The sequence below is a fragment of the Panthera leo genome, chromosome B2 (assembly GCF_018350215.1).
Source record: "Panthera leo isolate Ple1 chromosome B2, P.leo_Ple1_pat1.1, whole genome shotgun sequence".
NCBI classification, from domain to species: Eukaryota; Metazoa; Chordata; class Mammalia; order Carnivora; family Felidae; genus Panthera; species Panthera leo.
Genome location: NC_056683.1, coordinates 85324398 through 85468576, shown reverse-complemented (window position 1 = coordinate 85468576; position 144179 = coordinate 85324398). Strand labels below are relative to the sequence as shown.

The following is a 144179-nucleotide window of genomic DNA, read 5'->3' as shown; positions in this document are numbered from 1 at the left end:
GATTCTGGGTCTCCCTCTCTCTCTCTCTCTGCCCCTCCCCTGCTCAGGCTGTCTCTCTGTCTCTCAAAAATAAATAAACATTAAACAAAAATTTTTTTAATAAAATTAATTTTTTTCTGTTATGAATTACCATTCATATTGTAATGTAAGTTTTCATTTTAAATTGGGTATTCATGTTTTCTGATAAATCTGCCAAAATAATATGGATCCTAAAAAAATAATGTGTTTTTTCATAATAATACTTTGCAAAGTATTTCCTGGCAGGTTATTCACTTTGTAATCTTGCTTTTTTCATGTTTATATGGTCAAATCAGGTGTTAGTTTCTCTGTATATTCATGCAATTAGGTCAACTTTACAAAGTCCATTTCCCTTCGAGTATTCATTTGTTCTGTGTATTCTTAATTTTTACTATATAGATTTCAATCTATAGTCCTAGAACTTATTTTGAGAACTATAAGGATACGTGTTCCTTAGGCTTCAATTTGATTGTAACATCTACATAAAAATCAGCTCCACCTTTTGTGTATTCTAGAAGAATATAGAATTAGCTTTGTGTGGGTGTGGGTTTTTGACGATTTTTTTTTTCATCTATTGCTATTTGTCTCTTTGGGGTTTTCCACATCCGTTTCATCTGTCTTCATAATTTATATTTTCCTAGAAAACCAATTCTTAGAAAAATTTAAATATTTCCTGAATATTGAGCATGTTTTTCTCTTAATTTTCTTTTCATATTTAATTAATTATGTCTTTTACTTCTCTATTTTCCTAGAGGTTTGTCCATGTCATCTTTTTAAAAAATCAGCTCTTGGATTTATTTATGAATTGTAATACTTACTTTGTTCTACCTTATTCCTGATTTTATCTTATTAAGTATTAATTTCTTAATATTTTAGCTTAGGTTACTATTCTTTTTCATGAGGAAATGCTTGGAATCTTTTCATTATTTGTCATTTAATAATAAAATAATAAAAAGTAGAATTTTTCAAACTTATGGATTATTTTCTTTTCCTTTCTCTGTCCTGTGTTTTGTCCTATTTATTCAAAGAGTTTAGTAAACTTTTCCTACCAGTCCCTGTCTCTAATCCTTGTTCCTACCTCTAAGGACACGATTTAGAATTTTTAATCCAGATATTATTACATTATTTTGCTATTGGAGAGCTTCTCCTCTGAAAATTTTAACTTTAAAACTATGTTTTATAACAAGATTTAAGACAAATTCTCTCTCTCTTTTGTTGTTGTTGTCATAAACACTGATTTTAGGAGTTTTTACTGAGCTTTCTAAGCCATAAATTTCTTATTCATAAAGAGATGCAACTACTTTCACATGGGAAGGTGACACATGGAAAGAGGCAGGGAAGAATGAGAACCTTGGTAGGGTACTCATCCTGGGTTCTTGTTGTTTTTGAGTCACACTGTGCCCTTGCCCTTTCAGAAGTTGGGTTTATCAACAGAATTCTGAGAACCAAAAAATGTCATTATTTCTAATTTATGTAGTGTTTTTGACAGTTGCAATAAAAAAAGCCTGAGAAATGCCATTAACACATTTTCTGAATGTATACATATCTTAGAATGTCTTTCTGTCCCCTCACAAGCAACAACTTAACCATGTATAATATTGTCACCACCTAATTTCTTCAACATCCCATGTGTTGTGCTTATCTTGGACATAGTTTTGTAAAGGAGAAGTTAATATCAATTCTTTTTTTATTCATTTAAGTAAGCTACATGTTTTTTACCTGGATGTACATAACATTTTTCTCTTTTATCAATGAATTTAAATTTTTTTCCTCAAGTACTGATTAGTGAGCATTTCCATAAATGGATTTTATCTAGAACAGAATGAATCTTTTAAACTTACATGCATATCCATTTCTTTTTTCTGGAAATGTCCCATTGTATACTTGTCTATTTTTCCTATTGAAGTTACTCTAAATCTTCCTTCCAGAGTTAATGTTTATTTTTGTTTGACTTTACTGTGCTTTAAAAAATGGCCCCTAGCCTCAGTAATTTATTTACAAAACAAGCATTTATATCTTGTTTACGTTTTATGTCACTTATGTTACAATTTATATATTTTTTATTCTGTGATCTAGGTTGATCAAAAAGAAGTAGCTACTTTTTGGAGTTTGCCATTCCTGTGGCAGAAGGAATAGTAAGGGAGATGGCAGAAACATGGAATATTGTCCAGAAGTTCATCTTGGAAGTTACATACTATTATTTCCACCATGTTTTCTTAGCCGAAGCAACCCATGACCAAATTTGAAAATACAGGAGCATACTCCACTCCAGGAAGGCACTGTAAGCCATGTTGATTTGGGTAGAAATATATTATCTTCTTACAGGGCAGGGAGCACCTTATTGTAAACAGTAGTAAAATCAATGACAACATCTATGCTACTGATGTCTATCCCCCAATTTTATTAGCTTTTTTTTAAGTCACATACATTATTTTGCTTTTTTCCTCTACATACATGAAAACTGGTCAATTGTATCCTTTACTTTACTGATCCAGAGTTCTATGGCACTAATTTTCCTTTTACCATCATTAACAGGGATCCGGTTGTTTTAATTTCCTTGTAAACTATCCTCTCATTTACTTCAATTACTATTTTTCTTCTTCATCATATTCTATTCTTCTTTTATAGAGGCCATATACTCTTAAAATCTGCTTTAGATAAAAATAGTCACAATTTTTTTTTTTCTCTTTCCTTTGTATTTTCTCACTGTTAAACAGGGTGAGATTTGTCCATACTCAATAATTGCCAACACACAGAATATAACTCTTTCTTCTTCTTGTTTTAACCTCTGGGTTATGTGCCAAAACCTCTTCATAAATCAGTTGGAGAGGACATTGATATAAACATTTTAATACTAAATTTCTGTGATGTATTCACCTGTTTTGTAGTTATTTTTGCTTCTTGTCTTCTCCTAATGGTCATCTACTCTTTGGGCTCCTAAGATTCAGGGTTCTCATGAATTATATTCCTTTTTCCACCTATAGAATACTGCTTTGGGGGACGACAGCTGTCAGATTACACATTGCCATTTAAAGTTCTCATTGATTATTCTTGATCATTTATTCTGTAAATATGAAGTATCCACTTGGTTTCAAGAAGATAGTATGGGAGGAGTAAAAGAAAAGAGGAAAGATTGGTGATATTTATAGGGCAAGAAGATCAGCATTTCTTCTCAGAGTAGTTTCTTATGAGTAGGAGGAAGCCCCAGAACCTCCACACACGATTGTGCCCTGCATAAGGATAGCCAGTGATGAACATTGGCAGGAACTGAAATTCATCCCTCTCCATCAACCAAGCCATATGCTCTTCATCAGCCTGAAGAAGGGGTGCCTTTTGGCTCCTTGCACAACAATGTTACATGTGCTAACAGCAGCCAGTTTTTTTTTTTTTTCTGTTTATGCACTTAATACAAATAGGGTCCTAAATATATAGTCTTTTGTGTCTGGCTCCTTTCAATATTATTTTTTTAATCTTCATTCATATTGTATGTAGTTTTGGTTTATTCTTTCTCAGTGCCAAGTGGTATTTATGCAATTTATCTATTCTATTATTATTGTTCATTTGAATAGTTTTCAGTTTGGAACATATAAATATTTTTGCTATGACAATTAGAGTAGATGTTTCAAGGGAATATATTTTCTTATTGTTAAATATATTCTTAGGGGTACAATTGCTATATTATTATGTATGTGTTATATTGTTATATAGTCTTATGTATATATAGTTTTAGTAGTATGAGCATCTAATTTTCTAAATTGTTGGGGCACCTGGATAACTCAGTTGGTTAAATGTCAAGCTCTTGATTTTAGCTCAGGTCATGATCTGAGGGTTCTGTTGGTGAGATCTAGCCTCTGGTCCAGCACTGCATTGACAGTGCTTGAGATTCTCCCTTTCTGTTTTCCTCTGCCCCTCCCCACCTCCAGCTCACTTGTGCGCATGTGCTTACTCGCTTTCTCAAAAATGAATAAATAAACTTAAAAAAAAGTGTTTTACTAGCTGACACTCCCACCATCTGTGCATTGGGGTTCTGGTTATTTCGTATTTTTGCCATTGCCTAATACTTCTATGTTCTTCTTTTTTCCTTCTGATGGGTATGCAGTGGGTTTTTATTAGGATTTAATTATCAAATCCCTAATACTTATCATATGTATTAACATGTTGAGCACCTTTTAACATATATATTAAACTTTTGGATATGCTCTTTTATTAAGTATTAATCTCTGCCCATTTTTCTATTGAATTATCCTGTTTTCTTATTGGTAGGGGTTCTTAATACAGGCTTTTGTTGAATATTTGTTTTATGAAAATGTTTCATGATTTGCAGATTTTTTTATCACTCTCTGAAAGGTGGTTTTTGATAACAGAAATTCTTAATTTTAATCTAATACAGCTTATTAAGTTTTTCTTTTGTGATTACTACCTTGGAGTCCTATTTAAAAAATCTTTGCATTACCAAGTTCACAAAGATTCCTTTTTAATAAAAACTTTATTATTTTACATTTCACTTTTAGATATGAATTTTGAACTGGTTATTTTTATATGGTAAGCGTCCAGACACATTTTTCTTACAGATGCCCAATTTGATCCTAGGTCCTCTATTGAAAAGTTCATCTTTTGCTCACTGTAATATAGTATCACCTTTCTCATAAGTTCTAGGCAAATTGTAAAGTTGAAAAGCATTTTTTAAAATGACATAATGTGTAATAAGTGCTCAGTATGAACCACATTTTAAATGGCTTTTCTTTTTCTGGAGTTAAAGTATTTTACAAACTTCTTACTTATTCTTATTCAACTTAGTAAGAAGCAGTCCTGATACTTCCTTGGGTGATCTGCTGATTTTTATTAAGCTTTCTTGCCATGTGCAAATGACAAACATTAAAAAAAATGAAGTAAAAGATATTCTTCTGCTCATCACGACCTCTACTCACTACAGTGGTAATGCACTCATTAATAGACCTTTTATACAGTCAGAGAAATTTCTATCTCCAAGTAACCTTAGAAATGTATTGATTTTAATATAAGAAAAGTTTAGTCCCAGAAAAATGAAGTGGCTTGTCACAGTACTGGTTAGAGAAGGAGACTGGAGTTTAAACTCAAAAAATTCTGGGGCACCTGGGTAGCTCAGGTGGTTAAGCATCCAACTCTTGATTTCTGCTCAGGTCATGATCTCAGGCTTGTGAATTCAAGCCCTGCCTCATGTTCTGTGCTGGCAGCATTGTTCTTGCTTGGTATTCTCTCTCCCCCTCTCACTGCCTCTCCCCTGCTCCTGCTCTCTCTCTCTCCCTCTCTAAAAAAATAAACATACTCTAAAAATCCAGAAATCTTGGGTCTTTTCTAGAGACTCATATTTTTTAAAAAAACAAATAAAAGAAAAACCTGACTTACCTAATAATTTTTGAAAACCTCACAACTCAACAAAAACATAATTTCACTAGCTTCTTTGCTCTCCATATGATTGGAGATCACTGTGTCTCTGAATTTTGAGCTTAAGACAATGGAAGCCCTATTGCCAGGTTTCTGAGGATACTTGTTATGGGCTAAATGTTTGTGTCCCCCCCCCCCCAATTCACATGTTAAAATCCTAATCCCCAAAGATGATGGTATTAAGAGGTGTGGGACCTTTGGGAGGTTCTTAAATCATGGGAGCAGAGCCCTCTTGAGTGCTATTAGAGAGGGGCAGTAGGGGGATGGATTAAATGGGTGATGGGGATTAAGGAGTTCACTTGCTGTGATGAACACCAGGTGTTGTTTAGAACTGTTGAATCACTATAGTGAACACCTGAAACTAATATTACACTATATGTTAGGTAACTGGAATTTACATTAAGGAAGGAAGGAGGGAGGGAAGGAAGGAAGGAGGGAAGGAAGGAAAGGAAGGAAAGGAAGGAAGGGAGGAAGGGAGGAAGGGAGGAAGGGAGGAAGGAAGGGAGAAAGAAAAGTGCTGAAAGACCTTTGGCTGTGTGAGAACCGAGAGAAGGCATTGGCTGTGAACCAGAAAGAGAGCCTTTACCGAAACGTGACTATGCCAATGCATTGATCTCAGACTTCCACCCTCCAGAACTGTGAGAAATAAGGTTTCATTGTTTGTAAGTTACTCAGTCTGTGGAATCTTGTTATAGCAGCCTGAACAGACTAAGACAATACTTAACCTCTTGGTGACATATCAGGGAAGCAACAGAGAGTGGAAACGAGAGGCCCCGCCTGTATGAATTCTTGCTGATATTTAGACTAATGACTCTAAGCTAGCATTCACTGTGTAGACTTTGGAAAATTATAAAACAATTTGTGAAGAAAACCAAATTTCGTTCTTAATGTATCTGTATCTGTATATATGTGTGATAGGGTATTTTTAGTTTCTGTACATTGTATAATCTTTCATGTATTTTTCTTGATCTTTTTAGTTGGACTTTATATAAATTTCTTAAAAAATACAAAATAAGTCTAATTGAGAGCCATTCCATTTTTTTTTTTATCCAGAGGTCAATATATAATGTAGCCACACATTTCCTTTTTTTGAAAATTGAGTCATTTGCTTCTTTCTGGTTGTCCTGCATTTTTCTCTTCCTGCATAATTAAAATATTTATGGCAGTGACTCTGAGATCATATTTGTACATTTCTACGGCTCCCTAGTGTACAAATCTTCTGTTTCGAGACTTGGGTTAATTTAAAGTAACTAGGGAGTGTCTCAGACCATTTACATATTACCTCAAGCAGTAATATCTTTTTTCATATTGTTCTAGATTTTTAGCTTGAAAGTCATTTTCTTTGCTACAAAAGATGGAATTCAAGGAATGTTTGAATATTCTTCCTTCTTTTATTTGTTATAATTTTCACTAAGCAGTATGTCCAGTTTTTCTTCTCATCTCTACAAGTAACTTTAGAAGTGTATAGATTTTTTTTTTTTTATTTTAAAATTGGTGTCGTAATGGACTCAAGAACACATGGATGTGAATCTTAATTCTGTTTTGTTTATTGGTTTGAGTGACTTTCTTAGCTTTTAGAAGTTTTCTTCATCTGTAATTCTGAAAAAAAAAATATAACCATTTAAGGTTTGTTAAGCACTTAAGGAACATACAATGTAAATAGAAAACATTTAGCATAGTGTTTGGCATATAGTATATGAAACACATTGTTAATTTCATTAAGTCACAAATTCATTTTTTCTGTGTTTTCTTGGAGTCATCATCACAGAGTAATTGAGAGTGACTGTGTCTGAGTTGTGTCTCTGGGAAACAGACCATGAACTGGATTTAGGAATGCAGAAGTTTAATTAGGGAGGGAGGGGGTGTGCAGGAAGAGGCTTCAGAATGCAATCCAGATCTGTCTTCTGTGAAAAGAGAAGAAAGTCTTAAACTGATATAGAATTCTGTCACATTCTCATCTGGCCAAAGGAGTTTTGGAGCAAAATTACCCATAGAGCAGACTCACAATAGGTAGAAATGCCAGACTCCAGCATCTCTGTCATGCTCCTCATTGGCTGGGGAAAGCCTGGGAAGAGTGTAACATTGGTTCAAAAATTTAGATATTGTAATGAGGCACTGTCAGCCAACTGTGTTTCTTGCGGCCAAACAGCCAACTTTCTTGGAGGGAAATCTAAGCGATGCCTCTCAAGCTGCCCCATAGGTTTCTGGAACATGCTACCTATGTTCATTCAAATATGTCCCCTTCACTTACTAAATGGAGGGTTGTAAGGTACTTAACCATTCTGCTCTTGGTTTCTTTATCTGTGAAAAGAAGAAAGTGATGGTAGCTATCATAACATTATTGTGAAGGTTAAATTAAATAACATATAGAGTATTTTAAATAGCATCTGAAGTGCTCAATAAATACTTGCCATTATTACCGTCATATTCTTACATATTTTGTTACTTTGATTTACTCTTGCCTACATACTTCCTTCTTGCATTTTATGTACATATTGTTTTTAAAAAACAGGTTTTGGGCACCTGGGGGGCTCAGCTGATTAAGCATGCGACTTCAGCTCAGGTCATGATCTCATGGTTCTGGGGTTCAAGCCCCTCATCAGGCTCTGTGCTGACAGCTCAGAGCCTGGAACCTGCTTCAGAGTCCGTGTCCCCCTCTCTCTGCCCCACCCCTGCTTGTGTTCTGTCTCTCTCTGTCTTTCAAAAATGAATAAACATTTAAAAATAACATTTAAAAAAAACAGGTTTTGCTGTGAACTTAAAATTTCTCTTAAAATCATCTTAAAATAACTTTTCAGAGAGTCTCCTGAGTGAATATTCATTGTTTATATGCTTTTCCTTCTCTGATTTCTTCTTGTTCATTGTTATCAGTCCAGGCAATTGCACATATTAATATTTCATTTAATAATCCCATTTGGTATAGGTAAGAAGAGAGTCTACATGAGATTTTCATGTCAAAAGCTTGCAGAGTCGATGTACTAGTTCCACAGTATGAACAAAATAAGTTTCTTTGAGAGAAAATCATAAGCACTATGTGCTATATCCTTCCCAGATAAAAAGGAGCTATTTTATATCCATCAAAGTTGAAATAAGGTTTAGTTTAGTGGACCAGAAAAATATTACCTGTTTTGACACAAATACAATAGAACAATTCCAAAGAAATCCAATTTTGAACAGCATTGCACGCAAGGATTAGAAAGTTTCAGAAGATTTGGATTCTCTGAATGCTTTTTGTTGTTTGAGGTGCTCTCCTAAGATTAACTGAGCATATTATGTAAGGATGAACCAGCTTTATCGTTGTGCTTTTTCAATCTCTTCGAAAATGAAAATTTAATCACAAGCCATCATATTCACAGATTCTCATCCATTCCAAGGATCTAAGGCTTTTTTTTTTTAAGTTGTAGTATATTTTATTTCTTAAATCATTATAAAAAATGTCTACGTTGTGAGATTTAAAACTATTCTGAAGTTTTTTTATTTTTATTTTTTTTTATGTAGTTGATACTAGTAAAGTGATATGCCAGTGTGAGCTCTGGATTGACAAGGCAGCCCCATAAAAAGCTTTGGTTCCCGATTAAATTGTCTTTTAAATAATAACACATAAAATCTCAACAAAGCTCTAAGGTTTTAGATGTATCATCCTCTTAAGAAGATATTCCTTGACAGCTGTCCCAAGGCCACTACTAGTATTCTCACATAATGATATAAACTAAAAACTATAAACTATGGGTGCAGAAAAGAAATTGGATTATTTCGGCCGGCTTAAATGATCATGTCTTTTTTAATGATGTTTTTAAAAATCATGTAATAGTGATAGCATGACATATAGAGAATGTAAGTAATGGATCTGAGTTCTCTTTTCATATTTTAATCACCACTTTTCAAACATTGCCTTAGCAATCATGTATTCACTGTAAATACTTATTGAGTAACTACTTTGTGGCTGGCCTACTTCTAGGTACAGTGATATAGAAGTGAACAATTGACCTAAGATTTATTCCCCAGCTTAAGATTCTCCATTATAATTAAGAATTCTTACATTACCTGCAAGGCTAAATCAATACACAAGTCTTTACATCTTTGAGCTTAAGTCATACAAGATCCCCTGAGCTTATTCCCCTGTAAACCCACACTGTTCTACTGCCCTTCTCTTTGTCTTTGAACATGTCAAACTTTTTCCTGCCTCAGGCCATTTGCACTAGTAGTTATTGTTATCTGGTATGCCCTTCCTTAAGATCCTATGGTTTCTTCTCATTATTCAGATCTCTGTCAAAAGTGCAACTTCATAGGCCTAAATAAAATGGCTCTCAACCCCACTCTCCAATCACTATCCTTTAATACTGTTTTTTTAATCTAAAATAAGAATTGTTGGAAGTTATCTTACTTATTTTTAAATATATGCTGATTTTTACAAATCGTTCATGCCCTTTCTGATATTGTGACTCCATTTGACAGCCATTTCCCAATCTTTTGCCCTTTCTCCGAGAACCTACCATGTGTTGTTCCTGGATGACTTTGCTCTTTGTTCTATTATAGCACTGAGTACTCTCTGTGTTATAGTGCTCTTTGTACTTGACTGCCCCTAGCACTAATACGTGCTTCACGTCCATATATACAGCTCCTGCAGCAATGCAGTAAACTGTGATTTCTGGGGAAAAGAAAAAACTTATTGAGCAAATTAATGAATTAAGTTTTACATTTGTACAATATTTACCACTTAATTACTACATGCTGTTTCAACCGTTTCACATAAATAAAGGGAAAAGGGCGTAAACTTAATATCTCTTCTTTATTAAATGTTGCAGTGTTACATTCTTTTATTTTTTTAAGTATTTATTTTTGAAAGAAGGAGAAAATGTGAGTGGGGGAGGGGGATAGAGAGAGAGAAAGAGAAAGAGAGGGAGAGAGGGAGAGAGAGGTGGGAGGTTAGAGACAGAATCCCAGGCAGGCTCCACACTATCAGCACAGAGCCTGAGGCAGGGCTTGAACCCATGAACCATGAAGTTGGATGCTTAACCGACTGAGCCACCCAGGTGCCCCAAAACAGTGTTATATTCTCACCCTAAAATTCTCAGAGTCATGTATTCTTACAAGCCACTTGTGAGTTCTAAAGTATTGAATCTTTTTCTCATTAGAGGTCTATAACATAGAAAGCAAGTACCAAGAACTATGAATGTTTGGGGTACTACCGTTTGAAATTTCTGTTCTAGGTCACATAATTCCCTTAAGCTAATTATGGAGAAAATCTCTGACATTTCATAGGAAGGAACTCATTTGCATATATGCATGAGAGGATAGGAGAAGCTTTATGTACTAATATTTTAATTATTCTTTGGATGTTTTATTTCTATAACCATTTTAATATATATCCCTTCTGTAGCAAAGAGCATATTGAATTTCTTCCAACAGTGACAATATCATTGGAATTTCTTCCACCAATGATTATAGTTCTTCAGTATCCTGAAACTCAATTATTTATTAATTTCTCAAGGAGAAGTATGCTTGTTACTTATTAACATCATAATAGGTAATTCCTCCTATTCAGATAGATTTATGGAGTAAATCTTAGATAAGAAAAAACACAACACTTAATGGCCTGATTATATGCAGAGAACAAAATATATATCTATTTGATTATGCTTATTTTCATAAGAATTCTGTTTCAGGTACCTGGGTGGCTCAGTCACTTAAACGTCTGACTCCTGATTTCAGCTTGGGTCATGATCTCACAGTTTGTGAGACGGAGCCCTGCATCAGGCTCTGCGCTGACAGCCTGGATCCTGCTTGGGATTCTCTCCCCCCCACCTCTCTCCCTCAAAATAAATAAACATAAAAAAAATAATTCTGTTTCAAAATGGAATTTAAGTCCCCAAATACTCATAAGAAAACAAAATAAAATAGATCACCAATTAATGTAGCTATAATGTGTGCCACTGAGGTAACTTCCTCATATATCACTAGAATCAACCAGAATAAAGACACTCTTGCTAGACTCATACAAAGAGAAATAATTCAGCTTTTATATTCAAATATTATTCTTCCATATGTGGTTAATATACATATCAATGACAGGAACATCAGAAACTTTATTAGATAACTAAACTGGGTCAAGTATTAATTTAAAGGCATTACTTAATTCTCCAATAACCTTAGATCTAGAATCAAGTTTTTAAAAAATATTAAACTAATTCCTCATAAAAGGATACCTTTCATTACTTTATTTCAGAATGTTGTTTTATATAACATATAACATATTTCTCTAGAGTTATGTTCTCAAGAGTATAGTAATTTTTATGATCTGGAAAAAGGTATGGGTTGGCATTGCTTTTGCTTTCTATTTTATTGAAGCATTCCAGTCAACTTGAACTGAAATTAATGCAAGAGAGAAATAAGCATAGTTCAATGGAAATTTCCATGCCCCACGGTCTGTGGTGTTCTTTGTAGAAATCTAGGGTGAAATGGCAGTGATTTCCACTCTAAAATTTTTTTCCAACATTCTTTTCAATGCCTTTGATAGTGCGTGCAAAGAGGTATTGCAGTCGCTGGCAGCCACACTTGCCCAAATACTCACGATGATTGCACTTTACGTATATTTATATGTTGAGGATTTTACACACTGAGATAGTCAGGCATTCATGTCCACATTCTTCCAGTGCAAAAAAAAAAAATGTGCAAACCACATGCCAATTGACTATGTGTAATACCTCAACTTGGTCAGCACTGCTTTAAAAGAAAGATGAACTCAGGAGCATACTGGAAAAGAGAAAGTGTGGCCTAGAAGAAAGGAATAAAAGAGAAAAATGGTAGATGGGCTAGATTTTTATCTTGGAGTCCTACAACAAATTTAGGTTGATTTTCTTATTACCTTCTCCATTTCCCCACACATGTATCATACTCAGTCCATATTGTTTTCCAAATCATTTTATTTTTATTAATCTTTTACAACCAGTACAGTAATTAATTCCAGAAACAGGCTTTTTGGCTTCCTGACTTCACATTAGCAAAGATAGTCCTTTAGGACTGAAAGTAATGATCTCTGGCATGCCATGTGTACAGTTTTAATTTTAAATTAGTAAAATGTTTGGCAGAAATATTAATTTAGGGACAAGTGAGGGTGTACAATGAATGAGATAACAGTTCCATTTTTCCTACACACAAGTGAAACTAGTTGCCATGAGGACAGGTAGGATGTGGCCATGCTTCCCTACCATGGTGAGGGAATTTCTCTCCCACAGTGCATCCTGGGAAGTGCTCTTGTTTTATAAACCCTCCAAAGGCTTATGATTATGACAAGAGCCATTTTGGAAAAAAATAAGCAACTGACCATGCTGTAACCATAATGCTTTTCCTATTCCATGTCTATATACTGAAGATGATCCCTCTGTAACACGTGCATTTTCCCCATAGTGAGCTCCACTCAGCTGATGTGTCAACTTATGGTCTAAAATGCAAGTATATCTGTTGGGTAAACTATGGCCCTAATTACAGAAGCATGAGGGATGAAACTGATTTGTGTTAACAGTTATTATGTTCACCCTTCTACAACCCTATGCCCTAGATTTTAATGTAATTTTTAATAAATAAGGACTCCCAAACTTGGACCTTTGCTGTTACTCCCATTAGAACTTTTAACCCATTAACCTTTAACCTTTCCCATTAACCTGTTTTTTTTTAGAACATGGACCTTTAAAGTGAGCAATAAAATGGCTTTTTCTAGAATAATTCATGTGCTTTATACTCATGAGAATATGCCATACAAATGTAGGGGATTGAAAGTTCCCCACATTTTTTGGGATGAATACTTGATTCAAAATGAGACTTTCTCATGAGGAATCAAAATGAAGGCTTTATTTCTCTTCCTTTCTGGAGGCCAAGAAGTAATAATTGTATTATATATTTTTCAAGTTTTTATTTAAATTCTAGTTAGTTAACATATAGTGTGATATTGGTTTCAGGAGTAGATTCAGTGATTCATCATTTACATACAACATCCAGTGCTCAACACAACAAGTGCTATCCTTAGAACTAACTCATCACTCATTAACCCATGCCCTGCTTACCTCCCCTCTATCAACCCTCAGTTTGTTCTCTATAGTTGGGAGGTTTGCTCTCTTATGGTTTGCTTCCCTCTCTTTTTCTTTTTCCCTTCCCCTATGTTCATTCATCTGTTTTGTTTCTTAAATTCCACATATAAGTGAAATGATATGGTATTTGCCTTTCTCTGACTGACTTATGGAAATAATAATTTTAAAACATTGTGTTGTATTCAAAACAGAAGAGGATGATAGGTTGATTTAAGTAACTAAACAAACTTAAGGACAGCAACAACAGAACAAGAGCAATCATTGTGCTCTTTTGTGATTAGAACAGAGATTATTTAATATACCTCCTCCCTTCAAAGATCTGCATTTGAAAGTAATCATCAGTTTAGCCAGAATGATATTTTGCTTTTCTACTTGTATTACTGACATTTTAATATTCTCCCCCCCCCCATTTCTCCTTTAGAAACTGTCATCTCAAAAGAATGATTTAAACACTGATGCATTTAGATAATACAATGTACATGATTGAGAAAATTTTAAATACTATAATTTAAGACACTTAAGGCCACAGTTATTTTCATATTAGTTACACCCTCATGCTAGTATAATTCTAATCTAAATTTCTGGCTCGACATGTTTGATTCTGTGGGCATAATCTCAGGTGTCCAAAGCCTTAGGTACTTTTCCATTTCATTTTATTTTTAGCCTTTGTTTGATTTCAATAATGTAATTATTGAAACAATTAGGAAAAAAGCACAGTGAGCAAACTTTCAAAACCTAAAATTCTATGAATCTGTAAAAATCACCATGCCACTGACCAAATTTAGAAGCTATCAAATAAGCTTAAATCAGGTCATTTTGATCTAGACATTTTTATCCTCAGAGAAATAAAGAGGCAACTTTTCTGCCAATGAGCAGTTTTTAAAATATTTTTAAAGAGATTTTATTTTTAAGTAATCTGTGCATCCAACGTAGAGCTCAAACTCACAACCCCAAGATCAAGAGTTGCATGCTCTACTGACTGAACCAGCCAGGTGCCTCTTTAAAAAAATGAATAAATAAGATTTTATTTTTAATTCATGCCATTAAGTAGTTTAAAAAAAATGTAAAAACTCCTTTTTCACAGATTGATTATCCCCTTCCCATCTCAACTGTTGGTCACCTGTCACATTAGTGAGAGCATGCATACCTTCTCTTAGGAACATAGCAAAAGTTACAGCTTTTCTTCCCAGCACAGGTGAAGCAATGAAAGTGAGGAAATTTGGAAGCCTTGTAAAGATCAATGAGAAATAAATGCGAAGTTACTTTGCAAAGTATAAATTACTATTTACATATAAATACGGCCATTCTTTGCCCCATTACTATTATTATTGGTGCCGTTACTGCTGCTACTACTACGACTATAGTTAATAGTTGGATTTTACAAAGGCTGAAAGAATCTCAAAGATCCTATTCGTCCATGAGAGGAGGTGAACTGTCATCAGTTGATAATAGGCCTTGTCACAGAGATCCATATCTGAATTGTGGCTCAATATTCAACATCTATGTTATCTGAGCCAAATTACCTTAATTATCTGTGCCTCAGTTTCCTTCTCTGTAAAGTGGGAATACAAATTGTATCTGACCTTCAATTAAAAAAAATGTATCTGAGTAATTCCACTTCGGGTCATGATGGAGTAAATGGTACTAGACTTTTCTTCTGTGTAAATAACCAGATAAATATGTACAAATAACCTGTATGTCTGTTTCCAGACATTAGGCTATACCCAGAGCCGACTGCCCTTAAAGAGAGGAAAAAACATGCTAAGACCTACAATTGTTTCAGCTTTCTGCCTGGATGTGTATTCCAGACTGTGGAGCAGGGAGAGAGAATTTATATAAGGGTAGCATTTTTGCTCAGTTGAGGAGTTAGCAAGCAGAAATCAGTGAAGCCTAAGTAGCTGGAAGTTTTAGGGTGGAACTGTAAGGGGAGGAAGCAACACAAGAAAAGGCACTAAAATTTACAGAGGGGTTCCGTTGGTCTTTAACTATGGAACTGTCACATGTGATCAGACTCCATGAGGCCATCACAGAATAATTACTGGAACAGGACAACTTCTGGGAGCTATTTGCTGAAAGATCACCAAATGAAATTTTTAAAGGAGCTGAATATATTCGAGGTCTGACCAGCCAGAGCAGAGTATCTTACAGAACATTCAGTAGAGAATCTACTATACAGTTAAGAAAAAAAAAAAAAACTTTAAGCAATTTAGTCTGTATTGGTTATCTTCATTGAGTCCTTCTTGTTCCCGTTTCATTTTCTAAACTTTGAGGTGAGGATGAGGGTAAATTTTACTAAAAGAGAGGTGGAGATGTGACCCTCTTCTTACAAAAGGAAAAAGGAATAAGAGATAAAAAAAATAAACATGAGACACATACACATGAATCCAAAGGAAAAGGGACAAATGTCATAAAAATAAGAGTTCTGAATCACTTTAATACTCATGACAAAAACTCTTACCTCTCAACGCCATGACCTAATAATATTCTTCACCATGACCTCCATCAGCGCTGCTTTTTCTTGGGGGTAGAATACAGAGGGCTTCAATTCAGCTAGAGAGGCTGAAGTTTTCCATTAGTATCATGACCTGAACTCCAGTGATAGCAACATGGAAAAGGAAATAAATTGAGAGATGCTGCAGAGGGATAAATACAGGAGTTTCAGTGATTAAAATGAGAGAAAACGGTGGCACCATAAATAGGATATGGGCCATGTATATAATAGACAAGGATACAAGAAGTATGCAATGCCTTTAACATATGGAGACAAGTCTAATTTTGTGTATACAGAATTGGGCTGGTGTATCACTGAGGTGAAGCTGTGCAGCTGATAACAGAACAAGGAGACATATTTTATATGAGCTGTTGGAAATAAATATATAGATTTCAAAGTGATCTGTTTGGAGGTGACTATAGACTTTTAGAAAATAATTAAGGAAGAAGTTGACATTAAGGGAAATAAAATAAGTTTAGATAAAATGTGAAATAAATGGAAGATGAGCCAGCCAACATAGATGAAGGGTGAGAACACAGATGAAGTGAGAAGTGAGATTACCAGTGTTCAATGGGTAAATTAGCTTGCTAGGGCTGTGTGATATTGCGATTATAGGAAGAAATATATGTTTACTTTTTGACATCCTTCCAGCACAGAGCTCCTAAAACCATTAGGATTTCCTAAGGAATGGAAACAATAAACATGTTTCTGTTGTCAATGAAGTGACTTTTGCAACAAACCTAAGGATGAGGGCTGGTTTCCAGGAGAGCCAACCTGTGATTATAGACTGTTGAAACTTTCAGTTCCATTCCACCCTTAAACAAACATACTGGGAAGAGAGGGGCTGGAGATTGAGTCCAGTCACTAACAGCTGATGATTTAATCAAGCATGCCTATATAATAAAACCTCCATAAGAACCTAAAAGGGTGGGATTTGGAGGGTTTCTGGTGGGTGAACATGAGGAGATCAGAGGAGAGTGGCAAAGCATGGTAGCTCCACATCCTTTTCCCAAGCCTTGCTCTATGCATCTCTTCCATCTGTCTGTTCCTGAGATCTATTGCTTTATAATAATCTGGTGATCTAGTAAGTAAAGTCTTTCTCTAAGTTCTGTGAGCTTGCCTAGCAAATTAACCTGAGGAGAGGGTCTTGGAAATCTCTAATCTGTAGTCAGAAACCCAGATGATAACATGGGCTTACAATTGGCATCTGAGAGGAGCATGGGGGAGGAGGGCAGTCTTGCAGAACTGAGCCCTTACCCTGTGGAATATGATGCTAGCTTTAGGTAGATAGTTGTCAGAATTGAGTTGAATAGGGCACCCAGCTGTTGTCAGAAAATTATTGGTGGTGTGGGGAATCAACACACACACACACACACACACACACACACACACACGTGCACACACACAATAACTGAGTGTAGAACCCTTTTGCTGCCATAACAAAATACCATAGACTGTGCAGCTTAAACAAAAGAAATATATTTTCTTACCATTCCGGAGGCTAATTGTCCAAGATCAGTATGTCAACAAGTTTGAATTCTTCTGAGACTGCTCTCCTTGGTTTGCAGGTAGCTGCCATTAACCGTGCCATGCAGGGTTTTTTTCTCTGTAAAGAAAGATCCCCAGTGTGTCTCTGTAGGTCATAAGAGCCCTCTATTATAAGATCACCAGTCAGATTGGATTAGGGTCAACCCTAACAGCCTCATTTTTACTTAATTACCTCTTTAAAGGACCTATCTTCAAAGATAGCTACATTCTGAGGTGCTGGGGGCTAGGACTCAACATATAAACTTTGAGGGAATACAATTAGCCCATAACAAAGAGAAAGAAAAGGATTTCAAGATATCTACAATAAACTAGAAACTGTCTAAAACTAAAACTAAACTATCTACTGAAAGATATCTACAATAAACTATAGAGTGAGGAGAGATTTCAAAACATAAGCTGTGGAATTCATAAACAAAATAGTATGAAAGGGATAGAAGACAGAATGTAAAGGATTAGGATTGAGTGTTTGAATGGGCATTGAAGACAGATATTGCAATTTGAGGGTACAACAAGAATGGAAGGACCATTTTTTCAAGTGCAAAGGTCTGTGCACTTTCAGTTGAATGGAAAAAGTTGATGATACATGATGTAATAGATATGGTTGATGGAAAAAAAATTGTGAAGGACGTTGGAAGGAAATAGATTAGAAGGAAAAGGTGTTAGGGGGATTTAATTTGCAAGATTTTTTTTAAGTCATGGAGAGAGAAGTTGAATATGCCCATTGGTTTCAACCTTCATTAAAGTAGGTAGCTAGGCCATCTTGAAAAAATGGAAAGTGTTTGTCCTTCTCTGACTGACTGATTTTACTTAGCAACTTGTGTGATGTATCTAAAATGGTCAAACACAAGGAAGCAGAGAGTAGAATACTGGTCATGAGGGGTTAGGGGAGTAGGAAATGGGAAGTTTCTATTCAAATGGTAAAGAGTTGCCATTATATGAGATGATTATATTCTAGAGATCTGCTATCCAACATTGTTCCTATAGTTACAATACTGTATTGTACATTTAAAAATTTAAGAGGGGGGATTTCATGTTAAGTGCTCTCACCACAATAGAAAAAATAAAAGTGGTGCAGCTCCAGCTTACTAGTAATGCAAACACATAGGAAATGATGGAGAAAAAAGAAGTTAATGTAATAGTGGCATTGAGTAGGTTTAAGAGGAAGCAACAAATGAGAGGTTGAAGATAGGTAATTGTATTTAAAGATGTGTTTGGTGGAATGCTGGAGAGATAATAGGAATGGAACGTTCTTGTGCTTCAAGAAGGAACAATGCTAACACTAGGTTTCAAGGATTTGTCAAATAAAGAAAAGTAGTTTAATTTCACTGAAGAATGGGTGGGAGATGAGCTAATATCAGGCAGCTGACATTAACAAAAGTAATCTTTTTTTTTTCCCCTGTCACTCTTAGTGGCCCTGCTCACATAATAAACCACATTAAGAGCTAAGGGGTTATTTTAATTCTGTAACAATGCCTCATCTTTGAATTATCTGAGTGGTTTTCATTATAAACTTTTGTTGCAAATTTTAATAGGCTGAATATACACAGCCTTAGGAAAGCTAATTTGTTTCGAAGGAATTCTTTAATAGCTATTACAAAAACTAAGAAAAAAATAGACCTTAAAAAAAGGATTAAAGTTGATTTATCTATGTCTCAGAAAATGCAAGCTAACTGAAAATACAACATGCCTCAATGCATGGAAATTGTTGTCATAAAAATAAATTATCTCAGTGGATATGCATTCAGAAAGTGGTAAATAATGCTGTTCACTCATAAGAACACATTTTAAACTGGGAAAAATTACAGACATCTCCCATTAAGAAAGATAGCCTCTTATGTTCTTGTAATATAGACACACTAAATGGTATAAAATCACAGCACAGTCAGCAAGTCTGAAAACTCATGAGGTCATGTCTACATAATGATAGTAGTAGGATCCAGGTTCAAAAATTATATTGTGCCCATGTTGCCTGTTCTCATTCCACTACAAGATAATGTAACTAAAATAGATAAGCGGATTTTTTATCTATGGTTTCATAGGATTCAGAAAAAGTTGGTACATAATCACTCACAAGGAGATAAATTTGGCAGGGTAACATATTCACTTCCATTGCAGTTCAAAGGAATAAAAGAGTGCATTGACCTCTTATTCTTTCTATTTGATCTGCTCTTCCTGAAAAGCCTCCAACCCCAGTGGACTACTGAAGGAACGAAAACTAAATTTACCTAATCCAGTAATCTTAGTTTGAGTCGATAATGTCAAACAATCCTTTTTTTGGGGGGGGAGGGTAGGGGGGAGAGTAAAAACTGGGGAGGGGCAGAGAGAGGGGAACATAGGATATGAGGCAGGCTCTGCATTGACAGGTTGACAGCAGCAAGCCCAATGTGGGGCTCAAACTCCAGAACTGCGAGATCATGACCTGAGCCAAAGTCAGATGCTCAATTGACTGAGCCACTCAGGTGGCCCACAAATGACTCTTTAATTCCATTTCTTTGGAATAAAAGGTTTTCTTTCAGATGTCTATCTCTTACCTTTTGAGAGAAGGTGACCATTTATGAATTCTCATGTCAGCAGAAGAGACTCAGGTTGTAAACCCACATGTTGTATGTAGGAGTGCTGACAATACTGACTCCATCTTGTTCATATCCCAGCAATGACCTCCTTTTGGGCTAAGCGTTCCAGACCCCTTGGAGGTTAATGTATGCCTGACCAGAATGCAGGTAGGCTTGTTCTGATTTTCCCTAAAGTTTAGATAACTAGTAGAGATAACAGATTCTTTCTCTTTGGCACACAGATGATACCACGTTAGATAACTACCCTTTGACCTTATCATAATGCCCCTTGCTCTATAAAATCTGGGCATTTTTTCTTCTTCCAGATTTTTATTTAAAGTTAGTTAATATATATTGTAATATCAGTTTCAGGAGTAGAATTTAATGATTCATCACTTGTATATAATACCCAGTGCTCATCGTAACAAGTGCCCTCCTTAATACCCATCACCAATTTAGCCCACCCCCTTCTCCATCAACCCTCAGTTTGTTCTCTATCAATAAGAGCCTCTTATGGCTTGCTTCTTTCTTTTTTTTCCCTTCCCATAAATTCCTAAATTCCACATTTGGGTATTAAGGTACAAACGTTGTGTTGCATAGTTGTGTTTTGCCTGGATTATTGTCCACCCAACTCCCCCATTAGTAAGTTACTCTGAACAAAACTCTGTAAATGGCATGGTGTGGCTTGATTCATTTTTTGGTCCCAAAGTGACTTTGCAGTCTGGAGGATACTTTACTGTCCCTCTTCCACCTTCTAAGAATGCTCCATGCATCTTCTATGATCTTGGCTGTGGGGAGTCTTGAACTGGTCAGCTCTCTGTTCTGGTTAAGTATGACTAATCATATGTTACTCTATTTGTGTTGTTCTGGCAGCCACTTCTGGACTATGGCTACAGATACTTGTCCTATGTCTCAAATTTCCAATCTATTAATAGCTCTGTCATGAAACTGCAAGTTTGACAGGATGCCTACTGTCCCACTTTGCACATCTACTTTTCTTCTCAGGGTGTATCTGTAGGCCCAGAGCCATAGCACAACAAATAAAGGCTTAGAGGAACATTTGCATGCACATCTTCAAGCCTATCCACATGCCTCTGGACATCACCATTGGCACATTGGATCCAGAGCATTTTAATAGTGATTTGCAAATGCCATCACAATTTCCATAGAATTATGCCACTTGCCACTACATTTCCAAATTCTAACCTACAAATATGGATGTTTCTCAAAACCCTCACCTTAAAGTTTTGGTACTCAGTGATAAAGAAGAAAGGAGTTTTGACATTGAAACTACCTTATTTACCTTAGGAGAGCAAGACTTATGACCTAATCATCATAAACAGATGGGAGTGTCTTCTCTGCAATATGAAAGAAAATATATGACTAGAGTCTGTTAGGCTTATCTCTTCATATACTAAAAAGATTTAGAAAATCCTATCTCTGGAAAAGCTTAGATATCTAGGTAATTGTATTTCATGAAAATACTATTTCTAGCATTATAAACCGAGTACAGCATTAACTCTTAAGCTCCCTTTTCATTCCTGTTCCATCAACTATCACTCTCCACATACACACTGAAAAGGATGCCTTACTTCTGACGGACTAGTGAGACCATCACAAACCCATTAAATAAAAAAAAGGTGCCTTAATATATTTCAAAATATCATATTCCTTATATTTAAAAAGGAAACTGTAGAATAATGCTAGAATTTATTTGAATTTGGAATCTATTATCTACCAGTTTCCTCCAGGCTTTCCACTAACTTCCTTTGAAATGAGAGAACCAAGAGAGCAGGGCTTATATTTTATTATTTCCCTATTATCCACACATTCCTCAGGCCAAATCAGAAATGGATTCCCTTATGTAAACATGAGTTATCCTTGAGAACCCATAACTCTGAGATGATCCAGTATCTGATGAAAAAACAAAATTATAATACTCCATTTTTCGATGTGTGGTAGGATTCTATTAATGTCTGCTTATTGATGTCTACCTGGTTACTGTAAGAAGCATTAGTTTCTTGCTGGCTGTTAGAGGCCTCCATTCCTCACCATATGGGCCATAGGAAAGCTTTAGTGTTCTCCTGACATGGAGATAGCTGCATACCTTTTATGATCTGGTCTTGGAACTGTGAGACTGGCTGTGATTTTCACTTTCACCATATTCTATTTGTCAGAAGCAAGTTATTAAATCCAGCCCACTTTTAATATGGGGGGAATTAAGCTTTACCTCTTGAAAGGACTGTAAGATAAATCGTGGATGTATTTTAAAATCACAACATCCTCCTACAGAGAACTTCTTTTCTACCATAATAATACATCTGACTTTCCTGGACCCAGAGGTCTGTAACCAGATCAGGCCAATAACTTCCATCCACTGGACAATTATGGTACAGAGTCTATTATCTTTTACTCTCCAACCCAAAAGCTATAGATACACTTACCTATCATAATCCCCTCACCAACATACTCTCTGCTCTCCAGATCTGTATATTTGTCCACCAGATTCCTGAAATACATTTCTACATAATTTCCTCATCTTACTATATGTTCTTAGTCTTTGCATATAAAAATCGTAATATATCTCTGAATTCTAGCTCAAAAGCTACCTCGTGTTAAAGTTTTCCTTATTAAGAATATCTTGCTCCCCTTCCCATCCTCTTACATTCTTTCAGTTCATCTTTTGATTTAATCATTGCTGAGGCAAGCAGCTTTGTACAGATGTGACCAGACAGCACCTCCCATTAGCTGTACCAGTGATCTTTTTGCTTTCTGTCCTGAGCTTCTCTGTAACAGGACACTTGTGGGAACCAATATGGCCACTTATATGCAACCTGGGAGTGTGGGAGAGTTAATGTCCCAGTGGGCGACTATTTATAGAGTAGAAAGAGAATTGCTGTTATTAAGTTCTGACCTCTTTTGTCCTTAGGCAGTTCTGGAACACACCTCCATGGTTCCATAGAAGGTCCAGGGAGAATCAAGCCAAGATGCTGTTAGTAGTGACCTATTCAAGAATATACCCTGGAGTTGGTTTTTTTCTCCTCCCCTATATCCCTCAGCCTCATCTGCCACTCCTTTTCCCTGCAGCTATTTCTAAAAATAAACTACCTGCCTACTAGCAATATTCTCTGTCTCTGATTCCAGGTCAATAGCTTGAGGAAGACATTCTCCCTGATCATGATTAAAAGCAATCACTTCTTTCTTGTTTATCACAGTAGGTCTTCTATGTTGTCTTTATTATGCCTCCTTGTACTTGGCTGTACAATTTTTTAAAGTGAAAACAGTGTGCTATTTATCTTCTTGGCCATGATGCCTACCCCAGAGTTTTTCACATCATGGGTTTTCAATCATTTCTTTTTTTTAATGTTTATTTATTTTTGAAGGAGAGAGAGACAGAGTAAGTGGGGGAGGGGCAGACAGAGAGAGAGAGAGAGAGAGAGAGAGAGAGAGAGAGAGAGACATAGAATCTGAAGCAGGCTCCAGGCTGTGTCAGCACAGAGCCTGATGCAGGGCTCGAGCTCACGAACCTCAGTATCATGACCTGAGTTGAGGTCGGATGATTAACCTATTGAGCCACCCAGATGCCCCTATCAATCATTTCTTGAATAAAAACATAACTTTTAAGCTCCTAAAAAGTAGATGACATACATATGCATGTTGTCTGCAAAACCAGATAAGTAACATCTCTGTGAAATGTGGACTATAACATTTGGTCAATGAGACAAATCAATTTCAACTTGTTTAAATTTTCAAAACAGATGCAAACTCTACCAATTTGGATTTTGTGAGGCATCTCTTTTAGCAAATTATAGCTATAGATTTATGGGGAACTTTCATCAATTTTAAGGACTGAATAAAGCCCAAGCATCTTGGGAGGATCATCTGAGGTTATGTTGTATATGAGGAAAAAGAAAATAACTTACAGAATAGTCAGATTAATATAAGACAAAAAGCATTACATTAACATAAAAAACAGCCCTAACATTTCCCTTTGCCTTTATTTCATAATGTTCTGCAGCATTGAGGGAGACTAGCAAAAAATCCTTCTTATCTATTTGGTTGGTAAGTTTCCCAAATCTTCACAAAGTCAACATATTTCATTTTAAAGAGTTATAAAGTATAACTGTTGTCCCCATTCCTATTTGACTTTCTTAAAATTAATTTCCCACACACAACAGCCAAAATATTTTTGAAAATCCCTATCAGATCATGTCATCACCCTGCTTAAAATATGAGATGTTAGGATTAATCTGCCTTCTTACCCTGAATTACATAGCCCTGTATCTTATGACTCTTACCTGCTTCTCCAACTTTTCTTACCACTTTCACTCTTGATTACAGTGCTCAGTACACAGTCCAACACTCTCTAACATTCAAATTTTTTTTTTCATGTTGAGGTCTTCACCCTACTTCCCTCTATCTGAAATGTTGTTGTTTTCTTTTTTTTTTTAATGTGAGTCCTTATTACCCTTCAGTATCAGTTCAATGTTACCTTCTTAAGATAATTCTCCCCTAATAATCCTATCTAATGAAACCATATGTGAACATTTCTTTCATAGCACCTTTTATAATTCAACATTAAATTATATGTTTGCTTGTTTATTATTATTATTTTTTCCTTATCTCGCTCTTCCCCCATTAGGTCCATGAAAACAGGGGCCTTGTCTTTTGCATGCATTATTATATCCCTAGTGATCTGTCCATAGCAGGTGGTATTCAATAGATCTCTATTGAATAAATGAGTGAGAACATTATATAGCATGGTGGGAAGAGCATAGGGCCTTAGAGTCAGATTGACTGGTTTTGGATATCAGCCCCACTGCCCACTAGCTATATACCATGAGCAATTTAGTTGATCTCATTATGCCTCAGTAAAATAGAAATGATGAAAAGCCAATCTCTACATTATTGTGGAGATTAAATGCCTAGAACACAGTTAAGCATAAAACATACTCAATATTGACATTAGCTTTATCAGGGTGGGAAGCAACATGGTCTTATTTAAAGAGAAGGAAACTGCCTATATGTCCACCACTCATTTTCAAAATTAGGAACCCTAATATTTAGAGGAAAGGAGACTGGTAGTGGACTTTGTTCCCTTCATGTAGAAAGGGAAAATTTAAAACTTTTCCATTAGCATATCCCTGAAAAAACAGGCCACAAGCATGGGGTGACTTAGCCACAGCTAGGAAAATTGTCTAGGGGGCAGTGATTGTTTTTCATAGAGTACTACACATAATGACATGAAAGATTCTCAGAACGGGCAAAGTGGGTAAATGCTAGAATTTCCTATGATTAACTTATGAAAAGATTGAATAATTTTCCAAAAGAGGCTTTATACAGATGAAAAACACTATTTTGAACTAGGAGAAATGGATAAGCTAAACTTAAGGTCTATTTTTTGTTCTTTATTCCAGTCTTTTGAAACTAGGGTTAGATAGTAAGATGAAATCAGTAATAGGAAATAAAATTACAAATTCTGTGAATTTGACTTATAGTGTATACCTTTTGAAATTCCAGACACACACATACACACTCATTTAAAATGGTTTTGAATAATATTTTAAAACATACTATGAAAAAAAATTCATCAATTATGCCATGTCTGACGCCAGGGAAAAAGTCCTTGAACTTGAGTGTGCAAAAGAATTGGCATGGTGATGTTATACATTACAGATATTCAGTCTTTAACTCCAAAGAGTCCGATTCAGTAGGGTTGGGCAGGCCTGGAGATATGCATTTAAAAAACTCTTAGATGACCAGTCATGTGGCAGTCTGCATGAGGAATAAACTTAAATAAAGTTTGGTGCTATATATATATATATATATATATATATATATATATATATATATATATATATATAATACTTTAGGGAATGCAAACTCTGTATAATTAAAAAGGTTAGGGGAAAAAAGTCTTACACAGAAATGAAGACAAAATTTCATATATTCTTCTACTCTTCCTAATTATTTCATTTCCAAATAGCTTAAATTATATCTGAAGTCAAATACAAGGCGTGCCAACTGCTGACAAGTACCCTTAATTTTATAGCCTTAAATGCTGATAATCAAGGGCAAATGCATTCCCATTGGAGTCTCAAGTGGCTTGAGCCAATATGTCATTTAAAAAATAATTTTCTTCCCACTGTGTGGTTCCATCTATGTATTACATTCAGTGACAGGCAAAACTAATCCATGCTGTTAAAGGTCATGATTGTAGTTGCCATTGGGGGAAGAGGAGTGGTAGGGACTGGGGATAGAGGACTGGGGGAAAATGAGAAGGTTTTGATGGTGCTGGTGATATTCTATTTCATGATCTGGGAGGTAGATATACAAGAGTTTAAACAACAGTGAGCTATATACATAGGACATGTACCTTTTGAAATAACTTTTTGTAAAAAAAAATAAGTTAAAAAAATAAAATGTTTTTGTTGTTGTTTTAGAATACTTTTAGATTTACAGAAACATTGTAAAGATAGTCCTGAGAATTTCCATATACCTCACACTCAGTTTCCCTTATTATTAACATCTTACATTTGCCACAGTTTATTCAGATTTTCTGTTCCAGGATTCTAATCCAGGATTCCACACTGCATTTAGACATCATGTCTCCTTAGCTGTGATGGCGTATCATCAATTTTTGATGACCCTGACAGTTTTGAGAATATGGTCAGGTATTTTGCAGACTATCCCTCAATTAGGATTTGTCTGATATTTTTCTCATTATTAGACTGGAGTTACGGGTTTGTGTGAGGAAGTGGCATTTTCATCACATCATATCTGGAGTACATACTATCAACATGACTTAACACCATTGATGTTAACATTCATCACCTGTCTAAGGTAGTTATTGTCAGATCTCTTCACTGTAAAGTTACTGTTTTTTCTTCTTCCTTTCTGCACTTTTCTCTATGGATGGAAATCACTTATGCAGCCCACACTCAACGTGTAGGAAGTTATGCTCTACCTACTTGAGGTTAGGATACCTACATAAATTATTTGGAATTCTTCAACACAGGAGAATTTTTCTGTTTCCTCCTCTTTATTTGTTTATTCTTGTAGTTATATTAATATGATCTAATAAATATTTATATTTTACTTTGGATTGAACTAATACTGCTTCATTATTCAAATTTTACCAGCCTTGGTCACTGGGAACCATTTTAATTCCTGAGTTCCTGAGTCCTTTTGATGTATGCACACACAGTGCCTTTTTGTTTTGTTTTTGTTGTATTTGTTCGTTTTGGCAAACATTCCCTTCCTTTCAGGCACTACAAAATGCTCCAGGCTCCTCCTACACATTTCCTACTTCAGGCCTAGAATCAGCCATTTCTTCAAGGAGCAACTGGCTCTTTTTATTGGAGAATGATAAAACCAAGATCTGAGTACTGAGTGTGATCACTGCCACTAGAATGTTGTTGATTCTATGCCCTCTCAGCTGACAGATCAAGAAAATATGTGTGTATATACTAGCTCATGTATGTTTAAATATCTATACATATCTCTATATGTCATCACCTGCTTCTATATTAAGCTGAATATAAATTTACACAAACTCTACTCCATCACCCCATGAATCCTTCTAGTTCTTCTTCTCTGTAGCCCCCCACTCCAACAACAAGAAACCTGGTATGCAACCCATTAATTTAATTGTTCAGTTGCAGTAGACATGTAAAACATTAGCAAAATTCTCAACCAGTTATGCTGTGCAAAACAGTTTTATCAACCAGGGTATAGTACTTACAAGCAGTTTCTTCTGCCTTTAGTCTTACAGACTCCACACATCTCCCAAATTACTTCAGTCAGCACCTTTCACTCCCTCCCCTTTAGTGAAGTTGTTTCACATTCATTTACTCTTGTATTCTGTCCTGTGGTATCTTTTTAAATATTTGAATTGACTTTTTAAAAGTTTACATACCTAAAGGTTCATTCTTTGTGCTGGAAAGTTCTATGGGTTCTGACAAATACATAGTTGCATATAACCATCATTACAGTATCATACTGAACAGTTTTGCCTGCTCCTAACATTCCCATTCCCTCTAAGCCATCCTTCCCCCACAACCACTGAACTCCTGGAAGCCACTGATCTGCTAGTTGTCCTGACGGTTTTGCCCTTTCTAGAATGTTATATAATTGAAAGTATATGTCTGTAGCCTTTCAGACTGGCTTCTTTTCTTTAGTAATATGCATTTTAGGTCCATCCCTGTGTTTGTGTGGCTTGATACTTTGTTTCTTTTTATTGAGTAGTATTCTGTTGTATGGATGTAAATGAGCTCGTTTATCAACTTGCCTATTGGAGGACATCTTGGTTGCTTCCAGCCTTTGGTGATTATGAATGAAGCTGCTATAAAAAAATTGTGTGTGGGTTTTGCGTGGATGTATGTTTTTAAATTATTTGGGCAAATATCTAAGAGCTGTATTGCCGAATCCCAAGTGAAGATTAAGTTCGGCTTTGAAAGAAACTGCCAAAGTGTCTTCCAAAGTAGATGTACCACTTTGCATTCCTTCCAGAAATGAATGAGTTTCTGTTGCTTTATATCCTCACCAACATTTGGAAATGTCAGTTGTTTGGATTTTAGCCATTCTAATATGTGTATAGCAGTATCTCCTTATGGTTTTAATTTGTATGTCCCTAATGACCTGTGATATTGAGTATCTTTTCAGGTGCTTATTTGTTATCATTATATCTTCTTTGATGAGGTATTTATTCAGTTCTTGTGCTCATTATTTACTGATTTAATTTATTTTTGTGCTTGAAGAGTTCTTCATATATTTTTGGTAGGTTCTTTATCCTATATATGTTTTGCATATATTTTCTCCTAGTCTGTAACTTGTCTTTCATTCTCTTAATAGTATGCTTTGCAAAAGTTTTTAATTGCATTAAAGACTAACTTACCACATTTTTGTCTTTTATAGATCACGCTTTAAGTGTTACATCAAAAACTGATCACCAAATTTAAGGTCACCTAGGTTTTCTCATATATTCTGTCAGTTTTAAATTGTTTCATTTTACATTTGGTATATGCATTTTATATGTAAGACATACATCAGTGAAGAACTCTTTTTGTTTTTGTTATTATTTTTGTCAAGATGAATCTTCTATTCCAAGATATTTTTGCCAAGTGTTCACCCACTGGCCTGAGCTGGATTAAAGAAAAGTTGTCTCCTGAAGTGGCCTGGCCTCAGTTAGATAGGTCAACACTTTGGTAACCACTCCCCCACATGCCATAGCTCTAGTGGCTACCAAGATCAAGCTCTACCTTGGTGCTATGGTATGTAGTGTTCTAGTGTGTTCCTCACTTTCCATGCTTCCAGGTGTAGATAGCTCTGGATCTTGGGTGAACTTGAAGGCTCCTGAAATCTTAGGTTGATTTTTTGAGAACGTATTATGGAGAAGAAGGGCAGAAGGTAGTGGTGGGTTGTACCTGGCATCCTCTTATATCCTTAGTTGCCATGTTTGATGTTGGATCCTGTAATGTGTTTTATGCTAAAGAAAAGACACAGTAACCCGACTTGATTATATAAACTAAAATTACTTTGTTCTTGTGCAAGTCTTATTTCAGTAACTGATACCGGGAGGTCAGATTGATAGCTCTTTGGAAACCATAGCACGGTTATCAGAAATGCAGGCGGGTGGGCATGGCTGACATTTTAAGAACTAGATTTATTATACAGCTAATTCTAAGGTTGAAGTACTCTCCCTTGGGTTGGAATTCAGTTTTTGTTAATTAAAAATCCATTTATCTAAATTGTGTTAGGTTTCCCACAAATCTAAAATGTGAACACCTGCAAGTGATATTGACATTCTAAAGCCCCGACTGCATAAGGATGGGGCGGTTATTTTTCATTGTCAGAAATGCCCTTTTTCCAGATCTCTCTATGAGGAAAATAAGTATATGGTAGAGAAAAAAAATGAAGCCCAGCATTATCCTCTGAGAAGATGGATACTTTTTAGAGGAAGGGAATGTCACTATATTGATAAATCCTTATTCTGAATTATTTTGCAGTAGATATTTAGAAGCAGTAGAACATTAAGATAAATGAAAGCTCTGATACCAGACTACATGGTCTTGTATCCCAGCTCCAAAAATGATTGAATAGGGGAGCCTGGGCAGCTCAGTCACTTAATCCTCCAACTTTGGCTCAGGTCATGATCTCATGGCTCCTGAGTTCAAGCCCCCATAGGACTGGGCTCTGTGCTGACAGCTCAGAGCCTGGTGTCTGTTTCAGATTCTGTGTTTCCATTTCTCTCTCATCTCTCCCCCATTCACATTCTATCACACGCATGCTCTCAAAAATAAATAAACATTAAAAAAATTTTAATGACTGAATAGTTGATCTTGCACAAGTTTCTTAATCTCAGTTTCCTAACGTATGCAGTACATAATGATAGTGACTCTATACTCGCAGGGATATATTCTGGTTTAATTTAGTGCTGTTTTGGTCAGGGATGAAGTTCTTTCCTCAGCCCTATTTCCATTAGAATCTTCAAATTTCCTACCATTTTTTCAAGAAGGAGCTTACAAGCATCCAAACTGTGGAAAATCAGGTTCTTTGCCCTTGATAGATTGGTGAGGGTAGGGGAAATTCATGACCCATCACAGTTTCATCTTAGAAGTGTCTCCAAACCATCCAGTCTCTCCTTTACATTTTACATGTAACATCATTTTTTCCTCTCATTTCCACAGGCTATTTCGTCTACGAAAAAGTCTTTTTCTGGAAAGAAAACATGTTTTCCCTATATATTGGCAATTTCTTTCAATCTTTCTTTTCCCTTTAGTATAAGATACACAGAAGGAAAATAGCCCCTGGGTTACAAATGCCAGAGAAGAGGTTAGAAAAGTCGGGAAGATAGCTATATTAATTAATACTTCAGGATATAATTCCACCATACATAGAACACCCAAAGCCTCATGCCTGATACTAGTAAGGGACTAATAACAGACTTGTTATTATCTAATCATAATCAACACTATAATGATGACTGTCTTAGTTCAGGCTGCTATAACAAAATGCCACAGATTGAGTAGCTTATAAACAATAGAAATTTAGTGTCAGGTGGGGGCCCTCTTCCAGAGCACAGACTTTTTGTTGTGTCATCACTTGGTGGAAGGGGCAAAGGAGCTCTCTGAGGACTCTTTTATAAGAACACTATCCCATTCAGGAAGGTTCCACCCACATGACCTAGCAACTCCCAGTATCCCCACTTCCTAATACCATCATTTAGGGGCTTTAGATTTTTAATACACACACACACACACACACACAGAAATGACCCAGAAAGTTTTCCTGATGTGTTTGGAAAAGTTTGGAAAAGATTATAAATAAGAATGGCTGACGAGAGAGTTAAAAAAAAGAAAGAAAGAAAGAAACTGTCCTGACCACTTCAAATAGCAACCAAACCAACAATAGAGAACAAAAAGAGAGTGATCCAAGGGATGAAAGGAATCAGAATTGCCCTAAATGCTTTCTTGGACTAACTTGTACTTCACTCTAAATAGCAGCACCTTGATCTCAGATCCAGGGAAAACAGAGTCAGTCCTGCGTGGGGACCCACATATGTATTGGCAAGTGCCAATTGAACATTGTTCAGTAAACAGCAAGATGGGCAACACATTGCTCTCGTATCAGTCTGGACTTGGGTACTGGTCTCTCCAGAGCCTCAGGTGGTGCTAAAGCAGGACTCCCTGCAGGGCCCAGTCTGGGTGACCCCCTAATATTTTCCTTTTCTTTTCAGTACAAATGGATTCCAAGTCACTTGGAATAAAAAAAAAAATTAATAAATAGGAAACTTGCCATTAGCAAGAAATAATGATGTAATTAGAAGATTGATCCCAATATAAAGACTTAATCAATTTGAGAAGTCATTTTTTATTTCTTAAGCTGTACTTGGGTCAGTTTTACATGTTGTATTCAGAAGCTAGAATTACTCCTGTTCCTAAAATCATCAAGCATATTTATTTTCTTTCCATTTCTATGATCCTCTAGGATATTCTCTGAAGCTACTCTGTGGCTAAAGTGACTTAATCATTACTTTTTATTTGTTTTCACTAAACATTCAGATTTTTAGCACTGAACCTCAGCTTGACTTTTACATAATAATAGCCTATTTGCATATGCTTTACATGTTAATTGTTGTGCTGCTAATCTCTTTGCTATAATTAAAGTTAGCACTTCATTATAAAATCCTATTTTCTAAGTTTTATAGCATGACAGTAAATATTTCCTGAAGCTAATATTAACCTACCCACTTATTTGCAGCTCCTTTTTATGTATTGAGATATGTGTGTGTGTATGTGAGTGTGTATGTGTGTGTGTTTTCCCAAGTGTGGGAATGGTAAAAGCTTGGAAAGTTTTGCATTTTTGTTTTATTTTCATTTCTTAGCCTGAAGTTAAAGTTTACTCGAGTTTCATGATTGAACATTTCCATTAATAGTTGTTTTATCATTGCTACATTAGTTTGGGTTGCATATATATGATGCAACATTTCCTATATCAAAACATTTTGTATTAAATCAATCCTACCATCTTATGATTCGTGGGGGTTCTGAATAATCTAAGTATACGAGTGTCTTCTTGTAATGGAAATAGATTCTACCAGAACTTTGCTAAGTGCTAACACCACTATTGAGTCAGCTGGTCTTATTAAGTTTAGACACTCGAGGAAAACCTCAAAGTACAGATATCATTTACTTTTCATCTACATTCCAAAACATGGAGCCACATCTACTTCCTCCTCTAAATCCATCTTTAAGTAACTGTGAAGAAATACTCTGAAAAGAACGTGTGACAATATGGATTGGTTGTCAGGCAGTCAAAGCTTTATCTGGAAGTTTGACCAGGGACATGTCTCTTAACTTCTCTGGTATTTGGTTCAAAATATGAGGGTTTTGTTGAGATAATTTCTAGGCTCTACATGCTTTAAAATTCCGAGATTCTGAGAACTGAAAATTATAGAAGGCTTATGTTCAAATCTCAAATCTACTATGATAAACTTTATTGTTCAGTTAATCTCCCTAGAGTTAGGCTTCTCATCTATGAAACAAGACAAAGAAAGTATCTGATATCTGTAGGCCTTTTCAAGTATAACCTTAAGGATCACAGATTACTAGTGCAGCAAAATAAAGAATGAAACCACAAATAAGGGCATGTTGAATGTATGTATTATGTTCTACTTCTTGCTAAAATCCCATTAAATGACACCAAAAGAATGTTTATAAGTTTTGGAGATTTGAAGATTGGGAGAGAAAATTTTATAAGAAAATGACAAGTACAGTGAGAATGGGAGGAGACCCAATAGCAACCAAATTTGGGAGCTGGAAAGTTGAAGCAAAAAGAGGAACAGACTTGGTGCACCCAAGAAAACAGGAGCCAATGGTAGGGAAAGCAGAACAACAACCCTTCAAAAGGCTCCAGAATTCACTTTACTAGTTACTTCTGGAAACAGGGCAGAAAGTAGGGTTATACAAGGCTGACTGAAGATCCCTTTAAGGTATTGGTAGACCTCCACATATCCATATCAGTTTTGCAACTGAGCAATGGCTCTTATTGGCACTCTTTCTGGATTAAGTCAAACTGAGGATTCTTGAACTAGGAGAGAGCAGACCAAATTGAAAGAGTCCATACAGAAAAGAAGGAGTAAATTGAAGTGTACATACTACATAAGTCTTCAAACCTTCTCCTTCACTTATCCCATAGAATGCCAGCAGCCAGGTCAGGAGACAGAAAAAAAAATCTCCAAGTATTCTGAATCAATCAGTCAAGAGGAAAGACCCAATGACATTGACAGAAAATGCTTCAATAAATAAATAGTCCAGATGAACAACCCACATTAAAACACACTCAATACAACTTTACCTAGATGTTCCTATCACTGTTTTATTGTCTACACTAAAATGTAAATGGACAGCCAAAGGTAATTGTGCATTTTAGACATGCATTTAATATGAAAGACAAGGCCAAAGGTGCAAAAAAAACAGTATAGGAGGGTAACGTGGGTGAACCATTTTTTAAGTGTTTTTTTTTTTAATGTTTTCTTTATTTTTGAGAGAGAGAGAGAGAGAGAGAGAGAGGGAGAGAACTTGAGTAGGGGAGGGGCAGAGAGCAAGGGAAACACAGAATCAGAAGCAGACTCCAGGCTCTGAGCTGTCAGCACAGAGCCCTCTGTGGGGCTCAAACTCACAAACCGTGAGATCATGACCTGAGCTGAGGTCAGACGCTTAACCCACTGAACCACCCAGGCAGGGGGAGCCATTTTTTTTAAAGCAAGGTGACAAAGAATTACCAAAAAGATTTGGAAAGATGAGGAGGAAGTGTAGGGATGGAGGGATGAAGAGTAGGAGGAGGAGAAGGAAGAGCCACTCTGTGGATAACTGATGCAGTAAACTGAGCCAAATTTCAACCAACCAATTTTGACCCAGAAAGAAAACTTTGTAAGTTATTCACCAATTAACTTCTTTCTTTAATATGAAGAAATCAAGAGGCAAATTCAGGCTTTATTCAAAGAAACTCCTAAAATGAGAACTTAACAATGACCTCTTATCTAAAAGTCTCTTTTAGTCGTGTTTGTTTGCATTCATTGCCTCAATTTTCTACTCAGTTTTCCTAGCTGAATTCTGACTGTAGTGACAGAAACATGCTGAATGTTTTCTTCTTGCTTGTTTTAGAACTGATGCAGAGGGAAGTCCCTAACAACCCTTTCACATCTCTAGAGGTCCTCTGGGGGACCTACAAGGGCAATCCCAGAGGCTAGAGCCACACGTACACTGGGGGAACCACTGATTTGCTCCTGTCATTCTCAGCACATTGCAGTAGAGGTCTGTGTTAGAGTATGAAGTGGAAGGGATTGAGGCAGATCTATCTGAAACAGTCACCAGGTAGAAAGGAGGAACTCTCAATGGTCTGGGACCCCTGTGGAGAGCTCATGGCTGTGCTCATGAAAGGAAATCCACATGTACATTGATCCATATGTTTGATCTTCTTTCCTATGGCATTATCCAAGGAAAACCAGGAGCCCCAGCTCAGCTCAGCACTTTCTGTGCTTAATCCATCATAGGAGCCCGCTTGGTATGTGCAATTCACAAGCTGAATTGCCTACTTTTCTCTCAACTTTGTCTGTGTCCAGTTTCCATGTTTTAACCCAGTGCTTGGCCAGGCCCAGGAGCTCCCAGCTAAGAGAAGAGGCTATGCTGTGTGAAGTAGATTTGAGAGCAGTGCAAGAGGCAGAACACAGCTCTTCTAACATATTTTGTAGAGAAAGAAACCAATATGCTTCCTGTGTTTGTTTCTCTGTTACTCCTTCTTTATTAGAATGCAGGAAGATAATTATTCTGAAAACACCAATTTTTAATTTGAGAGGTATTTACTTTGTATCTTTAGGTGTGGAAATAATATTTAACTATATAGTATGCCCATGGTATCTCTTCTTGTTACAATATTCCCTACCTACTTCACAGAGGTGAAAGACATTGTCACACTTCAATGAAGGATCCTTCATAAACTGCAAGTGCTAGTTTGAGAAAGCTGACATTTGAGAAGTCATGCTGTGTTTCCATGGAAACTACTTGCAGTTTTTTTTTTTAATTTTTTTTTTTCAACGTTTTTTATTTATTTTTGGGACAGAGAGAGACAGAGCATGAACGGGGAAGGGGCAGAGAGAGAGAGAGACACAGAATCAGAAACAGGCTCCAGGCTCCGAGCCATCAGCCCAGAGCCTGACGCGGGGCTCGAACTCACGGACCGCGAGATCGTGACCTGGCTGAAGTCGGACGCTTAACCGACTGCGCCACCCAGGCGCCCCACTACTTGCAGTTTTAAGAAAAACTCTTAGAGCCAGATTTTAATCTCAAATGCAAGAAGCACAGAACCACATATTCTAAATGGAGAAGAGGAATGGAGTGATAGAAGAAATGCTAATTTGAAAGCACAGAGTGACAGGGTTTTTGTTTGTATGTTTGATTGTTTTCAAATTTAAAACCTCATCCAAAAGTCATATTTGTTGTATGTACATAGTTTACTAATAGTGCATCCGTGTTTATTTTTGTCAGAGGTCCAAGTGCATTGAAATGAAGCATTTTTAGTATGAGACTCTCCTCTTCAATTTTGGAGGGAATTTGAGAAAGCTGTTTAAACGGAAGAACTCTATGGACGAATACTTTTGCAGTCATGCACGATGAGGCTATGAAAGTTTGGCACAGACTCATCTCTGGAAATATAGCATCATTCTTAGGCACTAAATGACAAATTGGCTATGTGTTAAAAATTTATTATGAGGATGGGCAGGTGTGTGAGAAGCATGTTGAATAAAGACTCAGAAGAAAGGAGTAGGATTCTTTTATAATACTTATAATGAAAAAGATGGGAAAAAGGAAAAGCTTTGTGATGGTCTCAAAAACATACAGAGGTATGTTGGCACATTTAAAAAGTAAGTTGGAAGGAGATATGAGGCATTGCTAGCTAAGACAAAATGTCTTTCAAAAGTTTTGAACGCTCTTTTGAATGTTTTTGCCATCTGTGAAAGATCAAAGCTAACTAGAGGATTACTGATTAGGTAATGAATGTTATAAAATGTCCTAAATAATTCTTTTTTTCTCAATGAAATTTGCAGAAAAGATTCAGTTAATGAGAATTTCTTAAAAGCCTAAACAATAAAGACTGCTATGAGAGTTGAACAAGGAAAATGGAGACAAGATCCCCTATTTCCCAGAAAGAAGAAAAATGAATCTATCACAAATGTGATAAGATCATCAAAACCACATAAATAGCTACAAATAAATTGTAGCACTATGCAATGAATCTATGGCATGACAGAAAATTCTTCATCACGATATAAAAATTTTAATGAAAGACAGACTTTTCTATAATTTAACAAATGGTGATATTTTGATACTTTAATTTTTACGATTTGCTGCTCTGTTCACGCTTCACCTTCGCCTCAGGAACTTGTGTGCACTGCAATACAGCAGCGAGTAAACAACGAGGACGTACCAGGACACGGAGCCTGAATTCCAGAAAGGATCACAGACTGTAAAAACAACTGTATAATATTGTCTTTTGGTAAAAGATCCTTGAAGAAAAGTGACATAGTACAAGGGAATAGAGAGTGATATGCCTGCTATTTTAAATAGTATAGTCAGGGAAAAATTTGAGACTTTTGGACAGAAGCAAAAATGAAATGACGGTTGCAGGGAGCCTTACAAATATCTTGGGGAGGATCATTCTGAAGAGGAAACAGAGGGACAAAGAAAGGAGGAGCCTGAGGAACACACCTGCATAGAGTGCTGTAGAGAAGGCAAAAAGGTCTTTGTGGCTGGGGTGGAGTGAGCAAAGAATAACGAAGGAAAGATGATCAGGACTGAAGCAGGGGCTAGATCATGCAGGCTTGGGCACCTCCTGCAAATACTTCGGATTTTATTCCTACTGTTGAGGAGAGTCATTGGATAGTTTATGAAATATCATAATGTATAATTTAACATATTAAAAAGAATCACTCATGGGCATCTGGGTGGCTCAGTTAAGTGTCCAACTCTTGACTTCGGCTCAGGACAATGGGGAGCCTGCTTAGGATTCTCTGTCTCCCCCCTTCTCTGTCCCTCTCCCACTCATATGATCGCCCTCCCCCCCTATTTCTCTCTCAAAAATAAACTTAAAAAAATCACTTAGCTACTAAGAAGGAGATAGACTATATGTTTCCAAAAATAGAAACACGATGAGCAGTTACAGTCAGGGAAGAAAAGGTGGTGGCTACAACCAAACTAGTCCTAGTTAGTGAATGGAGTGAGAAACTTTCATATTTGGGACACATTTTAAAAGCAGAACTGGTGGGGCGCCTGGGTGGCTCAGTCGGTTAAGTGTCCGACTTCGGCTTCAGGTCATGATCTCACGGTCCGTGAGTTCGAGCCCTGCTTCCGGCTCTGTGCTGACCGCTCAGAGCCTGGAGCCTGTTTCAGATTCTGTGTCTCCCTCTCTCTGACCCTCCCCCATTCATGCTCTGTCTCTCTCTGTCTCAAAAATAAATAAACTTTAAAAAAAAAATTAAAAAAAAAAAAAAAAAGCAGAACTGGCATATGCTCCACAAAGGAATGGATGTAGGATGTGAAGTAAAGATTGATTCTAAGCATTTTGGTATGAGGAACAGAAAGTATGCTGATGCCACTTGCTGGGAAAGCAAATGTTGGTGGGATGTAGGAAATGAAATTCAGTTTTTTAAAAGTTAAATTTAAATTACTTATTAGAAACCCAAGTTCAGATTAGCTATATAAGCCTAGACATTTGGATGAAAAGTCAGGGCTTTAGACACACACTTTTGTAAGTTATATCCTATAGATACAGTTTTGGAAGTTACTTGCATATCCGTGGTACTAGACAAAGTTGCCTAGAAAGAGAATGTCAATAAAAAAGAGAAGATAAGCAAGGACAGAGCCCAGAGCCTTGTAACCTTCAGTGGTTACAAAAGGCAGGAGCATGCAGCAATGTTGACTGAAAAAGAACTTCGAATGTTAATTTTTTTTAATGTTTATTTTTGAAAGAGAGAGGGAGACAGAGCGTGAGCAGACAAGGGGCAGAGAGAGAGGGAGACATAGAATCCGAAGCGGGCTCCAGGCTCTGAGCTGTCAGCACAGACACAAACACAGAGCAGTGAATGTTAGAAGGAAAACCTAAAGTGGGTGAGGTCACCAAACTAAGGGAAGAAAGTTCTTCAAGGAGGATGAAATGATGAACTGAACTCACTGCTGGGAGTTTGAATAAGATGGAGACTGAGAATTACCTTCTAAATTTGGCAATTTGGAGGTCATTAGAGACCCTAATAAGAGCACTTTTAGTGGAGTGATAGGAAAGAAAGATTTAACTGGATCCGAAAGAGAAAAGCAGGAGAAGTAGAGAGTATAAACAACTCTCCAGAGATATTTGCTGTATAAAGGAATAGAGAGCTGTAACTGGTGGGAGATAAAGTCAAGGGAAGATTTTGTTGTTGTTTTATGATGGGGATATTACACATTCTTCTATACAAATGAGAACTCTCCAATAGATAAAAATTGATGATGAAGAGGGAGGAAATAATTCTAGAAACAGAGTCTTTGATGTGAAGAGAGGTAATTGGATTAAATGCACAATTCAAAAGATGGCATTAGGAACACAGAAAGTCTATACATTCATTATAATAGAAGAGACAGTTGAATAATGAAGAACAAACTGTAGGTAGATTGGAATACTTGGTGGATGTAGAAATTCTCTTCTGATGGCCTCTATTTCCTCAGTGAATTCTAGATATCATAGATAAAGAGTTTGGGGGGATTCAGGGGTGTGTTAGTTGCATATTTCTGTGTAACAATAATATCACAAACATAACAGCTGAAAACAGTGCAGATTTATCATCTTCCAATTTCTGTGAGTCAAAAGTCTAAGCATGGTTTGTCTGGTCCTCTGAAAGGCTGCAGTGAAGGTGTCAGCCAAAGCTATGTTCTCAACACTTGACTAGGGATGGATTCACTTCCAAACTCATGTCGTTGTTGGCAGGATTCAGATACTTGCAGACTGATGGATTAAGGGTCTTAGTTTCTTGCTGCTGTCAGCTGATTACTCTTAGTTCTTTGTCATGAGACCTTTCAAGTAAAACTACTTGCTTCATCAAAACCAGCAAGCGATAGATTCTTCTAGCAAAGCAGAAATTTCAATCTCAGATCATAACCACGGATGTGACATCTAGTCACTTTTGCATATTTTATTAGTTAGAAGCAAGTCCCAGCGCCCCCCACCCCCAACCCACACACAAAAGGAAGAAATTACACAAAAACTTGAGCACCAGAAAGGTGGGATAACTGAGGTTGTCTTAGAGTCTGTAGGCCACAGGAAAGAATGGGAGCTTGAGTCAGATTAAAATAATGTTTAGTGCCATGTGAAGGTAAATTGATAAAGGATATGAAGTTTGGACTTTTTGTCAGGGAACTAAGATAAACAAGAATATAGGACACAATAGCTATTTGTATTGATGGTATCTTATGGGGATATGAATGATTAAGTCTAATTATAGACCCATCTTGGAACTGGTTCAAGATAAGTTTGAGATGATTGGAGGATGGGAAGTCACAGTCAGACTGAAAGTAAAGCCTAACTCTGTCATTTCCCCGCCCCTCACCACTTCCCAATCCAATGGAGAGCAGTGCAGGAGCTAGTGGAAGGGGTTCTTTCCAGGAGCAGTTAGCCTTCAGTATGTCATTATAGCACAATTAGGCACATAAACTATAGAGTTGAACAGGAAAGGTTTAATCCTGGTCCTAATCTGTTAGCTCTGCAACCCTGTGTAGGTTACTGTGCAACATTTTCCTCAACTAATGGCACATAACTCCAGGAGTTGTGTGCTATTATTATTTGCATTTTACAGATGAGGAAACTAAAACTGGAGCGAAAGTTAGCTCCTTTGCCCTACAAGGATGTTTTGAAGGTTAATGAAACCACCAACCTAAAACATAGTCAGTAGATATTCAAAAACTATTAGTCATAAATATCATCCTCATCTATGATGAATCAACGTGCTCTAATCAAAATATATGTAGGGAGTGATGCAAGTTCAACTATTATATAATTGAGGGTTTGTAATTTATGAAAAACGTGATGACCATCTCCACTAAAACTTACTTTTGAAGTCTACAAAGTTCAAGACAGATTATAACGTGTAAAAATCACTTTGGAATTTAGATTTAAAAAGTGAAGAGAGAATTTTAAAATGTATATCATCATATACTTTGTATCCCAATAGTTCTACCTGTTAAAAAAACTGGTCTGAAGAAATGTTATTTGGAGCAGTTAGCTTTTTTGTAGAAAGGAAGTAAAGAAACTGGCAAGGAAATAAAGAAGGAAGGGAGGGGGAAGGAAAGGGGAAATATAGAAAGCAAGGAAGAAATGAAGATAAAAAGAAAAAACAAAAAAAAAAAAAGAAAGAAAAAGAAAAAGATACCCTAGAGAAATTTTTAAAAATATGAAAATGAAAGATTTAAGCTTATTTCCAAGTTGATTATCAAGTTTTTCGTGAAAGTGTCACTATAAATTGTTGGCTCACTTGAAGCTAGTTAGGTAAAATAGGTTTCTCAAATTCATAGTTGGAAATATTTTATTTCTTAGAGCATAGTAATTACCATTAAGAAAGCATGATGCTTAATGATGCTTATAAATGGTGAATAAAAATACATTTCTCTGGAGCTGTTGGAAATCAGTGCACAGTAAAGAAGATATATTTCAGTTTAGGATCCTTGGATTAATGCCTACAAAAGTTAAAAAGTCAAAAGGACTGAAATGTTGCAAGGCATCATTAAAGAAAATCAATATTTTCTCAGCTATCTTAATAATATACGATGCCATAATGCTGAGCAACAAAAGAACAGTTGTCAGTTAGTGAAAGATACCTTATTTAAAGAAAAGTTTTGTGTGCTTCACCAATGATAGATTACTGAGATCAATCTGCATGGTGTTACAATCACATCTGTAGAATGTCAGATATTATTTGAATAAAGTGAATATTTGAAAATGTGGATAAAAGGAAACCATTGTGCATTGATGATAGGGATGTAAATTGCTGCAGCAACTATGCAAAATAGCATGGAGGTTTCTCAAAAAATTGAAAATAGAACTACCATACTATCCAGCAATTCCACTTCTGGTTATTGATTTGAAGAAAACAAAAATACTAATTCAGAAAGATATATGTACCCTATGTTCATTGCAGTATAATTTACAATAGACAAGATATGGATATATCTATAGTCCATATAGATAACAATAGAAAGAAAATGTAATACACACACACACACACACACGAATATTACTCAGCCATAAAAAACAATGACATCTTGCCATTTGTTATGATATGAACCTAGAGGGTATTATGCTAAATGAAATAAGTCAGAAAAAGACAAATACTATATGATTTCACTTTCATGTGGAATCTAAAAAAGCGAAATGAACAAATGAAATAAAACAAAACCAGGCCACATAGATATAGGAAATAAACTGATGTTTGGAGAGGATGAAGAATGGGTGGAATAGCTGAAAGGGATTAAATTGTACAAACTTCCAGTTATAAAATAAATATATAAAGTACAGCATAGAGAATATGGTCAATAATATTATAATAATTTTATATGATAACAGATGGTAACTAGACCTAAGCTCCATAATTTTCTAAAGTATTTAAATTACCTCCATTAAACCAAAGTAAGAACACTTGAAACTAATGTCATGTTGTATATCAGCTATATGTCAATAAAAGTAAAATTAAAATGAAATAAAATAGAATAAAGCCATGTTTAAGTGAATCCAGGTCTTAATCATAACAGTATGGAATTTTAAGTTTATGAACACTTAGGTAATGTAATAAGTACAGATAAAGAAAATTTAGTAAATATATCTGAAAATAAGTCATTCAATGTGATTTCATATAATTTTCAAATACTGTAATAACCATGAAAATTTCCAAATATGAGTCTGTGGCAGCTGACATTGAGAAAAAATAGAAAATAATGTGTTCTCATTTATTAGGCATCTCTGCACAAATATATTTTATTTTTTAATGTTCTCAATTTTATAAATTATGGAATGAAACTTTACAGAAACAGCTAATTTCATGTTAATGAAAACTTTAATGATAAAACAACACAAACTTAAGCAAATTATCTGCGGTATGGTTTTGTTATTCAGTCCTCCTTACTAGCAAATTAATTTAATATTCATCAATACAGTCCCCTTTTAATATAGGCAGAAAATATTGGGTTATATTGTAAATGTAGTGTATTAAGAAAGAATGTCCCTATTGAAACTAAACAAGACATGCTTACTTGAGGCAGCAAAATCAACATACTTAATTTAAATAATATGTTTTTTCTTCTATGTAAAAATATATAATGGTTATATAAATATATCATGCATAATTTACATATTAAGCTTAAAATGGTTTTATAAGAGAAATATTCATAAGAAAAAGTTCGAGAGGCTGCAGCATATAGAAAATTCTATATCAATTGGTGTTGGATGGTATTAGATTTTGTTAGCAAATAAAATAAATCTGAAGTTCTCTCAAAACTGTCAGTTTTTATAGGGCTATTTATGCATTCTCAAAAATATTTGTCACTCTTCCTCATACAAATTAACATGTTTTTTGTAAAAAATATTTTGCTACCACTCGGAGCTAAAGCATTTTAAAAGTATCACATTTACATGTCTCAACTGTTTTTGTTTGCTTGACTAAGTTGCACTCCTGGAGAGAACACCCACTAACTCATCCAAGCAGTTGTCTCCAGCTCTACTTGACTCAGTGGTTCAGCCACACTAGGGGAAATACTTGATTCCCATAAGAAGTTGTTCATAATTGTATATGCTTAGAAATAACCGCTCCACTCAGGGGTTAGTAGCTAACAGGTAATAAACCACTGGTCTGTTTTACCCATTGGTCCTTAGTATCTTGTTCACCTTAATTAAACCAAAGTTAGATGATTTTAGGACTCAAATTATACCCTTTATAGAAAATCCAGTCCACAACAAATAAGGTTTATTTATGTATTTATTTATTTTGGAGAGAGAGCATGTACACGTGTGTGCAAGCTAGCACAGTGTGGGAGGGGCAGAGACAGAGAGAGAATTCCAAGCAGGCTCCATGCTGTCAGCGCAGAGCCTAATGTGGGGCTGGATCTCAAAACAGTGAGATCATGACCTGCGCCAAAATCAAGAGTCAGACACTCAACTGACTGAGCCATCCAGGTGCCCCCATCGCAAATAAAGTTTTTATGTATTCGTTAGTGATTTCTTAGAACATATGGGAAACATTTCAAAAATTATATATCATAAAACCCATTTCCCCAAAAAGATCATACAATGGAATTTGGCTGCTGCTGGTTCAATTACCAGGTGTAAACTTGGCCAAATTAGTAATTGCTTTCTCCCTTCATTAAAAAATTGGAGACAATAACAGAATCAATTTCACAATATATGTGATATGCTTAAGACCATGCTTATCTCATAGTAAGAACTCAGAAAATCATTAACATATTTTCTTGGTTTGCCCAAATGTTGGGTTCTTAGACTTTAAAATTTAAGAGTGACTCCTCTGTGAATGTTTCCTTAGCCTTTCAGAGAGGATGGACTCACTCTTTGTAATGTCTTTTCCATATCTACCTCTACATTGAGATTTACAATACTATATGCAATTGTATCGATCATGACTCTTTCAGTTCCATGAATTAAATCTAACTAAAATTAGCTTAATCCAAAAGAAAGGTTTACTGGCTAATGGAATGGAGCCAAAAGGCAGATGTAAAGGCAGATGTAGTTTAGGGTAGAATTTGAGGGGTCCAGATATGTTATCAAGACTCTTTTTCTCCACCTCTTGCTTTTTGCTTCCTCCTGTATATTCGATTTTTCTCAGACAGATTTCCATGTGGGGGAAAAAAATGTATCTAGGGAGTGCTCCAAGCCTATATTATTAGAGATCAGCTGAGCTTGGTTCACATGTCTAGCCCTGGAGCAATCACTGTTGTAAATGGAGTAGATTCATTTGGTAGTTTCTACCATATGTCCAATCTAAAGGTTCTGGGATTAATAATCCCACCAGGACCACATAGAATAGGGAAAGGTTGTTCCTCAAATACAGACTTTTTATCATAAAAACTTAAGGGACACTGGACAAGCAGAAACAATGATTACCTTGTGAAGAAATTATTCTTTTGTTTCTAGCCTGTGAACTACTTGTGCATGGAGATATTACCTTAATTTTATTTCCTTATTATCTAAAAGTAAGTATGCTATAAACTTGTGTTCCATGAAAATAGTAGGTGTAATCTAAAATAAAATAGAATCGTCAAAGAAGGACTCACTGGAAAGTCCTCACTGATATTTCAGCAAAGACCTAAAGAAGGTGAGGGACCACCATGGTATACTTGTCAAGCTTAAGAAACTAACACAGACTGCTTCAGACTTTGTTCAGAGTTCAACAGTTGTTCCCTTCATGTCCTTTTACTGTTGCAGGGTCCAGTCCCAGAAACCACTGAATTTAGTTGCCATGTTGCCTTTGTTTCTGCTGGCCTATGACAGTCAGCCTTTCCTTGTTGCATGATCTTGACAGTTTTGTGGAATTCTGGTTAGGTATTTTGCAGAAGGTCCCTCAATTTGCGTGTGTCTGATTTTTTTTCTCATGACTAGACTGGGGTTATTGTTTCTTGGAGATGATACCACAGAGGTGGTATGTTTTGTGAAGCCAGAAGAAACTAGATCCTGTTTGATGATGAAATGAGTCAGTAGAGAAGGGGGAGATTTAATGATTTCTGAGTAAGAGAGTACCACTGTCAGTTTTGTGCCTTTGATCACAAAGGGGAAGTAAGGTTTAGAACCCAGAGGGAGAAAATGGACTTAGATGAAATAAGGATGGTTTATTCATAATTAAGAGAAAGGCTGACAGAGTTTATGAGCCCAGATGTGTGCAGGAGAATGCATGTGGTGGTGGCGGCTTATGCATATTTTCTTTTGACTGTGTATTTATTTTCTATTTCTATGTAACAAATTATTAAAAATTTAGCAGTTTAAAACAACAAATATTTTATTATCTCACAGTTTCCTTGAGTCAGGATACCTGGCACGGCTTACCTGGATTCTCAGCTTAGGGTCTTACAGGGTGGTAAATAAGGTGTCAGCTGGTGCTGAGGAAAATGTAATGCTGAGTCGTCTTCTCAGCTCATGCAGTTGTTGGGGGACTTCATTTCTTTGAAGCTGGAGATTCATGGTGGTTTGCTTCTTGTCAGTAAGACAGTGTCTCTAATGTATTGTCTCTAACCTCTGGCCTTTTTTAAAAAGCATTCAACTGATTAGGCAGCCAAACAAGAATTATATACCTTTTGATTAACTTAAGGTCAACTGATTAGTTATCTCAATTACATCTTCAAAATCATTTCACCTTTGCCATATAATTGCAGAAATGCTAACACGTTAACTTTGATGTAGTCTGTTGGAAATAAATGAGTATAGATTATAGATCCTACTCACACTTATGGGGAGGGGATTATATAAAGGAATGGCTCATTGGGCATCATCTTCAATTTCTTCTACTTTCTTAGTTAAGTAGGAAGCAAGATCACAAATTGGACAGAGAAGGTAGTGGAGGTTTCAGGAAGTGGGAAAAGGGCTGACCTATATCTAAGAATGTGTACCTTTTGACTAAACAACCTCCTCAAGATTTTTCCAGCATGTGGTTTCCTAGGATAACTGTTTATCCAACCCAATCATCATACTTTATCAATTGCTAAATATACTGTATGATATCTGTGGGACTTTGTCACAGTAAGAAAGAATTCACTCTACTGTCTTACTTAAAATTGAAAGATCTATGAGGAATTATGATTAATGGATAGATGAGGTTAATATTCAACACATGGTTTTCTAAATCTTAATATTGATTGAAAAGCATGTCAATATTTACTTTTTAAAAATTTCTGGTGCATGTTATGTTTTAATAGCTGTGTTAAATTTAGCAAAACATTTAGTGGGAAGAGCACAGGGATTATGCAAATACCTCAGAAGCTATGACTATCTCAAACATTATACTGTTAGAGTAAATGACTGATTATAAATCTGTTTAATTGGGACACTTATAGAATTTCTGCCACTAATGTGTTTAATCAACAAAATAGCTTTACTTTTATGTAAGCAATGGAGTTTTTTGTTTATTGTTTTTGTTTGCATTACAGAGCTTTCCTGAAATTGACTTTGTATGAAAGGGTCGGAAAAAATAACAAAATAAAATTTGTGAGATACAACTACAATTTTATTTATTTATTTCTTAAATGTTTATTTATCTTGAGAGAGAGAATGTGTGAGCATGAGCAGTGGAGGAAGAGAGAGAGGGAGAGAGAGAATCCTAAGCATGGTCCACACCAGACACAGAGCCTGATGTGGGGGCTCAGTCCCATGAACCATAAGATCATGACATGAGACAAAATCAAGAGTCGGACATTTAACTGACTAAGCCAGCCAGGTAGCCCGCAACTACAATTTTATTTTTAAAGTTTTAATTAGTGATTATAAAAATAAATTATATATACCAATATTATTTGGTTTAACCATCAATTCATGGAACACATCTACAATTTTCTTGCCAGTAACTAAGAGGACAAGAATAATAATAAGGAATGTTCATGAGAAGAAACCTTTGTGTAACACATTGTTTTGTATATGCAAAGCTTCATATAAATCTGTCTTCAGTTCAACAAGTATTTAATTTGCACCTAATCTGTGTCACACTGGGAGTGTAAAGATGGAAAAGACACACTCCCTGAGGTTTCCGATTTATGAGGAATGCTACATTTCATTAAATTTAGTGCTGGGTCCATGACAGCCTTTTAAAAAAACTAAATATCTATTATGTTCTTTTTCTGTGTATGACATATTTATATTCTTAAAAAAAAGTGAAACCAAAGATATTCCCCACCCCCAATGTGCTTATTTTAGAAAGATATCACCCATGAAGCTTATCTCAATACAAAGTAGTAAGTGCTAGGATAGAAGTGTAGTTGGAATATCTAACCTATGTGAGTAGGGGAAGTGTTGGCAAATAGTTCTAGGTAAGTTGGCCCTATAGTAGAATGACATAGTTTGTTCAGACCCATCTCTACTCAAGTGGCTGTAGGACATTGACAAATTTTGTAATATAGTATCAATTATAAAATAAAGCTACCTCAGAATGTTAGATGATTATCACATGAAATAAAATGTACAAAACTTTAATACAGTGTTTAACACACATTAGATACTTGTTAGAAATGTCTATTTCCTTTCTACCTATGCTTTCCTGTTCCATTCTTTTTTTTTTTTTAATATTTTTTTTAACGTTTATTTATTTTTGAGACAGAGAGAGAGACAGAGCATGAATGGGGGAGGGGCAGAGAGAGAGGGAGACACAGCATCCGAAACAGGCTCCAGGCTCTGCCCGGTCAACACAGAGCCCGATGCGGGGCTCGAACTCACGGACAGCGAGATCATGACCTGAGGCGAAGTTGGCCGCCCAACCGACTGAGCCACCCAGGCGCCCCTCCTGTTCCATTCTTAACCTCTTTCAAGTAGGAGTAAATAATTGAGAAACAATGAAAAAGACATCATACACACACACACACACACACACACACACACACACACACATCTTCATGGGATTATGAAACAGCAAGTTGTGTTTGACAATCCCTCTAAAAGTAAAATATTGTAGCAAAAAGTTTGAGGGAAAAAATGACCCAGGAGATGAGACTGTTCCTATAAACATTGAAGAGTAATGAGACATCTTACATACCTTCTGAAGTTTGTGCTTTATTCTGTAGGAAATTGGCAGTCACTTAAAAGATTCGAAGCAAGAGAATGACCTAGACTCTGGGTCTATAGAGTGATTTGAATTAGATACTGCTCCAAGTATATAAACTAGTTGAGAAGATCTAATAGGCTAAGTGAAAACATGATGATGGCTTAGGTATGATCAGAGATTATACAGATGGAGAATAGCATAAATATTTAGGAAATATCTAGGGGAAAAAGGTAGCAGTACTTAATGGCTGATGTGGTTTAGGGCACTGAGAGAGTGTGGTAAGGCACAGAAGGACCACATTTCTGGTTGTGCGGCATGAATGACAATGGCATGATTTGAGATTGGGAAAAGAAATTGAGGATTGAAGATGAGAAATTCTGCTAGTGGAAGTGACATTGTTGGTCATAGTGTAAAGATATGTCTAGCTATATAAGAAATTGCCAAACGGTTTTTGAAAGTTGGTGAAGTATTTTACACTGGCACCACAAAAGGATGATTGCTTTAGCATTCTAAGTCTTCTTAAATTTTTGTCATTTGTATGAATGTGTAGTAGTACCACATCATAGGCTTCAAAATACTAATATACAGAAAATTAACCTGTTTCTTTTGTGTGTATGTGTTTGTTGAGTGGAAAGCAGTTGTATAGCCCCGTGAATTTTGACAAATGTATAGCGTTGAGCAATCAACAATTATTTTGTGCTCCTCCTTTGTAATCAAGCCCCTGTCCCCAACACCTAAACCATGGTGACCACCAATGTATTCTGCCTGTAGAATTTTGCCTTTTCGAGAATATCATATAAGTAGAATCATAATGTATACAAATGCTTCTCTTGCTATCAAAAGTTTGCTTTATGCCATTTTTGTTTCAGGAAAGAGCTACGATAGCATCTATTTTTGCTAACCGAAAGAAATCCGAAGAGGATTTTCGCTTTTGTGAAACGGCAATCGTTTCTTTGCTTTACATGATTTTAGCTCATAAAAGATTTCATAGGAATGTTTTGCTTTCAGGTAAATGGGGAAAGCCTGTAAGTGGCAGCTGACGTCTTTCACTTAGCATAATGCATTTGAGATTTATCCACATGGTTGCATGTATCAGTGTTTTGTTGTTTTTTAATGCTTAGTAAAAATGAATGTACCAGAGTTCATTTATCCTTTCGCTCACTGACAGACATTTGAATTGTTCTTGAGTATAAAAATTACAGGAATGTCCAGCATTTATGAATATTACCATGTTTCAGTACTATTTTAGCACTTTATTTGTATTAACACATTTAATATCTACAACAATATTATTTGAAAGGCAGACATGAGAGTAATAAAATCCAGAGTGGATGACAGATATTAATTTTAAGGTTTGTATGATTTTATCAAATCGTTTTTTTTTTTCCAGCTACCATTTATGTCTTTATTATAGATATGCAGACCTTGTTTCTCTCTCTCTCTCTCTCTTCTTCTTCTTTTTTTTTTTTTTTTGGTTTTGATGCTATTGATAACATAAAAATAATTTTAGTTCCAGATAGCGGTCTTAGTTGTTCTTCAGCCCAATGCCTCCATTTTAAAGATATAGAAACCGGGCAGATGAGTTATCAGTAACCATTTTGGTCTCCTTTTTTGTAAATGAATGGTGATCTATGGCTAATGTACAACCAATTCAGCAAATGTCAATTTTTTTCTGTATAAAATCCTATATAATTTCATTTTCCCTTCTGGAACTAATATATATTTGACTCAGCCTTTTATTTTGATTATTTATCAGAAAGTTTCTGTTATGAATATAGCTGATTAGGCATGAGGAATCAAAAACATAAACTGCATCACCTAAAACATAATGCTTTGTTAAAAACTTTAAGTATCTTGAAAGCAGGTAGCTACTGTTTTATTCATGTATAATCCCCTTCACCAGTTTCTGGCAAAACTTCAAGAAATTTTAATTAACAAATAACTCAAAAAATTATGGGAAGAATTGCTTGAAGGATACATGGACTATCCACTTTTTGAGCTAAATGGATGGATAGGTATTAAATGCTTTCAGTGACTGTGCTTTAGCATGATACTGAAATCACATATGTAAAGACATTTATAAGAAAAAGCCCTATGAAATTTGGTCTTGACATATTATAAGGAGAGTGTTGATAAAAATATTGCTCATTAGGGGTGCCTGGGTGGCTCAGTTGGTTGAGCATCTGACTTCGGCTCAGGTCATGATCTCCTGGTCTGTGAGTTTGAGCCCTGTGTTGGGCTCTGTGCTGACAGCTTAGAGCCTGGAGTCTGCTTCCGATTCTGTGTCTCCCCCCCTCTCTGCCCCTCCACCACTCGTGCTCTGTATCTCTCAAAAAGTAAACAAACATAAAAAATTTTAAAAAAGTATATTGTTCATATTACAGTATCCTCTTTATAAGAACCCTCCAAAAGAAATTCCTCTTTCAATACTAAGCTCTCTCTCTCTCTCTATATATATATACTTTATATATATACACACACACATATATGTGTACATATATGTATATGTACACATATATGTATGTATACATATACATATATGTATATACATACACATACACACAATTATATATATGCAATTGAAATATAGTTGACATACAATTTATATTAGTTTCAGGTGTACAACATAGTGATTTGACAAATCTATACATTATGCTATATTTACCATGAGTGTAACTATCATCTTTTCACTATACAACACTATTATATCATTGATATACTCCCTGTGCTGTACCTTTCATCCCTGTGCCTTCTCTATTCCATAACTGGAAGTCTATATCTCCAACCCATTCTCATTTAGCCATTTTGCTCATTCCCCCACTCCTCTCCCTTCTGGCAACCATCAATTCGTTCTATTTATGGATCTGTTTCTGCTTTATTTATTCATTTTTGTTTTTTAAATTCCACATTTGAGTGAAATTAAGGTATTTGTCTGACTTACTTCACTTAGCATAATACCCTCTAGGTCCAGCCATGTTGTTGCAGATGGTAAGATTTTATTCTCTTTATGGGTAATACTCCATTATATATATTTACCACATCTTCTTTACTCATTCATCTATAGATGGACACTTTGCTTCCTTATGTGGTGACTGCTGAATAAACATAGGAGTGCATATATCTTTTCAAAATAGTATTTTCATTTTCTGTGGGTAAATAGGTAGGGAAATGACTGGAACATATGTATTTCAACTTGTAATTTTTCAAGGAACTTCCACAGTGGCCGCACTCATTTACATTGCCACCAACAGTGCATGAGCTTTCCTTTTTCTCTGCATCCTTGCCAACACTTCCTGTTTTTTTCAATTTTAGTCCTTTGGTTAGGTGTAAGATGATATCTCATTGTGGTTTTGATTTGTATCTCCTAATGGTTAGTGATGTTGATGGGTCTACTGGTCATCTGTAGATCTTCTTTGGGAGAATGTATACAGGTCTTTTGCCCATGTTTTTATCAGATTTTTCTGATGTTGAGTTATAGAGGTTTTTTATATATTTTTGATGTTAACCCCTTATTGGATTTTTTTTGCAAATAGCTTCTGCCACTCAGTAGGCTGCCTTTTCATTTTGCTGATGGTTTCCTTTGTTGTGCAGAAGCTTTGTATTTTGGTGTAGTCCAATAGTTTGTTAATTTAGTTTAATAGTTTAATTTTCAGGCAATAGTCCTTTCCTAAGGAGACATACCTACAATTACATTGCTAGAGTTGAGGTCAAAGAGATTACTTTATATTTTCTTCTAGGAGTTTTATGGTTTTAGGTCTCACAGTTAGGTCTTTCCTTAATCCATTTTATTTTTTGTATTGTGTAAGATAGTGATCCAGTTTCATTCTTTTGCATGTAGCTGTCCAGTTTTTCCAGCACCTTTATTGAGGAGACTGTCTTTTTTCCCATTGTATTCTTGCCTCCTTTGTCATAATTGACCATATAAGCATGGGTTTATTTCTAACCTCTCTATTCTATTTATCAATGTTTCAAGTTTTGTGCCAGTGCCATAGTGTTTTGATTACTACAGCTCTGTGTAGTATATCTTGAAATCTGGGAAAGTTTTGTTCTTCTTTTCCAAGATTGATTTTGCTACTTGGGGCTTTATGTGGTCCCATATATATCTTAGTGTCATTCTGGTTCTATGAAAAATACTCTAGGTATTTTGATAGAGATTGCAGCAAACCTATAGATTCCTTTGGATAGTAAGAACATTTTAGCAATATTAATCCAATCCATGAGCATGGTATATCTTTCCACTTGTTTGTGTCATCTTCAATTTTTTCATTGGTGTTTTAGAGTTTTCAGAGTACAGATCTTTCACCACTTGGGTTAAGTTTACTCCTAGGTATTTTTCTGATGCAATTTAAATGGGATTGTTTTCTGAATGTCTCTTTCTTTTGTCATTTGCATATATAAAGACAACAGATTTTCTATATATTAGGTTTGTATCCTGCACCTTTAGTGAATTCACTTTTTATTTCTAATAGTTTTTTGGTGGAGTCTATGGTTTTGTCCTATATCATGTCATCTGCAAATAGTTTTATTTCTTTCTTACCAGTTTAGATGCCTTTTATTTCTTTTTTGTTGTCTAATTGTTGTGGCTAGAACTTACAGTACTAATTTGAGTAAATGTGGTGAGAGTGGACATCTTTTTTTTTAATGTTTATTTATTAAAAAAAATTTAATGTTTATTTTTGAAACAGAGAGAGACAGAGCATGAATGGGGAGGGTCAGAGAGAGAGGGAGACACAGAATCTTAAATAGGCTCAGGCTCTGAGCTGCCAGCACAGAGCCCGACACGGGCTCAAACTCATGAACCGTGAGATCATGACCTGAGCCGAAGTCAGATGCTTAACCGACTGAGCCGCCCAGGGGCCCCTGTTTATTTATTTTTTGAGAGAGAGAGTGTGAGCAGGGGAGGGGCAGAGAGAGAGGAAGACACAGAATCCAAAGCAGGCTCCAGGCTCTGAGCTGTCAGCACACAGCCTGACGTGGGGCTTGAACTCACAAACCATGAGATCAAGACCTGAGCTGAAGTTGGAGGCTTAACTGAGTAAGCCAGCCAGGCGCCCTGAGATTGGACATCCTTAAGATAGCTCTACTTTTCCTGAGAAATTTATTTGTATTTTATGCTATGGACATTACCCAATATGTGGATGATTAGATGCTTTACCATATTGGCTACTCAAAAGCTTAAAGTTAAATTTGTAACCACCAGTATAGCAGTGTATTTACATTAATACTGTTTTCCTTTCAATGCTAGCTTCATGTATATTCCTATTCTTGCTCCATTTCAATGGAGACTTTTTGTCACATGTTACATATTCTAACAAATCACTAGTATCCTTTTTGAAACAAAACAGGAAATAACGAAACTAAAAGGCAAACTTTGGAATGGGAGAAGATATTTGCAAATGACAAATGATGATGAAGGGTTAGTATCCAAAATCTATTTAAAAAAAAAAAAAAAAACTTAACAAACTCAACACCCAAAAACCAAATAATCCACTTAAGAAATGGGCACAAAACCTGAATAGACATTTTTCCAAAGTAGACAGATGACCAAAAGACATGTGAAAAAATGCTCAACATCATTCATCAGTTTTTTCCTTTTTTTCAAAAAAAAATTTTTTTTTGAGAGAGAGTGTGAGCAAGGGAGGAGCAGACAGAGAGGGAGACACAGAATCTGCTGTCAGCACAGAGCCCGACGCAGGGCTCAAACTCACGAACTGCGAGATCGTGACCTGAGCCAAAGTCTGACGCTCAACTGACTGAGCCACCGAGGTGCCCCACTGATACAAATCAAAACTTCAAAAGATGTCACCTCACACCTGTAAGAATGGTTAAAATTAACAACACAAGAAACAACGGGTGTTGGTGAGGATGAAGAAAAAGGAGAACCCTCTTGCGCTGTTGGGTGGTTGATGGGAATGCAAACTGGTACAGTCACGAAAAAAGTATGGAGCTTCCACAAAAAGTTAAAAAATAGAACTACCCTATGATCCAACAATAGTACTATTAGATATTTACCTAAAAGATACAAAAATACTAATTTGAAGGGACACATGCACCTTGATGTTTTCAGCAGTATTATCAACAATAGTCAAATTTTGGAAGGAGCCTAAATGTCCATTAACTGATGGATGAATAAAGAAGTTGAATACACATGTGCACACACACACACACGGAATATTACTCAGCCATCAAAATAATGAAATCTTGCCAGTTGCAATGACATGGATGGAACTAGAATATTTTATGCCAAGCAAAATAAGTCTGAGAAAGGCAAATCCCATATGATTTCACTCATGTGCAATTTAAGAAAACAGATGAACATGGGGGGGGGGGGGGCGGTTGGAAAGAGAGGCAAACCATAAAACAAGACTTTAAGTATAAAGAACAAACAGGGTTGCTGGAGGGGAGAAAGGAAGGGGTTGAACTAAATCAGTGATGGGTGTTAAGGAGGGCACTTGTGAGAAGCACTGTATTATATGTAAGTGATAAATCACTAAATTCTCCTGAAAGTAATATTACATTATATGTAAACTAGAATTTAAATAAAAACTTAAAACGAACAGGAAGTTGAGAATAAGAAATGTTGAATGGCAGGCATCAAAAAGTCAGAAGTGGGGGCTATAATTAAATGCAATTACTTATAGTGTTTTTTTTTTCTATTTATTTTTGAAGTTTCAAACATAGATCCATACCTAACAAACAATAGAATAAAGCCTTCCAGGACCCTTCTCAGTAAATAAAATTCACATCAGCTATTCAAAAATCAAGTTAGGTTAAATAATAGAGAAGACTGGCAAAGAGATACACATCTAACTCATTTTGAGGTGCTTTATTTCTGATCTTGCACTAGATAAGATCTGGGAAAAGCTATCATATAATCAGAACCCTCATGGATTCACTTTCCCTGAGTTTTGTTGTATACCTGGAATTTATCCAATAATCATCACAATAATTTGATAGATGAAATCCTCTTAAGTGTAATAAAACATTATGACAAATATTCTCAATAGTTTTACATTCTTTATATCAGAGGTCACATATTAGTGACCCCCAACCAACAAATATTTTTAAAATCATCTGTGATATTTGCCAACGTTATAATTAGAAAAACTTAAACACACATGGACATAGTACCTAATTCTTCATTTTAGGGATGCCTAACTACAAAATGAACACTGACAGAGCTGATTAGCAGCTATTCCTTTTAGGAGTGGTCCACAGTTCCTAGGATTCTCTCTCCAGGGTCTTAGACCTGATGCATTTTATTTATATTACCTGACAGGTTCCTGTAGGTTTTTACACTTTTGACACGAGGTATAATGGCCATTTGAGAAATTTATTTTTCTGAAATTTTTTGCATGGTTGATATACATTAGTTTCAGGTATACAACATAGTGATTCAACAACTCTATGCATTATGCTGTGCTCCCCATAAATGTAGTTACTACCTGTCACATGCAACACTATTATAGTACTATTGACTATATTCCTTATAACTTTTAAATTGTGTTGACAAGGTGAACTTTACCTTGGAGAGGAAAGGAGGTGCTTCTTTTCTGGCAGTAAGAAACATGTAACATTTTATATTAACTACTCAAGCTCAATACCAAATATGTAGTCAACCACGTATGCTAGCACTGTATATGTATATTCTTTTTAAAATCTCATGTTTCATTGTTCAGATTAAAAAAATGTTAATGTTTATTTTTGAGAGAGAGAGCAAGTGGGGGAGGGTCAGAGAGAAAGGGAGAATCCAAAGCAGGCTCCAGGCTCTGAGCTGTCAGCACAGAACCCAATGCAGGGCTCGAACTCATGAACTGTGAGATCATGACCTGAGCCAAAGTTGGACACTTAACTGACTGAGCCACTCAGGCCCCCCCTTTTTGCAGAAAAAAATGTTATGTTTTTCAAAGAGTACACATATTTTAAAAAAAGGAAATATTACCTACACCCTATATAAGAATGACTCAAGTGAAAATAGTGAAATACTATACATTAAAAGAATATTTGGAGATTAAGTCTTTAGCTGAAAATACATAATACTCATGACAAATAAAACAGAATTTGAGCTCAGCTACTTATTCATAAAGTGATTATCATTCAACATTTTTTACAAGATGGCTAAAAAGTCAAGTATTTTCAAGACACATGTACTTTAATTAAAATGAATATAACACCAATTTTCAAGAATTTAGCAGATTTACAGTTAACTTTTTACATGAAACCAAAGATTAGATTGCTCTACTTTAATATTAATGGCTTAATAGTGTGCCACATGGCTAATGAATCTAAGTAAAAAACAATATATAGAATGGCAGTCTTCAAAATAAACTTACTACATACAAAAAAGTTCTGGTACACTACATTTAGATGACTGTTTAAACATATAAACTTCTAAACTTTATTGCATTTATTACAATTGAATTTCTTCTAAATTTTTTTGTATTTTCAAAATCAGGGTAAAGATTGCATTACATTAGATATTATCAAAAGAGTGAGTGTCTTCATAATGGCTTTTATAAAACTGATTCAAACATACTTTTATGCATGAATATAATTGTAATGTATTTTAAATGTGATTGAATAGCTAAAGAGTGTCACTTTATGTTGTTTACAATCTTTTCTTGGATTTTTAACCAATTCTTTCAAGTCAAAAACACAAAGCATGAGGATACAATCATATACCATAAGTTGAATTGTATATAGAATTATAGTACACTATTGTTTTATGTCATGAGATATTTATTTCATGGGTATTTTCTGAAAGTCTCTTTATGGTTAAATTCATGGTTAAATTTTTTTACAATTTAATATATAAGATGCTTTTAAATGGGATCTAGAACACTAAGAATAAAAAGTGCTACTCTTAATTTCAGTAAATTTTAGATGTATGATCATTTGCTTACTAGTTTTTAAATTCTTTTGATATCCTAAATTATGTAAAACCAACAAAAACTAATTGCATTGAAAAATGTTCCTCTCTCCACAGATAATTGAAATGTAACAGCACTACTACTAAGTTCTTTAGACTAAGGATAAGTGAGTATTTGTAATTAAGCCAATGTAGTACCTGAATTCTCAATGATAATTTTACAGTAAGCATACAATAACATTTAGACTTTACGTGGACATGTAACAAAGTCAGTATAAAATTCAATTTGGAGTTTATTTTTAAACAGAGAACATGTGAGCCAAAAAAACGTTTCTGCCTGTGGCTAGGTCCATTTTTCATTTTGAACTTGTAGATATTTATGAAAGTAACTGGACTTTTTCTGGTAATAAATAAAGTATTGCTTCTACACTATGGGACATGAGGGTGTTTGACCTTAATCCAAAATTTAGATAGTTTTAAGAGCTGTTTCTGTAGGGACTATAGAGTTCACACATGTCATCGTGTTTAAACTAACTGATTAGTTTGAAAAAGTGCATGGTTATAAACTTGGTAGACTTTCTGGTAGCTTGCTAGGGTAAGACCAATTTCATAAGAGTTAGAACATGAGTATGCCTAAAGAATAAAAAAAATAAAACATCTCCCAAATAAAAAAAACATGTTTAGCAAATTTACATTTAAATGTATATGCAGTTAAAGATAGACTTTGTGAGTGTTGCATATTTCAAACAGAAAATAAAGAGTGCTGAATGAATACTACTTTCATCTGTTAATCATCAGAAACTAAATATTTCATTAAGTAGAAACATTTTTATATATATTATTTCATGTACGCTTTTATTAAATGAAAGTTAATATAACAAAATAGTTTTTTTAATTTCAAAACAAAAAAGTTAACGTACAACTTAAACACTAATAACAGCAGTTTTTGACAATATTAGTCCTTAAGGGGACAATAAAACAAAGATTTTCTATACAGTCAAAACAGACTGATTAAACCATAAAAGAATTATGATTCATGCATTGCATATATTACACTGTTTATTGAATTTACACCTATATAGTTTAGGCAATCAGTTCTTTGCTCTCATTTACTTGTGATTATAATGATATAAACTATGTTGTAAGTAAAATGATGAAGGCAGCTGTAATGAATACCTGAGGAAGGGTTTTGAGAGCATTCTTGAGAATTATTGGAGATGATTCCTCCTAATAATTTTTTTTAACAGGTGAAAAGACACACGATGTTCATATAAATTCTTAAACCATTATATCAGATTCCAAACATTGTTCCCTTGAGAATAACTTTCTGCACTGAAGACAGAATCTGTTTTATCTTACTTTGAAGTCTGATTGTTACTGGCTGGATGGGGTCAAGTTCAGAGGTAAAGCATGCTGTTGATTATCTAGGTCTGCAATGAGAGCAAAATAGGAAGTGATGGTATTTGTGTTGAGGATTTGCTGACCTTGTTTTTATCCACTTTCCCTTAATCAGAACCATTTCACAAAACTTTTCTGTCACAGTAGGTTCAAATATATAGTACAAGCAATGTCAAAAACTCCTCTGTAGTATTCTTCAAAATTTAATACAGTGTGATTATTAGGCATGATGTATTTAGAATTCATCCCTAGGATAGCATACAGTGGCTAACTGGATAGAAGAAAAAAAAATCCACAGGTTCTATCTGTATGAGTGGTCCTATGAAGATGCTTGCTTACATCATTATAGTGATTTATTCTTGTCATTTTTTGAGAAAGTGGATTACTATTATTGTACTAATTTGCCATCGTCTGATCATTCTGAGAAATGGCAAATTAAGTTATAAGTTTAACACTAATCTTGCCTCTTTTCAAAGAAATTTTACTTCAAAATCACCGATTGAAAATAAATTTCATCACCTGATGGACTATTTTATGATAAATTGTTAATTTATTGTTAATTCTACTGTTAATTCTACTGTTGTTAATTTATTTCTGTATGAGTATCTCTAAACCCTGAAGATTTATATGTATTTTTGATTACACTGCCCAATTGCTTCTCTTTAATAAATAATATTCATGTAAGCATATATTTTTGTACTATATTTCTAATTACAAATATTAACTATAAGAACTGGAGAATGACATACTCTATTATTAAAGAGATTCATTGTTAGGGAGCCTGGGTGGCTCAGTCGGTTAAGTGTTCGACTTTGGCTCAGGTCATGATCTCATGGTTTGTGAGTTTGAGCCCTGTGTCAGGCTCTGTGCCAATAGCTCAGAGCCTGGAGCCTGCTTCAGATTCTGTAGTCTCCTCCTCTCTCTGCCCCTCCCCTGCTCGTGCTCTCTCAATAATAAATAAACATTAAAAAAAAAATAAAGATTCATCATTAGCATACAGGTAGATTAATTTGTCACAATATGACAAACAACTGATCACAAGCATTAAACGTGATAGGTACCATGAATGTATGATGTTTTTACACATGGGGATGTTATTACATACAATAAAGTATTTTAAATGAGATTATTTCAATCATTAAATTGGTACAAGTAAAATGTAGGAATGGATTTAAGATATAAAAATATTTTCACTTCCTTAAAATGCTAAGTAAATTTTCTCTATTTTGGTAAAAATAGCTAAAAACAAGAAGGAAATCCGATGACAGGTAAGAAAGAAAAAAAATTGATACTAACAGTTGGTATCTGATTAACATTGAATTTTAAAAACATGAATAACAATTGTGAACTATGTTTTCTTAATAACTGATAAGCAATTGTTAACTTTTATGAAACAACTTTCCACAGCTTCTGAAATCTGTAATTCATCGATGTGAAGCAGACACATTAGACGGACAAAACACCAAGCGTGCTATGGTTTATCAAAGTTCCTCAAAGGATGATGCAAGCCTTCCTCACACAATAGGATTCACAGTAAGACTGATGTTATGATTACATTCCCTTAAGTATTTTTAGTGGAGATTTTAGTGTTCAAACTCTGGATGACGGAATCACTGAAAAAATTCTACATGAAACATGTACACTATTGTTTAAGCCTTATTTTCCTCAGTAGACATACCAAATATGCACACAATCTATTTCTTTGGGCCCAGAATACAAGTTTGATGTAACTGTGCACTAATTATGTAACATGAGCATTTACTGTGAAATGAAAGTATCAAAGTAGGATTTTAACTGCAAATTCAGAACATTGTGCACTTTTCTCATTTTCTCAGTGCAGCATTGTGAAGGGTGGCAATGATGACATTACCATTTTTAAAAAAGAACAAATTCTTTTTATTAAGTGTATCAGTGTATACTGATTGACAGTTATTCCTAAAACAAAAAATATTTATTGATTTCTAGAATTATAAATGCATTAAGAAAGAGGCAGCTCATGATCGAATGCATAAGCAGCTCTTTCCTTACTGTATTTTTCAGACCACTTGCGAGTTAGTTCTAGATAAAGACTTGGTTTATGAGGCCGGTAATCTAGGTATACCGTATTACTGGTTCTTTTGGGAACAGCTTTTTCAATCTGAGTTCCTTCGTGCCACTCATTAAAAGAGGTGATGGAAATTACACTGGGGTGGGCATGGAGTGCGGCACCCAGGGCAGTTTCATAGTACTTCCCGCTGATTCGGTTCCGAGTATTTTGAGCGTTCCACGGACGGATGCTGGTGTCTATGTATCCTGGGCCCACACTTGGGATAAACAGTAGGTTGAACTGATCACAAAAAAATTTTAGCCCTGCCCAGTTTTCATAGGATGAGCCATAAGTAAAGCCGTTTGTGGCAAAATATGTGTAAATTCCATCAAAACCACCTTGTAGAATATCATACCTATGTTTGCTTTCTACTAGAAGTGCAATGAACAGTCCATCATAAGGAGAATTGCGAATGCTTTGAGACCCTGTGGTGGTTAACAGATTGGCCCATTTTTCAGGCTTTGTGATATAGGAATCATAGATATAAAACATAGGAAGGGCATTGCCAGTCTTAGTCTTGTACCTATAAAAGGCTGGATGATTTCCATACCTAAAATACAAAAATATGTAAAAATGAAATTAATATCTGCAACTCACTTCCCATAGACCATAACTGTTTCTATATTGAAAATGAAGGTAATGCATGCATTTTAATAAGCACATTGTTCACTTTGAGGGGGATCAGTTGTATTATGGGTAATGATTAAAAAAGTATTTTCAATTTTGCAGATTAGAAAAATGAGATACTGGATACATCAAGACATTACCTAACAACAAATTAATGATCTTATATTGAGGTTTACAAATAATGACCAATACCATAAAAAGCCCATTTTCTATATGAATATGTCAACTGTTTCCTACTAGTAATCAATGTCTCCCTGTTGCTGACGAGTTTCTTTTTAAGAGTATATAGTATCTGTCACAGTTCTCATCAGTAAAATCCTTGAACAAAATTAATAAATGTTTCCTTATAATCAGATTAAATATAAATATTAGATGTGAGTCCACTGATAGAGAAGCAGTTGTTTCATAATTAGACAAAACTCAATATTTGTGGTTTAATAACATCAATTTAAAATATTTTATATCATTTATATGATATGAGAAATCATAAACAGCTTAATAAACACAAACAGTAAAGTGAACAATCTATTTACACACAAAGTGAATTATAAGGAATTTCATAAATATTCCTCAAAATGATTAGTTTTAATGTATCAGATCATAACTCATTCAAATCTCTCAAATACATTTAAATTTACTCTTCTTATAACTGTAATTATCACTGGCTCATAAAAAATAATTATAAACACAGAAGAAACTCACTTGTCTATAATATATTTGACATTTTTGTACATGTTTTGATCATCCCGATTGCTATATGGCTCGATGTGAAAAGTGACCTAAAACAAAAAATTAGAGAAATTATTTATAATGTAAAAAAGGTTATTAAAATGTGGAATATACTTTCATTAATTTAAGAGAACGTTTATGTTCAATAAGTAGTCAACAGAGAATTCTAAGGGAGAAAGCTCTTAGTCAATGTTGTTACTGTGAAATAATATGCTCAACAGTTTATATTTTTTACCTCCATTCTCATGACTCTCTAAAGTAGTTACTAAGTGAGTCAGACACTTGGAGTCAAAATGGGCAATCTGAATTCAGAACCCAAATGTTCGACCACCATCCAATACGTCTTCCTATATTTCTTATAAAGAATAGGGATATATTCTACATCCAGACATAGGTTTCTTTAAAAGAACATGGTCCAGAAAAATCTGGATGGATTCTGTTCCCAGGTATGACCAACTAAGTTTACATTTAAATGGAGTCAATAGCAAATATCTTTTTTTTTTAAAGTTTATTTATTTTGAGAGACAGAGTGGGGGAGGGAGAGAGAGAGAGAATCCCAGGCAGTCTCCACGCCGTCAGTGCAGAGCCCCACAAGGGTGTCAAACTCATAAACCATGAGATCATGACTTGAGCAGAGATCAAGGGTCAGATGCTTAAGCGACTGAGTCACCCAAGCATCCTAATAGCAGGTATCTTTAAATGACAAAATCTTCTATCATTAAAACAATATTTCACAAAATAATCTACATATGTGTACTATTACTCAAAGGATTTATTCCAAAATTACTGAAAAAATAATATGTGCTAGTACTATGAATGCTTGTTGATAATGGTTTATAGATAGATCTCAACCATAATTGTAGAAAGCAGTAACCAAAAGTATTTTTTAAATACTGTGCACAGAACAATCATTTTGTAAACTGAAAAACACTACTTATATACAAATTTAAAAAAACTAATTATGGCTAGCAAAACCATTTTGAATGCTACTTCCAACTAGTACTTAAGATGTGAGTATCAAATAATGTGAAAATTTTCACTTTCATTACTAATTTTACTGACTTATCAGTAGTCATTAAACATCTTTATGACAATCGAATAACATCAAAATGTTTATCTTAACTTTAGGGTTTGGTCTCTATGAAGCATGCATGTAATTAGAAACTTCTAGGGGGTGTCTGGGTGGGTTGGCCAGTTGAGCCTCCAACTCTTGATTTTGGCTCAGGCTATGATCCCAGGGTGATGGGGTCAAGCCACACATTGGGCTCCATGCTGAGTGAGCATGGGGTCTGCTTGAGCTTCTCGCTCTCTCTGTAAAAATAAAAATAAATTTCTATGCTACTGCAATATAAAGTGCCTTTGTTTTCAATTACCCAATTAAAGTAAAATGAATTTTACATAAATCAGTGCTAACAGTTGTCACAGAAGTTTAAAATCAGATAGCATTTAATGAAAATATTCCCTACATTGTATAATATTATCGAGACTTCATTTTATTAATAGGAAGTTTTATCATTAAGATCAAATTCGATTCTGTGTGTTGTAAGTATTGCTAGGATAGTCATAGTTTTCAGTAGCTCTGGTATTTGCTTTTTAACTTCAATGAAAGCAGATTGGTAAGGATATAGGTATTCTCATGTAATGTTACCTTGGGTAATTCTCCCTTTAGATGGAATGTTGTATTTTCTAAGTTTTCATTTTGTAAATAAAGGGTACCATATTAAGCAAACAGCTTATGTCAAATACAAATGACATCCTTCCTTCTTTTGTAAAGTATAGCTCAATATGTTTACAGTAATTAAAAAAGCCATTGATAAATATATATTTTCATTTTCCCTCATATATTTCAAACTTTTTAATTATAATATCACTTTGTAGGTTTAATGATGTAACCTAGTTACTATTTCTCATTCAATGGGAAAATCCTATTAGACCAATGCTAAAGTAACCTTATAAATGATAGAACACTATAAATAAAATCAAATGCAATGCTTTAGATTATGGAGTAAGAATCATGAATGTTTCTTCATTTCAGGCTTCTACTTCTGACCTCTCCAGCTCTTCTCCACCCTGCAGCCAAAGTGAACATCTGACAGTCCTGGTGAGGTCAGCAACATGCTGGCATAAAATGTTTCTCCTACTTATCCCCCTTTTTAATCAAAAGATTTGACATTCATACATAAACCAAAGCACCCTTGTGGGTGTTTTCAGACCTATCACCTTACTCCAAAGAACCTGGCAGGAGTCTCACCCACCAGTGCAGCCAGTAAGAGACAAACCAACCTCTGCAAGAGCTGGGGGAACCAGAGAAGGTAGCTAAACTGCCTAGACCCCTCTTGCCACTATGGGACAAAAATTGGGTGAGTGCAGATCTGAACAAGCACTTACACATCAGAGAGAGAACATGCTCCTGAGTCTAGACTTCCCTAAGGCAGACTCTAGCATACTACCCTAAAGGGAAAAATATAGGAGCTTGGTTGCAGAAGAAGCAGTAAGAGAAACTTTCCAGGCTAAGAAAACACTGAAGGGTGCTGATTTATCTGGTGGCAGTGACCTCTCCTGCAAGGGAAAAGAAATCAATGACTGCCTACTTATGGCAACTAGAGAAATCCATTTTCTGCCTCAGCACATGGAGTACTAAGGTGGGAGCTCTATAACTGGAAGTTGGGAGGATACTGGAAAAGAAGCAGGTAAGAATTTCAAATGGTGTGAGAAGGACTGTGCTTAATAAGAAGTACCACTCCTGGGATCATCCTACTGGGTCTGTGGGAGCACCCAGTGCTAAACCCACACCTCCCCTCGAGGTCTGTTAGTTCCTTGTGCAGGATTCTCAAGTGCCACCGTGAGAGTAGTCTCTAGTAGACAGCACAAACTTGAGCTATAGTGCCACCTTCTAGAAAACAAAAGAAACGCTTGTAGTCTGGTAAATTATAAGAACCAGAGAAAACCTAAAAGCTTTAGAAAACTGCCCCAAAGGAGGAACAAGATGACGAGAAGGTTTCTTCAAAAACACAGAGGAAAAATACAGTAACAATACTATAGAACATAATACCCCATCTGAAGACAGTAAGCAGAATTAAGGAGGTATCTTCTACTTCAAATGTGAAAGCACCAATAAATATCTACAAAGGTTATGAAAATTCAAGGAAATAGAGCATTACTAAAAGAAAATTATATTCTTCAGCAATCAAGCTCGCAGGCACAGGGTATTCTGATCTAACCGATAAAGAATTTAAGATAGCTATAATGAAGAAACTCAACAAGTTCTAAGAAAATTCAGAAAGACAATTCGTTGAAGTCAGGAATTAAAAATACAAACAAAATGAGTTTTCTTTTTTTTTTTTTTTTTTTACCAAAGAGAATGAAATTATAGAAACAGAACAAATTCTGGAGCTGATAATTCAATAAAACAGAGAGCATATATAACAAGGCCCATCACATGGAAGAAAGAATAATTGACACGGAGAATAAGAATTTTGAAATAACACAAAAGAGAGAAATTAGAGTTAAAAAAAAGTGAAGAAAGCCTATGTGAGTGGTGATTATCCATAAAGAAGGCAAATATCAGAATAAATCAGGATTTCAGAAGAAGAGATAGAGAAGGGGGCAGAGGTTATAAATAAATTTTTAAAAAGCTGAGAACTTCCCAAACCTGAGGAAAGTTATGTATGTCCAAGTCTACCAACTAATAGATCACCCTTTTATCTCAATACCCAATGACCTTCTATAAGACTAACTTTCACAAATAATAAAGAATATTAAAGACATCCAATTTAAAAAAAAAAAATGTAACTTACGTAGGAATTCCCATTAGGCTATCAGTGTATTTCTCTGCAGAACATCTACTGGCCAGGAGAGAGCATGCGACACATTTGAAGTGTTGAAAGACAAAAAATTGTCAGCCAAGAATATTTAATCTGGCAAAGTTTCCCTTCAGATATGAAGAGGATATAAAGGCTTTCCCAGACCAACGAAATAAAGTTCACCACCACTAAATCTGCCTTGCAAGCAACCTGATAAAGAGTTCTTCAAGCTAAAACGAAGACATGCTAATAAGCCACATAAAAACATTCCAAAGTACACAACACACTAGGTAAAAGTAAAAATATACCTTAGAAAACTGTAACTCTATATTAGGATGGTGTGTCAACTCTTCAACTACAGTATAAAAGTCAGAGGAAAAGCAGGAAAAATAAATACAGCAACAATAAATTGTTAAAGAAAAAATAGGAGGTCAATTGGAACATCAATAATAAGACAAAACCCACAGCAAATTGACAAAGGAGGAAACAGAACATACCACCATGAAAAATAACCAATTTACAAAGGTAGGCAGAAAGAGAGGTAAAAAGAAATAGTGGAAATATAAAAGCTATTAATGGTTAAGGACTTACTAAAAAATCACTCTAAACATAAGTGGTTTGAATTCACCAATCAAAAGGCACTCTGGCTGGCTGGATAAAAACTAAGACCCAAGTATTTGGTACCAACAATGGATACATTTCAGCTTTAAGGATGCATGTAAAACTTGAAGAGATGGAAAAGATACTCCATGCAAGTGGAATTGCAGAACATCAAATTTCAGAATATAAATTCAAAGAGGGCTGAAAAATTAAGCAAAAATCGTTAATTTTTTTATGGCAATGTTTCCATGTGCTGTGGCAATGATGCTGTATTTTAAAAGTATTTTTGTCTTTCTTCTGGTAATACTTTCCCCTAAAATATCAACAGATATAATTTATTGTACTTATGCTAATTATGGTTAACTTTCCTCCTTACAAAATTGTGTCTCTGTGAGTGTTAAATATTTTTGTTTCCTTGTAGTTTTACTTGATAATTTATTTGATATAAATGTTAACTCTAGTAGGGAAAGAAAATAAAAAACGGTTCCAATTCAAGATAGTGACGTCGGAAGAAGATCCTACACTCACCTAACATGGACACACTATATCTATAGGTACATCTATGGAATAATTTCCTCTGGGGGAAAAAAAAAAAACAACCCTAAAACCTGGCAGCATGAGCTCTTCACATCTGGCAAACATGGGAAAAACCGTATCAAAGTGTATAGGAAAGACTGAGACAATCTTAGGATAAACCCACCCCCGATCCATAATCAGAAGGGGATTCAAAAGCTGGAGCTTCTCCCAGAGAAGCAAAGTGTTTGATCCCACATTGGGTATCCCACTTTTAAGACTGCCACCTGACAGAGGAGTCCCCAAAACATCTGGCTTTGAAGACCAACAGGGTTCATACCCACCAGACTGATGGTTCTTAAAAGGTTCATGTGCCGACTCACCTGCCCCAGGGCCCAGCACAGAAACAGTTCTTTGAAAGGTGCCCAGACTTTATGTCAAAGAGACTCATTTGCTAATGTTAAAGCATTGATCTGAGAGGCAGGGGCCTACGGGAATACTCTCTGGGGAAGAAGGCCGGTGGGTGAATTCTTCCTGATCTCTCTCTCTGTTGTGCTCTAGAACACCAGTATCTCCTAAAGGAGAGCTTTTACCCATGTCTGGTATTCCGGTTTTTATGTCTGGTGACCCAGTTTTTGTGTCTGCCACTCAGGAAACACCCCTTGATCACCTGGCTCTCAAGAACAAGGAGCTTATCATCTTAAGGGACCCAGGAACACAACAATCAGAGAGGCAGTTCTTGGCAGACTGGCACTCCCCTGGGAGAGTATTGATAGCAGACTAAAACCCAGTCCCAAATGGAGACAGAGGCCTATGTGCTTGTCCAGGAGCTCTGACCAGAGGGTTTGACCTAAGGCTTCTGATTTGGCACATTTATAGATATCCAGAGAATTGCTCAGTGGATGCAGTATTTACGTTCTCCATCTGCCTTGCTTAAACTTGCCCTTATCTTCAAGAAAGGAACTTAAGTTCTTGGCTGGTGCCTTGATTTGTACAGCTGCTTCCAGGGGACACCTCTACATCACCTGGCTCTGCTGGCCAGTGGAGTTAATGCTCACAAATCCCACAGGACTGCAACCCACAGAAAAATAATTCTTAAACAGATTATCACCTCTTTGGCATAGCAACAGATAACAACTAGGAGCTCAGTCTTTTTGTAAAAGGGGCCTAATAGTTTGTCATTATTGCAATCTGAGAGGCAGGCTTCTAATTAAACACATTTACGGGCTGACTGTAAACCTTTCCTGGGCCCTCAGAGGGCCAGGCACCATCTCTGCTTCTCCCTCTGCTGCACTTCAGAGCATCAGCATCTCTTAGAGGGGGCCTCTTACATGTGTCTGGTGCAGCTGCAAACAAGAGGATAACTCTTAATTACTCTTGAATGCCTGGCTCTGGTAGCAGCAGTGCTGGAGTTCTGGAGTCTCCCAGAAATGCACTAACCAGAGACTTGGTGGCACAGCACACACACAGCAGACTGAAACACAGCCCCATTCTGTCAAAAAAAGGGACTTGCTTGTCCTGGAGCTTCGGCCTTAGGGAAAGATTTCAGGTTTGGCACACATCTGGAGCACACAGAAGTGCTTTCAGAGAATGTAGGCCAGAGGATGTGGTCTTTGCGTTCTCCCTCTGCTTCACAGCTTGTGGAGTCTCCCAGAAAGGAGCTAATAAACTTGTCTGGTGCTACAATTTTCACAACTGCCATGCAGACAACACATCCAGATTGCCTGGCTCTGGTGGGTCTCACGTCTGTGGTCCCACTGGACTGTATTTATTTGTATTCTTTAAAAAGCTACTGCCTGGGGCGCCTGGGTGGCTCAGTCGGTTAAGTGGCTGACTTCAGCTCAGGTCATGATCTCGCCATCCCTGAGTTCAGGCCTTGCATCGGCCCTGTGCTGACAACTCAGAGCCTGGAGCCTGTTTCAGATTCTGTGTCTCCCTCTCTCTGACCCTCCCCCATTCATGCTCTGTCTCTGTCTCAAAAATAAATAAACGTTTAAAAAAATTTTTTTTTTAAAGCTACTGCCTAACTAAGGCTCTGGTTTATCAGCCTGAATCTAGGTGCTGATGGAGGCTCTCCCTTGCTTTGTATAACTATTTGGAATACCCCAACTACAGGGATCTATTAAAAATAAAATACAGGGTGCCTGAGTGGCTCAGTTGGTTGAGCATCCGACTTTGGCTCAGGTCATGACCTCACGGTTTGTTAAGTTTGAATCCCACATTGGGCTTGGGCTCACTGCTGTCAGTGTAGAGCCTGCTTCAGATCATCTGTCCCTCTCTCCCTCTCTCTCTAAAAAATAAACATTAAAAATAATCTTTTGTGTTTGTCTAAGCATCTTAACAGACAGCCAAAAGCTAGGGGGGCAGGGTTGAGTTTTAAGGTTCGGCTCCTATATAAGGCCAACCATTCAAGACGGGGAGAGATGGTTGTTTCATCTAATGCATAGAAACCAACAGAGAGTCAAATAAAATGGAGATAGTAACTTACCTGATAAAGAGCTGAAATTAATAATCTTAAATATGGTCACAAAACTCAGAAGAATGGATAAAAAAGTGAAAACTTCAACAAAGGGATAATATTAGAAAGTACCAAATGAAAGTCAGTGCTAAAGAATTAAATAGCTGAACTGAAAAATACACAAGAGGGATTAAATAGCATGAAACAGAAGAAAGGTTCAGTGAACTCGAACACAGGGCATAGGAACTCACCAACCAGAACAGCAAAAAATAAGTAAGTAAATAAGTAAATAAATTAATTAAAAAGAATGGAAAAATAGTGAACCTAAATTAAGGGATTTTTATAGGATAACATCAAGTAAACATTTGCATGACAGGGGTCCCAGAAGGAGAAGAGAGTGAGAGAAATGGAGATGTAATGTAGAACATAGTGACTACAGTTCCTAATACTGCACTGCATATTTGAAATTTACTAAGAGATTAGACCTTAAAATTTTTATCACAAGAAAATTTTATAATCATGTGTGGTGGTAGATGTTAACTGGACTTAGTGTGGTGATTATTCTACAATATATATAAATATAAAATCTTTACACTGTACACCTGAAACTAATATAATGTTACATGTCAATTATACCCCCTTAAAAAACAAAAGGAAATCAAAGAATGTCTCAACACAAATGAAAATGGAAACACAACACACCCAAACCAACGGAATGCTTCAAAACTAGTTCAGAGACAAGTTTATAGATGATAGATGCACATATTAAAAAATGAAAATGAGAAAGGTCGTATATAAACAGCCTAACTTTATACCTCAAGAAACTGGAAAAAGAACAAATTAAGCTTAAAGTTAGCAGAAGGAAGGAAATAATAAAGATCAAATAATAAAGATCAAAGATCAAATGGAAACCAGAAAAGCAATAGAAAAGAGTAACGAAACTAAGGGCTGTTTTTTTGCGAAGATTAACAAAATTTACAACTCTTAAGTGAGAATGAGAGAGAAGACTCAAAAAAGAAATTACAACAGACACTATGAAAATAAATAGGATAAGAGACTACTATGAACAATTACATGCCAACAAATTAGATAACCTACAAGAACTGGATAATTTCCTAAAGACACAGAAAAAGAAAATCTAAGCACACATAAAGAGATTGAATCAGTTATCAAAAGCTTCCTGATTCATGAAACCCCATGACCAGATGTCTTACTTAACTGGGAATTCTACCAAATATTTAAAGAGTTAATGCTAATACTTTTCACTTTTTTTTCCAAAAAATAGAAGAGCAGGAAACACTTCTAAACTGATTGTATGAGGCCAGCATTACCCTGATGCTAAAGCTAGATAATGATGCTACTACATGGGTAGAAAACTATAGACCTTCTGAAAAGACAGGCACAAGTTCTCAACAAATATTAGCAAACTGAATTCAAGAACTCATTAAAAAAATTATATACCATGACCAAGTAGAAATTATCACTGGGAATCAAGATGATTCAACATACTTAAATCAATGAGATACATCACATTAACAGAATGAAAGATAAAGATCATACGATGATCATCTCAATAGATGCAGAAAAAGCATTTAAAAAAATACAACATCCTTTCATCATAAAACCCTCAACAAATCTGATATAGAAGGATCATACCTAACAATGCTCTAGACTGTGGATCAGGTTCAGGTCTACTCTGTGTGCCTTACCATTCAAGGTCCTAGGCACAAAGAGCACCTGGTGCATGCTGTTCTCATTGAAGAGAAAGGAACACGACCATGGACAATGCTTATGCTCAGACATGGTATACATTATGTTTCTCACATCTCATCAGCCATCAGCCAAAGTAAGCCATGAGGCCAAGCCCAACATCAGTGGGGCAAGAGGTACCCTTACTCTTTTCCACGGAGGGGAAAGGAAACAGGAATATTGGCCAAACAATGACACAAATCTACCAAAACATGTCTCACTCAAGTACTGTTTCACTGCTATGTTCATGAAGATATAGGAGGGCATGGGGCACCTGGGTGGCTCAGTCAGTTAAGTGACTTTAGCTCAGGTCATGACCTCACGGTTCATGAATTTTAACCCTGCATCAGGCTCTGTGCTGACAGCTCAGAGCCTGGAGCCTGCTTTGGATTCTGTGTCTTCCTCTCTCTCTGCCCCTCCCCCTTTCACCTTCCCTCCTTCTCTCTCTAAAATAAATAAACATTAAAGACAATTTAAAAAACTAAAGATCTGAGCTGGATTTTTTTTCTACCCTGTCTTTGCCCTCCTATACCTTTAAAAAAATTTTTTTAATGTTTATTTTTGAAAGAGAGACAGAGCATGAGCGGGGGAGGGGGGGGCAGAGAGAGAGAGAGGAAGACAGAATCCAAAGCAGGCTTCAGGCTCTGAGCTGTCAACACAGAGCTCGATATGGGGTTCAAACATGAACCATGAGGTCATGACCTGAGCTGAAGTCAGAGGCTTAACTGACTGAGCCACCCAGGCACCCCTGATTTTTACAGTTTTTACAAAACCAACCTACTCAGTGACAGTTAAAAGTGATATAGCTCTTATTCCACTGAATACACTGACAAATATATGAGAGAGCAGATATCTCTCTTTGAAAACTCATGATTTATATTTTAGTTTTACTCATTTACTTTGGCCCCCCCTTGAAGAAATTAATCCACATTTCCTAAAGATAATGCAAAACAAGTAACTACAGTGTCAAACATTTTTATTATTCTTGCTTGTTTGACTTAAAACGCACTAACCTAAAATGACTCTTGGTTGAAGTTAATAAAAATTGCAATTACTAAGTACTTAGTGACTAATACTAGTTATACTATTATGTAATGAAAACTAATGAGCTATGACAAAAGCTTAACTATGAGACAAACTCATTTTTGAGCAAACTCTCTTTCCTAAACCAAAAAAAAAAAAAAAAAAAAAAAAGAGAGAATAAAGGAAAAACATTTTCAGCTCAGAAAGTAGCAAGAGAGGAGTAAAATAAACCCAAGCAAAGAATGAGAAAAATATCAATCAAGGTTGAATACAATTAATACATTAAAACTACTGGAATATTTTAGGGATGCCTGGGTGGCTCAGTCAGTTAAGTGACTAACTCTTGATTTCAGCTTGGGTCATGATCTGGTTCTTAGGATTAAACTCCACATAGGACTTTGCACTGATAGTGCAGAGCCTGGATGGGATTCTGTCCCTCTCGCTCTTTCTACTCCTCCCCCACTTATGTGTTCTCTCTCTAAATAAACACTAAAAAAAATTGAATATTTTAAAAATAAAATTGATAAATTGAAGAGCTGCTTTCTTAGGGGTAAGGGACTAATACTAACTCTATACTAATCAAATTGGAGAAAAGGGGAGATTACTTCCTGGGGCTGAAAATTAGCAAGCAAAAAAAGTTTTTACTAATAAACCCATTTATTTTACCCTTAAAGCTTCAGGTGTGGTGACAAATGTGCATTGTGGGCCCCAGTTTATTAGCACAGAACTCAGAGAATTACTCCTCCTTTGTATCATATTGCCTTAAAATTTTAATTTTAGTAAATTACTGTCATTATTTAAGCATTAACTTTTGTTTAAACTAGAAAGCAAAGTATCCATTCTTTATAAGAACAGGATATATTACACTTTATCTATTTACAAAAATATCCTTTCAACAATATTACAGAAATCACACAAAAAATCCAATAAATAAAACCATCTTATGGTTTCATGTCATTTCATGACATCTTATGATGTCATTTTAAAATGAGGAAGATAAGCCAAGAAGATGAAGTAAGTAACATAAAACTCCAGAGCTAAGAACCGCAGTCTCATGGTTCCTGGTCTACTTTTTTAAAGCACTGCATAATTGTTCCCCACATACAAGTCAAAAAACTTGTCCTAAAAAGTTTGTAAAATATTAGACTCTCTGGTTCCAAATTTTTCTGATCAGATATAAAATTTGAGACGCATATTTGCAAACATGATATTCTATTAAAAAACATGAAAGACCACCAAAAAAATTGCTAGAATACATGAACTCAGCAAAGTTGCAAGACATAAAATCAATGTACAGAAATCTCTTGCATTTCTATATGCCAACAACAAAGCAGCAGAAAAAGAAATCAAGAAATCATTCCCATTTGCAATTGCACAAAAAAAAACATAAGATAACTAGGAATAAACCTAACCAAAGAGGTAAAAGATTTATACTCTGAAAACTATAGAAGACTTATGAAAGAAATTAAAGAGGACACAAAGGAATGGAAAAACTTTCTACGCTCATGGATTAGAACATTGTTAAAATGTCTACACTACTCAAAGCAATCTAAACATTTAATACAATCCCTGTCAAAATACCACCAGCATATTTTGCAGAGCTAGAACAAACAATCCTAAAATTTGTATGGAACCACAAAAGACCTTGAATAGCCAAAGCAATCCTGAAAAATAAAAATAAAACTGGAGGCATCATCATTCTGGATTTCTAGCTGTATTACAAATCTGTAGTCCTTGAGACAGTATGGTACTGGCACAAAAACAGACACACAGATCAATGGAACAGAACAGAACCCCCAAAATGGACCCACAACTATATGGTCAACTATACCCAACGGAAAAAAATGGTACTGGGAAAGCTGGATACTAACATGCACAAGAATGAAACAGGACTACTTTCTTACACAATACACAAAAATAAATTCAAATGGATGAAAGACTTAAATGTGAGACAGGAAACAATCAAAATCCTCAAGGAAAACCCAGACAGGAACCTCTTTGACCTCCACTGCAACAAATTCTTACTGGACACGTTGCTGAAGGCAAGGGAAACAAAAGCAAACATGAACTATGGACACTTCATCAAGATAAAAAGCTTCTGCACAGTGAGGGAAACAATCAACAAAACTAAAAGGCAGGCTACAAAATGGGAGAAAAGAGGGGAAGGGCCGACATGGTAGGGAAACAGGGGGATCCGAAGTTCCCTTATCTCACAAACAAACCAGTGCTGAAGCTAAAGGACTTTGAACTCTGAGAGTCTGGGAGGAAAAGAGACAGTTGTGCTTCCAGGCACCCACTGGGACAATCTGATGGGCCATAGGTGCATGACTGCAAATCCGGAGAGAGAAAACGAAGGAGGGGAGGGATCCCCTTCTGCGGAGAGACAAAGGGAAGAGCAAGAGTGGCTGAGGAAGCTTAGGGCTGTATCTGGACAAGAAAAAAACAAAACAAAACAAAACAAAACAAAACAAAAACATGGATCAGGAAGGAGAAAGAGCCAATCTCTAACTGAGAGGCTTTCTCCAGACAGGGGACTGGGGCTGGCTGCCCATATGGTGCACCTGGGGAAGAGGGGAGCCAGCCCCAGGCTCAGTGGCTAGGTCAGGGGTGCAGTCCTCAGTAGGAGAAAGCAATCCTCTCCCTGGAGTGCTGTGGGACAGGGCAGGTCCCCCTGCACCCGCAGCTGGGGACCACATATTGGGTGGCACACAGCTGTGCTTCCCCAGTAACAGGGCACACGGACAGGAGTTTGAATCCCAGCCAAGCACTGGGGCTTGGGAGTCAGTGGAGCAGGACAAACTGACTCGTTTTTGCCTGTGGCACTGTGAGGACGGCTCGAACAAAGTGGTTTGGCTCACTGGGTCCATGGAGGAGAGACAGGGGTGTCACTATTTTTCTCCCCATCACCAACAAGGGGGGACTTCAGCAAAGGGCCAGTGGGGCCCACAGAGGAGGCGGGACCCGCCTACACCAAACCACACCCCTCTGCGCCTGCTAACTGCATATCTACTGGAGCAGGATTGATACTGATGAACCAGACGGCCTCTTCTCCAGACCAGCGCTGTTGCATTGCCTGATTTAATTCTCGGACATTTATTATATAGATATATTCTTCCTTCCTTTTCTCCTTCTTATCTCTTCCCTCCTCTACTCTGGTTACTCTAAATATGTCTTTAAACAAACCAAAACCAATCTATTCTCTTGATACATGTTCTATACCTCCTTCTTTATTCTCCTTTCTCTCTCTCTGGATTAAACCATATAGTTTCTCTGTCTGGGTAACTATTTTCTTTTTCCTTTTCCAAGTGTTGTCTTTATTTTCCTTTTTCTCTCTCTCTGGATTAAGCCATATAGTTTCTCTGGTCAATTCTTATTCTTTCTTTTTCCCTACCCCTGTCATTTCTCTTTGTATGGGATAAGGCCTCTTCCATCAGCACCACCTCCACCCTGTTTACTAGTAGCTGGTGTTTCTGGTTTTTTGTTTTTGGGTTGTGTGTTCAAGTGTTTTTGTTTTCTGTTTGTTTTTGTTTGTTTTCCTTTCCAGGGCTACTTCAAGGAACAAATCAAAGCACATCTAGTGAAGGGTTCAAAATATCACTAAGAGCAGGGAGACAAAGTAGCCAAACTCACAACAATAGAGAGCAAGTAGCACTCTCCAAAAAAACACCTCCTATAGGGCCAGGCCCTGGACAATGTATGACCCCCCTTTAATATAGCAGTGCTTGCAGGTACAGGACACATACAAAGGTTAAAACACATAAGGGACAGAAAACTAGTCAAAATGACAAAATGGAAGAATTCTCCTCAAAAGAAATTCCAGGAAGAAATGACAGCTAAAGAATTGCTCAAAACAGATATAAACAATATGACTGAACAAGAATTTAGAATAATAGTCATAAGATTAATTGCTGGTACTTGAAAAAAACATAGAAGACAGCAGAGATCAAAAAAATAGTCATGATGTATTAAAAAAAATCTGTAATGAGGTGCAAAATAAACTAGAGACGGCAAAAACCAGAATTGAAGAGGCAGAGGGGAGAACAGTAAAATTATGGAAAAAGATGAAGCTGAGAAAAAGATGAAAAAAATTCTGGATCACAAGGGGAGAATTAGAGAACTAAGTGACTCAATGAAACAGAACAACATCCATATCGCAGGAGTTCCAGAAGAAGAAGAAGAAGAAGAAGAGAGAGAGAAGGGGGCCTAAGATGTGCTTAAACAAATCATAGCTGAGAACTTCCCCAATCTGGGGAAGCAAACAGATGTTGAAATCCAGGAGGCACAGAGAACTCCCTTCAGACGTAATTTGAATTGATCTTTTTTTGCAAGACATATCAGAGTGAAACTGGCAAAATACAAAGATAAAGAGAGAACTCTGAAAGCAGCTGGGGATAAATGGGCCTTAACCTGTAAGGATAGACAGACACATAAGGGTAGTAGCAGATCTATCTACTGAAAATTGACAGAAAGGAGTGGCAGGAAATTTTCAAAGTGATGAATAAGAAAAATATGCAGCCAAGAATCCTTTATCCAGCAAGCCTGTCATTCAGAATAGAAGGACAGATAAAGGTTTTCCCAAACAAACAAAAACTGAAGGAATTCATCAGGACTAAACCAGCCATACAAGAGATCCTAAGGGGGACTCTGTGAGTACTGCAAAGGACCACAGACACCACTACAAGCATGAAACCTACAGATAACATGATGACTCTAAACGCATATTTTTCATTAATAACACTGAATGTAAATGGACTAAATGCTCCAATCAAAAGACATAGGGTATCAGAATGCATAAAAAAACAAGACCCATTCTATTCTCTGTCTATAAGAGACTCATTTTAGACCTGAGGGCACCTTCAGATTGAAAGTGAGGTGATGTAGAACTATCAAGAAAGCTGGAGTAGCCAAACTTATATCAGACAAACTGGACTTTAAATTGAAGGCTGTAACAAGAGATGAAGAAAGGCACAGTCTATCCATCAAGAAGAGCTAACAATTAGAAATGTTTATGCACCGAATTCAGTAACACTCAAATATATAAAACAATGAATCACAAACCTAAGCAATCTTATTGGTAATAATGTGGGAACGTGGTAATTGCAGGGGACTTTAATACTCCATTTACAACAATGGACAGATCATCTAGACAGAAAATCAATAAGAAACCATGGTCGTGAATGATACACTGGAGCAGATGGACTTGACAGATAAATTTAGAACTTTTCATCCAAAAGCAGCAGAATAAACATTCTTCTTGAGTGCACATGGAACATTCTCCAAGATAGATCACATACTGGTTCACAAAACAGCCCTCAATAAATACAAAAGAACTGATATCATACCATGCACTTTCAGATCACAATGCTATGAAACCTGAAATCAACCACGGGAAAAAGTTTGGAAAACCTCCAAACGCATGGAGGTTAAAGGACATCCTACTAAAGAATGAATGGGTCAACCAGGCAATTAAAGAAGGAATTAAAAAAATATATGGAAACAAATGAAAATGAAAACACAACAATCCAAACCCTTTGGGATGCAGCAAAAGTAGTCCTAAGAGGAAAATACATTGCAATCCAGGCCTACCTCAAGAAACAAGAAAAATCCCAAATACAAAATCTAACAGCACACCAGAAGGAACTAGAAGCAGGACAACAAAAAAACCCCAAACCCAGCAGAAGAAGGGAAATAATAAAGGTCAGAGCAGAAATAAACAATATAGAATCCAAAAATAAAAATAAAAATAAAAATAAAACAGTAGAACAGATCAATGAAACTGAGAGTTGTTTTTTTGAAGAAATAAACAAAATTGATAACCCCTAGCCAGACTTCTCAAAAAGAGAGAAGACCCAAATAGATAAAATCACAAATGAAAATGGATTTATCACAGCCAATCCCTCAGAAATACAAGAAATTATCAGAGAATACTTTGAAAAATTATATGCCAACAAACAGGACAACCTGGAAGAAATGGACAAATTCCAAGACACCCACACACTACCAAAACTCAAACAGGAAGAAAGAGAAAATTTGAACAGACCCCAAACTAATGAAGAAATTGAATCAGTTATCAAAAATCTCCCAACAAATAAGGGCCCTGGATCAGATGGCTTCCCTGGAAAATTCTACCAGACATTTAAAGCAGAGTTAGTACCCATCCATCTCAAATTGTTCCACAAAATAAAAATGGAAGAAAAACAGCATTACCTTGATGCCTAAACCAGACAGAGACACCACGAAAAAGGAGAACTCCAGGCCAATATCCCTGATGAATATAGATACAAAAATTCTCAACAAGATACTAGCAAATCAAATTCAACAGCATATAAAAAGAATTATTCACCATGACCAAGTGGGATTCATTCCTGAGCTGCAGGGCTGGTTCAATATTTGCAAATCAATCAATGTGATACATCAGATTAAGAAAGGATAAGAACCATATGATGCTGTCAATAGATGCAGAAAAAGCACTTGACAAAATACAACATCCTTTCTTAATAAAAACCATCAAGAAAGGAACATACTTAACATCATAAAAGCCATGTATGAAAAGCCCACAGCTAATATCATCCTCAATGGGGAAAAACAGAGCTTTCCCCCTGAGATCAGGAACATAACAGTGATGTCCACTCTCACCACTGTTGTTTAACATAGTGTTGGAAGTTCTAGCATCAGCAATCAGACAACAAAAGGAAATAAAAGGCATCAAAATTGGCAAAGAAGTCAAATTTTCACTTTTTGCAGACAACACAATACTCTACATGGAAAACCCCAAAGACTCCACCAAAAGACTCCTAGAACTGATACATGAATTCAGTAAAGTTGCAGGGTACAAAATCAATGTACAGAAATCGGTTGCATTTTTATACACCAATAATGAAGCAACGGAAAGAGAAATAAACAATCCCATTTACAACTGAGCCAAGAACCATAAAATACTTAGGAATAAACCTAACCAAAGATGTAAAAGACCTGTATGCTGAAAACTATAGGAAGTTCATGAACATGAAGGAAACTGAAAAAGACACAAAGAAATGGAAAAACATTCCATGCTCCTGGATTGGAAGAATAAATATTGTAAGTATTTGTTAATAATATATTTGTATATTAATATTTGTTATTATATTTGTATATTAATATGTGTTAATATTGTTAATATTTGTCAACACTACCCAAAGCAATCGACACATTCAATGCAATCCCAAACAAAATTGCACAGGCATTCTTCTCAAAGCTAGAATGAACAATCCTAAAATTTGTATAGAACCACAAAAGACCCCAAATAGCCAAAGTAGTATTGAAGAAGAAAACCGAAGTAGGAGGCATCACAATCCCAGACTTTAGCCTCTACTACAAAGCTGTAATCATCAACACAGTATGGTATTGGCACAAAAATAGACATATAGACCAATGTAACAGAACCCAGAATTGGACCCACAAATGTACGGCCAACTAATCTCTGACAAAGCAGGAAAGAGCATCCAATGGAAAAAAGACAGTGTCTTTAGCAAATGGTGCTGGGAGAACTGGACAGCAACATTCAGAAAAATGAAACTAGCCCACCTTCTTACACCATGCACAAAAATAAACTCAAAATGGATGAAAGACCTAAATGTGAGTTAGGAAACCATGAAAACCCTAGAGGAGAAAGCAGGCTACCTCTTTGATGTCAGCCGCAGCAATTTCTTGTTCGATATATCTCCAAAGGCAAGAGAATTAAATGAAAAAATGAACTATTGGGACCTCATCAAAGTTTCTGCACTGCAAAGGAAATCATCAACAAAACTAAAAGGCAACAAACAGAATGGGAAATGATATTTTCAAATGACATATCAGATAAAGGGCTAGTATCCAAAATCTATAAAGAACTTAACCAAACTCCACACCTGAAAAACAAATAATCCAGCAAAGAAATGGGCAGAATTCTAAAGACATCCAGACGGCCAACAGACACATGAAAAGATGCTCAATGTCACTCATCATCGGGAAACACAAATGAAAGCCACACTGATATACCACCTCACACCAGTCAGAGTGGCTAAAATGAACAAATCAGGTAACTATAGATGCTGGCGAGGATGTGCAAAAACAGGAACCCTCTTGCACTGTTGGTGGGAATGTAAACTGGTGCAGCCGTTCTGGAAAATAGTGTGGAGGTGCCTCAAAAGATTAAAAATAGAGCCACCCTATAACCCAGCAATAGCAATACTAGGAATTTACCCAAGGGATACAGGAGTGATGATGCATAAGGGCCTGTGTACCCCAATGTTTACAGCAGCACTTTGAACAACAGCCATATTATGGAAAGAGCCTAAATGTCCATCAACTGATGAATGGATAAAGAAGATGTGGTTTATATATTCAATGGAATACTATTTGGCAATGAGAAAGAATGAAATCTGGCTATTTGCAGCAACGTGGATGGAACTGGAAGGTTTTATGCTGAGTGAAATAAGTCAGTCAGAGGATAGATATATTTTCACTCATATGTGGGTCTTGAGAAACTGAACAGAAGACTATGGGGGAAGGGAAGGGGGAAAAAAAAGATACAAACAGAGAGGGAGGGAGGCAAACCACAAGAGACTATTAAATACAGAGAATAAACTACGGGTGAATGCGGAATGGGGGAGAGGGAAAATGGGTGATGGGCACTGAGGAGGGCACTTGTTGGGATGAGCACTGGGTGCTGTATGTAAGCCAATTTGACAATAAATTATATTCATTAAAAAATAGGAGAAGATATTTGCAAATGACATATCTAATAAAGGGTTAGTATCCAAAATATATAAAGAACTTATCAAACTCAAAATAACGTAGAAGACATGAACAGACACTTTTCCAAAGAAGACATCCAGATGGCTAACAGACACATGAAAAGATACTCAATATCAGTCATCATCAGGGAAATACATATCAAAACCATGGTAAGATACCACCTGGCACATGTCAGAATAGCTAAAATTAACAACACAAGAAACAACTGGTGTTGGTGAGGATGCAGAGAAAGGAGAACCCTCTTGCACTGTTGGCAGGAATGCAAACTGGTGAGGCCACTCTGAGGAAGAGCATGGAGGTTCCTCAAGAAACTAAAAACAGAACTACCCTACAATCCAGCAATGGCACTATAGGTATTTATGCAAAAGATACAAAAGTACAGATTCAAAGGGGTACATGCACCCCAATGTTCATATAGCAGCATTATCAACAATAGCCAACAACAGAGAAAGCCCAAATGTCCATCAACTTATGAATGGATAAAAAAGATGTGGTATACATACACAATGGAATATCACTCATTCATCAAAAAGAATGAAATCTTGCCATTTTCAATAATGTAGATCGAGCTAGAATGTATTATGCCAAATGAAATATGTCAATCAGAGAAAGTCAAATACCATATGATTTCACTCATATGTGGAATTTAAGTAATGAAACAGGTGAGCATATGGGAAAGGGGGGAAGAGGAGGGAGGGAAACAAACCACAAGAGACTCTTAATGATAGAGAACAAACTATGGCTTGACAGAGGGAAAAGGTTGGTAGTTGGGCTAGATGGGTGATAGGTACTAAGGGCACCTGTTGTGATGAGCACTGGGTGTTGTGTGTAAGTGATGAATCACTGAATTCTACTCCTGAAACCAATATTGCACAGTATGTTAACTAAAATTTAAATTAAAAAAATACTGTAAAATAATAAAAAAAATCTGATGCAGAAAGACTAAGTATGTTGGCAATTAGACATCTTTGCCACATTCACCTAAACAATAAGCTTTAAACAGGAGAAATCCAAACCTATCCCCATTCATCAGAACACCCTCAGTGTACCTTTAAACTCTGAAAGTACAATCTAAAAAGCCAGCTTTCTTGGGCTGTGAAGTCCCCTTCCCTCTCATGTCCCAGGATTATAATATCTATAGTTATAGGGAAAGAACAGTGGCCCTTGGACCTGTTTTGTAGAAGATAAATCATATCACTTATCCAGTTTCAGACTTGGTGCCAGAATTTGCAAGGTCTGTATATTTGCAGATTTCAAGTGCCAATGAAAGCTAACTGAATGGTACAGGGGACATGGCAAATGCAGCTCTTCCCAGTCACCTAATTTAGGAGATGCTGCCTTAAGAGCTTTAGGGTTATAAAGTAGGAGAAGGCTTTATGGACAGGAATTAAAAACAAACAAAAAAAGACAGAAAAAAGAATTTGCCTATCTAGTTGCTCCCGCCTGTTTCCCTAGAGTTCCAGTTCTACTCCACAATAAACTACTAAATCCTTAAGCTGTGAAAGAAGTATTAAAACTAAGTTTCCTCTTTTTATTTGGAAATAATTTACCTGTACCAGACAAACCAGCTGTATTTAATTAGGATATATAAACTGGAAGAAGTTTCAGAGCAAATAAAAACCCTCAGTGATTTTTAAGAGTGGTAACAACCTGAAAATTCAGAGTAACTAGTCTCTAGTGAAAAGATACTGATTCACATTTTCATCAAGATTTGCTACCACACTGCCTTAGAAAAACAAGAATAAATCTGAAGAAAAATGAACAACCTGAGAAGAATTATTAGACATGAAAATTACTGCTTAAGGACAACAGTGGAGTGAATAATGCAAAAAACTAAACCAGTATCAGGAAGACAAGATTATTAAAAACATTCCTTTTATACTTCATTCTAAATGATTCTTCAATTATATACTAGAATTCCACATAAAGTGCTTTGTTTTTGGACTGTTTCATTTCATTGATCTCTTTCTGTATAGTAATGCTAATGCCATACTTCTAATATCTGTCATTTTATAGTACATTTTGTTATTTGGAAAAACAAGTTTTTCCCTTTGTTAATAAACATTTTTTAAGTCTTACTTTTTTCTAACATAGTTATAAACTTTAGGATTAGGTGGTTAAGTTCTATAAAATCTCATCAGAATTTTTCATTTGGATTGCACTAAATTTACAAATTAATTATATTAATATATAAAATACAAATGTTTGAAAGAATGGCCACTTGGCAATTTTGACTCTTCACAATAAATTCATGTTCTCCAGGGGTGCCTGGGTGGCTCAGTCGGTTAGGGGTCTGACTTCGGCCCGGGTCATGATCCCACACTTCGTGGGTTCAAGCCTTGCGTCAGGCTCTGTGCCGATAGCTCAGAGCCTGGAGCCTGCTTCAGATTTTGTGTCTCCCTCTCTCTCTGTCCCTTCCCTGCTTGCACTCTGTCTCTCTGTCTCCCATGAAATAAATACTAAAAAAAAAAAAAAATTAATTCATGTTTCTCCATTTATTCAAGTCTTTTATATCCTTTCATAAAATGCCAAAGATTTCTTTGTATATTTACTGCTATGCTATTTTCAATGTACATTTTTTCCATTCTTTTCCCTATAATACAAGAATCCTCTTGACTTGTATATTCTTTGGGTTTGGCCACCTTATTGGACTCTTTACACATAATAGTTTTTAGTTAGTTTTCATGAGTTTTATAGGTATTTTCCACTTGTAAAGAATGGTAATTTTATTTGGAACACTTTTAGTTAAAATGATTTGTTCAGAATTCAATCACTATTAAATAATACTGATGATAGAAGGCATTCTTGATTGATCTTGGCTTAATAAACATGTTTTACCACTGTTTTTCCATTAAATGTTTGATATAGGTTAGTAGAATACCTCATTTATCAAGTTACAAAACTTGCATTAGAAGATTTATTACTGAGTTTTTATGTAGTCAAAATTTCAGTATCTGTTATGACATATTTTATCTCCAGTAAACTTTATTTACTTAACATTCATATAGCGCTTACTCTGTGCCAGACACCGAGCTCTTTTCATATATTACTTCATGTAATCTTTCCAACCACTCTGCAGATTTTCTTTTTCCATTTGAAAGATGAGAGAACTCAGGCATAAGTGTTACATAGTTCTTATGTGGTTGAGTCAGGATTGAATGCAGAGATTTGAATTCAGATTTCATACTCTTGAAACCATTCTTTAGCTTCTTGCTAATGAACACTTCTTATCTGCATTTTTGCTTTAGGAATTTTGCATATATTTTCATTAGCGAGATCAGTCTATAAATCTTTCTCATGCTGTACTTGTTTAGTTGGTCTACCAGTAGATAAATCCATAGAAGAAGTCAAAGTGATAGTCACTTCTAAGATTAGGTCAAGAAAACACTGGACTCTGTCTCAGATCATTCACTAAGGGGAAACTAGCTGCCATGTGTTAAGGGGACTCAGGTAACTCTGTGGGAAGGCTTACATGATGAAGAACCAAAACTCCCATTCCAATAGCTGAAAGGAACTGAGGCCTGTCAACCTTTACATAAGAAGCTCGGAAGTGGATCCTACAGCCTTCAGATAACTGCAGCACCAGCAAAGAAACTGACTACAACCTCTTGGGAGACCCTGAACCAGACCCACCAGGTTCAGCCACGTCCAGATTCTCAACTTTTAGAAAATGTGTGAGATAATACATGTTTGTTCCTTTAAACTGCAGAATTTTACGGCAATTTGTTATGTAGCAATAGATAATGGGTAAACTCTCCACTGTATTTTAGTATCATAAGAATCAGCTGTTTCTCAAGGGTTGACTAGAAGTAATGGGTGAAATCTGATGCTATGTAAAGATATGCTCAATAAACTTTTAGATTTTTTTCAATGATACAAGTTAATTCAGAATGAACTATCACAAAGAGAAATTAAGAAAATCCCATTTACAACTGCATCAAAAATAATAAAATACCTAAAAATAAATTTAACCAAGAAGGTAAAAGATCTGGACACTGAATAGAAGACATTGAGAGAAACTGAGGAAGACACAAATGGAGAGATACTCCATGTTTATAAACTGAAAGAACTAATATTGTTAAAACATGCATACTATACAAAGCAATTTATAGATTAAATCCCATCCCTAGGAATATTCCAATGGCATTTTCAACAGAAATGGAACAAATAGTCCTAAAATTTGTATGGAACCACAAGAGAACCAAAACAGAGAACGAAAAAGAAACCTCGAAGTATCAAGGTCCCTAATTTCAAATTGTATTACAAAGCTACAGTAATCAAAACAATGTGGTTGGTACTGGCAAGATCAAAACCAGAGATATAAATCAATGGAACAAACAGAACAGAAAGCTTCCTCCCCCCAAACCCACACAGATATGGCCAATTAACCTTCAACAAAGGAGACAAGAACACACAATAGAGAAAGGCCAGTCTCTTCAATAAATGGTGTTGGAAACACTGGACAGCTACATGCAAAAAACTGAAACTGAACCCCTACTTTACACCATGCAAAAAATTAACCAAAAATGGATTAAAATCTTATAAATTTAGAAACTGGAAGATAACATAGGTGGCAAGGTCCTTGACACAGAGCTTAGCAATGATTTTTTTTTTTTTTGGATTTGACACCAAAAGCAAAGGCAACAAAAGCAAAAACAAACAGGTGGGACTACAGCAAACTAAAAAGGTTCTGCACAGCAAAGTGAAAGGCAACCTAGCAACTGGGAGAAAATATTTGCATATCATATATCTGATAGGGAGTTAATATCCAATATAAATTTTAAAAACACACAATCCAATTAAAGTTCTTAACATTTTTTCTAAGATATCCAGACAGCCAATAGGTACATGAAAAGGTGCTCATCACCACTACTTAACGGGGAAATGCAAATGAAACCACAAAGAGGTATATCTTATACCTGTTAGAATGGCTATTATCAAAAAGATAGGAAATAACAAGTAATGTAGAGGATGTGGAGAAAAGGGAACCCTTGTGCACTGTTGGTGGGAATATAAATTGATTCAGCTGCTATGGAAAACACTATGGAAGTTCTTTAAAAAAATTAAACATAAAACTACCATATGACCCAGGAATTTCCTTTCTGGTATTCATCCAAAGGAAACAAAAACAAGTTTGAAAAAATACTTATGCTTATTGCATCATTACAAGCATATCAGAGACATTATAGGTTTGGTTCCAGACTCGTTCAATAAAGTGAATATTGCAAAAAAGTGACTCAAATGAATTTTTTGGCTTCCCAGTGCATAAAAAAGTTATGCTTACACTACATACAGTGTAGTCTGTTACATTTGCAACAGCATTATGTCTAAAAAAAAACAATGTGTCTTAATTAAAAAATACTTTACTGCTAAAAAGTGCTAGCCATGATTTCATCTTCCAGTGAGTCATAACCACTCATCACAGATTACCTTAATAAATATAATGCAAAAGTTTGAAATATTGCAAGAATTACCAAAATGTGGCAAAGAACATGAAGTAAGCAAATACTGTTGGAAAATGGTGCTGATGTTCAGCACCAAAAAGTTGGTTGAATATTATTCAGCCACAAAAAGAAGGAAATCTTGCCATCTGCTACAACATGGATGGACCTTGAGGACATTATGCTATGTGAATTAAGTCTATCAGAGAAAGACAAATACCCTATGATCGCACTTAAATGTGGAATCTTAAAAACAAAACAAAACAACCTCATAGATACAGAGAACAAATGTGTGGTTGGCCTGAGGTGGCTGTGAGGAGGGGTGAAATGGGTGAAGATGGTTAAAAGGTACAAACTTCTAGTCACAAAATAAAAAAGACCTAGGTATATAATGTACAGCACGGTGACTATAATTAATGTTGTATTACATATTTGAAAGCTGCTAAGAGAATAGATCTTAAAAATTCTTATCACAAGAAAAAATAATTTCTAATTGTGTGGTAATAAATGTTAACTAGACTTATTTTGATGATCACTTCACAAAATAAACACATCAAATCATTATATGCTGAACACCTGAAATTAATGTCAATTTTATCTCAATAACAAATAAATTAAATACCTTCAGATTATATTTATGAGCTTTATCCAAAATAGTTGGTACCAAATCATCAGTATTTTCTCCATTTTCATCATTTGTACCAGGTGGGTACCAAGACAGGGCTAGTACACCTAATAGAAAAAACCAAAAAGAAAAATAAATACAGGAACAGGACTGATTGGAGGTATTCCAAACAGATTTTTCTTAAAAGGCAGAACAAAGACCAAATTGTCAACAATAAAAAAGAAACATATTTCCATATAAGTTATTATTTTGTTACTTAAATATTACCTATGGCTATTTAATTACTTTGTATAGTCATATTTATGAACTCTATCAGGTATGGATATATTTAATAAGTTTTACTTTACAGAATTTAGGTTTACAGAAAAATTGCACTGCAAGTACAGTTTTCATACATTCTCCTCCACACCCCCACTCCAACCCACATATAGTTCCTGTTATTAATACCTTGCATTACTGTGGTATGTTTGTTACACATAATGAACCAATATTGATACATCATTATTAATCAAAGTCTCCTTTTGTGTTGTACAGTTCTATGGCTTCTGACAAAAGCATATTTGCCCACTGTTACAGTGTCATACAGAATAGTTTTACTGACCTCAGAATCCTCTGACATCCCTCTATTCATCCCTCCTCTCTCAATCCCCTGGACAATAACTGATCTTTTTAGTATCTCTATTGCTGTCTTTTCCAGGATGTTACATAGGTAGAATCATACAGTAACTTCTTCAGACTGGCTTTTGAAATTTAGTCATACATACATAACTAAGATTCATTTATGTCTTTTTGTGGATTTATAGATCATTCTTTTTCTTTAAAAAATTTTTTTTAACGTTTATTTATTTTTGAGACAGAGAGACAGAGCATGAATGGGGGAGGGTCACAGAGAGAGGGAGACACAGAATCTGAAACAGGCTCCAGGCTCTGAGCGGTCAGCACAGAGCCCGACGCGGGGCTTGAACTCACAGACCGCGAGATCATGACCTGAGCCGAAGTCGGACGCTTAACCGACCGAGCCACCCAGGCGCCCCTAAATCATTCTTTTTTATTGCCACATACTATCTCATTGTATGAATGTGCCAGTTTATCCATTCAACTACTAGAGGATACCATGGATGCTTATTTGGGGAAATTACGAACATTCAAGAAAAAAAATTACAGTTTCTTCCTGTAGTACTTACTTTTGAAATGATAAGTTACAAAATAAGTTTTAGAAACGTAAGCCTGCAAAAAAAAGAATCACTCACTTTGATGGAATATTTGAAGTCAAGTAATTCAAACCCACATTAATATATAAAGCTGTAACAGGCCATTAGAAAAATGCTACTAATTTCTAAATTAATCAACATACTCTTTAAGGCATGGAGAGAAATACAATGGTACCAAAAGAGAAGCATGTGGAAATGCAGAAACTGCAAGGTTAGAAACCGGCAGAGAACTAAATTATAAGATTTAAACTTTATAGCAGACATGCCATGTACAGAGCAGCCCCATCTAGGGAAACAAAACAGAACTTTCATTAACATTTCCAAAAGAAGAAGAAGAAAAAGAAGAAGTCGTCGTCTATGTCCTCTATCCACTCTGAAAACAAGAATAGCTATAGAACACAAGAGGTAGAAAAAAGAACCTATAACAGGAAAAAACAGCTTTTTTAGGAAAGCTTATGATGGAAAGAAATGATCCATGGAAAGAACCTATAACAGGAAAAAACAGCTTTTTTAGGAAAGCTTATGATGGAAAGAAATGATGGTAAGAAAATGGTCTGGAGACAATTGATCAAACATTTAAGTTGCCTACTAGCCTAGTTTATAAAAAGAAAAAAAAAAAACAAACACCACTAATGAAGAGTCACAATTAAAAAAGTTTCAACACGGGACCTATGAAAAAATCCTGCAAAAAATAAGAAAACAAGCATGAGACAAAATAATAAAGGAAGAATATATAAAAGATTATCCATGAAGCCTAGGAAAATTTTAAGCACAACATTCTCCCATGAAATTCAAATCAAAAGATTCCTGCTCCTAGCAATAAAGATTAGGTTACATAGACCAACATTTCCAATGACAAACAATTATTAAACAAAATACGGATTACAAAAAAAAAAAAAAAAACTTTTCAAAGCCAAAGAGCTGGAGAATAAGGAATTATCTGTCCAAACTGAGGCAAAAACACAAAGAAGAGAAGTATCTGAGCAAGAACTTGGTCTGCTCAAAACATAATTGGCAGAAGTAAACTAACCATCAAAACCAGTGGATTAAGTACCAGGTTGACAAGCTTGGGAAGTCCTCTAGCTTTAAATTTAAAGTGACTAGTATTTTCTACTGTACTGAATAGCATAGATAAAGAACATTTTCATTCTTACAGAAAGTTCTACCGGACAGCATTCCTAGATTTCTGATCCTCCCAATACCTGACCATCTCATTCTTGTCTGCTGAGTTTTCTTCCTCCCTATTCTCACTCAAGTTCTACTCTAAGGCTTGAGAAGAATGTTCTTTGTTCCTCCTCGTTACTCTGCTTCAGCTTTTTTATTCTGTCAAATTATCATTTCCACATGTCTAATTCTATACCCTTACTGTGCTCCACAGTCTAATTTATCTTTGCAGCATATCTTTTGGACTGTATCCCTCATGAGCTCTGAACACAAGTAATAGTCTGGGAAATAAGCCAATCATGGTCTTCCTCACAAGGAGAGTTGAGCTGCTGACAATGGTAATGAACCTTCACAGCAACCAGAAAATTTTCTGTAACACACATAATCTAAGTATCATTTATAAATAAGATTACTGAGTATTTCTACTGTATAGTGAAAAGGGATATTCTTTGAGGTCTATTCTTAGCACACTAGCATTTTATTAAATGCAGATCATGTCATATTGATCATGGTGTCCCTCCATAGCACTTATTACAGGGTCTTCAATATAAATGGTGCCCAACCATTTATTTTATGAAGTAAAATGATGAATCTAAACAGGGTAATAGTTAAGAAGATATGAAATCGGACAGACCTGGAGATTCAAGTTCTCATTCTCTTATTTGATAGGTGTTTATCTTTAATTAATTTTACTTAAGTTTCCATACTTGTAAAATGGGGATAAGCTCAGTTCATTCCCTAAAAGTGTTTTTAAAAATAGAAAATGCCTTACAAAGAATAAGACCCCCAAAAGTGATTATAAAAACAATAATAAAAAGACAATGGCAAGTAAATTAGGATACATTTAACTCCACAGAACTTATGATAGCTTCTCTTCAATATAGAGAACTTACTGTTTCTTTCAAACATATTAAACACTCCTTCAAACTAAAGATTTAGCAGAAACAAAGGCAAGGCCAGTTTCAGACATAAACACTATTATCACTATATAGGATGACCCATGTTCAACAAAAAGTATAAGGCATACAAAAAAGAAAAAAAAAAAAAACTGTCAAGAGGCAAAGAAGTCAACAGAACCAAACTATATATGAAACAGATACTGAAATCATTAAATAAGCAATGTAAAATTACTATGATCAAAACATTAAAAGATCTAATGGGAAAGACAGCTACCATACGTGAATCAGCTGGGAAATATGCCAGAAATGAAAATTCTAAGAATCAAATAGAAGTACAGGGGAGACAGCAGAGTAGGATGATCCCAGGTTCACCTCCTCCCATGGACACAGCTCTGAGACTATAGCGAACTCTAAGTAACTAACTCTGAAAATGACCTAAAGACTGCCAGAAAGACCTTTCACAGTCAATCATAGACAGGAGGCTATGTCAAAAAGGGCAGGAGAGGTGGACACATGGTTGGGAACCAACCACCCAGGTGAGATTAACCACAGAAAGGACTTACACCACAAGCAAAGAGGAAGGAGAGGATTAGACCTCACACTAGGCACCAGAAGTACTGGGATATGCACTAGGAAATAAGACCCCATCTGGCCTTGAAAACCTATGGGGCTGAACTTTAGAAGCTTTTAATATCACCAAGATTTAACTCCACATACTTTACAAATCAACTGGGCTTAACTCCAAGAGAGTCAGATAGCAATAGGAAACTGAGTTCCGCCTTTAAAAAGACAGCATAGTGCTCACTTCAGCAGCACATATACTAAAAAGCCAGCATAATAAATGACTCAACCAAAGACACAGCACAATAGTAGCAGTTTGAAAAGTGCCTGGGGTATACGTGAAGGAGAATCACTTACTAATCTCGGAACACATGCTAAAGGAGTGGGAATGATCAGAAGACTTCTCCAAAAACAAAAGTACTAGGGGGTGCCATTTCTCTTCCCCTCCCCCATCCTAGATAGCTGGACATTTGAAGGAGCCAGTACTAATGCTCTACCTATCTTTCTAGCACTGTGTGCTTTGTCCCCACATTCCCATGCAGACCTGCCAATCCAACCCTCCTGCCTTGGCAGGCATCACAACAAAGTGGTTCCTGCCCCACCATAACCTGAAAGCAGCCCCAGCAGGGATCCGCACAACTACAAAGTGACTCCTGCCCTGGGGAGAGGCCAAGTAATCTCACACACCAGCATGCCCACAATTCCAGCAGCAAAGCCTCTTCACTGAGCAGAAAGAAGTTTTGCTGTTTGGTATCCCATAGCTGTGGCAGACAGGCTAAGAGCAGACAGCCTGACTGCTGACCCTGCCCACCTACAAGCCTGCAGAGGCCTCAGACTTCTCAACTGCACTGGAACCAAACCCTGTCTAGTGTGCCCACAGCAGGCAAAGTCAGTCACTGCAGCTGATTGGGGCAAAGGTAAATGAGGTTCAGGCACAACAGTAGGGTGCACACAGCCTGCAAAAGAAACACCACAGGAGCACCTGTTTCTGGTGACCAGGAGGAACTGAGCTACAGGGTATCACAGGACCTCTTCTATAGAAGGCCACTATTTTTAAGATCAGGAGATGTAGCTGACCTCCATAATATATGGACACAGAGAGTCAAGCAAAATGAGATGACAGAGAAAGATGTCCCAAATGAAAGAAAAAGACAAAAATCACAGCAAAAGAGTTCAATGAAACTGAGATAAGCAAAAATGCCTGATAAAAAAAATTCAAAGTAATGGTCATAAATATAGTCACTGGAAGGGCAACTGGGTGGCTCAGTCAGTTTAAGTGTCTGACCTCATCTCAGGTCATGATCCTCACAGTTCATAAGTTCAAGTCCCACGTCGGGCTCTGTGCTGACAGCTCAGATCCTGGAGTCTGCTTTGGATTCTATGTCTCCCTCTCTCTGCCCCTCCCCTGCTTATGCTCGCTCTCTCTCTCTCTCTCTCTCTCTCTCTCTCAAAAATAAATAAATATTTACAAAAATTTAAAGATAGTCACTGGACTTACAAACAGAGTGGATGAATTCAGAACTTTTACAAAAATACACATATAAATCAAAAGAACCAGTCAGAGATTAAAAACAAACACCTCAATAGCTGAAATAAAAAATAATTAACAGCAGATTAAAAAGACACAGAAAAACAGATCAGTGATCTGGAAGACAGGGTAATGGGAAGCAACCAAACTGAACAGCAAAGAGAAAAAAGATTAATAAAAAGCAGTAAGACTAGGTTAAGGAAACTCATCATCAAGCGTAATAATATCCACATTATAGAGATAACAGAGAAAGGAGAGAGAGAAAGGAAGAGAAAATTTACTTGAAAAAATCAAGCTGAAAATTTCCCTAATCTGGGGAAATAGACATCAGTTTCAGAAAGCACACACAGTGCATAACAAGATGAGTCCAAGACACATACGTAAAATGGCAAAAAGTAACAATAGAGAATTTTTAATTCAGCAAGCAAAACAAAACAATTATATACAAAGGAAACTCCGTAACCCCAACAGGTGATTTCTCAGCAGAAACTGTTCAGGCCAAAAGGAAGTGGCATGATCTATTCAAAGGAATGAAAGGGGAAACAAAACAAAACAAAACAAAACAAAAAAAACAAAAAAAACTTGCAAGCAAGAATAATCTACTCAGCAAAGTTATCATTCAGAATAGAAAAAGAAGTTCTTTCCTAAACAAAAACTAAAGGAGTTCATCACCACTAAACCAGCCTTACATGATAGTGGGAATTCTTCAAATGGAAAGAAGATGCCATAACAAGTAGGAAAATTAATAAAGAAAAAATTTCATAGGCAAAAGCACATATATAATAAAGGTAGGAGATGAATCACTTATAAAGCCAATACGGTGGTTAAGACACAAAAATTGATTTTACATCAATTATATTTACAAAAATCATTCAAAACATACACAAAATAAAAAGATAAAATATGACACCATATATATAAAACAAAGGGAGAATAATAATTTAGTGCTTTAGAATGTATTCAAACTTAAGCAACGATTAACACAACTGCATACATGTTATATATGATCCAATGGAAACCATAAATCAAAAACCTATAATGCCCCCCCCACAAAAACATACACAAAGAATCCAATCCAAGCCTACCACTAAAGAAAGCCATCAAACCAAATGAAGATAGAGAAAAACTATACCAAAAAAATTAACAAAATGGCAATAGGTACATACATATCATTACTTTAGAACAAGACTCACCTATATTCTGCCCACAAGAGCTTCACTTCAGACCTAAAGACACATACACCCTGAAAGTGAAGAAGAGCTGAAAAAACATATACCATCCAGAAAACAAAAAGAGCTGGGATAGCAATACTAATATGAAATAAAAACAAAACAACATGAACAACAAAACCAAAAAACAAAAAACACTTTAAAACAAAGACTGTGGCCAGAGACAATTAAGGGCATTACATAATGATAAAGGGACCAATCCAACAAGAAGATATAACAATTGTAGATATCTATACAACCAAAGCACCTAAATATATAAATCAAATATTAACAGACAGAAATGGAGAAATTGACAGTATTACAATGGTAGAGGTCTTTAACACCCCACTTACATCAATGGATAGAAAATCCAAACAGAAATCAACAATGAAAAAGTAGCTCTGAATTGACACATTAGACCAGTTGTGAATTAACAGATATATACAGAATATTCTATCCAAAAACGTAAGAATATCCATTCTTTTCAAATGTACATGCAACATTCTCCAAGACAGATCACACATTAGGCCACAAACAAGTCTCAATAATAGTATGAAACTAGTAGTCAGTTACAAGAAAAAAATCTGGAAAGAACACAAATGTATGGAGGTCTAACAACAGGCTACTAAACAGGGAAGGAGTCAACCTTGAAATCAAAGAGGAAATCAAAAAACACATTGAGACAAATGAAAATACCATTCCAAATCTTTGGGACAGAGCAAAAGTAGTTCTAAGAGAGAAGGTTATGGCAATACAGGTCTATCTCAAAAAACAAAAATCTCAAATAACCAAAACCACACCTAAAAGAGCTAGAAAAAGAACAAATGAAGCCCAAAGCTAGTAGAAGAAATAATAAAGTTTAGAGCAGAAATAAATAAAAAAGAAAAAAAAAACAGGAAAGAAAAAAGATCAAAGAAACAAACTGGTCCCTTGAAAAGATAAACAAAACTTATAAACTTTTAGCTAGACTCATCAAGAAAAAAAAGAGGCCTCAAAAAAATAAAATCAGAAATGAAAGAGAAAGAACAACCAACACCAAAAAAGAGTAAAGCATTATAGAGAACAGAATGAAAAATTATGTATCAACAAATTGGGATAACCCAGAAGAAATGGATTAATTTCTAGAAACATATAATCTGCCAAAACTGAATGAGGAAAAAATAGAAGATTTGAACAGGCCAATGACTAGTAATAAAATTGCACTGGTTATGAAAAAAAAACCCATCAACTGTTCAAATGAGATCTACAGGTGAATACTATCAAACATTTAAACAGTTATTACTTATTCTTCTCAAACTATTCCCAAAAAAACAGAAGAAGGAAAACTTCTAAAATTCATTCTATAAGTCCAGCATTACCCTGATACCAAAATAAGACAAAGACATCTCACAAAAAGAAAAGTGGAGGCTAGTATCTCTGATGAACATAGATGCAAAATCCTCAACAAAATACTAGCAAATAGAATTCAACAATATATTAGAAAGAGTATTCACCACTATCAAGTAGGATTTGCTCTAGCGATGCAAGGATGTTTCAATATGTGCAAAACAAAGTTTTTCCTCTATCAGGAATAAAACAAGATGTCTACTCTCACCACTTTTATTAAATATAGTACTGAAGTCCTAGCTGCAGTAATCAGAAAAGAAATAAAAGGTATTGAAATTGTTAAGGAAGAAGCTGTCACTATTTGCAGATGATGTGATACTATATATAGAAAACCATAAAGACTACACCAAAAAACTACTAGGAACTGATAAATGAATCCAGTCAAGTTGCAAGATATAAAATATACAGAAATCTGTTGCATGAATTACAAAGTAGCAGAAAGACAAATTAACAATTTCATTTGCAATCACACCCAAAATAATAAAATATCTATAAACTTAACTAAGGAGGTAAATGACTTACGCTCTGAAAACTCTAAAACATTCATGAAAAAAATTAAAAAGAACATAAATAAATGGAAAAACGTTCCATGCTCATGGTTTGGAGGAATTAATATTGTTGAAATGTCCTATTAATATTGTTGAAATGTCCTAAAGCAATTAAGACTCAATGCAATCTCTTATCAAAATACCTACAGAATTTGTCACAGAACTACAATATATAATCCTAAAACTTATACAGAACCACAAGACCTCAATGAGCCAAAGCAATCTTAAAAAAGAACAAAGCTGAAGGTATCACAATCCCAGATTTCAAAGTATGCTACACAAAGCTGTAATAATGAAAACAGCATGGTATTAGCCAAAAAATAAGATGCATACAAGAATCGAGGACCCAGAACTAAACCCATGCTTATATGGTCAATTAGTCTATAACAAAGGAGGCTAGGATATACAATGGGTAAAAGACAATCTCTTCAATAAACTGCACTGGTACAGCTAGAGAGCTACATGCAAAGAAATGAAACTGTACCACTTTCTCACAGTATACAAAAAAAAGAAACTCAAAATGGATTAAAAACCTACATGTGAGACCTGAAATTGTATCTCACAATATGTTTATTGCAGCATTATTTATAATAGCCAAAAATCCCTAAAAGAAAATAGTAATAATCTCTTTGACATGGGCCTTACCAAAATTTTTCTAGTTAGGTCTCCTTTGGCAAGGGAAACAAAAGCAAAAATAAACTATTGGGAGTATACCAAAACAACAACAACAACAACAACAACAACAACAACAACAAGTTTTTGCACAGTTAAGGAAACCATGAACAAAATGAAAAGGCAACCTACTGATAGGAGAAGACATGTGTAAATCATGCATCATATAAGGGTTTAATATTCAAACTACAAATAACTTTTACAACTCAATACCAGAACCAACAACAACAACAAAAAAACCTGACAAAAAAATAATTTAGTTAAAAAATGGGCAGAAGACTTGAGTAGATATCTTTTCCAAAGAAGACACACAGATGGCCAAAATATGAAAAGATGTTCAACACTACTAATCATCAGGAATTGCAAGTTTAAACCATGAGATATCACTTTACTATTGTGAGAACGGCTAGAATCAAAGACAGGAAGTAACAAGTCTTGGCATGGATGTGGAAACAAAAGAATTCTTGTTCACTGTTGGTGGGGCTGTAAATTGATGCAGCCACTGTGGAAAACAGTATGGAAGTTCCTTAAAAAATTAAAAAAAGAAATACCTAATGATCCAGTAATTCTACTACTGGGTATTTACCCACAGAAAATGAAAACTCTAATTCAAAAAGACATATGCACCCTATGTTTATTGCAGCATTATTTACAATAGCCAAAATATGGAGGCACACCAAATGTCCATCAACAGATGAATCACTAAAGAATATATGGCGTATACATATGTATACACACACAATGTAATATTATTCAGCTATACAAAGAATGAGGTATTGCCATTTGCAACAACATGGATGGACCTAGAGGGTATTATATTAAGTGAAATAAGTCAGGCAGACAAATACCATAAAATTTCACTTATATGTGGAACCTAAAAAATAAATGAACAAAGAAGAAACAAACCCCAAAATATAGAGAACTGGTGGTTGCCTGAAGGGAGGGATGTGGGGGGAATGGGTGAAATAGATAAAGGAGATTAAGTACAAATTTACAGTTAAGAAATAACTAAGTCACAGAGATGAAAGGTATAGTATGGAGAAAATCATCAATAATATAGTAATAACATTGTAAGATGACAGATGGTGACTACAGTTATAGTAGCACTGAGTAATATATAAGATTTGTTGAACCAGTATGTTGTACACATGAAACTAATACACCACTGGATGTTAATTACACTTCAATTAAAAGAAGAATCAAATAGAAATACTGGAAATGAAAAACATGTTAAAAGATGAGGAATATCTTCAACAAACTCATGAAAGGACTGAACAGAGCTGAGGAAAGGGTCAATTTCCAGTCACATAAAATTACATTAAAATATAATATGACTAAGGTAAAACACACATGTAACTGAAAACTCAGAAGAGGTAGAAGGTATATATGTCAAAATAATTGCTAATTATGCAAAGTTGATGACAGACACAAAACAACAAATTCAAGAAGCTCAGAGAATACCAAGCAGAATAAATACCAAAACTAACAGATACACACGTTTAAACTACTAAAATTCATAAACAAAGAAAAAACATTTTAAAATCAGTGCAAAAAGGAAACATATAGGACGTAAAGATATAAAAAGTTTTGTAAAACTTACAGTATACTTCTCATCAGAAACCATGATAGAAGACAATGGAGCAGCATTTTTAAAGTTCCAAAAGAAAACATAAACCTACAAAACTCTTCCTGCTGACAATTCTATAGCAAAGGAGACATTCAAAACAAAGGATATAAACAATACTTGAAAGATTAATATTGGTTCCTTAATTACTTTATAAGAGGAATGATTGCTTAAAATTGTCATCAACAAGCTATTGTCCATGAGCCAAATCTTGCCCTCTGTAAGTCTTGTATACATTTGTCTACATATGGCAACTTTTACACGATAATGGCAGAGTTGAGTGGTTGTAAAGAGATAATATGGGCCACAAAACCAAAAATATTGCTGGTCCTTTACAGAAGATGTTAACTAATATCTGGTCTACAAGAAAAAGAACAGTAATGTACACCATTTTATATACTAGAATGACAACAATAGCAAAAGATATGGGAGGAAAAAACCAGGAATATATGTGGAGAGGTCCTTCTGCTACACATGAAGTATATATTATTTGCAAGTACCCGGATCATATAAAGGTATATTTGGTAAATCTTATGTCAACAACTAAAGAGATAAGAAGTAACAATAAGCAAATGTGGAGTACATGGAATCATAAAAAATGTTCAACTAACCCAAAAGAATACAGAAAAAAAACAAAACAAAACAGGAGAACAAAGAAATTGAGTAAATAGGAAGTGGCTAATAAAGCAGATTTCAATCAATATAATCATAAAAATAATCACACTGAGGGCAAACAGTCTAAGCATACTATTTTAAGGACAAAATTTTCAAATTGGATTTAAAAAAAAAAAATCAAGACCTGACAAAAGAATGATTTCCTTGCACACACACAACAGATAGGTTAAAAGTAAAATAATGAAAAAAGATTCACCAGGCAAACAGTAATCAAAGAGAGCTGGAATTGTTTATATTAACATCAAAGTTGATTTCAGAACAAAGAATATTACCAGCACTAAAGAGAGATACTTCATAATAATAAAGGACTCTGTCTAAATGATATAACAGTCCTAAATGTTTGTGTACCTAACAAAAGACCTTCAAAATATAGAAAGCAAAAAATGGCAGACCTGAAAGGGGAAATAAATAAATCTACAATTATACCTGAAGACACATCAACACTGCTTTATCAATAATTGATAGAACAGGTAGATAATTGGCAAGGATACAGAAGACTTGAATACTATCAAGAACTTTAACTGACATTTATAAGACAATCCAACAGCAGCACAACAACCTTTTTCAGATAATGAAACCAACTGTTCATTTACTGAAAGGATCAATAATATTAAATATTAATTAGATATATTGACCAAGAAAAAAAGGAGAAAAATATTAGCAAAAGCATGGATGAAAGAGGTAAAACATACAGAACATACAGACTCCGTACACTTTAAAATCATAATAAAGGGATAACACAAGCAACTCTGCTCATAAAACTGACAAATATGATGACATTGACCAGTTATTTACAAAATATAAGGACCAAAACTCACTCAAGAAGAAATAAATGAACATAGGGGAAGTGAAGGAAAATAAGATAAAAAGAGAGGGAGGCAAACCATTAAGACTCTTCAATAAAGAGAACTGAGGGTTGCTGAATGGGGATGTGTGGGGAGATGGGCAAAATGGGTGATGGGCATTAAGGAAGGCACTTGTTGAAATGAGCATCGGGTATTATATGTAAGTGTTGAATCACTCAGCTCTATTCCTGAAATCAATCAATAAAAATAAAAATGTTCTTGGAAGAGGGGCGCCTGGGTGGCGCAGTCGGTTAAGCGTCCAACTTCAGCCAGGTCACGATCTCGCGGTCCGTGAGTTCGAGCCCCGCGTCGGGCTCTGGGCTGATGGCTCGGAGCCTGGAGCCTGTTTCCGATTCTGTGTCTCCCTCTCTCTCTGCCCCTCCCCCATTCATGCTCTGTCTCTCTCTGTCCCAAAAATAAATAAAAAACGTTGGAAAAAAAAAATTAAAAAAAAAAATGTTCTTGGAAGAAAAAAGGGGGGGGGGGGGGAACACCTGGCAAAGCTAAGCAGGCTAGCTTTATTTGCTTGGCTTTTAAAATATTCTTCTGCTGAAACCCTGAATTGACCATTGTTTTACTTATTTGTAATCAAACATAACTGGTTGAACCATGTTCTGCTAGCACAGCTTCAAAAAAAAAAAAAAAAAAAAAAAGGAAAGAAAAAAGGTAGTAAAGATCAGAACATGCCATCCCAAAATATGCCACTCTGGCATATTGACTATTTTGAGCTGAAGGTACTTGAGAAACTGCAGATGCAGAAGGGCTCTCTGACTTTCCCCTTTCTACCTAAAAGCAGGTTGATCATAAATTTCCCATGAGAAAGTTGCTGTCCCTGTACCAGAAAGAGAGTATCTTATCTCCTGAGACTGGGAGTCAACCCTGCAATGGACCTGCAAAAACAAACCTACTAAAATAACCCTTGAACTTCTATTAGTTTCCCTCCTACACTTCCTGTTCACTGTCCCACAGTCTACTGCCCTGAGCCCAAACCCCTTTGTCTGGTCACATCCCCACAATTTATTGTTCTCTGTGTAAAAAGGTCCATAAACTTTTAAGCCTACCATCTTCTTCAGGTCTTCATTTCTCTTCTGAGGACTTTCATATAAGCATCGAAAATATTAAATAAATATGTATGTTTTTTTTCTGCTAAAAAAAACTGATGACCCGAATAGTCCTAATAATGAAACTGAATTTATAATTAAATAATGAAACCACCAAGGCAAGATAGTTTTACTGATAAATTCTATCAAATACATAATAGGAAATAATGCCAACTCTACTCAATCTCTTCCAGAAAAAAAAAAAAAAGAGGGAGGTTTTCTTAAATCATTTTATGAGGCCAGCACTACTTTAATAACAAAAAGACAAAAGACATCTCAAGAAAAGAAAAACTACAGATCAGTATACCAGCTGAACATGGATACAAACTCTTTCTTAAAAGATTAGCAAATAGAATTTAGTAATATATGAACAAAATAATAAGCCATGAACAAATGGAGTTTATTCCAGTAATGAAAAATAACAGTCGGTATCTGAAAATAAATCAACATAAGTCACCCTATTAGAGACTAAATGATTAAACAACCAATAGATAAAAGAGAAAATCATGAGGGAAATGTTTCTAAACATTTAGAAATGACTAAAACAAAAATATGACATACCAAAATTTATGGCATATGGATAAAATAGTGCTAAGGGAGTAAACTGACAGCTATAAATGCTTTACATTAAAAAAAAGAAAAGAATGATCTCATCAACCTAACTTTATAACTTAAGGAACTAGAACAAGAAGAAAAAAACTAATCCTAAGGCTTGCAGAAAGAAGGAAATAATAAACATTAGAGCAGAGATAAATAAAATAGGCAATTAAAAAACAACAGAGAAAAATCAATGAAAACAAAGGTTGGCCCTTTGAAGAAATGAACAAAACTAATAAACCTTTAGCAAGATGGACTAAGAAAAAAGAAGATACAAATTACTAAAATCAGAAATGAAAGTGGAGATATTACTAATAATTTCTACAAAAATAATGATTATCAGAGAGTACTATGAACAAATACATGGCAAAATATTGGATACCCAGGTTGAAATGTACAAATTCTAGAAGCCCAGGGGCAACTGGAGTGGCTCAGTGAGTAAAGTGACTGACTTCAGATTAAATCATGATCTTGCAGCCTGTGAGTTCAAGCCCTGCCTCAGGGTCTGTGCTGACAGCTCAGATCCAGGACCCTGCTTCAGATTCTGTGTATCCCTCTCTCTATCCCTCTCTCCCACTCACACTGTGTGTCTCTCTCTCAAAAATAAATATTAAAAAAAAAAAAAAAAAAAAAAAAATTCTAGACGCCCAAATGCTACCAAGACTAAATTATGAAGAAATAAACAATAGACTTATAACTAGTAAGGAAAATGAATAAGTAATCAAGAACCTCCCAAAAAAGAAAAGCCCTAGACCCAATGGCTTTGTAAGTGAATTCTATCAAATACATAAAGAATTAAACCAATTCTTCTCAAACTATTCCAAAAAATTAAGGAAGAGGGAATACTTTCTAACTCATTGTAAGGTCAGCATTACCTTAATACCAAACCAGACAAAGACACAAAAAAACTAGAGCACTATTGCAAATGAACACTGATGTAAAAATGCTCAACAAAATACAGATGGTACCAGACATAGGATGGTTCAAGTTAAGGTATTTCATCTTTAAGATGGTGTGAAAGTGATAGGCATTCAGCAGAAACCATACTTTGAATTTTGATATTTTCCCAGGCTAGCAATACGTGGTAACATACTTTCTTTTGATGATGGGCAGCAGTAGTGAGCTGCAGCTCCTAGTCAGCCAGGCAATCATAAAGGTAAAAAACCAATACGTTTACAATGTATATGTAATATACAATGTACACTTGCAATACAGTATTCAGTTAGTTACATAGACTTCTAACACTTTAGTATAAAATAGGCTTCCTATAAGATGATTTTGCCCAACTGTTGGCTAATTTAAGTGTCCTGAGCACATTTAAGGTAGGCTAGAATAAGCTACAATGTTTGGTAGGTGAGGTGTATTAAATGCATTTTCGGCTCATGATATTTTCAACTTACTATGGCTTTATCAGGAAATAAACCCGTCCTAAGGTGAGGAAGATCTGTTATTACCAAACAAATACAGTAGCATAGTAAAAGGATTACACACAATGATTAAGTGGAGTTTACTCCTGGAATGCGACGATGATATAATATGTGGAAATCGTATGCACATTAACAGATGAAGGGGGAAAAATGATCTCAGTTGATATAGAAAAAGCATCTGACAAAATTCGACTCTTCATGATAAAAATACCCAAAAACTTAGAAGGAAATTACCACAACACAACAAAAACTACACACACCCCCCCCCCACACACACACACACAACCCACAGTGCCAACAGTGAGATTTAAAGATTTTCCTAGAAAATCAAGACAGGATGGCCCTTATACCACTGAAAGATCTAGACAGAGCAATTAAGAAAGGAAAGGAAAAGACATCCAAGTTGGAAAGAAGTAAAATTATCTGTTTGCAAATGAAGTGATCTTATATATAGAAAACTTTCAAGGTTGTACTAAAAAGAAAAAAGAATAAGTAATTTCAGCAAAGTAGCAGGACATAAAGTCAACATACAAAAATTGGTTGCATTTCTATACTAACAATGAAAAATCTGAAAAGGATATTGCAAAAATAATTCCAATAGCATCAAAAAGAATAAAATATTTAGGAATTAACTAAGGAGGTGACAGATTTGTACAATGAGAAACACAAAATATTGCTAAAAGAAATCAAGGGCCACAAGGAAAGACACGGAGAAAAAATGTAACCTAAAATGGAAACACCATTAGGCTATTAGTGGATTTGTCTGCAGAAACTCTACATGGCAGTGGAGAATGGAATGACATATTCAAAGAGCTTAAAGATAAAAATGGCCAGCCAAGAACATCTCCAACAGTTATCCCTTAGATATGATGGACAAGTAAAGGTTTTCTCAAACAAAATCGGAAGGAGCTCACCATCACTAGATCTGTCTTGCAAGAAATACTGAAAGGAGTTCTTCAAGCTGAAATGAAAACAGGCTAATCAGCCTCATAAAAACATATGAAAGCACACAAAATGCTGGTAAAGCTGAAAATTATACAGTCAGATGTAGAAAACTCTAACTCTGTATTAGAATGATGTATTAATACTCAACTATAGTACCAAGGCTAACAGAAAGCTGGAAAACTATAGCTACTATAAATTAACAAATACACAACAAAAAGTAGATAAACTGTAATACCAATATAAAAAGTAGGAGAGAAAGGATAGAGAAATTTACAGGCAATCAGTGATAAGTTACTCTCAGCCTAAAATGTATGTGTTTGTAAGATGTTTTATGTAAGCCCAAGAGTAACCACAAGAGAAAAACCTAGAGCAGATTCACAAAAGAGAAAAAAAAAGTGGAAACTAACATACCACCATGGAAAATAATTTATAAAGGTAGGCAGAAACAGAAAAATAAAACCAGAAAGCAATTAACAAGATGTCACTAGTAAGTCCTTACATATTAATAATTGCTCTAAATGTAAATGAATGGAGTTCACCAATCAAAAGGCATGCAAGTAGCTAGATGGATAAAAAATAAGATCCAGTTATGCGGTGCCAATTAAGAGATCCACTTCAGCTTTAAGGATGCACAGAAGACTCCAAGTAAAAGGATAAAAAGATATTCTATACAAGTGGAAACCAAACAGAAGTAGGGATAGCCATACTTGTATCAAAACAGTTAGAAAATTTGGAAATATGTAGAATCTAAACAAACTCCTGAACAACCAATAAGCGAAAGAATAAATCAAAAAGGGAATCAAAGAATATCTTGAAACAAATGAAAACAGAAACAAAACATACCAAAACCACTGAGATGCTGCAAAAACAGTTGAGACAGAAATTTATGGCAACATATGCATACATTAAGAACTAAGAAAGATTGCAAATAAACATCATAACCTTATACCTCAAAGAAGTAGAATAAACAGAACAAACCAAGACCGCAGTTAGTAGAAGGAAGGAAATAATAAAGTTCAAAGTGGAAAAGACCAGAAAAATAGAAAAAAAAAAAAAATCAACAAAGAGCTATTTTCTTTGAAAAATAAACAAAACTAACAACCGTTTAGCGAGTACTTATGACAGAAAAGACTCGAATAAAATCAGAAATGGATGAGTAGAAAGTGCAATTGACTACAGAAATACATAGACTCATAAGAGACTACTATAAACATGTACATGCCAGCAAATTATAGAACCCAGAAGAAATGAGTAAATTCCTACAATCCCATAACCTTCCAAAACTGAACCAGGAAGAAATAGAGTCTGAACAGAATGATAACATGTAAGAAGAATGAATCAGTAATCAAAAACCTCCCAACACAGAAATATCCAGACCAGATGGTTTCCCTGGTAAATTTTTGCAAACATTTAAAGAAGAATTAAAGCCAATTATTCTCAAACTCTTCCATCAAGTTGGAGAGAAGGAAACACTTAAAAAGTTATTTAATGAGGTAAACAATACTTTGATGACAAAGTCAGATAAGGATCCTACAAGAATAAAAAACTACAGACCAATGTCCCTGATGGACACAGATGCAACAATTCTAAACAAAATATTAGCAAACCAAATTCAAGAATTCATTGAAAGGATTATATCATGACCATGTGGGATTTACCCCTAGGATTCAAGGATGGTCCAACAATATATGAATCAATAAATGTGATACGCCAGATTAATAGAATGAAAAATAAAAATCATATGATCATCTCAAAAGATGTAACAAAAAAACACATTTGACAAAATACAACATTCTTTCATGATAAAATTCCTCAATAGATTGAGTACATAAAGAACATACCTCAATATAATAAAAGTAATATACAACAAACACACAGGTAACAGCATACTCAATGGAAAAAATGGAAAGCTGTTTCTGTAAGATCAAGAACAATACAAAGGTACCCATTGTCACCACTCTTATTCAACATACTGTGAGTCTTACCTAGGACAGTCAGGCAGGACAAAGAAAAAGCATCCAAATAGGAAAGGAAGAATTAAAATTGTTGCTATTTGCAGATGATGTGACATTATATACTGAAATAAAAAAATGGTTGGGTCTAATCAATGAATACAATAAAATTAAAGGATATAAAATCACAACACAGATATTAGTTGTTTTCCATGCACTAACCATAACGCATCTGAAAAAAATTAAAAAAAAAAACTATCCCATTCACACTAGCAACACAAATAACAAAATACCTAGGAAGAAATTTAATCAAGTAAAAGATCTATGAAAACTACAAGGCTTTTCTAAATGACATAAAAAAAATTGGAAGGATATCCCATGTCAAGGATTTGAAGAGTTAATATTGTTAAAAGGTCCATGCTACCAAAGCCATTTATAGATTCAACATAATCACTATCAAAATTCCTATGGCATTTTTTAAATTTGTTTTTTATTTTTTAATTAAAAATTTTTTTTTAATCCTTTTTTATTTTTTAAGAGACAGAGTGCGAGTAGAGGAGGGACAGAGGGAGACACAGAATCCAAAGCAGGCTCCATGCTCTGGGCTGTCAGCACAGAGCCCAAAACAGGGACGGAACTCATGAAACGAGTTTATGACCTGAGCTGAAGTCAGACCCTTAACTGACTGAGCCACCCAGGTGCCCCAGCATTTCTCACAATAGAAAAATCAATCCTCAAATTTGTATGGAACCACAAAAGATCCCTTTATAGCCAAAGCAATGATGATAAAGAAAATCAAAAGTGGAACCATCATACTTACTGATTTCAAAGTATACTACGAAGCTATACTAATTAAATAATACAACCCTGGCCTAAAAACAGGTACTTAGGTCAACAGAACAAAATACAGTACCCAGAATTAAACTCCCACATATACCGTCAACTAATAAAAAGGGATCTAAGAACAGTCAATAGGGAAAGGATAGCTTTTCAATAAATGATGCTGGGAAAACTCAATAAACACGTGCAAAGAAAATTGGACCCCTACTTACACCACCCACAAAAATCACCTAGAAATGGATCAGACTTAAACATTTGGATAGGATATCCAAAGCACAAATGTAAAACAAAACAAAACAAAACAAAACAAAAGTGGGACTACATCAAACTTAAAAGCTTCTACACTGCAGAAGCAAGAATTAAGAAATTAAGAAAATGAAGAAATTAAGAAAATGAAAACGCAAACTAATTATTGGTAAATAAAAGGCAAATGGATAATGGGTTAATATCCAAAATACACATAGAATTCCTAGAACTCAGTAACAAACAAACAAACAAACAAAAAACCCACAAAGAATCCAATTAGAAAATGGGCAAAGGAACTGAAGAGGTACTTTTCCAAAGAAGACATGCCAATAGATACATGAAAAGGTGCTCAACATCACTAATACAAGTCAAAACCACAATGAGATATCATTTCACACTTGTAACAATAGCTATTATCAAGAAAACAAGAGATAACAAGTGTCGGCACTGTTGGTGGGAATGAAATTGGTTCAGCCACGATGGAGAACTGCATAGTTTCCCCAAAAAAAGTTAAGAATAGAACTACCGTATGATCCAGTAATCACAATTCTGTGTATAAATCAAAAGGAATTTAAAATTATCAAAGATATACACTGTATACTGCAGCATTAACACAACAGCCAAACTGTGTCCATCAACAAGTGAACGGACAAAGACATGGTGACACACACATACAAATATATAAAGTGTGATATATCACATTTTATTTACATTCATATCACATTCATATACATAAAACAGAATTCTACATATATACATATATGTGTGTGTATATAAATAAAACAATACTCTTCAGCCACAAGAAAAAGGGAAATCCTGCCATTTGCAGCAACATGGATGGATCTTGAGGACATTATGTTAAGATAAGACAAATACTGCCAGATACCTCCTATATGTGAAAGGTAAACAAAACAAAACAAATGAAGAAACAGTAAAATGGTACTTGCCAGGGGCTCAGGAGTGGACGAATGGAAGAGATGTTGTTCAGGGTACATGCTTGCAACTATTACATGAATAAGACATGGGGATCCCATACGCATACAGTGATTACAGACAGCAAAACTGTATTAAAGACATTAAACTTGCTAACAGACTAGATCTTAATTTTTTCCACCACTAGAAGAAATGATAATTACGAGATGTGATAGAAAGGTTTGCTAATGCCTCAATGGTAATTGTATGAAAATATGTATATCAAATCAATGTGCTATGTATCTTTAACTTACGGCATGTTAAATGTCAATAATATTTCAATAACAAAGACTATAACTCAAGATAAGAAAATAATTTAACTGATAAGAAAATAATTTATTTACAGATGGATTATGATGCCACTTTTATTACTATCAAATGATTTTTTTTCCCAGAAAATCTACCAAAGAAAAAAAGCATTTGCATCAATAGTGAAACTGTGAACATTTATAATTAAGATTAATTGTATTGACTTTTGTTTTGAAACAATTCATGTTCACACATATTACGTAGTAGTAAAATAATATACGGGGAAAAAAGGTCTTCATAAACTTAAGATAGGCATAAAACTAAATATAAACTGAAAGTTTTCTTCCTAATCACAATTAAATTATAACATACAAAGTATGTCATTTATATATTATTTCTTTATATGAGAAGTATCTGGGGGGAAAAAACACTCATTGCATACTGTTCAGTTTGCATGAAAAAAACCTTGAAACTTCCACGGATATCAATTTTTTGTCAAGAACTACTAGTATAGTCATAAACAAATCAACGTTGTAATAACAAAAAAAGCCTCAAATGTGATATAAATTCTTTGCACAAAATAGTTAAAAAGTCATTTGCAAGATCCTCTCCACAAAAGTAAATTGTAAATAGAGACAGCAGTCAATGCTGTCTGAATTTACCAATCCTATTTTATGTCATATTTTATATCCTAGAACACAGAAACTGGAGCTGGCCAGAAAGCTAGATTTTTTTAAAACCAGTTGGAAAAAAAATCAATTACAGAAGAAAGTCATCTTGCACACAGTTGATGCAGATTCACAGAATTCTACACTGTTTTGCTCATGAAAAAGCCTTGCACATCTCCATACATGTTTCAGCTCAATAATAAGTTTGTGCCTTTTGTACAGCTATAAAAATGTGAAAACACTCAATCTGTTCTTGTGGTCCCAGTGCTATGGAGACTGGGAAGACACAGGAAACATAACAGAGAAGTTTTGTTTTTTGTTTTTGTCTTTTTTTAAGGGTAGATTAACAAATTGAAGAATTCTCAGGCATCCCATTTTAATTTTTTCTTATGAATTACTTGTGAGATAATCTGACTCTATGTAAATGTGTGCAACTGGAGTGCCAGAAGTTAGAGGGAAGAAAAAGCTGCAGGGAAAAAACAATACAAATAGCTACAGACTTCTTATCAGTTAAGTTAAAGTGTATATTGTAAATTTTAAAGCAATCATACAATAAATAAAATGAAGGGACATCTAGTAAGTCAGAGGAGAAAATAAAATGGAATAAACATATTTTATACCAAAGAAGGCAGAAAAAGAGGAAAAAGGAACAAAACAGATGGAATAGACATAAAAAACAGCAAAGAAAACATAATTAACCATATCACTATTACATGAAATAGAAATAAACACAGAAAGTTAAAAAGAGATTGTTAGGCTAGTTTTAAAAAACAGAAAAACAAGACCAAATTGTATACTACACGTCTAAAATTTGAAACAGTATAAATGTCCATCAAGATGAATGCAGAAACAAACTGCCACAATCATACAATGGAATACTACTCAGCAATAATGACTCAACTACTGATACAGTTAACAGCATGAGTAAATTTCAAAATGATGTGCTAGGCAAAAGTTCACACACTCACACACACACACACACACACACACACACACGCACATGTGCGCACTGGCTGATTCTATTTCATGGAGTCATACGTAGAACATTCACAATTATTCTACAGTGATAGAAATTAGATTTAGTTTCCTGGGGAGGAATGTGGGTGTGCATAAGGGAAGCATGACAAAAGTTTCTGGGCTATAGAATATTTTACTTCATGTTGGGGTAATATTTAAACAGGTGTATACCTTAGAGAAATATCACTGAGCTATATACATAAAGTGGGAGAATTCATTGCCATCTTATGTTAACCATAATTTAATAAAATTAAGAATGTTAAGTTAGGAATCAAAACTATATCCAGAAATGTTCCAAAAGTTAGAAATTAAACACAGTATAGAGTAGTGTTAAAAGGTGGTTTATCAGATGTTTAAGAACATATGTATGTATACACAGCTTAATTTAGAATCCATGTTTAAAATTATAATTAACAACAATGTGAAGACTAATCAGTAACTTAAATATTCTACAAAAAATTATTTATACATACACACAATCACATGCCTAAACACACACACATAAAGTAATTACCAATTGAAGCTGAGTACATTTGTTTCATGTGAGTTTCAATGACAGAAGGATCCCGAGAGCTGTAAATTCCCAACTCAGGGTAAAAGCTGGAGCCAATGTCATCCGGGGGATTATGTTTCCCTTGTGGATAATTCTTGGTTATTCGAGGGTCCCAATGCTTCAGGACTGGATGGTTCCAATGTATATATTTACCATCAAATTGCGGATTTCCATACCAACTGTAATAAAAGACATGCAAATAATAATTCAGAGGTCGCAGCTCTTCCAGGTAAGGTTCAGAGGCTTTGGAAGGTTTCAGAGTGATTTCAACACTTTTTAAATTCTTGATATTTGTTTCACTGTTGATTTTGTCATTGTTTTGGGAATCAAGGTTTTTCCCTAAGTGAGTTTGTTGATGAAGTTCTGGAAGAAGTTCAAGTCCAAAAGGATCTCCGAAAGTAGCTTTATTTGGTCTCAGCATTTTTAAACCCATCATCAGGGAGAAAATAAACAGAATAAAAAGTGACAAAATGATGCAAGTCCTTCTTCGAAATTTTGCCATGATGACATACTTTAAACTCCAAAATGGTAAGTGTTTAGCTGTAATTTATTGAAAAGTGGTATTAGTAAGTAGTATTGACAATATTACCCAATGTATTCAAAATGAAAACAAAAATCTGTAAAGTTCATTACATTGAAAGATTTTAAAAGTTCATCATATTAGTTGTATAATCAAAAACTGAGATCTACAAAATAATCTATATATGGCTAGATTAAATAGCAGTATTTATTTGGAAATATCACAATGACATTTTATGTTTTTATGTTTAAGTATGTATATACATATATGTATAGGTATGTGTGTATATGTACATAGGTATATACACACATATATGAATAAAATATCTTTATGTACAAATTTCTGGCTTGGGGAAAAGTTGACACTGATTTTTAAAATACGACTTTCTATGATAAATCATGCTGTTGTTATTCCAAAGAATTAAGTTCATAACAACTAATCCTGATAGAAAAGACAGACAAGTAAAACATAATCAGCAAGTAATTCTGTCTCACACATACACAAATACTTTCTATAAACTGTTACTCCCATTATGCATATATGCAAGAATTACTAAGATGAGCAAGCATATTTCTTTTAGGGCTAAAATCAGTCTTCTCAAAGTAAAGTTTAATTGTGAAATATAACACACCTAAAGATTAATATAAAAGACATACATCTAGGTTGAAACATATAAACATTCAAAACGGAAGCTGCCAGCTTAAAAATTCATCTCTACCTTTTGTGCCCCTTGCCAATCACCAGCCCTGCCCCTTCTCCTTAACAACAACCACTTGCCTTTTGTATTTACCATCCCCTCACCTTTCTTTGTAGGTTTTCTAAAACATACATGTATCTAACCAATATTCATTTTGTTTTGCCCATTTCAAAATTTTACTTAAGTAGATATGGTAATATCCATATGTACATATACACAAATAGAGAATATGCATATTAATCTTACACAAATATATGTGTATGCCTTCCATATACTTAGATATACTATAAATATGTATAATTACATATATAATTAGATGTACAGAAGTTACACAAAAATATTGAGAAACGTTATTAAACCTTCTCTGACACTTTACGTGGTATCCTACCTCTTTTCCATCCCTATGTTCTAATTTGCATCAGTTCTTCCTCTCATAAAAAAGTCATGAAAATGGAAAGGCATAGGTAGATAGGTCTGGAGATTTTGTTTTACAACTATAATAATCCACTGGTTTCATGAAAATGCTTTCGTGTCAAATATTCTCCTTCTTAAACTTTTGGAAGTAAAAAGTTAACACTTTCTCTATTGTTCCTAAGACTAATTTAGGGACACCCCCCCCAAGTTATAATATTTTAATATTATTACATGGATACACTATGACCACACCAACAAGCTGGACTCATTAACGTAGATCATGTAACCAATTAACACTAGACATAAACTAAAACAAGCATTATGAAAGTAGAAATAGTTGACTTTTAGATGAGAAACAGGTGAATCCTTACTGTTGTTCAAGGAACAAAAATATGTTTCATTTGGTTGGAATATCAAAACAAATTCTAGACTCAGTTTAATTGAGCAACTAAATTGTGTAAAAAATAGTATGCTATGTGCCACATGAAATAGACTGATTAGTAAGACACAGTTCTTATGTTCAAGATGCTTGGAGTCCCCAAGGAAGGCAGAAGACACGTATGCAAATAAACTATAACTCAAAGAAGAAAAGTGCTAAAAGAGAAGTGAAAGGCATGTATAAAGCATACCATATAAATTAAGGAGTTGAAAAAAAACTCTTTATAAAAAAAATGTAAAATCTTAGAAGAAGGAGTACAATATGCATAGGCTGGTGGAAAAGAGAAGGGAAAAAAAAAAAAAAAAAAAAAGAATGTCCCTAGTGTCAGAGAAAGGATGTGCCCAAAGATATACCTGACATGAAAGACACATTGTGAAACACAAAGGCCTCTGTAGGCTGCAGCCAGTAAAAGATAAGGAGGAAAAATAAAGCTATAGTGCTATGTTGGAACCATACTACACCAAAGAAAGAAAACTTTTCTGGTAAACAAGGGACCACTAAAGGCTTGTAAACAAAGTATTGGCATAATAAGAGTTCAGATTAGAAGAATGGAGCCCTTATAAAAAAATAATGTTCAAGGCATCAAACTCCACCATTTTCTGAATCTAATAATCTCCCATTCACTGATCATTTTAACAACTTACTCCTTTCCTACTTCTATTACTATTTTTAGTGACTCCACCAATATGGATGATCCAGTCCCGTAGTTTAGCCGCCCCAACTCTTTGCCTCACTTCTAAAGATCTGTTCTTTCTTTCACTCCACTTCACTAACTCAGGTGTCATACTCCTACTCTTGATCCTGACATTGTCAAACATTTATTACTCCAAAATCTTTATTTTTTTTTCCCATTTCCAAACATAACCTTCCGTGCCTTGAGCCCCTCTAGTTTAGTATTCTCATTCTGGCAATTCCTTGACCTTATTGAGACGTCCAGTCCACTGAGTCCACTGCTTTTTTGCTATATTTCCTTTTCGTCATGTTTTGTCTCTAGTGACAGTTTATAGTCCATTGTCCAACATTATAATTCCTCACTTCTCTCCTTTCTTAATACATACTGGTAAAACCCCAAATAAATGATGTGTGCCTTGACCTTGATCCAGAACCACAGAATTATACTGGACAAAACACACAACCATGTTGACTTTTCACTATGAATTCATACTCAAGATGCTTAACAATCCTGTCACTAAACTCCAGTATGTCACTTTTCTAACCTCAGAATTACTTTATTCATTTTTGTTTTTCATCAAACCTACGGCTACATCACCAACTTCCTTTATTATCTTCAGATATCTATGTCTTATCCAGCTGACCCTTGAACAATGCGGGTTTGAACTATGCAGGTTCATTAATATGTGCATTTTTCAATAAATATAGTGCAGTACTAAAAATGCATTTTCTCTTGTGATTTTCTTAATACCATTTTTTTCTCTAGCTTACATTATTGTAAGAATACAAATATAATATAAAGGACATATATAAATAACATGTTAATGAACTGTGTGTGTTATCAGGAAGGTTCCAGTCAACAGTAGGTAATTAGTAAAGTTTTTGAGAGTCCAAAGTTACAGGAAGATTTCCAACTGCATAGGAGTCAGCACCCCTAACCTCCAGTGTTCAAGGGTCAACAGTACTTCATAGAGGAAACAAAAACAATTTTACACAAACTCCCTTATCTTCCCATTAAGAAATTAACTTTAATATCAACTTGTTTTTATTGTCAGCAAAGGTTTCCAATTTTAATATTTGTTGTTTCACTCCCTGGATTTTCTTCTATAGAAAGCTCTATTACTTTTATTGAATTTTGCTCAACTTTTACAACTGTATTATCTCTTCAATTTTTAAGTTTCTGTACCCTTTACCTTTCATAGGGCATTATCTATTGTGTTTGTCTTGTAGTCTTCATTTATAAAATTTGCTCATTTTTCACTTTTCATAGTCATAATTTGCTTATTCATCCAAATCTCATATAGCTATTTTAATTATTTCTATTAAAATATTAGGTTATGGTTGTCATATATTTTATGAACAGGTCTCTCTGGCATGCTTTCAGTATCTACAAGTATGTTCACTTCTTTGCTTATAAGGACTTTGTATGGGACCTGACTGATCTTTTTCTATTGACAAATATTACATGAAATAATTTTCTCTCAATTTTTGGAAGTGAATGCTTTATCATGATAGTTTTTCCAGATTCATGCTCTATAGAACTTAAGCTGTTTTTGGGAAATCTTACAATGGCTTTGAATGTCTTTCTGAGATCAGTTGGGTTCTTCTCCATTCCCACATTTATCTGGCATTTTTTATTTCCTTGGCTTGTATGCTATTATTACCCTGCTCAATTTGAAAGCTATTTCCAGAAGTTACTCTTCAATATGGGGTTTTGTCCTGAAAACCAATATGTTGTAGCCCCTTCAGATGTTAGGCTTCAAAGTCTCCCTCCCCCGTTGCAGCTACTATTCTCAAAGTGGTCTGTCACTCTTTCAATTAATATCTATGGTTAGAAATGTTCCTGTCTTCAGTTCAAGCAGATGCACTACTGCTTTCCTCTGTTTCTTCCTGCACAGAGTTAGAAAACAAGTCTTATAGTTATTAGAGAGCTGTCCCCTTCCACTCATACTGAGTCCATGGGGGATAACTTGTCTTTCAGTTTTGTTACAGATTATTTGTCTTGGTTTTACTATTTACTGGTCTGCTTTTATGATTTCAGGATAATTTAAACATTATACCAAAGCTGTTGCCATCACTCAACTCTTTGTACTTTCCTTAAAATGTGTTAATACCATAACTCTACTGCTAATTACATCTTTAGCAGTATCTTAGAAGTTCTGCATTCTGTACTTTTATGACCACTGAGTTCAAAATATATTCAAATTTCCATTATTTCTCCCATGAGAACTTATTTATAGATGTATTATATTTGGGAGATTTCCTAGTTTTTTGTTGTTGTTGTTGTTATTGATTTATAGTGTGAATCCAATGAAAACATCGCCTGCATGATTTCAGTGCTTTGAAATATGTGGAGACTTGCTTTAAGGCTCAGCCTATGATCAATCTCATTAAGTGTCCCATATACATCAGGAAAGCATATTCTGCAGCTAGTGGTTACAAGATCTATGTACCAAATATGCTATCTTGTTTATATCGTTCATATCATCAGTATTAAAAATCCCCTATATTTATATCTACATGTTTATATTATATAATTTTAATTGATGGTATTATGTAGAGACAAATTTGAGACTGCTAGATTTTCCTGAAATATTAAATCTTATTTTATATGAAATGTTCCTTTTCTTCTCTGATAGAGTACAGTGTAAGACAAAACCTAATATTAACATAGCTACAACAGATTTCATTTGGTTGACACTGGAACAGAGTATCATTTTCATCATTTTATTGTCACCTCAAATGGTTATTTTTGAAATAAGACACTTATTATTATTGCTGTTTTTAACCTGAGAGTCTTTGTCTAATAGTTGTAGTATACACTACATTTACAGTTCTATAAATATGGATATTTAAATCTAATTCTTGCCCTTGTTTTTCCTTTTGGCCTTCTTACAAGCTCCATTTTCTCTCTTCCTTTCCCCCCCCCCCTTATCTTTTTAATGGTTTCATTTTTCTCTATTATGCATTCTCGGTGCAATTAAGAGCATGCATTCTTCTCAAAAACTGGTATGAATTAGAACTTTACTATTTCTCAAACAATAAAAGCACACTTAGAAGACTTTAGTTCCTTTATCCCTGCCCCAACTTTGAGCTCCTATTTTGGTGTAGATTATTTTTTTTACACATATCTTAAACCCCACCAGATATCATTTTTTTTTTAATATTTATTTTGAGAGGGGGGAGGGGTAGAGACAGAGGGAGAGAGAGAATCCCAAATAGGCACCATGCTGTCAGCACAGAGCCAGCTGGGGGGGCCCAATCTCACAAACTTCAAGATTGTGACCAGAGTTGAAATCAAGAGTCCAGGGCTTAACTGACTGAGCCACCCAGGCACCCCTAGGATATCATTTTATACAGTCAACATTATTGCATTTACCCTTTTCTTTCCTCTTTAGTTCCTCTTGCATTCGCCTACTTCCATTCAAACTAATTTTCCTCATGGTGAAAAAACAATTCCCTTTAACAGGGCTTTTAGTATTAGTCTGCTGCTCATAAACTCCATATTAGTTTGTTTGAAAATGTATGTTACCTTCAACTTAACATGTATACATAGACTTCTATATTGGCAATTATTTTCTTTCAGCACAAACTATTATCTTCTGCTTTTGTTTCTGTTGAAAACTCAACCACTATTTTTTTTTCCTCTTTGATTTTAAGGATTTTTAAAGGTATTTTCTTTTTTCTCTGGTTTCTTTTAATACTTTTCTCTTTTTCTTTGGTTTTCAGCAGTTTCCCTATGGAATAATACACATGGAATATGGTTTTCTTAATACTTATCCTGCTTTTGGTCCAAAGTGCTTCTTCAATCTGGGGTTAATAGCATTCCTTAGCCTTGTAAAATTCTTGACCACAATCTCTTCAAATATTGCTTTTGCTCCATTATTGCCTTCTTGCTCATTTTGGAATACATTACACATGTTAGAATTCTATATCCTATGTGTTTATAACATTTTTTTAAACTTTCCCTCCATATCTCTCCATGTCTCTGTACTTCTGAAATATCTTCTAGTTTCCTATTTCTCTTCAGCTGTCATTTCTTAATTTCAGTTATAATTTTACTCTTAGAATTTCCATTTGACTCTTTTCAAAGGTATCAGTTTTCTGCTAAAATTTTCCTTCTCTAATTCCTTGAACATGTTAATCCCATTTATTAAAGTCCACCTCTAATAACCTGAATTGGACCTTAGGGATTCTGTTTCTATTGCCCGTCTTTTGTTGTTTTGTTTTGTTCTTGCTTAGTACCTGGACAGTCACAGTCTTTCTGTAAGGCGGGTTAATTTATTATTGAATGCCAGCCCTTGTGTATGAAATGTGAAGAGGAAGATTATCTGAACTACTAAGACCAAATCTTCAAAACTGGGTTTAAGTCCTTGTAAATATTTGGACTATTTGTAATTAATCCTTATTCCTTTACACATATGGGTACTGAAATTAAAGGCATGGGTTTTATCAAGATCCTTCAACTTTCTATTTTCTACTTATGTTTAGTTTCTCTGCTACTTTCAAATGAGGGATTTTGAATAACCCTTCCTATCTCCCCCACAATCTCCCAAAGAATAATGCATGATGTAGGGCTCAGAGCCATTGAAATAAGTAATTCCACCTGAATTTCCTTATAACCTGAGCGTAATGAAACGCTTTAGAAGGGACTCAAAATTCAGATTCAATAGAAGTCATAGTTAATTTGTCTTTTCATTAACTATAGCTTTTAAAATATGCATATCAGAAAATACGGTCAACAAAGGACAACTGACAAACTGAAAATACCAAGATATTCTACCTCATTCAAAATTTTTAAAAATGCAAATTAAGGGCGCCTGGGTGGTTCAGTGGTTAAGCATCCGACTCGATTTTCGCTCAAGTCATGAACTCTCATGGTTGTTAGATCAAGCCCTGCATCAGGCTCTGCGCTGATGGTGTAGAGCCTGCTTGGGATTCTTTCTCTTTCTCTCTCTGCCCCTGCCCCATGTGCGCTTACACACTCCCAATCTTGCTCTCTCAAAATAAAATTTAAAAAATGCAAATTAAAACTACACACAAAAAAAATCGTTTCTTATCTAGGAGACTGGCAAAACAAACACACAAATATATGCTGTTGGTAAAACTGTGGGAAAACAAGCACTTCCAAACACTGCTAGTGAATGCAAATTGGTACAGCCTTTTTGTGAATTTGGCACTAACAAAATTACATATACATTTACCTTTGGACTCAGTCCTACTTCATGGAAATTACCTTAAAAATATACAACATACACAAAAAATACAAAACCACATGAACAGTACATAAATCCATATACAGCACCATTTGTAACTGTAAAATGCTGGGGTGTTCAGCTGAATGAGGAAGAGATCTTGGAAATGACATAAACTGATTTTCTGGATATATTCTTAAGTGAAAAAAGGAAAATGCAAATAAGGAAATATACATTTTTCAAGTGAGCAAAGAAACAGAATAAACATTAGATAATGATGTGGATTATGTATGGGGGTAAGGAGAAACAGGGCAGAATAAAGGGGGATGAGAATGGGTAGAAGGATTGGAGGATGGAAGTGACTTCTCTTTTTGTATAGTTCTTTTTTTGAGCCATGTTATATTTCACATACTCTAACAAATATAAAATGTTAAACTCCAGTTAGTAAGCTGTTTTTGCATTGGTACAGGTTAGCAATTCTTAACACTTAATGTGTATTCTACAAGTAAGCCAACAAACAATATATGCTGGAACCTGGGGCCCAGGTTTTTCACTGACAAAAAAGTTGAGTTATGTATAAAGTGAAGGCTAGAAAGAAACTTGTGTTACCAGACAGTAATTAGCAGTATTAGTATGGATGTGTGTTTTTTATCAGTAAATGGGGGAAGTGTGTATATACACATTAACATAACCACATTATTTCCTAGTTCTGTCCACTGGCAGTCTAGGACCAAAGAAACCCCAGCATCAATGAACACATCTGATGCTAAGATTTTTGGTTTTTAAATATTCCTTCTCTACTTAGAAGCAGCAGTAGTTACCTTGGAGAAATGTGGATTCCCAGACTGTGGCTGAGAAAGTACAAAATGAGCCTTGATCATCTTACCAGAAAGTAAAGTACTCAAGAAGTGTTGGGGATATGTCCATTCGACACAAAAGCCAGACTGAGGGGCAATCACTGCCTAAATCCAGGACAATTTCAGCACCAAAATAAGGAATAAGTAATAAATGATAGGTATTAAAATAAGAATTCATGAATCCATGCTGATATTTTTAGTTTTTTTTTTATTTTCATACTGATGTTTAAAATGAAAAAATAAATAAAAGGATTAGAGAAGACTCATATTAGAATGCCAACTAATAAATTAAAAAAATTTGTTTTACATTTATTTTTTTGAGAGACATAGAGAGAGTACAAGTTGGGAAGGGGCAGAGAGAGAGAAGGAGACACAGAATCCAAAGTAGGTTCCAAGCTCCGAGGTGTCAGTACAGAGCCCCACGCGGGGCTCCAACTCATGAACCGTGAGATCATGACCTGAGCAGAAGTTGGACGCTTAACTGACTGAGCCACCCAGGCGCCCCCGCAACTAATAAATTTAGATAGAATAATGGAATACCACTATTTGGCAACCACCATAATAACAACTATTATTAGGCAAAATCATCAACAGATTTTAAATGAGGAAATAAAAGTTTGATGAGAAACAGGATATCCATATATTGGCAAAGTATCTCTCCAAAAGACACCTAATTAACTACAAAGGGAACAACAGTAACTCAGTGCAAAACCTAGCAGACACCACCTTAAACGAGTGATCAAAATGAACTTCATCAGTTAATTCTGGTTAGGTAGATATAAGTTTCCTGAGAGGATGCCCTAAGAAGGAAACAATCACTGCTATGGTATTCCTGTCAAAATTTAATTTGGATCTAATCATGAGGAAACATCAGACATTAGACGCACACATATCCATACATACATACATTACATACATATATATACACCTATGTACACATACATGTTACATGTAATGTATATAATTATGTACAACATAATACAGAAGTGTGTACATGCATATAATGATAAAGCAAATACAGTTAAGATATTACCATTTGGTGAAATGCAGAAGTATATAGGGATTTGTTGTACTGAAATTTACAAATTATCAAGATAACTGATAATAAAAAATCCTTCCCTTAAAGATAGTGAGAAATCTGACAAGCAATGAAGTAGAAAAAACAATTATGAACATAATATCTCAATACTAAAGATATACCAAGGAGAAAATAATGATTACCTCTGGGTGATAAGATAATAGTGATATTTTCTTACTCTACCTTCTAAAATTAGAACTTAATACTTCCTAAGAAAGTAAATTTTAGGAAATAATGGTAATGAATATTGCTAAGTCACAGAGAATGGGAGCAATAACTACAGCATTAATTAGTAAGACATTGGTTTTTCAGAGACTGACCAGTTGAGTGGTGAAGTAGGTAGAAGAGTCAGGATATGTAACAGGAAACTGATCTTGCCATCTAAAACCAAAGTCCAAATCAGCTAGGTTGATCCCCTTGTGGGACCCTCACTAAATCATTTAATCTCTTTTTAAAGAAAGAACACATTAGGTGTGTTTTCTGACAAAGTAGTTCTGTGTCTTATGCAAGATGATGTTTGCAAAAGAAGTGGAAGAGGGTAATATTTTACCAATTGGATTTAAGAATAAGTGCAAAATTGGGGCGCCTGGGTGGCTCAGTCGGTTAAGCGTCCGACTTCGGCTCAGGTCATGATCCCACAGTTCATGAGTTGGAGTCCCGTGTGGGGCTCTGTACTGACAGCTCAGAGCCTGGAGCCTGCTTGGGATTCTGTGTGTCCCTCGCTCTCTCTGCCCATCCCCCACTCACGCTCTGTCTCTCTCTCAAAAATAAACATTTAAAAAAAAAATGTGGAAAAAGAATATAAAAAAAAAAACACAGTTCTGAACAACTCTGAAACTTTTGTACATTCGTTAGATTCATTTCTCAGATTCGTTTCTCAGATCTACAGAAGAACACAAAACATAAAATGTCCATTTATGGAAGTTGCCTGGTTGATTCCCCACCTTTGCCTGTAAATGTAATTTTAAGTTGGTCCCTCTCTTTTCACATTACTTATTTCACTCATTTAAATGTTCATTTATTACATCATTATAGATGGTTCTTCCCAACCTCCACATCACAATTAACAGTAAGTCACCTCAAACAAAAGGCAGATCACTGTGATTAAAAGTATCCCCCAGCTGTTTTGTTTTTTGTTTTTGTTTTTGTTTTTCAGCTATTTCACTCATCAAATGACCTGATCTTTCTGTGCTTCTTTTCTTATCTATACAATGTTATTACCTCATTCACAGATTTGTAGGCATGAAATAAGTTGGTATTATAAAACTTCTAGAATAATTTCCTGTTTAGAGTGATGGTGATGAGGATGATGATGATCAAAGACAGGCATCTAGCAAGCAATTAATAACTAACACATAGTTAATTCTCTCTAAAGGTCCATTCTCTACAGGACTAACTTTTAAAATGCTACTCCTCCTTCAAGACAATGCTGAAATGTTGCCTCTTCTTGACACCTTCCCTAATGAGTCCACAGTGAAAAGTACTCATTTTCTCAAATATTCTATTGTTACAGCATTACCTACTTTTTAAAGTGGCGTTTATGTGTTGTATTATGCTATTTACATATATTGTATCCACTAGATTGCTTTTAAGTTCCAAAAATGGAATCCTTCTCTTTACACTGCAGTAGAGCCCCATGTATCTTATACACAGCCAGTGACCATTAAGTGTTTAGCTTAAACAACTTAATGTCAGGCCCTTCTGTTTTTGACATTGATATATATTTGGGCAGTATGTGTATAAATAGATTCTACTGACTATACAGATAGTTGACTTTTTTATAGTCTATACTGAACATATTACATAGGAAGAAACCTAGATCCAATAATTTTAAAAACCCATTTTAATAAATTGCCAAGTTCAAGATAGCAAAACCACAATGACCCTTGAGATGCCCAGGGTCTAATTATCTAGCAAGGAAAGAGTGGAGAACTACTTATATTGCTTCAACAAAGGCAAGAAATTTCACAAGTCTCCTGAGAAAATAATAAAATCACAAGTGAAGATGTATGGACACCCAAACCAGGAATCTACTCAAGGTATTGGCTATTGAAGACTGAAAAGGACAGTTTACATTACATAATACACAGAAGTTATACCTAGTAATATCTTTTAGAAACTCTATCATTTGTACTTTTGTGTCTTATGCCTTTCATCTTCTGGAAATTCTAGGTTTTGACTTAGAGGTCTAGTGAGGCCTAATAGACACAGAACAATGTGATATCAACTATTATTTCAAAAAGTGCTGTCAATCCAGTTAGAAACACCTTTTAATTACCCTATTACTAAATTATACAGACTTCTAGTGCTTTTTTCTTTTTAGTATTGTTTTCTAATTTCATTTTCTAAGAAGCTATTGTAAATAAAAAATAATACTAGAAAACACACCTGGAACTTTCAAAACAAGTTTCTATACCAACGCTTCCTTACCCCAGTTTTAATGAAACACACCTGCTGGTTAACAGAAATTCAGTTAAGCATAATTTCATCCCTCCACTTTAACCTTCACAATGACCTAGGAAGTAAAACTTTTTTAACGCCATTTTACAGATGACACAGTAGAGGTACAAACCAATTGGTAACTTTTCAGTCTGTGGGCTAGTGAAGAGCTAAGTAACATGTCCGAGGTGAAGCAACTAGCAAGAAACAGGACAAATTTAGCTCTAGAATTCAAGCTCTAGCCTTCTATTCCACCATCCTACAACATACTAGACAAATTAAGTTTAAAAATTTTTTGTGACACAGATGAAAACTGCCAACATGTGGTCAAGTTTTCATTTAAATAGTACGGTCTTAGGGGTGCCTGGGTGGCTAAGTGGGCTAAGCTCCCACTCTTGGTTTCAGCTCAGGTCATGAGGTCATGTTTCTGAAGGTTCCAGCCAGAGTCCCGTTGTCATAGCAAAGCCTGCTTGGGATTCTCCCCCTCTCTCTCTCTGCACCTTCCTGGCTCACTCACTCTCTAATAAACTTTAAAAATAAATAAATAAATAAATAAATAAGTAGTATGGTCTTAGAAAACAAGATTATCTGCTACCTACTCATAAATTGCAGCTCAAATTTAATCTGAAGACCGTTTACTTTCTGATCATACACTTACTGTTCACCACGTGACTAACAGCAACATCTCTGGTAATGTTTTATGCACAGATAGAGCCTGAAAATACACAAAATTCACAACACTACACCGGTTTTAGGAGTTTACATATAGCTCAAGAAGGAGGAAATAACGTATTGTCGTGAAAGTGACCAGTAAGCAATGTGGCAGTATTACCAATACCTAGATTTTACTTTATTTTTTTCTCCTAAACTGTCTAAAATACTTGAACATAAACCCATTCCAGTCCTATTCGTCTTTTTTAACATCATATCCTATTACCCTCCCTTACTGGTCTTTAAACACTTCGAGGTTTTCCCTTAACACTTACTCAGAGGGTCTAACAATAATACAACTAAAACTGTCGTAAACGCCTGAATTTCAATTTGCTCCTTTAGAAAATGTAACAAGACATAGTCCGGCATAGCTGCATCCTGAAACTTAACAAAAGATAACAGTCTACGAAGACAGAGCCAAAAGTGTTTTAACAAGCAAATGGAAAAACCACCGCTGCGGTGGCCCAAAGGCTCCAGGAGGTTGGTGGCCGCGACCTTCCGCCAACACCCGGAGCCCGGTAGGCCTCGATCCCCCCACTCTCCCCGCAGGCTCAAGGCTTAGCTGAAGTTTGCATACAAAAGGACCGGGCCTAGAACAGCTTCCGTCACTCCCGGAATTCCCAACTTGCTGGGGGAGAGAAGGGAAAACAGAGGCGACGGGAGGTTCCTCTCCGAAGAAGTGGCGGACACAAGGCCGGCAGGATCGGGAAACAGCAGGCAATAAAAAAAGGCAATAAAACTAACCAAGACACAAAGAAGGGCTAAGAGTGACAAGAGTGAGTTGCCCCGGGGGGGGGTCCCGAAGCACGCAGCGCGACACCTCTCGCTCGCCGGAGGGGCGCGGGGTCAAAGGCCACCCGAAGAAGCTGCGAGCACATTGGCTGGCGGAAGAGCGCGCAGGCGCCCGGGGTAGGTCCCGTACCCGCCGCAGCCGCATCTGCGGGGCCCTGAATCTTCCAGCTACTCACCAGGGAATCCGGCCACCAGCAGACGATCCAGCCAGAGCCGTGAGGGTAGAGAGAAGAGGGAGAGCGGGTGCAGAGAGCCCGCGGCCTCCAGTCAGCGCGCACAACCAGCCCCGCCTCCCCAAAGACGCGCGCTGAGCGTTCCTGCAACCCCGGGGGGCGGGGCTTTGACGCCGGGCTCCGCGAGCCAGCGGGGTGCAGGCTTCCCCCACAGGGGCTCCTCTTATCCGTCAGGGCCTGAGGGGCGTGGACGAATGAGGGGAAGCTTTTCTGGACGTTCGGTGCGGGTGGAGAAAAGGGGTGGAGCGGGTTCTAGCCGAACTCCCAACCTCCCCCTCCAACTAGAGATGACCCACCCCTCTCTTAAAAACAGGTCTTCTGAGGTTTCTCTGCGAAAGTGTCCCTGATCCGCTGATCGAGGGCAGCTGGTCTTGATGTGGCCTTCCAAAGTTGCATTAACTGACGTACACCGGTTGTTTTCATGCTCTTTAAATTAAGGAACCGTTTTTTGTCTTTTTTTAAAAAACTAGAACTTTTCTTAAAGGCCCTAAGTAGAGAATCAAAGATGACATTTAATTTGCAAATATATTGTATAAAGTCACATTTGTTCTGAAGTAGAGAAATGATTGAAAACAATGAGGCAGGTGTGAAGAACAAGTACTTTGGAGACAGGTTACAGCTGAAGGTTTCCATCTTACATCAGCCTCAGAAGCCAAGAGAATTCCGTATTTTGTTTGGTGACATGGTAACAAGGAAATCCTGACTCACAGTCTAGAACTTGCTGATGTGAACAATTTTGTAAGGGCTGCCTTTAAAGTCAGACTAGATTTTTTAAAAGGAATGTTCATTGTGAAATATGCATATATGAATGTATCCCGTATGTGCACATTTTAAAGAATAATAAAAAGAATACCCTGCTACTCACTACAGAGCTGAAGATGCAGAATACCAGTATTTCTGAGACCTCGGGAAGTCCCTTTCCATCTCCCTCCCAGACAGAAATAAACATTATGCTAAATATTGTATTACTTATTTCCTTGCATTTTTGGATATAGTTTTATATGTATAATTCCCTAAAAATATAGTTATCCTGGTGATGTAGATTTTATAATGAATCTTACAGCATTTTCCCCCTCTAACTTCTTTTTTCACTACACATTTGGGTTTTGAGATTCATCTATACACAGATACATTTCACATGGACTAGACTGGCACATGATTATCCATAACACCTGTTATTTTTAGAGTTTAAAACTTTTTGCCTGGTAATATCCTCTTTTAATTTGCTCTTTCAGTTTACATTAACCCCTTGCCAATGAAGTTGTGCAGTTTATAAATGCTTAGTGGCTATTTGGGTTTCTGTGGAATGCCTGTTCTCAATTTTGACTCACTTTTTATAGGCTTGTTGCTTTTGAAAATTAATTTGTTAAAAAAATTAATTTGTAGATAATCTTTATATATTTTTAAAGCTTAAATACTTCTCTGTTGTTAGTTATATGTGTTTCAAATAGCTTCTCTCAGTTTGTGGATTGTATTTTAACTTTCTATGGTCTCTTTTGATGAACAAAAGCTGTATATTTTAAGGTACTGCTAGCTGATAACAAATTTGTACATTATAATTTCATGCTTTTTGCTTTCTTGTTTACAAGAGGCTTCCCAACCTTAGACCATGAGATATACTCTTTTGTTTTCTACATTTTTGAAGTTCAATTATGAAATATTTTCAGACACAGAAAAATACAGATAATAACATAGTGAACACCCATGCACTCTACATAATGAAAATTTTTTCAAGCCCCTCTTTCTTATGATTCTTCTTTAAAATTGCCTTAGCTACTCTTGGCTCTTTGCTCTCTCATATAAACTTTAGGATGAGTCCATTAAGATCCATAAAAAACCCTATTTGGATTTTGATTGGAATGGAATTGACTTTATAGAGTAACTTAGCAAAAAATGTCTTATCAGTGAACATGGGACAATTATCCATTTATTCAGGTCTTTTATAGCCTGTAATGCTTTGTATTTTATTAAAGTTTTAAACAACTTTCATTACACAGGGTCTTAGATTTTCTTCCTAAAATTGGAGCTATCCTTCTTTAAATTACATTTTCTAATTGGCTATTAATAGTTTATAAAAAGGGCACCAATTTTTGTACATTGGTCTCATATCCATAAAATTTTGCTGAATTTTTTGTGTTTGCTTTGTTACTTTGTTACCTCTCTGGATATTTTATGTAAATAACCATGTCATGTATAAATAAGGGTAATTCTTTTCCTTCTTTTTCATTTCTTAAACCACTTATTCATTTTTCTTTTCTTTTGTATTAACAGGACCTTCAGTACAATATTTTAAACTTTTTTTTTTTTTTTTTAGGGGAGAGACAGAAGAAGAAAAAGAAACTATCCCAAGCAGGCTCCTCATTGTTAGTACAGAGCCTGATGTGGGTCTCAAACTCACGAACCCAACCGTGAGATCATGACCTGAGCCGAAATCAAGAGTCAGATGCTTAACCAACTGAGCCACCCAGATGTCCCATACAACGTTAGTGGAAATAATGATAGCATCTTTATCTTGTCCCTGACTTTACTGAAGTGTTTCTAAAATTTTATCATGAAATAATGCTTGCTATGGGCTTTTGGTAGATACTTTATCAGGTTTATTAAGGTTTCTATTTATAGTTACTAATTTTTTAAATCAAGAATGGTTATTTTATTGATTTTTTCTTCATGTTTTGAAATAATTATTCCCTCCTCTAATATTTTTATGGGAGTTATTATATTAATAAATATTCTGATGTTGAATAAAAGAAAGGTTATTTTATAAATATATCCAATGCATACCTACTTAAAAATGGTTTGATTATGCCTGCCACCATAAATAAATTAGGGTAAATAGATTCTCATTGCATCACTTTTTCTACCCATCAGTTTCAATGTATAACAATATTTATAAATTGGATTGGGATCACAGCTAATGCCCATCCTATAAGTCTTACTGTTCTATTGGCCCCTTATCCCTTGCTAATGGCAAGAAATGTTGAAATATCACTTATAGAGACAATGTTATCCTTTTTTTTCACATCACTTTTTTTTTCAAAATATTTTTGTGTAGATTACTTACTTATTGGGAGGTATGGTAACAATATTTTGTCGTAATGATCACATATATATTTTTACGTGATAAATCTTGAATTTCCCAAATATAGGATGGCTATAATTCCTGCCAAGTTCAATTGTCTATTTTTCATACATACTTTAACTAAAAAAAGTAGCACTGGAAAATATGCCATTCATTTAAAGATGGATTCCCAGAAGGAAAAACATGAGAGCTGCATGTAAATTGATTTTGTGTAGTAAAGAGACATTTTAAATGTATTGCATCAGGGTGGTCGGGAAAAATGGGGAGAAAATAATCCAAATTTTCCTTATCAAATTCTTGTTGAGAACTATTCTAACACATTAAACTAATAGTAGCTTTTGGCTTCTCTGAATTACTATTTATTATTATAATAGTCTCTACCCGACAAGATCCTCGGGGGTTGATCTTATCTTGCTACTAGTGAAACAGCATCCATTTCTCTTTTGGCATTAGCAGTAAAGATCCTTCTCCTTATTTCCCAGGCTTGTGCAAACTTGTATACCTACAGTCATCCTTTTCCCTGTCTCAATTTCAGTGAGCCTCAGAAATACACAAAATATACAGTGTGTGAGGAGGTATACCAGTTAAGACACGCTTTAGTTGCATGAAACAGAATACTAAAATAACAGTTCACATTTGCAAAACAGAGAAAATATTTCATAAAACTGAACTAAATAGCCTGCTTGGAGTGTACATTGTGGGCACTGTGGTTCTGACTATCCCAGACCCTATGTGGTAATTTCTAAGGTGTTAAGGAGGTCAATATCCTACATGCATGTAACACATTACTGGCTCCCTGAATGAGAAGCTCTTCCCTAGCTAATTAAATTCACTTCACCACAACACATCACCACATAAGGAGTCTTCAGGGAACTGGGGCTCCAGCAAGTATGCTGATGGGATGATAGAAGACACAATGCATGCTCCTGTGGCTTGTGGATAGCGTGAGAAGTCATCCATTAAGGGAGAGGACTAAGTTTGGACAATCTCCTTATCAGTGCTGTATAAGTCTTCCATAGACTAGGATTATTACTCAGTTCTGCATCTTGTAATTTTATCTTATAGCCTAGTGCATGTCTTTCTAGTTGTTTTTTTTTCTGTTGAAGTAATGGGGGATATGGAAAAAGGTGAGACATCAATGTCCTTTTGACCATGAGAAAGAAGTTTTGACATGTCTCTTTTATGTTTGGCTAGTGAATGCACACCACTTCATGCTTTAAACTCTATATTCTGTTTTATTACAGTCACAAGAGGACTATCAGAATTGTAGTAATAGAATTTAAATCCAGATCTGTATATTCCAGGAAGAAGGGCTTTCTGAGAGTGCAAGTTGATTAAGTGCATAACGGCAGCTGGGTCAAGTTGTAACTAGTGGGGCAGAATTTCTCACCGGTCTTTCTGCTTTCATATGTAGATTTTCCACTCCCCTCTTTTCTGTACTATGGTATTTCATGGTAAACTCATAAATTTATCATTAACCATAACTAGCAAATAGGTATGTGGCCTTAAAACAGAGAATGCTGCCCTCAGGACTGACACTCTCTTACTTTGATTTACTAGGATTCTAAGTTGCTTTAGAATTTCTACTTGTATCAATTTTTAAAATTGATAAATTGGTGGCAATAATTAGCAAGAGAGAGAGAGAGAGAGAGTTATCTAAGTGTTTAAATTGAAACAAGAAAGGAATTTGTATCCTGAAATTTGGGAAAAGGGAATTTGAATCCCTTACTGCACTATAAAAGACTACTGTCTCCTTGACAGCATGGATTTTGCCCTTTTTATATGTCCAGAGCCACAATAGTTATTGACATATAACAAGAATACAACAAATAATTTATTTGGGGGATAAAAGAATAAAAGACTAAGAGGTTACTTACTCATTATTATTTAATCCTACTTTCTGAGATATACTGTTTGCTCTAGTCCTAGAACCGTCTTTACTGTGTGTCACCTGAATACTTGATGTCTTTTTTCCCCTCCAGTCCTTGAAGTTTCATTAGAATCTGCTAGATGTATTATGTCATTTTATCCCTTTGTTCATCACTCCACTTACCTGACATTTCTTCTCAGTTCTTGTCCACATCCTCTCTTCTCAATGTTAGATTTCTTTTTTGCAAGCAAGAGAAACTGAATCTGGCAAACTAAAGCACAAATAGAGTACAGCAGGAAGGTAAAGACAGGAAATTGGGCAATGGGTGGGAACCCAGAAGCACTGGACTATTGGGAGCACAGCCTCACAAAACAGTACAGATTAAGGCACTGATGTTTTCAAGTGCGCACTGACCTCTCAGTATCATTGACACCACCATGAAGAATTTCTCAATTCTGCCCGCATTATTTGCCTTATTTATTCAAGATTCAGGTCTTTGTTTGGAAAAATCTGATTAGCTAAGCCTAGGCTATATGTCTGTATCTTCTCAGCTTCCTTGAATGGAAGGCAGTTCTTTTGACTTCCTTAATGGGAAGTGGGGCACAAGACACACACTATAGTATTCCTCCAAAACCAGAAGGATTTTTGGATCCTAATAAACAAACAAATGCAATTAATCCCAAAACAAAAAGTTCAATTATTTATTATGCTATGCTTCAATGTTCATGTAAAGTCTACCTTCTCCATGACTATTGTGTCACACTGAATGGTCCATTTTTAATCTCTATTACATTTATAGGCAGTACTATGAAACACACCAATAATTTATTAATTAAATTGTCATGCCATTATTTACATCACATTTTGCTTTATAAAGGTTTAACTAGGATCTTGACACCATTTGGGATGCAAAGGATATAACTCCCAAGAAGTCTCCTGAATAGAAGACCAAAGCCTCCACCAGCTGATGGCAGCAGGCAATTCAGAGATCTAAACTCTTATCCATCACCCTAGTGCTCTAATATTTCACCAAGTGCATCCTGAGATCTTGAGTACCTACCGGTCTTGACAACAAAGAATCCAGTCTAACTCTATCTCACATAAATTCCTGAATTGTGACACAGGTCAAAGAAGAAACTGGCCTTGAAAGGTCATGTCTGTAACTCAGAGCTGTGTCAATTCCCTGGCCTTGTAGCGGCCACAGGGGCTAAGGTGCCTTCTTTACTCATTAGTAGAGGTTCTTCTAGGATTGATTCACACCCCAGTATTAAACTCAACTGCTATGGTCTCAATGCTTATGTCCTTTCAAAATATGTTGAAACCAAATTCCTCAGGTGATGCTACCAGGAGGTGAGGACTTGTGGAAGTGAAGACTTTGGAGGTGCTTAGGTCATGAAAGAAGAGCCCTAATGAATGGCTATAGTGCCCTTATAAAAGAGGATCCAGAGAGACCCCTTGCCCCTTTCTGCCATATGAGAATAAAATAAGAAGTATATGACCCAGAAGAGGGCTTTCACCTGACCATACACCCTAATCTTGAACTTCCAGCCTCCAGAACTGTGAAAAATAAATGCTTGATGTTTATAAATCATCAGGTTATCATATTTTGTTATAACATCCCTAAACAGACTAAGAAACCAATTAAATAGGCTAAGTCCTTTTGACAAAAGCTCTTTTCATTTCTGATTTCAGCACTTGACCAGGTCATAGCACTCCAAATGATGGAGATGGGAGAGTTCCCGTGTCATTACCTTCCATACAGAGGTAGTAGAACATTCACTTCTGGTCGATTGATGCTGCTGAATTGAATGCAATACTGACTGGGTATGGGCCATCTCTGCTGGCAAGACGCTATTCCAAATGGCAGTTGAGATAGATGCATGTCTTTAGTTAAAAGCTGGGTCGACAAAGGGGTAACAGCACTTCCTGAGTGGGGAAACTACTCCATATAGCTTGGTACAGAGCCTCAGTGTTTTAAGGGAAGGAGTTTCATGTGTTGTGATTGAGCATTAGTTATATACCCTAACTAGCAAATCCCCAAATGTCGTACTACTTATAGTCCAGATTTTTCAGAGTTCTTTTCTAAGGCATTAGGGTTTGGGTTTTTCTTTACCTTTCCAGGATACCATAGACTCCTAAACCACATCGACCTAACCTTTCTTCTGCCAGAAAACTACAATCTCCTGAAAAAAAAAAAAAAAAAAAAAAAGGAGCAGTCTGCAAAGTCACTAAAGGGAAAAAAAAGGCTTGTTATTTCTTAAGATAGATGAGCCCACTCATCCTCTATTTATATAAGAGAGAACACAAGTAATTTTTCTCAGCAGTGTCTGCTGCAAGGTGATTTTCTGTGCCTGCTTATTCTAAGAAGTAGCTGGCAATTTCTCTTGCTAAAAGAGTAAAAGAAAGAACATGCATTTATTCTCTGATAAAATATTCCTCTATTAGAGAACGCAATTAAAGAGCAGGTCTGTGCCTTGTACATCTTTTCTGCCTCCCACAATGTCAAGCTCCTTGAGCACAGATGCAAAGATGTCTAATTCACTGCTGGGTCTCCAATATCCAGCATGTAGCAGGTGCATGTGGTAGGATGAGTAATGGTCCCCAAAGAGATCTAGGTCCAAATCCTCTGAACCTATGAATGTTACTTTATATGGCAAAAGAGATTTTGCAGATGTGATTAAGTAGCTTTAGATGAAGACTGTCTGTGTGGGCCCTAACTATCACCACAAGTGTCCTTTCAGAGTCAGAGAAAGGAAAATTTGACCGAGAAGGCAATGTGGCTCCTGAGCAAAATGCCATGCTGGCAGCTTTAAAGATTGGGGAAGGAGCTGCAAGGTAAGGAAGGAAAGGAAGGCAGCTCTAGAAGCTGGAAAAGGCAAAAACAAACAAAACAAACAAAACAAAAACAAGCAAGCAAACAAAACACAAAAACAAAAAACAAAAAACATACTTCCCTGAGCCTTCAAAGGGAAAGTGACCAAGCCAACACCTTGATCTCAGCCCAGTGGAACTGACTTCAGGATTCTGAATTCCAGAACTGCAAGAAAATAAAATGAATGTTTTTTTTAAGCTACCAAGTTTGTACTAAATGGTTCCAGCAAGCAAAGGAAACTAATACAGTGCTCAATAAATGTGTTGAATAAATAAAACAATGAACAGTGAGGATTCAGTAAATATTATATTAATTATAAGATACCCCGGTTGGTATAAAAATGGTGTGTGAGAAGAAAAACAGTAGATGTACTGTTTACTCTTCTTTTTATTGTGGACGTTAAAATGCTGTTTTGGATGTGAGAGAATTATCTGTCAAATGTATGTACAGAGTTAAAGTTAATCACACTGATCTAACTTGGGGTTTTTATTCATCGAATCTTATTCCGGTTGTTTTGGCTGTTTTATTTTGTTGAGATTCCTCAGTATGTTAGTTTTATAATAATTGATTTTATTTGAATATGCAATTATTCACAGTTTTGGGGATGGTGGTGCCTACTGTCAGAATTCATCAGTTCAGAAGAAACATCTGCCTTCTAGGAACTTGCTGTCTAGAAGATACAGAGACACATAGCATGTGGTTTATATTAATTATCCTCTTACCACTCTATGGGCTACTTCAATTATATTTGTAGATGTCTATATTTTCTTTTTTTAAATCACTTATTCATTTATTTTTGAGAGAGAAAGTGCAAGAAGGGAAGGGGCAGAGAGAGAGGAGACAGAGAATCTGAAGCAGGCTCCAGGCTCCTAGCTGTCAGTGCAGAGCTGGACATGGGGCTTGAACCCACGAACCATGACATCGTGACCTGAGCTGAAGTCGGACACTTAACTGATTAGCCACCCAGGCACCCCAATGTCTATACTTTCAAGAGTTTGTGCTCCTATAAGGCGGGCTTTCCTTCATTCATCTGTCTATTTTTATAGCACCTAACTCAATGCCTTTCAGATAGCAAGTCTTAAAACATGTTTTTTTAATTGAAAAGAAATTAATGGCCAGAAATTCATTCTCTATTGACTCAGTAAAAAACAAAGCACTGTGTGTGTGTGTGTGTGTGTGTGTGTGTGCACGCAGCACACGCATTTATTTATTCATGTGTATGATAAAAACTTGGTAGTAACATTTTTATGTTCCTGCTTCTTTCGAAGTAAGTTATTTGAGTATGATGTTTAATCATCTTTTAGAATTAAAAAAGTGCAAAAACAAAGGCAGAACTTACCAAATTACCATTTATGATCCCACAGCAAATAAAACAAATAAACATGTATTCTCTAAACACTCTCTTAATATTTCATGATTCATTAGAAAAATATAATATGCTCCCAGAAAGATTAGAAACATAGTTTTACACATATATTTTAACTGCTTTTATATGTTTAAAATTCATTTCAAAGTATAAAATGTCTTTATTTTGCAACATTAACTTTTCTATTTTGTACAACTTGTTCACGAAAAGTATAGAAGAAAATATCAAACGAATTAGAAAGTACAGACTTCAAAAACTATTTTTCAACTGAGTACCAATGATATTTAGCACATTTAAAAAAACAAGATAAAGAAATTTTTAATTGGGTTTACCAAGGAACATAATACGTTGGCTTCCCCAATATTTTTCTCCAAAATTTCCCTTTCGATTTTGATTTTCTCTTATGTGTTCAAACTCCCTGGATGATTCTTATCTTCCTAGTTCTCCCTGTGGTATTTTTGCCTCCAGGCCTGAGATTTCTATTCCCTCCAGTTCTTGCTGTGGGAAGCCCTGTGATATTTCCCACCTAAACTAATCTGCAGTTCTTAACATTCTGACTGGGGGTACCTGGCTTAGGCTCATTAGCTCTCCCTTTCATTACACCAGACTTGCATCTCCTGGTGCTTTGTTGGAGTTATGGCAACTCATAGAATTTTAGAGTGTGAGAGGATACCAGAAGTCAGCTGGACAGCAGGTTTTTAGTAAAACAATCTCTTCTACAACACTCCAAACACATGGTAACTATACTTTGCTTGGAAGGCAACAGACTCCCACAAAGTCAGGACAACTTGCTGCAAATTTTCCCTCAAACAAAGTCTAAATGAAGTCTATCCCTTCTGTACATTGATCCTAGGCCTTTTTTTTTTTAAGTTTATTTATTTTCAGAGAGGGAAAGAAAGAGAGAGATGCAGAGAGAGAGAGAGAGAGAGAGAGAATCCCAAACAAACTCCACACTGCCAGTGCAGAGCCCAATGTAGGGCTCAAACTCATGAACTGTGAGATCATGACCTAAGTGAAAATCAAGAGTCAGGCACCCAGATGCCCTAATCCTAGCTCTTTTTATGGAGCTGCAGAAAATACTATAATCCCTCTTCTAGAAGAAAGCCCTAAAAATAAATGAATATGTTTCTAATTTTCTTTCCAAATTTTTAGACAGGAGCATTTGACCCCTTTAAAAATCCTCTGTGACTTTGTAGCAGAATAAAGAATTAAGTTGCCAGTAAAGAATATACTTTTTTTTTTTGGAAAGTATCCTTTTCTCATTTATCCTGAGTTGTCAGTATCTAGAGGAAAGAAAAAAAATCTCTAATTCTTCACATCACCTTCTTTAAATATCAAGTTTCTGGTGAACACAATGCTGGGTGAACTAACCAATGTAGATAGTCCCCTTCCCACACAACATAGAAATGGAATTCCGAACTGTTTGGTTTTAATATATATCAGAGCAGAGAGAGAGAGAGAGAGAGAGAGAGAGAGAGAATACTTTTAAGGGTCAAAAACAAAGAGAATTTGAACCCAAACAACAAAGGCAACAATATAATGAGTAACAGCAACCACCCAGTAGGCACAGACTATTTTAGAAGAGCTACTGAAAACTGTTCAAAGAAACAAGGAAAAAAGACTTAAGACTCAGGCAAATATGACTGAATTTTTAATGGATGGTGGTTACATGCATTTCATAGTTTTGGGCATATGGAAATATTTTATAACATAAAACATTAAGGATATATGTTTACTGTACTTAATAATATGAAATGCATGCACCCACAGTCTGCCACCTCCCAGTCCTCAAATTGTCTGTGGATAGGACTGTTGCACTCATGCTGATTTTTACAACTTTCTTGACACTGTGTGAATGTGTGCCAAGCAATCTGAACCAGATCAGAAGAGAGTAGGTGAACAAAGATGTAGCAGCTGTTAATGTCCAAGAAATTTTCAGAAAAAAGCTGTCGTTTCTTAAAATGAGCAAAAGGGCCTACTTGGATTGATGATGCAACCACTGTGGGTATTCAGTTTCAAAACCATATGCTTATGGTAAACATTTTGCACTTTTTTCGTACTGTGCTTTATATGAAAATGAGTTTGTACAGTCATTTAAAATGTTAAATATACTTGAAACACTTCAAAAGAAAATGAAAACAACTAAGGAAAACCTCAGAGGAATCTGGGGACACTTGGTAAGCAAGTGTAGTTTTATTTAATTTACTTTTTATTTTTTAAGTTTTTAATTCTAATTCCAGTAGAGTTAACAGTGTTATAATAGTTTCAAGTGTATAATATAGTAAGTCAACAATTCTATACATTACTAGGTGTTTAGGATGATAAGTATACTCTTAATCCCCTTCACCTAGTTTACCCATCCCCCCACCCACCTCCCCTCTGGTAAGTATCTGTTTTCAGAGTCTGTTTGCTGGTTCCTCTCTCTCTTTTTTCTCCTTCACTCTGTTTTGTTTCTTAAATTCCACATTATGAATGAGATCACATGCTATTCGTCTTTTTCTGATTGACTTATTTCACTTAACATTATACTCTCTAGCTCCATCCATGTTGTTACAAATGGCAAGACTTCATTTTTTATGGCTGAATAATATTCCATTGTGTATATATATGTGCATATATAAATATAAATACATATATGTGTACACCACACTTTGTTTATCCCTTCATTTATTGATGAAAATTTGGGTTGTTTCCATAATTTGCAATTGTAAATAATGTTGCAATAAACATAGGGGTGCATAAATCACTTTGAATTAGTGTTTTTGTATCTTGGGGTTAAATAGTATTGCGATTACTGGATCATAGGGTGGTTCTATTTTTAACTTTTAGAGGAAACTCCATCCAGTTTCCCAGAGTGGCTGCACCAGTTTGCATTCCCACCAGCAGTTCACTAGGGTTCCTATTTCTCCACATCCTCACCAACACTTGTTTCTTGTGTTGTTGATTTTAGGGATTATGACAGGTGTGAAGTGATACATAAGGTGTGTGGTTTTGATTTGTATTTCCTTGATGATGAGTGATGTTGAGCATCTTTTCATGTGTCTGTTGACCATTGATATGTCTTCTTAAGAGAAACATCTGGGGGCGCCTGGGTGGCTCAGTCGGTTAAGCGTCCGAGTTCAGCTCAGGTCACGATCTCGCGGTCCATGAGTTCGAGCCCCCCGTCAGGCTCTGGGCTGATGGCTCAGAGCCTGGAGCCTGCTTCCGATTCTGTGTCTCCCTCTCTCTCTGCCCCTCCCCCGTTCATGCTCTGTTTCTCTCTGTCTCAAAAATAAATAAAACGTTAAAATTTTTTTTTTTTTAAAAGAGAAACATCTGTTCATGTCTTCTGTCCACTTTGTTTTAATTGGATTATTTGTTTTTTGGGTGTTCAATTATATAAGTTCTTTATATATTTTTAGTACTAACTCTTTATGGAATATGTCATTTGCAAATATCTTCTCCCATTCATAGGTTGTCTTTTAGTTTTGTTGATAGTTTCCTTTGCTATACAGAAGCTATTTATTTTGATGCAGTCCCAATACTTTATTTTTGCTTTTATTTCCTTTGCCTCAGGAGACATATCTAGAAAGATGTTGTTAAGGCTGATGTCAGAGAAATTGTTGCCTGTACTTTCTTCTAGGGTTTTTATGGTTTAGGATCTCACATTTTTGTCTTTAATCCATTTTGAGTTTATTTTTCTGCATGGCTTAACAAAGTGGTTTAGTTTCATTCTTTTGCAGGTAGCTGTCCAGTTTTCCCAACACCATTTGTTTAAGACACTGTCTTTTTCCCATTGCATATTATCACCTCTTTCATCAAAGATTAATTGGCCATGTATTTGTGATTTATTTCTGGGCTATCTATTCTATTACATTGATCTATGTGTCTATTTTAGTGCCAGTTACCATACTGTTTTGATTACTACAGCTTTGTAATATAAGTTGAAGTCTGGAATTATGATACTTCCAATTTTGTTTTTCTTTTTCAAAATTGCTTTAGCTATTCAGGGTTTTTTTGTGGTTCCATACAAATTTTAGGATTGTTTTTTCTAGTTCTGTGAAAAATGCTTTTGGTATTTTGATAGTGGTTATATTAAATCTGTAGATTGCTTTGGGTAGTATAGACATTTTAACAATATTTGTTCTCCCAACTCATGAACATGGAATGTCTTTCCATTTCTTTGTGTTGTCTTCAATTTTGTTTCATTAACGTTCTATAGATCTCAGAGTATAGGTCTTTCACTTCTTTGCTTAAGTTTATTCCTAAGTATTTTATTATCTTTGGTGGAATTGTACATGGGATTGCTTTCCTAATTTATCTTTCTGCTGCTTCATTATTAGTGTACAGGAATTCAACAGATTTCTGTACATTGTTTTTATATTCTGCAACATTACTGAATTCATTTATGAGCCATAGTAGTATTGTAGTAGAGTGTTTGGGTTTTGTATATAGAGTATCATGTCATGTGCAAATAGTGAAAGTTTTACTACCTTCTTATCAGTTTGGATGCCTTTGTATTTTTTTGTTGTTTGATCGCCATGCCTTGGACTTCCAGGATTATATTAAATAAAGGTGGTGAAAGTGGACATCCTTACCTTATTCCCAATCTAAAGGGAAAAGCTGTTAGTTTTTCACCACTAAACATGATGTTAGCTGTGAGGTTTTCATATATGGGCTTTGTAATGCTAAGGTATATTTCCTCTAAATTCACTTTGTTGAAGATTTTTATCATGAATAGATGTACTTTGTCAAATGCTTTTTCTGCATCTATCAAAATGATTATAAGGTTTTTAATCCTTTTTCCTAGTGATGTGATATATTACATTTATTGACTTATGAATATTACTCACACTTATATCACAGGAATAAATCCCTCTTGATCATGGTGATTGAGTTTCTTTTATTATTGGATTCAGTTTCCTAGTATTTTTTTGAGGATTTTTGCATTTATATTCATCAGAAATATTGGCTTATATTTCTCTTTTTTTTTTTTTTTTTTTGTGGTGTCTTTATCTGCTTTGGTATCAGGGTAATACTGGCCTCATAGAATGAATTTGGAAGTTTTTCTTCTATTTTTTTGGAATAGTTTGAGAAGAATGAGTATTTACTCTTCTTTAAATGTTTGGTAGAATTTTCCTGTGAAGCTATCTGGTCCTGGACTTTGATTTGTTGGGAATTTTTTGATTACTGATTCAATTTCATTGCTAGTAACCAGTCTATTCAAATATTGTATTTCTTCCTGCTTCCATTTTGGTAAGTTATATGTTTCTAGGAATTTATCCATTTCTTCTAAGTTGTCTAATTTGTTGGCATATAGTTGTTCATAATTTTATCTTATAATTGTTTCTATTTCTGTGGTGTTGGTTGTTATTTCTCCTCTTTCATTTGTGATTTTGTTTGAGTTTTCTCCTTTTCAGAGGTCTCACTAGAGGTTTTTCGATTTTGTTGATATTTTCAAAGAAACAGTTCCTAGTTTCATTGATCTGTTCATGTTTTGTTTTGTTTTGTTCTGTTTTAGTTTCTTTGTCATTTATTTCTGCTCTAATCTTTATTATTTCTTCCCTTTTGCTGGGTTTGGCTTCTGTTTGTTCTTTTTGTAGCTCCTTTATTTGTAAGGTTAGGTTGTTTATTTCAGATTTTTCTTGCTTCTTGAGGTAGTCCTATATTGCTGTAAACTTCCCTCTTAGACCTGCTTTTGCTACATCCAAAGATTTTTAGATTGTTGTATTTTCTTTTTTATTTGTTTCCATGTATTTTTTTTATTCCTTCTTTGATTTCTTGTTTGGCCCATTCATTGTTTAGTAGAACATTATTTAACCTCCATGTATTTGTGCTCTTTTTAGATTTTTTTCTGGGCATTGATTTCTAGTTACATGGCATTGTGGCCATAAAAGATGCATCATATGACATCTATATTTTTGAATTTATTGAGACTTGTTTTGTGGCCTAATACATAGCCAATTCTGAAGAATGTTCCATGTGTACTCTAAAAGAATGTGCAGTCTGGTGTTTTAAGATGGAATGTTCTGAATATATCCATCTGGTCCAGTATGTCATTGAAAGCCACTGTTTCCTTGCTGATTTTCTGTTTGGAAGGTCTCATCATTGATGTAAGTTGGGTGTTAAAGGCTCCTACTATTGTTGTATTACTATAAATTACTTCTTTTTTGTTTGTTATCAACCATTTTATGTATTTGGGTGTTCCCATGCTGGGTGGATAAATATTTACAATTGTTATATCCTTTTGTTGCATTGTCCCCTGAATAGTTATATAGCGTCCTTTGTCTCTTGTTACAGTCTTTGTTTTAAAGTCTATTTTGTCCAATGTGAGTATAGCTACTCCAGCTTTCTTTTGACATCCTATATGCATGATAAATGTTTCTCCATACCTTCACTTTCAACCTGCAGGTGTTTTAGGTCTGAAATGAATCTGTTGTTGGCAGTGTGTAGGCAAGTCTTATTTTTTTATCCACTCTGTCACCCTATGTCTTTTGATCTGAGCATTTGATCCATTTACATTCAAAGTAGTTATTGATAGACATGTATTTATTGCTATTTTGCTACTTGTGGTTGTTTTTGTAGTTTTCTCAGATTCTTTCTCTCTTTTCTCTCTTTCATACTTTGGTGGCTTTCTTTACTGGTATACTCTAATTTCTTTTTCCTTATTATTTGCATATGTATTACATATGTAAAAATATGTTTTTGCTTTGTGGTTACCTTTAGGTTTGTATATAACATCTTCTGCATATAATAGTCTATATGAAGCTGATGATCACTTAAGTTTGAACCCATGCTTTACTAGCCCCACCCCCATATTTTAGGCATATGGTGTCATATTTTACATTCTTTTATTTTGTGAATCCCTTTACTGATTTTTACAGAAATACTTATTTTTACTGGTTTTGTGCTTCCAACTTTTTTATACTCTCACTTATGGTCTTCCCTTTCCTCTCAGAGTCCCCTTTAACATTTCTTGTAGGACTCCATTAGTGGTCATGAACTCCTTTACTTTATGTTTGAGAAACTCTTTAGTTCTCTTTTTATTCTAAGTGATAGCCTTGCTGAATAGAGTATTCTTGGCTGCAGATTTTTTCCTTTTAGCAGTTTGAATATATCGTGTCACTCCCTTTTGGCCTAAAAAATTTCTGTTGAAATTCTACTGATAGCCTTATTGGGTTTCCTTGTATACAACTGTCTTCTTTTCTTTTCTCTTGCTCCTTTAAGGTTTTTTTTTCTTTATCATTTTTTTGACTTTTTAATTATGATATGGTTTCTGTGGACATCCTTCATTTGATTTTGTTGTTTGATCTCTGTGCCTCCTGGATATTGATATATGTTTCCTTTTCCAGATTAGGGAATTTTTCAGCTATTATTTCTTCAGATAAATTTTCTGCCCCCTTTTTTCTCTCTTCATCTTCTGGAATCCCTATAATGCAAATGTCATTATGTCATTATGCTTGATGGAGTCACCGAGTTCTGTAAGTCTATTCTTATTTTGGATAATTCTTTTTTCTCTCATATATGCAGCTTGATTGCTTTCCATTTCTGTCTTCCAGGTCATTAATTCATTCTTCTGCTTCCTCAAGCATACTATTTATTCTACCAATTTTTTTTTTTTTTTTTGAGAGAGAGAGAGTGTGTGTGAGTTGAGGAGAGGAGCAGAGGGAGAGAGAGAGAGGGGATCTCAAGCAAGCTCCACACCTAGTGCAGAGCATCACACAGGGCTTGACATCACAACTGTGAGATCATGATCTGAGCTAAAGTCAAGAGTCGAATGCTTAACTGACTGAGCCAAGTAGGTGCCCCTTATCAAAGGTATTTTTAATTGCATTTATTGTTTTTTTTTTAATCTCTTAATGGCTCTTTCTTATCTCATTGGTTTTTCCAAAAAAAATTTTAATATTTATTTTGAGAGGGAGACAGAGCAGAATGGGGGAGGGCCAGAGAGAGGGACACACAGAATCCAAAGTAGGCTCCAGGCTCCAAACTGTCAGCACAGAGCCTGATGTGGGGCTCAAACTCACAAACTGTGAGATCATGAACTGAGTCAAAGTCAGGCACTTAACCGACTGAGCCACCCAGAGGCCAGTTATCTCATGGTTAAGGGTCTCATGGATGTCCTCCACTCTTTTCTCAAGCCCAGTGAGTATCTTTATGATCATTACTTCAAATGATTTAATTACTTTAAATACTAAAATTACTTTAAATTCTCTGGCATATTACTTATTTCCATTTCACATAGATCTCTTGCTGTGGTTTGTTCCTGTTCTTTCAGTTGCAAGATAGTCCTCTGTCTCCTCATTTTGTGTAACTTTATGTGTTTTTTAATATGTGGTAGGAAAGTCAGCCTGCTGACATCTTCTGCTCTTGAAGATAATGATTTTATGAAGAAGAGGTCCTATAGTGCCCTGCAGTGCAGTGTCCCCTGCTCACCAGAACCTGTGGCTTCCAGGAGTGTCTCTTCTGTATGTTACATGTGCCATGCTGTTGAGTCCTGGCCATTTTTTCCTTCAGTCCAGTGCCTGCAGAGGCTCTCTTTGCCTGTTGTGGGCAGTGTTTGGTCCCTGGCCAGGTGGGGTGCTTTTTAACAAGGTGTGCATTGGTCTGCTTGCAAAATGAGACCTGCCATGCCACTGCCACCACTACTGGAACCGAGGTCCCACAAAGCATGCAGTTTGAGAAATGAGGTGTTGGTGACATTTCAGCAGTTTTCTGGGGATGTGCCCCACACTGCCTGGACTGAGGTAGGCATGACTGGGAAGGATGGACCTGCCAAAGCAAGGTTGGAGGGGGTGGTAGTGTGGAATCTGCACTGGTTTTCACAGGTGGCTATGTGTTTATGCTAGGAGACAAGGGAGGGAAAGGGCACCTACAACTCCTTTGTTCCTGGAAGGTCTCCTCATGATCTCTGCCTCTCTGGGCCAAGCTGGAGATGAGTAAATAACTTCCCTCCCATTTGCCCTTGGCATTTTCCAGACTGCTGCTTCCAGGCTTTATCCCTGCAGACCTTTTGTTATGCTGTATCTTAAGCACTTCCTAATGCCCTCCAGGCTCTCTCAGAGCCAGTCCTGCTGATCTTTAAATATCCAGGTTTTAAGTCCAGCTAGTGGTTAAGAATTCAGAAGATTTGGCCTCCTTGCTTTCAAAGCCAAATGTTAGGGGGATTTGTTTCCCCCATGTGGGGTCCCTGGTGGGATAGTTTTTTTCTACCCTTCTGCACACCACCAGCTCCCTCCCCACCATGGATGGTCATGGTACTCTTCACTCCCAGTGTCTTCACACTTCTTATCTTCTTTGATATCTCATCTTCTCTACCTTTGGTTGGGTAGTTTGTTCTGCCAGTCTTCAGGTCATATTTCTAGGTTATGTGACTGTTATCTAGTTGTATCCATGGGGCAAGGTGAACTTAGGACCATTTTAGGACTTTGCCATCTTCCCTGCCTCCCTAAGCAAGTGTAATTTGAAATAAAGTCTTCACAAAAGTCTTCTGTGATAAAGTGTATCTACTCTTTGTCTGAGGTATTCTATTTTCTTGTGAGTCCGCCATTGATCAAAGATTTACCTTAACTCGCTGCATATAAGCTGTTATTCATTCAGAAAATATCCTAAGACACTTCCTATGTTTTTAATTAAGTTACTTAGGAACTAATACTCTCAGAACTTGGAGTGGGAAGAGAACTCGTGGTGGTAGGAAGAGACTGGAGAGTGGCATTGGAATTTGGGTAAGTGTTACTAACATCATCAACTGAGATATATGAAGTACCTGATTGAATGTGAATTGTTAGCTACCCAGTCAGATAAGTCCAAATACAAATCTTTGGGACTCAGGAGTATGGGTCTTTTATTCAAAATTGTCTAAATATTTTCTGAGTTAATAACTAATTTTATACTGCCAATTCATCATAGACACTAAGAAAATCTACTAGGTCAATAGGCCATTCTTATAAAATCATAATGTGTCACTTTGGAATCCATGTGAGATTCAGACAAAGAATAAATAATGGAAGTCAATAATCACAAAAGCAATTTTCATTCCTGTAAAAGTCAAAGGCCATGGCATTAAAATGATTGATAATATCCAGTTCAGGCAAGGACATAGAATATGGACACTCTATATATTATTGGTGGAAATATTTGTTGAGAGAACATTCCCAAAGGCTAATTTGGGTACATCTGGTAAAGTTTATTCTTTGTGTAAGCCATTCTATTTTTAGAAGTTTCTCCTACAAAATTACACCCATAATGTGTGAGATATACACATAGCAAATGGTATGAAAAGACGTCCATGTATATTTTTTTTAAGAAAAATGAAGCTGCCAGGCTATGTAGATGACTATAGAAATGCATTTATATCTGTATAGTTTTCTGTCACTATCTTATCAAATTACCACAAATTTAGTGGTTTAAACAACACAATTTTATTATTGCATGGTTCTGTATGTTAGAAGTCAGACTTGGGTCTCCTTAGGGTAAAGTCAAGGTGTCAGCAGGACTGCCTTCCTTACTGGAGGCTTTAGGGGAGATTAAGTTTTCTTCCTTATTCAATTGTTGGCAGAATTCAGTGTCCCATTGTTGAATGACTTGAGGTAAGCATTTTTCTGCTGGCTGTAAACTTAGGGCAGGTGCCAGCTTCTAGACGCCATGGCATTTTATGGCTCATGACACTCTTCGTCCATTGTCAAAGCCAGCAAAGGCACGTCAAGTCCTTCTCATGTCACATTCATCTGACCCATTTTTCTGCTTTCCCTTCCCACTTTTAAGGACTCATGAGATCGTAGTTGGCCCAAGTAAATAACTCAGGATAATCTCCCCATCTCAAGATCCTTAACCTTAATTTCATGTGCACTTTTGTCGCGTAAGCTAACATAGTCACAGGTTCTGGGGAATAGGATGTAACATCTTTAGTCCACATTTTGTAGGCTCATTAGTCTACCTACCACTA

At 35.6% G+C, this 144179-nt stretch overlaps 1 protein-coding gene and 1 long non-coding RNA gene across 5 annotated transcripts; both read right to left on the bottom strand.

The window, feature by feature from the left end:
• Window positions 1-6969: 6969 nt before the first annotated feature.
• LOC122219105 lies at window positions 6970-23002 on the bottom strand. Of its 2 annotated transcripts, XR_006202263.1 has the most exons (8): window positions 22783-23002; window positions 17508-17623; window positions 15985-16111; window positions 14674-14753; window positions 12147-12216; window positions 9936-10090; window positions 7694-7743; window positions 6970-7041 (listed from the first exon to the last, which is right to left on the bottom strand). It is a non-coding gene; the product is annotated as an uncharacterized LOC122219105 (long non-coding RNA). The 2 variants fall into 2 exon arrangements; XR_006202264.1 differs by lacking the exon at window positions 12147-12216.
• Window positions 23003-59969: 36967 nt separating this feature from the next.
• On the bottom strand, window positions 59970-124647 carry MANEA (mannosidase endo-alpha). 3 transcript variants are annotated; one of them, XM_042939380.1, is made up of 5 exons: window positions 124012-124647; window positions 109983-110561; window positions 87132-87241; window positions 62121-62197; window positions 59970-61341 (listed from the first exon to the last, which is right to left on the bottom strand). In XM_042939380.1, exons 2-5 carry the CDS (start codon window positions 110521-110523, stop codon window positions 60684-60686), a joined length of 1386 nt encoding a protein of 461 aa, XP_042795314.1. In that variant the 5' UTR covers window positions 110524-110561; window positions 124012-124647; the 3' UTR covers window positions 59970-60683. The 3 variants fall into 3 exon arrangements, with proteins under 3 accessions (XP_042795314.1, XP_042795315.1, XP_042795316.1); XM_042939381.1 differs by lacking the exon at window positions 124012-124647 and adding an exon at window positions 123788-123941; XM_042939382.1 differs by lacking the exon at window positions 124012-124647 and adding an exon at window positions 122282-123724.
• Window positions 124648-144179: the final 19532 nt, after the last annotated feature.

Coding starts and splice junctions, on each gene's coding strand:
- MANEA (XM_042939380.1), bottom strand. CDS start 110,523: ATGGCAAAATTTCGAAGAAGGACTTGCATCATTTTGTCACTTTTTATT. Junction 87,242..109,982: donor AATGTACTCAGCTTCAATTG/GTAATTACTTTA, acceptor TTTTTCTATTAG/GTGTACTAGCCCTGTCTTGG. Junction 61,342..62,120: donor GTCAAATATATTATAGACAA/GTGAGTTTCTTC, acceptor TTTGTATTTTAG/GTATGGAAATCATCCAGCCT.